The 118,888-nt window shown below is 39.9% G+C and overlaps 2 protein-coding genes and 1 non-coding gene across 14 annotated transcripts; 2 read left to right on the top strand and 1 right to left on the bottom strand.

Annotated features, from left to right (window-relative positions):
• Positions 1–44,231: 44,231 nt before the first annotated feature.
• On the top strand, positions 44,232–44,338 carry LOC148804431 (small nucleolar RNA R71). Its single transcript, XR_016081526.1, has one exon. It is a non-coding gene; the product is annotated as a small nucleolar RNA R71 (small nucleolar RNA).
• Positions 44,339–55,568: 11,230 nt separating this feature from the next.
• On the bottom strand, positions 55,569–78,048 carry LOC104610357 (uncharacterized). 12 transcript variants are annotated; one of them, XM_088896008.1, is made up of 11 exons: positions 77,607–78,048; positions 76,892–76,994; positions 63,234–64,517; positions 61,917–62,002; positions 61,247–61,794; positions 60,602–61,123; positions 58,775–60,497; positions 58,447–58,677; positions 58,184–58,308; positions 57,470–57,942; positions 55,569–57,017 (listed from the first exon to the last, which is right to left on the bottom strand). In XM_088896008.1, exons 3-11 carry the CDS (start codon positions 64,458–64,460, stop codon positions 55,920–55,922), a joined length of 6,033 nt encoding a protein of 2,010 aa, XP_088752134.1. In that variant the 5' UTR covers positions 64,461–64,517; positions 76,892–76,994; positions 77,607–78,048; the 3' UTR covers positions 55,569–55,919. The 12 variants fall into 12 exon arrangements, with proteins under 12 accessions (XP_088752134.1, XP_088752137.1, XP_088752128.1 ...); XM_088896011.1 differs by having other exon boundaries at positions 63,234–64,485; XM_088896002.1 differs by having other exon boundaries at positions 76,917–76,994.
• A 38,228-nt stretch (positions 78,049–116,276) lies between these two features.
• LOC148804430 (uncharacterized) lies at positions 116,277–116,885 on the top strand. Its single transcript, XM_088901246.1, has 2 exons — positions 116,277–116,501; positions 116,586–116,885. The coding sequence occupies exons 1-2, from the start codon at positions 116,277–116,279 to the stop codon at positions 116,883–116,885; spliced, it is 525 nt and encodes a 174-aa protein (XP_088757372.1).
• The last annotated feature ends 2,003 nt before the right edge of the window (positions 116,886–118,888 follow it).

Here is a 118,888-nt window from a genome sequence, read left to right as displayed (position 1 = left end):
TATGTATTTTTTTTTAGCCCCAAAATTTACTCCCGGTGGAGGGGTGGCCATCGAAATTTTATTAATTTGAAGAAAATTGTAGAGGGGGGACGTGAAACCTTACCCCTTGCTCTATACAAAGGGAGCCTAGCTCATATAAACATTAAACGTCTAGGCAACCTAAAATCAACAAATTCTCAAAAAAGGAAGACCTAAACCATCTACTGTATTCAAGTGTTGTACGTGTGAAGGAAGTGTATCTATGCAATCATAAACAGTTTTCTGAGACTCTAAACAACTCAGCTTCGCAAGAGCATTTGCCGGTTGGTTAGCCTCTCTATAAATATGGACACAAAAGAATTCCAATCTATTCCTAAGCTCCTGAACTTGAGACAACCAAAACCCAAGTTTCCAAGGGGTTGTACAAGTACCATTGAGAATATGAATCAGAAGTTTAGAATCTGATTCCATCATTATCTTCTCTAAATTAAGTGCAACCGCCAGGTGTAAGCCATCCAACAAAGCCATAGCCTCTGCAACTAAATTGGAGTCTGAACCATAGGTGTTAGAGAAAGCACTAATGAAACCATTTCTTCCATCTCTGATAATACCCCCTCCACCACATGGGCTAGGATTTCCTTTAGAAGCACCATCAACATCAACTTAAAGTAGCCCTCCAGAACTGGTAATAAATGCACCACCTTGATGTACCTATTCTTAATTGGGTGAATTCGCAACCCCAAACCCTGTAAAGAGAGTTGTTGAGTAAAACTCACTCTATGGGTGAGATTTAGAGGAGAGGATACCTCATGAATCCATCGCACAATTACCCAAATCACCATATTAGAGCATCTAAATTTATGTTCCATTCTACACCTATTTCTTTCCTTCCAGATTTCCCAAACTGCAAAACAAGCAATTAGCCCTACTGTAAGAGTCCATTGATTTTTTTCCTGAGGCTACTGAAAACCAAACAGAGAGGAGCTCCTTAATACTCTCATTAGCCCTAAAGGGAAGCCCAAACAATCTGCTAAAGAGAAGCCAAACTTTTTGAGCTAGACAGCCATGCACCAACAAATGATTAACATTCTCCTCTGAGTGATCACGGCAGCAGACACATCTGGATACAAAAGGGATCCCCAGCTCCTTTATATCAGAGTCCACCCCTACCTTCCCCACCATAAGTTTCCAGACAAAGAAGCTTATCTTGGTAGGTACTAGAGCATTCCAAACTACCTTGTACCAATCCACCGTAGGATGAACATCCCTATAGGACCAAGCTATTTTAACAGAGAACTCTCCTTTTGTTTTAGGAAGCCAAACTATCTTGTCTTGGCCGTTAGAGAGCTTCACACCTAACCTCTGAATCTGTTGGAGAGTCTCATTCTCAAGAAAGTCCCTAACCTAATCCAGATTCCAAATTCCTGCCTCATTAAGAACATCACAAACTCTCAACTGCAAATTAAGACCATCTAGTTGAATGGCTTTCTCAATTAAATGACCATCCACGGTCCAATTATCCAACCAGAAGTTGATTTCGCCCCTTCCCACTAACCACCTCGGGATAAGAACTAAACCACCTCTTAGTTCCATGTTCACCTTCCAGGTACAAGAAGTATAGCATAGAGGGATGGCTGTATAGAAATGACCACCCTTCAGCACCTTGGCTCTGAAAAATTTAGCCCATAAAGAATTTTGGAACAACACTCGCCACAAAGCTTTCAACCTGAGTGCTTTTTGGACATCAGATAAGCTTTTAATATGTAGCCCACCTTCAGAAAAGGTATCACAATTTTCCTCCAAGCTATCCAATGGTGATGACTACCTGTCTCCAAATTAGACCAAAGGAATCCTTTCATCAATTGATCCAGGCGTTTGATAACCTTCTTGGGAGTTGCAACTGCCGACATCAAGTATATCGGAATTCTGCTCAACACATGTCTAATTAGGACTAACTTACCTCTCGTTGAAATCATTTTCCCTTTCTAGCCCAAAATTTTTGTTGTCACTTTCTGCACAATCCCATCAAATGCTCCTGCTTTCACTTGGCCCTTACCAATGGGGATCCCAAGGTAGGTGAAGGGGAGAGACTTGTGCACGTAGCCTGTGACTGAAGTTATGATTTGGATTCTACTGCGAGAGGCTTTTGTTGAAGTGAAAAAATAGCTCTTCGCCTTATTCACCAATTGACCCAAACATTGCTCGTACCTTCGGATTATTGACATTACTTTCTCTAACACCTGCTTGGACCCTCTTGTGTAGATAATGGTGTCTGAACAGGTGCATTAACGATGAGTCACAGGCTTCAAAGGGAAGGATTGCGCCCAACTTGAGTTAACCAGAACTTGATCTAGACGAGCCCAAACACAATCCAAGCCCTCTTTGTTATTGGACCAAGTAAATCAGCTTCTAGAGAAACCCAAATCAACTAGTCCTACAACATTTATTATATCCACAAAATCCTCCATTGTAGACACATTAGGATTTCTTCCCTCCACTTTCTCCTCTCTATAAGTGATCACATTAAAATCTCCAGCTAACAACCAAGGTTCAGAAATACCATAGGCTAAGTTCTGAATTCTGTCCCAAATAGATATTCTTTCCAGCCGATCACAATTGGCATAAACCACAAAAAGAATGAAACTCTCATTGGTAGTGGTGGTGACTTTAACTGATAGGATTTGATCACAGTCATCAATCAATTGTACAGAGAAAAGGCTATTCCAAAAAATAACAATTTTGCTACGGATATTCACCATAAAACCAGTCATATTGAGTCTCCTAGAAATCTAAGAAAGTTTATCATCCTGAATCATGGGTTTAGAAACTGCTAATACCCCTAACTTATGCAGTTTACAAAGTTTTTTCAGACGAGTGATAGAGGGATCATTTGCAATCCCTTTAATATTCCAGAAAAGACCATTCATTGAGAACATCTATAAGTAGTCATACCTTGGCCAGTCTGCGATCTGGTAACTGGTCTGTTCTCACTCTGAACATATTTTTTCCGAGGCCTTTTCTTCTTGCAAACCACCTGTATATAGTTCGCTTCCACTTCTAGCCCGACTTCATCCTCAAATAAGGCACAAGAAGAATTTTGAGCTCTCTCAGTAATTTTATCGAGCAGCTCGACATCAGAATTGAGGCCAGTGTTGTACCCTCTATGAGAAAGTCTCTCGTCCAATTCCAACTTGGATTGTTGCAGCTCCTCTAGACTCCAGATCCTGTGAGGTTTCTTACATGAGAAAGAGATCGTCTCCAGACTGACTGGCCGAACAGGCTTCAAACTGATATCATCTTTTAAAGCAAAAGACATTTGCACCCCCTCTGTAGGTAATGTCAGTTGTTCTAGGATTTTAGGTTGTTGATCCTGGATCTCTTCTGTGTCTGTGTTTTCTATCACTATAGCTTCTGGTATCGGTGCTGGGGTTCTTTGAACCTCCCGGTAAACCTGCTTCACAATTTGTTTTTTTTTTTTTTTTTTTCTGGGTGCCTTAGGATTACCAGGCATTTTAGCTGAAGTGGGTTTAGACTTGGTGACTTCTCCCTCAGATTTCAAATTTCTCTTCAGTTTTAGTTTGCATTCCCCCTCACCATGACCATGTTTGAAGCAAAAAGTGCAATATTTGGGAAGGTTCTCATAAACAATTTTCTGCCAGAAACCTTCCTTGCTGAGCCCAACCCAAACACGACTAGGGTTTTCTTTCAGCAGATCCACCACCATGCAAACCCTACCTGCGGTTGTTCTGGTCAAACGAGCAGTAGCCGGATCAACTTTTAGCACCCTTCCTGCTACCTGCACAATTGATCGCAGGTACTTGTCATTGTAAAAATTAACTGGCAACATTGGTAGAAAATTCCAAAGAGGAACCACTAATGGTTCCCAACCTAACTCCAACCCAGGCGTCCATTTCAGAAATGTTAGCAGAAAATCCGTGATAATAATAGCCTGTCTCAGCCAAGCCCTAAGGTATTCCTCCTCACTTTCAAATCTAAGAAGCACATGTCTCGAATCTAATGCGGTGACCACAATGTCTTTTTGGAGTCTAAAAGTACCTACCAGAAATTCCCTAATATCCGCTAGGGAAGGACGACCATATGAACATTTTCCAACCAAAGCAAATTGGAGAGGGGAGAGAGATTTCTCAATATCTTCTTCTGAGAATAGTACCGTCGGTTCTCCCCATTTGATCGAAGGTACCTTCAAAGGAATATCCACCGCCGGTGGATCAAGAACCGCAAGAAAAGGATTCACGGCAGCAACAACCACCGAAGCAAAGGAAGGAGCACCTCGAGAATCTCTAGGCGGCTCCCCCATTTCGTCTTTCCAAGCTATGTATGTATTTAATATTCATTAGTTAGTTATGACATCATAGATTGACCCATTTGACCCGCAATGTTAGATCATTGACCCGCAATGTTAGATCATTGACCTACCTACCATCTAGATATGGAAATAGTTTCATTTCCAATCTAGTTTTAAATTTTTAATTTCTTTTATATCATTGATAAAATAATTATTATTTATCATACTTATTTTTGTTTATATTATTAGTACATAATATTATAGGTGTGCCCAAAATTGTTTCATATTTTTTTTGTACTACTCTATTTTAAAAAATTAACCTATTTGACCTAAAAGGTTGAACCACTAACCCACCCCTAGATAGGAAGATGGTTTAATTTCCCATCGATTTTAAGTTGTATATTTGATGTTCATCATTAATAAAATTATGTCTATTTTATCATAGTTATTTTTTAATATGATAAATATTTAATAATAGAAATGTGTCTAATTTTTTTTTTAATTTTTTTCTATATTTTTTGTATTTTTATATTTATAAATTTGTATTATATGTTTATGACATCATGAAATTATCCATTTGACCCAAATGGTTGAAGTATTTACCCACGACTTAGATGGAAAATATATATGGTTTCATTTCTAGGTTTATTTTAAAAATATTTATTGTGTATGGATTTATTAGTGGAATTTAATGATGATAAACAAAAGTATTTTTTATATTTCTAAATTTGTATTATTTATTTATGACATCATGAAATTTTCTATTTGACCCAAATGGTTGAACTACTTACCCACCACCTAAATGAAAAATATGATTTCACTTCTATGTTTATTTTAGAAATATAAAATTTCATTCTATTAATAATTATTGTATATGGATTTATTAGTGGAATTTAATGATGATAAATAAAGTATAAATGTTGGATTCAATGAGAGAAAATGTGATTTATTTAATGATTTAAATGTGAGACTTAATGAGAGGTAATTGAATGTACTTAATGGTATTCTTTTAATTACATTTTCTGCTCTTTCAATAGAGATAAACTAAATTCAAGAGGAGGGGTATTTCAGTAAAGAAAAATTCTAGAAGCCAATACCTCTTCATTCACACTTTTATAAGTGGTATATATATATATATAATTCAATCTGATCCAAAAAAACTGAAATGGTGATATCCAAATCCAACAAAATAGGATCGAACTTCGAATCAAATCTAATCATGATTGATCCATTTGCACCCGTAAGTCTGAATCATTTTTTCATGAATAGGAGGATTCATGGATGACCCCATATAGTTGGGATAAGACATTAGAGTGAAGACTTGGGATCAAATTCCATTGTCATTAGGGTTGGGTGTTAAGGGGAGCAGGATGGACTACCTTGTTTTGTAGCCCCATGAACGAAAAGAAAAAAGGATCTATATCTATGAATACTATTTGATGAAGGAGAATTTGGCCCGACCTCCTAACAGGGAGACACGTGGACGTGACTCCGCATAAGCGACAAGTCGACATGATTAGATTGACACATGGACGTGATTCAACACAGGTGACAACTCAGCATAAGTCAGCTCGCTACGAAGCGAGCTCGGGGACACTAGTGCCCCGAACTAAAGTCACTTCGGGCTAAGATTGTCCTGGTATCGGACCGCGACCAGGATAACGGAACCAAGTTCATTACAAGTCGAGCCCGGACAGATGTAACCACTTCGGTCAGGATTACTTCGGGACAAATATACCTAGGCACGAGCTTGAGAAGCTCGCTACCAATTAGCTCGCTATCAAGCAGCTCGGTGTCCTATAGGCAACTCGCCTACCATTCAGACCTCCACATGGCAACCTCGAGGAACACACCCTCATACTCTGGACCCTGTAGTACCGAACTTTATAACGGTAACATTAGTTCACCAACTCCCCGTTTTGACGGGAAGTGACAGTATTACCGTTAGGCGGCGTTTCAACCACCTAACACGCGACAGGTCTCATCGCAGCAGGGATTCAGTGACCGTTCCACCAACCCACCTAGGCCATAGTGTATAAAGACCCCGCCCCCCCGGGGTGAAGGTACGTTCTATTATTATTGTTGTGTGTGTAATCTTCACTCTCTAGCTCTCTTACTGTTATCATCTTCAAGCTCTCTACTATCACTGTGCTCTAACTTAGCCATCGGAGTATCCTCACCGGGTGAGCCACCCCGGGATCTCTGACTCATTTCTTTTAGGAACCTCATTCTCATCGTTGCCGGTATCCAGGTCATATCTAGCAGGGACTAGCCGGATTACACCACATCAATTGGCGCCGTCTGTGGGAATTTGCTACAAAAAGCCTTTCTATCTCCATTCCAAAAACCTAAAAACTCAAAAACCAAACCCATGGTTTCTTCTAGCAACGCCAGACAACACAGAGAAGCAAACATCTCTGGGGGGCAACCTCAGTTCCCAACTGTTTGTATAGGCCAGTTCACCATACCGCTCCCCGCGGGTGGGATCCCAGCACCTGCTGTACCTCAACCATTTGAGTCTGTGAACGCCCCACTTCCCCCTGTAGTGGGTGCAACCTCCGCTGAACCGTCCATAGTTCCCCCTGGAGTAGGACAAAACCAGCTAAGCGACCTGGTGTATTGCGTACGGGCTATTCAAGCTCAAATGCAGCAGGTCTAGCAGTTCCAGCAGTACCAACAACAAGTTCTGCATCACCTGTACTAGCAACAGTTCCCCCCGCTGCAGTAGAACCAGCAACCTACCCCGCCTCAGTGTCCAATCACCTCGAGCAAGCCTCACCGCCAAAGCAGCCATCCTGGCCAGGGGGAGACCTCCCAGGTCTCATCTTGCGGCAGGGGAGAAAGACAAGTCCCTCTGATTTCTCAACAAGTAAGCAGGTTGAGAGATACTCAACCCACCAAAATCAGTCCACCTCGACCTTCATGACCTGAAGGCACTCTTGCCAGAAACCGGTTCGAAGTCCTAGCTGAGGACTCCAGGCAGGGTGTTTCAGTCCATAGTAGCCGGCAGTCCGAATCACTCCCGACCAAAGCACCATCTGATAGTGCGGAGGTTAGCGGCATCACTATGGAACTAGTCGAGCAGTGGCAAAGGAGGCATGCTGGAGCACCCCGGGCAGTAAATCCCGGCCAGCTCGTGCGATCCAGCCGACTTGAGCAGTCTAAAGGTAAAATGGAGGTAAGCTCAGGAGTCACAAAACCGCTCCCCTACTCTCTGTACCCTCTCCACTATCCCCCGAGCTCCTGGCCTCCCCGATGCCGATGAACTTCAGGGTCCCCCCCTGGACAAGTATGACGGGTCTTTCGACCCAAATGACCACATAGATTTCTTTCAGTCCCAGATGCATCTCGCTGGGGCTGACGAAGCCTGCATGTGCGTCGCCTTCTCCACAACCTTCAAAGGAGTAGCCCACACTTGGTATAGTCCAGAGGGAAGGAGAGTCGATCCGAAGCTACATCAAACGCTTCAACGACACTTGCCTACTAATCTTGGACTTAGACCCAGCCATGAGACTCGACAGAGTTCCTTAAGCTCACCGATCAGTTCATCGGGACTGAGGAAGAAATGAACCAACAGAGTGAAGCCCCAACAGAGAAAAGAGAGAGGGAGGACCACAACTCAAACAACGATGGTGGCAAGAGAAAGAAAAGCAAGTCCCCCACCAGGGAGGGAACAGGTCAGACGATTCAGGGAGTTCGACCGATATCTTATTCAAAAGCACCTTCGACAAGCTACAACTTTGGGAGAGTGACCTCTAGCCCGCAAGTACTCCGTTAGTGGGCTTTAGTGGAGAAGAAGTCAGGCCTCTCACGAGAATCTGTTTAGCCGTGGAGGTAGGTACGTGGCCCAACATCGTGAGGTTTGAGCATACCTTCCTATTAATCGCAACTCCTTCCCTGTAAAATGCCAATATGGGGCAGCCTGTTATTCACGCACTTCGTGCGGTGGTATATACTTACTACCTAGCCATGAAGTTCCCCACAGACTTCGGGGTAGGGGTAGCTCGGGGCGACCAGCTCGAGTCTCGGAAGTGTTACGTTGCCGCTCTCAAAGGGAAAGCCATGCTAGCAGATGACCTCGAGTTAGAGTGACATGTGGAGTACTTCGAGGAGCGAGCTATGTCGACTGAAGGAACGATCCACATCCCAACCTCAATAGAAGATCCAGCCAGAACTCTCCAGATCGGAGCCACAATTGAAGAGTCTCTCCGCTCTCGGCTGGTAAGTTTTTTACTCAAGAATTTAGATGTGTTTGCATGGTACACGGCAGAAATGCCTGGTATAGATGCTAAGGTTATAACTCATAGGTTGAACACTGATCCTTTAGTCAGGGCAGTTAGATAGAAAAAATGCAAGCTAGCCTCGGAGCGCTAAAAGATAGTCGATGAGGAGGTTGGGAAACTCCTCACAGCCGATTTTATCAAGGAGGTCCACTACCCGAGCTGGGTGGCTAACCCCATTCTGGTAAAAAAAAGCCAACGGTAAATGGCGCATGTGCATCGATTACACCGACCTAAATCGAGCTTGCCTGAAGGATTGTTTCCCTCTCCTTAATATCGACCGTCTAGTGGACGCGACCTCAGGGCATGAGTTGCTGAGTTTTCTGAACGCATACTTGGGCTATAACCAGGTCAAGATGGATCCCGTTGACGAGGAAAAAACAGCATTCATAACCGAGCTAGGACTGTACTGTTACAAGGTTATGCCCTTTGAACTAAAAAATGCCGGGGCAACCTTTCAAAGACTTGTCAACAAACTTTTTGAGCCGTTGATCGGCGATAAGGTTGAATGCTAACTAGACGACATGGTCGTCAAAACCCAATTTTCAGAATGTTTAATAAGTGACTTGCAATGTGTTTTGAAATTCTGCGCAAGTATAGTATGAAGTGGAAACCTAGTAAGTGTGTCTTTGGGGTCACCTCGGGTAAATTCCTGGGTTACATAGTTAACTGGCGTTGAATCGTGGCAAACCTCGAAAAAATCAAGGCTATCCTAGAAATGAAGCCACCTCGCATGTTGAAAGAGGTTCAAAGGCTGAATGGCCACATGGCTGCCTTAAGCCGCTTCATGTCCAAGTCGGCAGATCACTGCCTACCCTTCTTTAAGGCAATCCAGAAAAGTAAAGACTTCGAGTGGGCTAAAGAGTGTCAGCTTGCCATCGACGAGCTAAAGAAGTACCTAGTTAGTATCCCGGTTCTAACCCGACCCGAGGAGGGCGATGTTTTAAAGCTGTACCTCTCCGCGAGTGATGAGGTGGTCAGCTCGGTACTGATAAAAGAGGTGGATCGGGTCCAACGACCTATCTACTATGTGAGTAAAGTTTTGCAGGATGCAGAAACCAGGTACCCAGAGACCAAGAAGCTGGCGTACGCACTGGTCATGGCAGCTCGGAAGCTTTGCCAGTATTTCCAAGCCCACACTGTCATAGTCCTCACAAACAAACCTCTGAGGCAAGTCTTATTGAAGCCTGAGGTATCTGGCAGACTGACAAAGTGGGCCATCTAACTCAACGAATACGACCTCTAGTACGAGCCCCGGACAATGATTAAGGCCCAAGCTTTAGCCAACTTTGTAGTGGAATGCACCTTCAGCACCGCAACCCCCGAACTGACGGAGTAGGAACATAGAGAAGAGGCTTCAACCAGTGCGACACCGGTTCCAGTTAAAGTGAGGCCAACTTGGGATGAAGAGCCCTGGATCCTCCATGTAGACGGCTCGTTCAATCAACAAGGAAGTGGAGCCGACGCTATTGTACACGGAACAAGTGGGGTGAAACTGGAGTATGCACTTTGGTTCGAGTTTGATATCTCCAATAACGAAACCGAGTATGAAGCACTACTAGCCGGGCTCACATTGGCGAAAGAAGTACAAGCAAAGCACATTGTCATTTGCAGTGATTCTCAGCTCGTGGTCAACCAGGTCACCAGAGATTACGAAGTCCACGACCCCACCATGGACGCTTATTTGACCAAGGTCAGGTATGTTCTACAAAGCTTCCAGTCATACTTCATCAGGCAGATTCCAATGTCCGAGAACGCTGTGGCCGATGCCCTATTTTGGTTAGCCAGCACGAGCAGCAACACCATGAGGACCGTGCACATAGAGAACCTGCCTCGGCCCAACATTCTCGGGGGGAGGGGGGGCGGAAGAGGTCACTCCCATTGCACAAACAGAGCCGAGCTAGATTGATCCACTCGCGAGCTACCTACTTCATGGAACCTGACCTACAGATCACAACGCAACAAGGAGGGTAGAACGACTGGAAGCCAAGTACATCATGATAGACGAATGATTGTACCGAAGATCCTACACGCTCCCCTACTTACGCTGTTTACGACCTTCAAAGGCTGAGCTCGTCCTCCACGACACCCATGAAGGCCTATGCGGTGGACACTTGGGGGGCAGGGCTCTCGCCCAGAAAGTGCTACGACAAGGATACTACTAGCCCACGATGAAGGCAGACGCACTCGAGCTCGTCAAGAAATGCGACAAATGTTAGAGGTACGCCAACATCCATCACCAACCTGCTGCCGACCTGATGTACCTCACTAGCCCATGGCCCTTCGCACAATGGGGATCGACATCCTTGGACCATTCCCGCCAGCGACAGGACAGAGGAAATTCTTAGTAGTAGTAGTGGATTACTTCACAAAGTGGGTAGAAGCGGAACCCCTAGCAACAATCATAGCTCAAACCGTGCAGAACTTCTTTTGGAAGAACATAGTATGCCGCTTCGGACTGCCTCGAGTGCTCATTTCTGACAATGGCAGGCAGTTCGAAGATATCAAGTTCTAGAACAAGTGTGCTGAAATGGGGATACAACAAAACTTCACTTCGGTAGCACACCCCCAGGCGAACGGGCATACGGAAGTCACGAACAAAGCCATACTCCACGGACTGAAAGCTTGCTTATCCCGAGCTAAGGGGCTATGGATAGAAGAGCTGCCCAGCGTACTATGGGCTTACCGAACTACCGTCAAGACCGCCACAGGAGAAACCCCCTTCTACCTCACCTATGGCACTAAAGCAATAATCCCACCCGAGATCGAGGTACCTACACTACGTTTGGAACCCTACGACGAAGAAGGAAACGGTGACGAGCTCCGCACCAACCTCGACTTAGTAGAAGAAGTACGATATCTCGCGTACATCCGGACCACAACCTACCAGCAAAAAGTAGCTCGGTATTATAACGCTCGAGTCAGGAAGCGACACTTCCTTGTTGGGGACCTGGTCCTCTGAAAAGTTATGGTACCTGAGCCCAGTGTAGGCAAGCTTGGACCAAATTGGGAAGGTTCCTACCGAGTAAAGCGGATAATCGGGGAAGGTACGTATGAGGTCGAAACCCTAGAAGAAAAGCAAGTACCTCGGCCATGGAACATCAACAACCTAAGGCGATACTACCTCTGATTACGAATTGAAAAGGCACCAGCCTCAGAAACAAGTAAGCAAGCTCTAACTCTCAGATTGTGATTTCTTGCTCACAGTCTACTATGAGAGTACTAACTTAGCCATCGGAGCGACCTCACCGGGTTAGCCATCCCGGGTCCTCTGACATTTAGTTCCTTACAGGTCTCCAAGGAGCAATTAAATTCAGGACTGGACTACGGGTTCCTCCCAAAGCCTAAGGGCCATAAGAAGACCCAATTACCACTTCGACATGGGTAAAATTCAAGAGCGGACTACGGGTTCCTTCCAAAGCCTAAGGGCCACAAGAAGACCCCAGTTGCCACTTCGGCATGGGTCAAATTCAGGAGCAGACTACTGGTCCCTCCCAAAGCCTAAGTGTCATAAGAAGACCCAGTTGCCACTTCGGCATGGGTAAAATTCAGGAGCGGACTACGGGTCCCTCCCAAAGCCTAAGGTCCACAAGAAAACCCCAGTTGCCACTTTGACATGGGTGAAATTCAGGAGTGGACTACGGGTCCCTCCCAAAGCCTAAGTGCCACAAGAAGACCCAAGTTGCCACTTCGGCATGGGTGAAATTCAGGAGCGGACTACAGGTCCCTCCGAAAGCCTAAGGGCCACATGAAGACCCCAGTTGCCATTTCGGCATGGGTGAAATTCAGGAGCGGACTACGGGTCCCTCCCAAAGCCTAAGGGCCAAAAGAAGACCCCAATTGCCACTTCGGCATGGGTGAAATCTAGGAGCGGACTACGGGTCCCTCCCAAAGCCTAAGGGCCACAAAATGCCGAACTAACGAGAACCTAGGTGCTGCAGAAGACCTGGTTACCTCGCTGGCATAAGTAAGTTACTTCTAACACTTAAGGAAAAGACAACTTGGGTATAAACCCTACGATGTCTATTCCACCCCTGTTACCCTTACTCATTACCAAGCTCGGTAACTCAATAGTTTGGGGTAACTTGCGCAGTCTGGAGTAACACAATTTATACTTTCTGTTATCCTTACTCATTGCCGGCTCGGTAGCTCGACAGTTTAGGTAACCTATACATTAAATTGCCTAGCTCGGAGTTCACTCACACTTAGAATTATTTTGCACTTAGGAGTACTCAGAAAACTATATATTTCATTAGAAGAAAAGGTTCAGATACAAGAGTTTTACTAAAACCCGAGCTCAACGGCCCGGGAGAGTACACCCACAATTCAGAAAAGAAAAAGAAAGAGCAAGATGCCATCACGCAGAAGGGTCCACCACCTCGACCTCGGTGTCACTCTCCTCCCCTGAGGAGTCGGGCTCCTCATTCGTTGCCTTGGCCACCTCAGGATCCAAGCCCGTCATCGTGATGCTGCCAAGGTCGAGATCGGGGAACTTCTGACGGACCAGGTACCGGCACAGCTTGAACCCAGAGCGATATGAGCCCGAGCTGTATTCAACCTGTAGGGCCTCGAAAGTTCGACCCCCCCAAGCACCAGGGGCCTTCCCATAAACCTTGGATGCCATGAATCTCCTCCCATAACTCATTCCTCTCTCTGTAACTATTTGGCCCATACACATTTGTTAGCACCCATATAAAGCCATCTTCCACCATGCCGAATTTTAGGGATACAATGAAGTTTCCTATCAACTCCTTTATTAGTTTTACGAAATCCTCCCTCCACAAAGTTACTATTCCCCTCGAAGCTTTCCACAAGGGAGATGAACACCATCTCACACCTTTTACTTTCCAAATCTCTCTGACCCACCTCCTATCTAGTTCAACTAGTTTGGTCTCCTATAGCATCACAATTCTAGGTCTTTCTCTCCTAAGTAACTCCTTAATTAGTCTCATTTTTTAAGCACTGGCCAAACCCCTCACATTCCAACTGATCATCTTAATTAACCTTCTTGATTTAAGCCCTCCAAGACATTATCTTCCCCTCATTTAGAAGCCTTTTTCCTTTCCCCTCTTCAATTGAATTCAATATCCCCTTCAATGTCCAAAATTAGTCTCTCTACTTCAGATTTCTTCTTCTTTTTCCTACCCTTATTACCCACAAACTTCCTAGACGACCCTTTATTTCCTGTTTCCTGCCCCAATTTGTTGGGGATTGTATCTAATTTAGATTTTTTTGGGGTCTCATCTATCATTTCCTCTTTCTATATATCCTCCAACGGTGTACAAATCTGCTCCCAAATCCGTTCCAATTCCTCCTGTTTCCTATCTACTAAACAATCCTCCTTCTTCTCAGTTTGACTTCTAGCACTCTCATTCATCACCCCTGCTGCCACTTAGTTGTTCTAGTTGAGATTCCAAGATATCTATTACAGGCATAGAACCTAGATTAGTATCTAAAAACAAATGGGGAGGCTTACCTGAAGGTAGCAAAGGTGATTGCAATGGGACTGGATGTTGGGTATCAACTGTTGAAGTCAAGACCAAACCCATTCCTTGTTCGTAACACAGTTGTGGAGGTAAACTAGGTTCAACTGTGACTTTTTCACCCCCTACGGTCAAAGGTACCTCACTAGTCTTTCCCTCTACGTGAATCCTTAGGTAAGGCCCAAGATCTAATTCCTTCCTCTCTGGCCCAATATCTTGAATAAGCTGTGCAAATGGAGTAGACTCGTTTGTTGGTAGAGATGTAATCTACCAGACCTCTGCAAGTGTTTCCAACACCATTTGATTTTTGTATGCAATTCTTAAAAGGTAAGATATCTATTTGCCACCATTGAGACTTAGATTCCTCAGTTGTTTGTCATTGCCAAAATCTTGCAGATCCATTTCCTCCTCTGGAAATAAAAGTTTAATGTTTACGCCTCCCTCTTACATGATATCTTTTGGTTTTTTGAGGTTAATACTTCCCAGATTGATGGTTTCTCTAGATTGAGCCAGCTTCTTTGATGGGATCCATTGTAAGGAGTTGGACACCTTTGTAGAGTTGTTCGAGCGAAAGGAGAAGCTCGAGGAAGATGATGGTAGACCTTGTTTGTTGTCTACCTAAGATGCTCCCCCTGTTACATGCTCCTTTATGTTCTCACTCACCAACTTAAGCCCTGGGTCAATTAATTTTGGCCCATTTAACTTAGATTTGGGCCTACTGGATCTAGGAATAGAATCTGAATTTGAATTTGGGCCTATTGGGTCAGCCAGACAGCCACCATAAGCTTTCTTGATTCTAACAAGACTCCAGCCTGACCCGATGGTTTACCTCCCCCAATCTGCGGTTCAATTCATACTACCAATGGGCCCTTCCCTTCACTTAAGCCGTTCAAAATATCTTATTTGGCGCTAGAAGCTACTACCTGAGCAAAAGTCCTGTTGGTTGTCATACCCTTACCTTGTTTCACACGTTTTCTACTAATCTCCTGACCGAAATATTTTAGGCTACATAAAGGTTGTGTTTCCATTTTGGTGAAATTTCCCTATTTCTTCTTTTTAATCATCTCCAATCTGCCACGTAGCTCGATTCCCTCAACCTTTTCATCTTCCTCCTGCCTGGCCTCCCTCCAAAGGGTAGCTTCAATGGAAGACACTAACCAGATTGGTAAAAACAATCCTTCCACAGCTATGGTCACCTTCCTTAATATATCTTCTGGTTTTACTCCACCCAGTAGAAGGGCTGCGTTTCGTAGGTCTCCCCAAAATACACCATCAAGGCGAGTTCTACACAACAAAGCAATTGAGTTTGCTATCTCTTGATTCCAGACATGGAATGGCAAACCAATCACTCGAATAGTAACATCATCTTCCACTGAAAAGACTTTTGAATTGGAAGATGAAGACCATGATAGGTCCCAGTCAGTAGCTACAAATAAATGCTCTTCTTTGGGTGAGAACAAACCACAAAATCTTTATTAAAACTCCCCCCTTCCAAGCTGGTTGGGTGGTGCTTAAATACAGGCAATTCTTAACTGTCTACCCAGAAGTCAGCCCCTAGTTAAGGGATACAAACTAACAATATCCCTGAATTAAGGGATTAACAAACTATCAGAATAACAACTATTCGATAAGCTACTTGGCTGAGATATTCTCTCGCCGGTTATTGACTCCTTATAATAGAAACAGAAACAGAGAAACAAAGTGCGTCTTATCTTATCATCACTCCAAGTATCTCGGGTTTTTCTTGGGCACCCTAACCGATCTTCTTATCTTCTCATTGCCCCCCTCATTAAGTGGAACCTTGTCCTCAAGGTGCAAAGTGGGAAACCGATCCAGTAGCTCCTGTGTGTTTTCCCATGTGGCTTCTTCGATGGGTAGCTTCCTCCATTGGATGAGGCTCTCTTTAATGAATAATTTGCCCTTTTTTACCCACCTTGTGTCTATAATAGCTTCAAGTTCTACAATGATTTCTCCATCACTTGTCATAGGTGGCAAAGTTGTGCTCGTAGCAACGTGATCACCCACATATTTCTTTAGTAAAGACACATGAAAAACAGGATGAATCCGAGAACCTTCTGGTAGCTTAAGCTTATAGGCAACTTGTCCCACCTTCTCTTCAAAGGTATATGGACCATAGAATGTGTTGGCCAACGTTTGGCAGGTTCTTTGGAACACTGTGTGTTGGCGATATGGTTGCAATTTATGGAAGACAGAATCACCCACCTGGAATTCAATATCGCGTCTCTTTGAATCAGCTACCTGTTTCATTCTGTTCACAGCTACGTGTAAATTGGTCTTGAGTTGGTGGAGGATAGCATCCCTTGTGAGAAGTGTTTGATCAACTTCGTTGACTGCTGAAGACCCGACTTCATAGTGGGGAATGTTGGGTGGCATTCTTCCATAAAGTGCTTGGAAAGGTGTCATTCCGGAGGATATATGGAAGGTGGTATTGTACCAATACTCTGCCCAATGGAGGAAGGAAGTCCACTTGCACGGCTGTTGAGATGTGAAACATCTAAGATATTGTTCGAGACACCGGTTTAACACCTCTGATTGTCCGTCGATTTGTGGGTGGTAGGAGAAGCTCATGTTGAGTTGGGTTCCCGACAGCTTAAAGAATTCCTTCCAAAAATTGCTTATGAAGATGGGGTCACGGTCACTGATGATCGACCTTGGCATTCCATGCAGCTTGATCACTCCTTCAACGAATTTTGCAGCTACTATCTTGGCTGTGAAGGGGTGCACTAATGGCAAGAAATGCGCATACTTTGACAAGCGATTGATGACAACCAGGATTGTGTTGAATCCATTCGAAGTCAGCAATCCCTCTATGAAGTCCATTGTGATATCCTCCCACACTTGGCATGGAATGGGTAGTGGTTGAAGGAGGCCAGCTGGTGATTGTGTGTTTGCTTTATTTCTTTGGCAAATGTCACATGCCGCCACATACTCCTTGATAACCTTATGCATCGATGGCCAGTAGAATTGCTGAGCCAGCTGCCTAAAAGTTCGCAGGGTACCCAAGTGTCCACCAAGGGGTGAATCATGGAATTCGTACAGGAGTCGAGAGATGATGCTCAAATTTGGAGGGATTACCACTCTGCCTTTGTAGCACACTAATCCATTTCGCCACTTATATGGTTCACCAGGATTTTCCTTCGCAAGCTTGCCAATTTTGATCATGTAAGGATGTTCAATGGCTTCGCTTTTGATAGCTTCCCACAAGGAGGTATGAGGTACGAACAAGGAGTCAAGACAGGGGCTTCCTTCTACTCTGGACAGTGCATCTGCAGCTGAGTTTTCACGACCCGGTTTATAGATAATTTCATAGTCGTATCCCAACAGCTTAGCCATCCATTTTTGTTGCTCCGGAGTGGCTATTCGTTGTTCCAAAAGATATTTGAGACTTTTCTGATCTGTATGGATGTAGAACTTGCAGCCAAGAAGGTAAGGGCGCCACGTTCTAATGGCTTCAAGAATGGCGAGCATTTCTTTTGCATAAATGGACCATGACTGTTTGGAAACTCCGATGGCTCGACTCATGAAAGCGATAGGCCTGTTTTGCTGCATTAGCACCGCCCCAATTCCTCCACTTGAGGCATATGCTTCAATCACGAATGGCTGGTCAAAATTGGGCATTGCAAGTGTAGGTGTTGTGGTCATGGCCCGCTTCAAATTGTTAAACGCTGCCTCCGCTTCTGGTGTCCATGCAAATTTTTCTTGTTTCAACAGATTTGTCAATGGTCGAGCAATGATCCCATAGTTTCAAACAAACTTCCTATAGTACCCTGTGAGGCCTAGGAAACCATGCAACTCGAAAACATTAGTAGGAGTTGGCCACTTCAGCATGGCTTGGATTTTTTCCTGGTCCACCTTAACGCCATGTGAAGTGACAATGTGGCCCAAATACTCAATTTCTTGTTGGCCAAAAGCGCATTTGCGAAGCTTTATAAAGAACCTATGATGCCTTAATATTTCGAAAACCATTTTAACATGTTTGATGTGCATGGTCCAATTGGGGCTATAGATTAATATGTCATCAAAAAAGACTAAAATGAATTTTCGTAGGTATGGGCGAAAAATAGAATTCATGAGAGCTTGAAAAGTTGAGGGCACATTACATAAGCCGAAGGGCATAACTAGATATTCATAATGGCCATTGTGGGTACGAAATGTTGTTTTATGAATGTCAGCTGGATGCACCCGTACCTGGTGATAACCGGACCATAAATCCAGTTTAGTGAAGAAGGCCGCCCCATGTAGTTCATCTAACATGTCATCAACAGTGGGGATGGGAAATCGATCTTTGATGGTCACTGCATTGAGAGCCCTATAGTCAGTACAAAAGTGCCAGGAACCATCTTTCTTTTTAACTAATAAAATAGGAGATGAAAATGGACTTGTACTAGGTCTAATTAGCCCCAATTTTAGCTTGTCATGAACTTGTTTTTCAATTTCGGCTTTCTGAAAATAGGCATACTTGTAAGGTCGAACATTAATGGGTTCGGTACCTTCTTTGATGGTGATGCGATGTTCAATCTCTCTTGCTGGTGGTAGCTGTTTTGGCTCTTGAAAAATATCTTCAAATGTATCCAACAACTGCTGCATGTCCTCTTGAATCTCGGGTGTCTCTGTATTGGATGAGGGCTGGCGGCAGATTGCGAACATGGAGCATCCTTGGCGGGACTGCTTGGCGATGGTCTTGAATGACGTGGCCTGGATTGGAGGAGCATCCATCCCATGTAACTGGTGGTAATTTCCCTTCCATTGAAACTCCATGGACATCTTTCTCCAATCACAAACTACCATGCCCAAGAGTTCTAACCATTGGATTCCTAGAACCACGTCCAAACCCATTAGTGGCAATGCATAAAGAGTCAAAGTGAAGGGTATACCTTGTAGGAGAATTTTCACGTTGTCGAATCTGCCCTGACATGTTAAGGCCTTCCCATTAGCTACCTTTACTGTAAACGGCTTGGTGGGAACCACTGGTAACTGTAGAAACCCCGCCACCTTGTCATTGATAAAGTTATGCGTGGATCCACTGTCGATGAGAACTATCAGCTCTTGCGATCCTATCTTGGCTTTAACCCTCATGGTCCAATTTGCAGCCCATCCAATGAGAGCATGGAGAGAAATTTCTGGTGCCTCCTCCTCTGGAAAATTTAAGCCGTCCTTATTGTCCTCCTTCGCATCACTTGATCCTGCCTCAAGTAATAGCAGTTTTGGCCCTTGGCATTTGTGCCCCAGTGTAAACCTTTCATCACAATTAAAACTTAAGCCACGAACTCGCTGTTTCTGCATTTCCTCCCAAGAGAGCCTCTTAGTGGGGAGAGGCTGTTTGCTTCTCACAGATGATGATACCTCCATGATGGGCTGGTTGATTGGCTTGGGAAGCTTCCTATAACGAGCTAGTTGCTCGTCCCTTATTCGTGCTAGGCTAATAGCATCCTTCAAGCATCGAGGTTTGAACATACGAATACCGTCTACTATATCAGCCTTTAGACCATCCATGAATGTTCCTACTAGAGCTTTCTAAGTCCAGCCTTGCACACGGTTGCCCAACCTTTCAAATTCCTTCTGGTAATCACGTAAGGACCCTGTTTGCTTGATTTTTGATAAGGCTTTGTCGAAATCTTCAGAGTCGGTAGGGCCGAATCGGGCCCATAGTTCCTCAAGAAAGTTTTCCCATGTTATTGCCTTGCCCTCTTCCTTGTAGGTCCGTTTCATCCATTGCCACCATTCATTAGCCTCGCCCTCTAAATGGAAAGAGGCTAAGGGAACCCTCTGTGAATCCGAGGTACCCTGAAAATCAAAATACTGGTCGGCTCTTGCACACCAAACTGTTGGATCCTCACCTGAAAAGCGAGGAAATTCCACTTTGATGGGTTTTGCTGCAAACAGAGGTCGTCCTTCATCCGAATTATCGTGGACCTCCTCTCCAATGATGCGACTTCGATCCTTTGCATACGATGTCTCAGGATTGTTGCTAACTCCAGTTCCTTTGCTAGAGTATATAACTTCAGACAGCTTATTGATGGTATCCTCCAACCGGTGTAACCTGTCTGACATGCTCTCTTCCATTCGGCTGAAGCTGCTCTGGAGTCCCCCAAGGCCTGCTTCCAAAGTCTCGATCCTCTCCTTGTTAGATGCCATGAAACCAGTAGCTCTGATACCAATGATAGGTCCCAGTCAATAGCTACAAATAAATGTTCTTCTTTGGGTGAGAACAAACCACAAAATCTTTATTAAACTCCCCCCTTCCAAGCTGGTTGGGTGGTGCTTAAATACAGGAAATTCTTAACTGTCTACCTGGAAGTCAGCCCCTAGTTAAGGGATTAACAAACTAACAATATCCCTAAATTAAGGGATTAACAAACTAACAGAATTACAACTATTCGATAAGCTACTTGGCCGAGATATTCTCTCGCCGGTTATTGACTCCTTCTAACAGAAACAGAAACAGAGAAACAGAGTGCGTCTTATCTTATCATCACTCCAAGTATCTCGGGTTTTTCTTGGGCACCCTAACCGATCTTCTTATCTTATCAGACCATTTAAAGAGTGAGAAAGTCCCCAGAGCATCTTGAATACATAAGGCTTTAACATTTACCTGGTTTTCAAGACGGTCCATAACTGCCTTAGCAAGATCAATAGAGCTAAAATAAAGGAAATCCTTAGCCCTAGTTTGAACTTCAACAGTTCTGCAACTTTCCACTAATCTGTCACCAAATCTCCAGCATCAATCACTAGCATTCTTCCCCATTTTCCTGTTGTCCCAACTGCTACCAAGGAAGGATTCCTAGTATTGTTTTCCATGGCCAAGAATTTCTTTTTTGGTTCCTCTTCCTTACACAGGATTTGACTGCTAACTACTGGGCTTTGTTCACTTTCATCAATTTCCGTCAACTCTTTTTTCTTCAGCTCCCTTCTATTTAGGAAATTTGTTAGTATACCAGCTATCCCTATCTATTTTTCCTTGAGGTAAACAAACCATTTGCTTCCTTCCTTTGGAGAAAATATTCAGTAAGAGATAGGAATGCACCTTTTGCATTCCTCTTGTTTTCCAATACATACCTCCTACCTGTCTCTGAGAAAATTTCTTTCCATTTTATCTACTTCCCTTTAGCTGTTGCATCAGAAACAAACTCTTTCAACCAGTCAACCAGTCAATCATCAGAAATTTTCTAAAACTTTTAAACCAAAGTATTGGAAAAATATAGGAGATATCAGGGAAAAAAAGATTCTTGAAAATTTTCGCATTGCTACCCAGCAAAATGGGGAAATTTCAACAAAACTTGTCAATATTGTGAACCATGCTCTTCCTCCCTTGAAATATTGACAAAATATAGAAGGTATTAGAAAAAGAAGATTGTTGGAATATTTAGTATTGCCACCAAGCAAAATGGGGAAATTTTGCCAAATCTTGTCGATATTGTGAACCATGCCCTCCTTTTCTTTTAAAAGTGTGATTATGAAGAATTTATTATCCCATGTCTCTGTTCCCCAGCCTTTCATTAATTACTTTTGCTTTGATTGGTAACATACTTTTATTGCAAATAAAAAAGAATGATAAGCATTTACACTGATGTCAAGCATCCCTTACAATGACCATTGTAAGCCATCCACCCCCTATCAGATTGTATTTAAATTTAACATTTGATACTAAATGTATTGAGATGGTTTGGTCATGTGCATAGAATGCCACCTAAGCAAGTGTTACAAAAAGTGATGATTTGTTAACAAGTTAAAGGGGCTAGAAGAGCTAGGGATAGACTGAAGAGGATTTGGGTGGAAGTAATAAGAAATGATTTATGCGCCCATAATTTAATGTGGATATGGCATTGAACAGAATGGAATAGCGAAACAGGACTCATGTGGTCAACTCCATATAATTGGGAGAAGGCTTAGATGATAATGATATTAAGCCAAAATAAAGATGTCTTTTTCTTTGATAAGTATTTAAGAAAAGGATGTCTTCATAAAAATATGCCCCTTCCTCCTCCTCTCCCATTGAAAGATAATTGTAAAACAACAATTTCCAATGCCAACAATTTAACAAGAGACTCAAAGCATCGCCAGCTTCTCCCTCATGTATTTTGGTTCCAGTCATCTACAATCCAATTTCTTTGACCTTGACCTTGACCCAAACAAAAGAGACCAACTCTGAACTAATAGAGGAGTTCTTAATGTTTCTTTCGAGTCTTTATCCAAGTATTACTTATTAGACCACAATTGCAAAGGAGAGTGGTTCCACCTCTAGAGGTGTAAATCGGGTTGGGCCACGGGTGGCCCGGCATGATTGTGGACCGGCCCGGCATGGTACGATACGGCGGTTAATGGGCCATGCCAGGCCCGACATGGAGGTCCGTGTCGTGTTGGGCCGGGGTTCGAGGCCCATGGGCCAGCATGGCACGATACAACCCGCTAGGCCCGTAATGGGTCGTGCTCGGCCTGCCTAGCAATATAGCCATTGGGCCCCCCTCCCAAAGGGGCCCAACGGCTAGTTTCAGCTTTTGGGGGGGGGGGGTTATAGAAATACCCCCCCAACAACTATAAACAACCATATTAGGGGGGTATTTCTGTATTTTGCTTATGGGGGGTTGAAAAAAAGATAACAGCTATATAACTAGTTTAGGGAGCATTTTGGGTAAAGTTATAAATAACTTTACAATGACCAAAATACCCCTCCCAACAACTAAATAACAGATAGTTTTTGGGTATTTTGGGCAATTGAATTATGTTCAATTCCTATAAAAAGCCCTATCCTCCACCATTCTCATCACACCAATTCAACAATTCTCTTAATTCTCTCTCTCTCTCTCTCTCTCTCTCATACTCATACATTCTCAATTATCTACAATCTGAGAAATTCTGATTAGCTGATTGTCTGGTTCTGCATTCTCCAATTCTCAAGTCTCAACTTTATCGAAGTTTCGACTTTCAACAAGAAGAAGACTTGCTCAACCAGCTCAAGTATCTCAATTTTGGAGGCTTAGACGTTGAAAGGCTTCAACCATTGAAATCAAGTTGGGATTTTGAACCAACAATCCGGATAAGTCGAATTAGATTAATTTTTATCTTTTTAGACTTAAAGAAAAAAATGGCCAGCCCTTCTGAAAAGCGATTCCCCAATATGTTCACCATGGATGATATTCAATCGCATCACGATAGTATTAGTGCTAACATTGATGCCAATGCGTTTGATGTTGATGAAAGTAGAACTTCCACCCCGGTAGTAGTGATACTAGGGGAAAAAGGAGGGCTTTTAAGTTGAGTAGCTCGGTTGGAAAGTTTTCAAAGTAGAGGATATTGAGGGGAAGGGGAAAAGGGCCGTTTGCCAAAAGTGTAAGAAAGAATTTAGTTATTGTAGCAAGGGTGGTATGGGTCATTTGAGCAGACATCTACTTACACATGAGCAGGAGGAAGATGAAGGGAGAGAAATAACCCAAACACAGATTGGAAGGGGGACTAGTTTTAGTACTTTTAGATATTCACAAGAAAAAATGAGACAAGAACTTGCAAAGTATATTGTACATGCAGAACAACCATTTATGTTAGCTGAAGATCTAAAGCTAGAAAAATGGTTGCGTAGTTCTGTAAACCTATAATATAAAAAAGTTTCTAGGAATACTATAAGAACTTATGCTTTAAAAAACTTTTATTCATATAAAGAAAATTTAATTTCTTTGTTTGCAAATCTTAATTCTAAAGTTGCAATTACTTCAGATGTTTGGACATCCAAATTTAATATTAGTTATATTTGTGTTACCAGCCATTTCATTGATGAAAATTGGCTTTTGAATAAAAGAAATTTAAGTTTTACTAGACTTGAATAGACACATAGTGGCCCAGCTATTGATGCAAGCATTTTAAATACTTTGCATGCTTATGGAATACAAAACAAATATTTTAAAATCTCAATAATGATTTTGCAATAAATATTTTAAAATCTCAATTAAAACCATGCTTAAATGGTAAATTATTTCATATTAGATGTGCATGTCACATCTTAAATTTATGTGTTCAAGATGCCCTGAATATTACTTCAAATCATATTTCAAAAATTAGAAATTGTAATATATATATAAAAAGTTCAAGGGCAAGAAAACAATAATTTAAATATTTATGCCAAAATTATGGTTTAAAATATAAACATTTTATATTAGATGTAAAGCATAGGTGGAATTCTACCTATGCTATGTTAGAAAGTTGTATATCTTATAAACAAGTTCTTTCTGATTTTTATAATTTAAAAATGCCTAATGATATGACATTTGAGGAAGACTGGGAAATGACAATCTGTATAAAAAATTTTTTAAAACATTTTTATGATGCAACAAATGAATTATCTAGAATTTATTATCCAACTAGTTGTAATTTATTGTATCAATTAATGGTAATTAGTGATTGTTTTGCCAAATATAGAAATAATCCACAATTTCAATGTATTGTTGAAACTATGGAAAATAAATTTAAAAAATATTGGGAGAACATTTCTTCCCTTTATTGTTTAGCTACAATATTAGACCCTAGGATTAGGAAAGATGATTTAGATATTCAACTTGAAACATATTACGAAAATATGAATATTGATATAGGAAATAAAAAAGAAGAAATTAATAATTTATTATTTGAAATGTATAGTTTGTATGAATCTGAAGTTGTAGGAAGTATTCCTACAACTTGTTCATCATCTTCTTCTTCTCCTTCTGACTTTGGGCCCAGTAGTAGAAGAAAAAAGCTATTTTATTTAATAAGTAGAAGGTAGAAATCTGCTAGTTTTGCAACAAGTTCATTTACTGAACTTAAATTTTATTTGCAAGCAAAATTTTCTAATTTAGGTGAAGTATCAAATAATTTTGATATTTTAGCCTAGTGGAGTGAACACTCGAAAAATTATCTGGTTCCCGCCACCATGGCATGTGATCTACTAACCCCTCCGATGTCTACAGTTCCATCAGAGTCTTGTTTTTGAGCAGGTACCAAGGTGCTGGATGACAAAAGAACCTGTATGAACGATGACAGCATAGAGATGTGCATCTACTTCAAGGATTGGCAAGATGCAGAAGATAGATTACAAGACAAGGGAGGGCATGAAATAACACAAGACATTTCACCCGAAGCAGATGATGAAAGTCATGAATGATTACTCCTGAATATGACTACTTGTAGAATTTTTCATTTTTTCAAATTATTGTAAAATTTTTAAATTTTATTTAATTTATTTGATATTTTTTTTTAATTTTTTAACAATGTAATTTTGTATTTTCAATTTGTAACCATATTGTATTTTTTATATTTTATTAATTTATTCCATTTTTATATTTCATTCATCCAAGTACGCAATGATCCAATCATTGTATTTGTAATTCACTAATTTGTACCATTCAAATTTAAATTAAATAAAATTCTTATTTTTCTTTCAATTTGTTATTCCATCATTCTTATTTCAATTTGGTTAAGTATTTTTTTTTCATTTATGTATTAAATAACTTAGATTTCTCATTTCTTTAAATTTTAAATAGTTCCTAATTCCCAAAATTCATAGGAAAGTTAAATATTTTAGTTTTATAATTTTACTTAGAAAAGAAATCAAAATTTTCAAAAAAAAATAAACAGTGCAACCCGGTTCGGACTGCCCAAGGCCTGCCCTGTGGCCCAGCCCGACACGGTCCAAGCCCACGACACAGCCTGCAGCCCAGCCCGACCCAAGCCCGCGTGCTGGCACAGCACGACATGTGCCCGCTTGGGTTTGGGCCATGGGCCATGCCAAGCCGACCCCCAAAATTTCCACTTGGGAGGACGACACGGCCAACGGGCCAGCACGACATAAAGGCGGGCCACCCACGGGCCTGAAGAGATGAGAGATCCATCATATGGGTAGCCGAACCCTGCAGGTAGGTAGGGCAAAATTTCAAAAATTTCTCTCTCTCCCATGTGGGAATCACATTCCCTATTTTAGAAAACTGCATTTTCAATGGTCAATGTTGAACCCTAAACCAGACCAGATTTGAAACCAAAAGGTAGGAGAGGGATATACCTGATACAAAGTAATAGTAACTCCCAATGGAGGTATTCACACCCAAGGAGATTTCCAAAGACTGGTCCCACTGAAGATGACACAGTGTAGGGTGGAGCAGAATCAGCAGGGTGGTTCTTCAACAAGAACCTGATTCTTCACCAAGAATCTGATGGAGGGCGAGTGAGCACGACTTCAGATCAGTTTTTCTCCAAAAATTGATATCAAGAACATTTCTTGATCGCTCCTACAAGTGGAGATCGAACTAGCAATGGCGGCAGCAACAGGAGAAGGCAAGAGCAGAAGATGGCGTCAGTCCAACTGCAGCTGTCTTCTCTCTTGTATCAGTAATCTGATGGGGGTTTTTCTTGGGGTTCACCCTTCTCCTCTATTTATATCCTTAAAGAGAGCTTCTCCTAATCCCATTAGGAGTTTCCTAATCTAAATCTTGTATTTGGATATGGACTCTCTTTAATAGATAAGGATAATCCCATATCTTATCTGTAGATAAAGATTAGCCCTCCTAATCTAATTAGGAGTTTCCTAATCCAAATCTTTATTTGGATCTGGACTCTCTGAGTGGGTAGGGACAATCCCTTATCCTATCTGCTCATCCAAATCCTAGAACTGCCCCACTTTAATTAATCATATTAAACCAGTTCGAAATGGGCTTTAGGCCCATTAATTCCATGTGCCCACTTATCCTCCAAACTGCTGCCCAGTTGGGTATCCTTATATCGCGTGGGACCCAAACATTGATCTACACATCAACCATATGGGTTAAGCCCAACCTCTGTTACAAGGCTTGGTCGAATTCACTATAGAAAACAGTGAACCCCTGAGTTCATCACCGTGGGCTCTTAATGGGCCCAATGTTTACACTAAATGGTCATTGGGTCAAGCTACCTTATAAAAACCCAATGACTATGGGCAGATGCAAGATTAGCCCATCAAGTATTACCCTCAATGGTCTTACACTTAACCTCTCAGCCTATAATGATCAAACACTGCCCGACAAGAGAGGATATCTCCCTTGGCTGCAAGGAACAGTGTTGCACTCTCTACTCACATGGATCCGGGAATTAAAACCTTTTGCAAACATTTTGAAACCATAATATATATATATATAAATATATTTTGCAAAACAAATTTCAACGGTTGAAATCGGCTGCCGATAGCTTTGGTTTCCATCAGAGAGAGTGCATCCCCGATCATTCACTTTGTCCGACAAAGGGGCTGATCCTGTCACTATGATCACCCACTCAGATGAATTCTCAGACTGCCCCAACATACCTAGGTTTTGACCCCCTCTAAGGATCTCATTGATTGGCATATCAAAGATAATCCAATCCAACACCTAGTGCAGTATCATAATCAAGTCTAGGGGTCAGGTGTAACATTCCAGTTTTGCCCATCAATCTCCAAGGTCCAGGACAATACTAGAATTCTAGTTTGATTCAGGATTTCAAGAAAACCCACACTTCATGTACCTCACATCTAACCCTGGCAGCTGAGACAAGCTACCCCAACCAACTTGGCGGCACATCAGTGTCAGCCTTGGCAAGATAAATCTCCCCAGATCTATCCAACGGCTGTGAAGATTCTAAACTAACACGAGTCTCATATGTTTCCAGTTTAAGGGTATTACACAAAACACACCATAATAACATGAATCAAATATGTACTTTATTCATTTACATTAAATGTCATAATGTACATCATTCTGATTGGAGCTAAGGGCATACACTGTTTAACAGGGCCGTGTTGTGCTGGCCTGACACGACCCACTTTACACCTCTAGCCTCCTCTAGGGACATTCGGGAGACCTCACCCCACCCCATGGAGGTGGTTCCGCCGCCCATCTACCCCCGCGCCCCCTCCGAGACCGCTTCTCAAAATGGCAGAATCATTAAGAGAACGCTCTAGTGGGTGCAAAGGGGTTTGATGGCCAACAAACCCACTCCCTCCTACTGCCACTCACCCACCGAGCCTCCTGACACCTTCCGATCGCCCATTGGCCTGACAGCCCGGGCCGACGGTGGGAAATGGTGGTTCTGCAAAAGCACTATTTCCCACCGTCAGCCTTCCCTGTTTGTCCGAGGCATCTCCACCTCCTCTGGGAACATCCAAGAGACCTCTCCCCACCCCGTGGAGGTGGTTCCGCCACTTGTCTACCCCCATGCCCCCTCTGGGACCTCTTCTCGGAAATGGAAGAATCACCCGGAGGTCGATTCGGCGGATGCAGAGGGGTTCAGTGGCCACCAAACCCACTCCCTCCTACTTTCACTCACCCACCGAGCATCACGACACTTTCCGACCGCCCATCAGTCCGATGGCCTGGGTCGAAGATGGGAAATGATGGTTCTACAAAAGCACCATTTCCTACCATTGGCCTTCCCCGTTGGCCCGCGGTATCTTCGCCTCCTCTGGAAATGTCCAGGAGATCTCTCCCCACCCCGTGGAGGTGGTTACGCTGCTCGTCTACCCCTGCACCCCTCCTCTGGGGCTGCTCCTCGGAAATGATAGAATCACCCGAAGGTCACTACGGTGGGTGCGGAGGAGTTCGATGGCCACCAAACCCACTCCCTCCCACTACCACTCACCCATCGAGCATCTCGACACCTTTCGATAGCCCATTGGCCCAATGGCCCGGGCCAACGATGGCAAACAATGGTTCTGCAAAGCACCATTTCCCACTACCAGTCTTCCCCGTTGGCCCGAGGCATCTCCGCCTCCTCTAGGGACATCCAGGAGATCTCCCCCCACACCGTAGAGGTGGTTCCGCCACCTATCTACCCCGTGCCTCCTTCGGAACCGCTTCTCAGAAATGGAAGAATCACCCGAAGGCCACTTCGACGGGTGTGAAGGGGGTTCGATGGCCACTAAACCCATTCCCTCCTACTACCACTCCACCGAGCATCTTGACACCATCCAATCACCCTTCGGTTCGATGGCCTAGGCCGACGGTGGGAAATGGTGCTTTCATGGAGGTTCTGCAAAAGCATTGTATTCCATCGTTGGCCTTCCCTATTGGCCCAGGGCATCTCCGCCTCCTCTGGGGACGTCAACAAGACCTCTTCCCATCCCGTGGAGGTGGTTCTGCCACCCATCTACCCCCACGCCCCCCTCTAGGACCGCTTCTCGGAAATGTCAAAATCACCCAGAGGTTGCTCTAGTGGGTGCAGAGGGGTTCGATGTCCACCAAACCCACTCCCTCCTACTACCACTCACTCACCGAGCATCCTGACACCTTCCGATAGCCCATCGTCCCAATGGCCCTGGCCAACGGTGGGAAACAGTGGTTCTGCAATAGCATTGTTTCCCACCGTTGGCCTTCCTCATTAGCCTGAGCCATCTTCACCTCCTTTGGGGACATCCAGGAGACCTCTCCCCACCCTGTGGAGGTGGTTCTGCCACCTATCTAGCCCTGCACCCCCCTCCGAGACCGCTTCTCAGAAATGGCAGAATCACCCGGAGGCTGCTTCGTTGGCCTTCCCCGTGAATTTGGGCTTCTCTGCCTCCTGTTGGAAGATATCTTCGATGAATTTACAAATATTTGTTAGTCAACAAAAAAATCTTCTAAGCAATTTATGTTTATATACTTATATTTAAAAATCGAAATAACTGCAATAAGACACCAAAATAGTTCACCAACATGAAAATGAAAGGGAGGGGGGGGGGAGTCTTTTAACACAATATTAAAAACACTGAACCTATGTATTCACCAATAATGATAAACTATTTCCAAATGACCAATATAAGGAGAATATTAACAAAAATAAGAAAAACAAGTTGCCTAATGGTAGTCATCCCTTCAGTACCTAACTCATGGACTGATTTCATAGACTTAATCTGCCTTATGCAAATAATGATAAACTATTTCCAAATGACCAATATAAAGAGAATAATAACAAAAAGAAGAAAAACAAGTTGCCTAATGGTAATCATCCCTTCAGTACCTAACTCATGGACTGATTTCATAGACTTAATCTGCCTTAAGCAAACATCGACTACTCTCTCCACATTTTCAAGGCGTTCTAGAACATCACCATGACTATTTCCCAATGTAACCTCAACCGACCAACCTCGAGGAATCACCCACTCAAAAAATTTACAACCAATAGAATCACTTTCAGTCGTTGGGCTATTCAACACCTTCCTCTACAAGTGCAACACATGTCATTAGCAATATACATGCCTTATATCAATGCTAACAAATAATATCATCCCACTAAAAATATTACCTTGGATTTTAATTGACAGCTATAAAACTTTTGCGGGTTATTCCGAGTTGTTGAGATTTGAAGGATGCATTTTCGCTTGTAATAGCAATACTTAGTATCATACTACAAACTACTTAGAGATTGATTCCTGACACTCCGTTGGCTATTCATACCTACAAATGTTCAATAACCCACGATAACGGCATCCCTATCATAATCAACATTAAACACTTCATTTTCATTAGCACCGATCTAAGCAACATTCAAATATTCATTTAAAGAGGTCCTTATGGTAATCAATTAAGGAAAAAAATGCAACAAAGTAAATTGCATGTGGTCGAGCAACGTCAACAAATGCACGGGTGGCCAAACTAGAATGAATTGAAAACACAGGGGTTGTGCTGGAAACACGAAGGAAGCACCTCCACAGCGGTTGAATGCAAGGGCCTGAGAAACCTTCCAATGGGCACTAAGACCAGCTTAGAGCATCCTTTCAATGGTCAACAAAAAGTTCCTCCAACGGACAGTGAACAGTAAATCGATGCTCTAGCTTCCTCCGAATGGTGAACATTGAGTGTCGTCCAAGGCCGGTGACCGGTGAACACAGGGGGATCTAAGAATGTTTCAATGTCTTAAATAAGAAAGATCGGTGATAAAACAACGAACACAGGTAGAGATGAAGCTCCGGTAATGAAACGGCGAACACAAGTAGAGATGAAGCTCCGATGATGAAACATCGAGATGAAGCTCCGGTGATGAGTAAGAGATGAAGCTCTAATGATGAGAGATGAAGCTTCGGTGATGAGAGATGAAAAACTCATGTGATTAAACGACTCTTAAAAGTTTCAAAATGAGGAAGACACTATAAATTTGAAATGGAGAAGATGTTGTAAATTCAGAATGGGGAAGACGATTAACGTTTCATAGAGGGGTATAACGGGTATAATACTTAAAGTTATGCTGACACGGGGGGAGGGGAAGAGCCGAAACAAATTTTGAATTTGTTGGCTGGGGCTGGCATGAGCTTTGATTTTCGTACGTCTCTAATCGAAATTCCGATTTCTAAGGGGGAGCTGGCTAAAGAAACCCCTAAATAATAAGGGAAAATTCCCGATTAGTCCCTGAACTTTAAAATGTGACAATTTTGTACCCAAACTTTAAAAATGTGACAAACCAATACCTGTTGTTAACTAGCTGTTAACCAATCGTTAAGTGGCATTTGAAAAAGACACAAATGCCCTTAAAGTGTTATTTAATTTTCTTTATCAACCATCTAAACGTTGACAAAAAATTAGCAATCCCAAATCCTACTTGCCTTTTTCATTCAAGAAAGTTGGGATCACCTTTGAGTGGGCACTCTGGTGACCCCAACTTTCTTGAATAAAAGAGGCAAAGATCTGAAACTGTTAATTTTTTGTCAATGTTTGAATGATTGATAAATAAAATTAGATGACGCTCGAAGGGCATTGGTGTCTTTTTCAATTGCCACTTAACGACTGGTTAACAACTAGTTAACAACAAGTATTGGATTGTCACATTTTAAAAGTTAGGGTACTAAATTGTCGCATTTTAAAGTTCGGGGACCAAAGTGGCACTAGACGCAAAGTACATGGTACTAATCGGGAATTTTCCCAAAAAATGATATTGTTCGGTGGAAGAGGGGCGAAGCATTATTATGATATATTACGATTTATGATAATTAGGGCTGAAAGTGGATCGGATCGAATGGGATATTGGATATATCCAAACAAATTTGCTTTGTTTATACTCGGATTCTGATCCAGCCAATTCTTACAGACTGTTTATAACGGTCTAATGAATACATTGCAATCGGATAATCATTAATAAATTAATTAAAATAGTCAAAATATTATATATCATTAATAAAATAAACTGAAAATGACCTTTCATATTATATGATGAAAAAATATGTTGAAAATAAATTTTATGAAACTTGTACCAACGACTGCTTGGTAAAAACACAACAATAAAATAAATTTTAAGAAAATATAATCATATTCATTTAATTGGAATAAAATCGGATTTTATTGGATTGGATTGGTGTGAATCCATATTTCAATGGATACAATTTTAATACTAAGGCGAGTTTAGAAGGGGGAATAAGTATAAATATGTAGAGTGCAAAATGTATGTATGTGTTGCTTTGCAAGATATCACATTCCCAATGTGATGTTGAATAGATCTATGGGCTTGAGCTTGGGGGTGTCAATGGATTGGTTTTGGGTTGGATCTTGTCAAAATTGACTTCAATTTGGATGGATTGGACAAACCAATAAGACAATGAATTCGACCAGTCCAGACTTAGTGGTTCAAAGTATTTATTGGATTGGAGCTAGTCCATCCATAATGGATTTATATTGGATTAGGTCAAATTGAACCGATATAAAATCCATTGATAGAAGATAAGAATATAGATGTCAATGGTCCAAGTTTGGATAGGAATTTGAAATCAATCTAATTAAAATATATTTGAATGGATTTGACGGTCCAAACATTAAATTGGATTGGACCTAGTCCATTTATAACGGACTCGTATTGAACTAGATCAAATTGGATGCTTAGCTTTTTTGCCAAAATTTGAAAGGCTTACTCTAAGCCTAAACACCACCAGTGAGGACTAATGTCAAACCTCCCAACCAATCTGCAACTGTGACAAATCAAAGTTGAAGTTGACTTGAGATCTTCTTGGAGGCTTCAACCTGATGAATTGAACTATACGAGAATGAGCATGAGAAACAATACTTAGATCACGATATCAAGGAAGGTTAATATCAATTTCATCCACCAATCCTCTAGGATTTTGGGTGTTTGTTGTGTGATTTATGCACAGTTAATTCAGGCATATGTACCTTAGTCAAATGTGCGTATAATGATGAGAAAAGTGTCAATTCCACAGAGACTAGGTCACAGTACCAAATCAATTTTAAACTAACCTAAGTTGAACTCGTGAATCAATTGAATGAATAAAAACTAAAAGAATTAATGCAAATCCAAGAACTTAATAAAAACTGAATTGATGGATGAATGCAGCTAGGGTTTAGATTTCATTAAATCAAGGTTATATAATTATCTATTTAATCCAACTCAAGACCGAAATTACCTTGAGGTATATTAAAGTTATTTGCATGTGATGGTGGATTTCCCTAAATTAATTAATAAGCTTTCTCAAGTCATATCAATCCTTTATTAATCCAATTCTACCATCAAATTTCTAAGTGGTTGTCAAAAGGAAAAATAAGCATTAATTTCTTTGGAAACCTCTAATCGTAGAAGGGGATTTGACTCACTAAGCTTCCTTGATTTCCACAAATGAACTAATCATCTTTCAATATCATAGTCTATCATGCGATTTTCATTGCCTAGGATCTAATTCATAACAATCCTTTGATTAATCATGCATAAATCATCAAATCATTAAAAGATTGGCCAATTCTTTTAAAGCATTAAGCATAGTAATTAAAATTCCTCATGCAAACAATAAAGGTCTTGAATTGAATTAAGCAATTAACTATATAATCTTAAGATCAAAATCCATCTAAACCCCAGCTAAGAGAATTTAGCTAGACATCATTAAATTCAACATATTTAAGAAAATTAAAGGGGAAACACAACAAGAACACATCAAAGAATGAATAGAATAACAAGAAAACTTTAGCCTTTGAAGGTAGAAGACAAGTGCAGCAATTAAGTCTTTCTCCCTCTTGAATTCGAATTCTTCCTCTCCTTCTCTAACGTGCTGAAATTGCTTCATCTTCTCTTCTCTACTGAATTCTCTCTAAGAATGTGCCCCTTTGCCTTGAGTTTATGGTCCTTTTTATAGTGCAGCCTCCCCTCAATTGCTTTTCAATGCAGACTCCTAATTCAACACAAATTAGGTCTCTTAGTCTTTATCTCAGTTGAATTCCTATCTCTTCCTGCCTATTGCCAGACCCGAAAATTGTAGTTCGAATTTTACTTGGTTAGAGGCAGAATTTGGTTGAGTGACAAACACGATACTTGTAACCGCATCTCTTAGATTTAATTATCAGTTTGAATCACCTCAATCCGAGTTGTAGGCAAAAAGTTATGCCCAAAATACGGAAACTATATCAAAACAGGAAATTTCCCGATTTTTGTGCATACATATCAAATCCGATTTCAATGGATTCTCTCTTTCATGGCTACATCATGGAGTATCATTGTTGCATGGTCCTTCCTCTATGATTATCTTGATCAATTAAATCGAACTCCTCCTTAAAATTGCACAATTAAACTCCAAATCATCTTGCAAGACAAATTCATCATAATTAGTGCAATACCATTCTAATTCCAAAAACATTATTATCCAAAATCATCAAGTTAGATTGGTCATGCTTTGCTTATCTTGATTTTCCAAAGTATATGCCTCAAAGATTGTATAAGGAATATAACTTAGAAATCATTCAAAATACCATCCAATAATTATCATGAATCTTATGCTAACAAAATCTCATCATGAAAATTGAAGTGTGTGTGTGTTTTGCCAATTTTCGAGTGTCCTACATGTTTTTTAGCTCAAATTATGCAAACCAATGGATCTTTGAAATTTTTGGATATTCCATAGGCTTGTTCTTCATAGTCCACTACCAATCATAAAACTTTAGATCAATAGGTCTTTATTAAGCTTGTAGTGTGAGGCCTAGGTAGGGGCTAACAGATAAAGGATAAGGAATTACAAAGCAAAAGAGCATAGAAGGGTATGCACATAAAAATGTACTCTCCAGATATCCCCATATTCTTTATTTTTCACATGTATTACAACCCCCAAACTTATTTCTTTTGATCTTATTGGTTAGTGAATAAACTTTTCAGCACATAACTTTTGGCTCATGATATATATTTTATGCCTCGTTTGTTTCTTTCTTAACACTTTTTTTTTCTTCCCTTCTTTCATTCATCAACATCATTGTGCAAAATTAAGCTCTCTTGAAGGGTTAGATCATGGTTTTTCGGGTTTGAAAGGTTAAGTACAATTAGTGTCAAAGAAAAGAATTCGAATTGTGGTTAATCATATGCTTTGCATATGTCATTCTTTTGAAAAGGCTCAAAAGGGTAACTAAGGATTCAAATATATCAAGGATGGCTTGAAAAGGCTTAAACGATCCAAAGATGACCTAAATCATCTCCAAAGTAATATGTTGTCTAGGATTTCACCTCAAAGGCTAATCAAATAAGTTTTAGAATATCACATAATGATCATATTGTTCCATATATCTCACATAATCATTCACCAAGTTGCACACAATTCACAAGATCATAGCATAATGTGCTCAAGAATTTCAACTTTCATGATACAATAGAATTAACATGAGAATCAATCAATCATTAGGATTAGCATTTATCTTCCTTTTCTAAGTCATATTCGATTTCAATCAAGAATTTATCATAGGCTGTTAGTCATCAAGAAAAGTTCAGAAATCACAAACTTAAGCTAAAGCATATTTTGAAATTTTTTTTTGGTGCAATCATACCATGCTCTCGGGTTCACAAAAATTTTCAAAATATTTGCAATCTTCTCCCCCCCAAACTTAAATTTAACATTGTCCTCAATGTTAAGTAAATTAAAGGATGAAAAGAAGGGAAATAAACTTCCTTTCGAGTTGGTCTTGGTTTCAGTGTACATGCTGAAATTTCCTGTCCAGAGACTCCAAAATTGCAACCTATAAGAAGGAAACAACAATAACAAGAGAAAGCGAAAATTAAAACTGATGAGGGCGGATTTGGCCCTCCAGTGAAATTGTGACACCTGGTACCTCATGCAAGCCAAGTCCCTCCAGTGAAATTGTGACACCTGGCACCTCATGCAAGCCAAGTGCAGCCTCTTGACAACTGGGTAGCTCGGGCAGCTCGGCAGAGCTTGCCACAAGCAACTCGGCATAGCTCAGGGAGCTCGGCATAGCTCCTCCCTAGGCAGCTCGCCACTTGCAGGGTAGCTCGGTACAGAAGAGCAGTTCGACATATCGCAGGAAGATCTCTTGCTTGACAACCGTACCTGACAGATCCAGAGACCTGCGCCCATGTCTCTCGCCAGGCGGCGCCATGCCTGCCAACCCTGAGAGCTGTCCCTTGCCTGGCAGAGCCATACTCTGCAACAACTGCCTGCACCCGCCACTTCAGCTCTGACAGTAACGACTGCGACAGAGAGACAGAGGCGGTTATGCCTGATTTGACAGGACACCACTATATAAGGACTCCGACCCCCAAAGACAAAGGGATGGAAAAAATGGAGGTAATCCCTTCTCTCTAGCTCTCTCATTTCTCCAATATCATCTTCAAGCTCTCTACAATCAGAGTGCTAACTTAAGCGTCAGAGACTCCCCGCTGGGAAAATACCCCCGAGGTCCTCTGATTCAGTTCTCGCAGGTCCCTCAGCTCCCGCCACTTACAAAGAGGAGGAAAAGATGGAGTTCTCGTAGGTCCCTCAGCTCCCACTGCCTACAAAGTAGAGAAGATCACCTCATGCAGAGGGCAGTTGGGTTGCACTGCACCAGGGAGCTCCACCATTCTGTGAGTCACAGGCCGCCTAGGAGTAGGGAGCTCGTCACCAGGCAGCTCACCACCAGAGAGCTCGTCACCAGGTAGCTCACCACTAGGGAGCTCGTCACCAGGTAGCTCACCACCAGGGAGCTCATCACCAGGTAGCTCACCACCAGGGAGCTCGTCACCAAGTTGCTCGTCACCAGGTAGCTCACCACCAGGGAGCTTGTCACCAGGTAGCTCACCACCAGTGAGCTTGTCACCAAGTAGCTCACCACCAGGCAATTCACCACCAGGGAGCTCCACCATCCTCTCCAGGGAGCAGGTCAAATGACGAGGCACTTAGCCAAAAAAATTGATACAACACAAAAAATTGGTACATAACCAGAAACGGTTACATCAATTGGCGCCGTCTGTGGGAACACGCTACAAAAAGCTAAGTTGTCATCATACAAAAGGTCATCCTACAAAAGCTAAGTCCTCACTTTTTAGAAATTGAAGCTCTCGCTTTATAGTTTACATTTTTTATGAATTCAAAGACTGTGCAGGGAGCCAGTAGACTAAGCGGCTCTACCAACTTTCAATTCAGATAAAACCACATCAGTCCTCTCCGCAAGGTCCCCTCTACAAAGATGAGCTCTTCATGGCTTTCGCGGGAGTTGGCGGCCAACGGACTACATAGGCACCCTTGTTGGTTGAGCCCTCCAAGGCTCCCGTGTGAGTTGGTGACCTAAAGTTAGTAGTGCTCCCCCGAAGGTCGAGCTCCTAGTAGCTTCTTGTAGGAGTGTGTGACCGGCATTACGAGGTTGATGCAACACAATCACGAGTCGCTCCCAAAGCCTACGGACCACATTACTGCTTAAGACCCAGTCGCCTCTTCGGCATGGGCAAAGTCAAGAAGAGTGGACTACGAGTCGCTCCCAAAGCCTACGGGCCACATTACTGCTTAAGACCCAGTTGCCTCTTTGACACGGGCAAAGTCAAAGAAGAGTGGACTACGAGTCGCTCTCAAAGCCTACGGGCCGCATTACTGCTTAAGACCCAGCCGCCTCTTTGGCATGGGCAAAGTCAAGAAGAGTGGACTATGAGTCGCTACGGGCCACATTATTGCTAAAAACCCAGTCGCTTCCTCTTCATGGGCAAAATCAGCAAAAGTGAACTATAAGTTGCCCCCAGAGCCTAAGGGCAACAATATTGAACTAGCGGAGACCTCCTCACCTTACGGGTAGCTCGCCACTTTCAGGCAGCTCGCTACATACAGGCAATTCTCCACATATAGGCAGCTCCCAAAGTCTAAGGAATTGGATCAACACTTACTGGCTCGTTGACTTATGGGTCAAAAGAAGAAATCTACTCCCTTCGCTAAGTTACTCTCAACTCGGGAGTGGGGGGCAAATGATAAGGGCGGATTTGGCCCTCCAGTAAATTGTGACACCTGGCACCTCATGCAAGCCAAGTCCCTCCAGTGAAATTGTGACACCTGGCACCTCATGCAAGCCAAGTGCAGCCTCTTGACAACTGGGCAGATCGGGCAGCTCGGCATAGCTCGCCACAGGCAGCTCGGCAGAGCTTGCCACAGCTCGCCATAGGCAGCTCGGCAGAGCTTGCCACAGCTCACCACAGGCAGCTCGGCATAGCTCACCACAGGCAGCTCAGCAGAGCTCGCCACAAGCAGCTCGACATAGCTCAGGGAGCTCGACATAGCTCGCCACTTGCAGGGTAGCTCGGTACAGAAGAGAAGTTCGGCATATCGCAGGAAGATCTCCTACCTGACAATCATACCTGAAAGATCAGGAGACCTGCGCCCACGTCTCTCGCTAGGTGGCGCCATGCCTGCCAGCCCTGAGAGTTATCCCTTGCCTAGCAGAGCCATACTCTGCAACAGCTACCTGCACCCGCCACTTCAACTTTGGCAGTAATGGCTGCGGCAGAGAGACAGAGGCGGTTATGCCTGACTTGACAGAGGCTGTTATGCCTGATTTGATAGGACACCACTATATAAGGACTCTGACCCCCAAAGACAAAGGGATGGAAAAAATGGAGGTAATCCCTTCTCTCTAGCTCTCTCATTTCTCCAATATCATCCTCAAGCTCTCTACAATCAGAGTGCTAACTTAAGCGTCGGAGAGTCTCCGCCGGGAAAATACCCCCGAGGTCCTCTGATTCAGTTCTCGTAGGTCCCTCAGCTCCCGCTGCCTACAAAGAGGAGGAAAAGATGGAGTTCTCCCAGGTCCCTCAGCTCCCACTGCCTACAAAGGAGAGAAGATCACCTCATGCAGAGGGCAGTCAGGTTGCGCTGCACCAGGGAGCTCCACCATTCTGTGAGTCACAGGCCGCCTAGTAGTAGGGAGCTCGTCACCAGGCAGCTCACCACCAGGGAGCTCGTCACCAAGTAGCTCACCACCAGGGAGCTCGTCACCAGGTAGAACACCACCAGGGAGCTCGTCACCAGGTAGCTCACCACCAGGGAGCTCGTCACCAGGTAGCTCACCACCAGGAAGCTCGTCACCAAGAAGCTCGTCACCAGGAAGCTCGTCACCAGGCAGCTCATCACCAGGGAGCTCCTCACCAAGTAGCGTGTCACCAGGTAGCTCACCACCAGGGAGCTCGTCACCAAGTAGCTCACCACCAGGCAATTCACCACTAGGGAGCTCTACCATCCTCTCCTGGGAGTAGGTCAAATGACGAGGCACTTAGCCAAAAAAAATTTGATACATCACAAAAAATTGGTACGTGACCAGAAACGGTTACATCAAAAACAAAACTTAAAAGGAAATAAAGAAACATGAAACAACTAGAATTCCTAAAGTGCATAAATGAAAAATATAGTTCTAAGTTATAGTCGTTAGCTTGACTCTGTTTCCATTTTCATGGATCCTTCAAGTGAATGGTGGACTTGAAGAAATGATTATGTCCACCATCAATGTAAGGCTTCAATCTTTGCTGATTGACTTTGAAAGTCCCCTTAGTTTCGTTAGATACTTCAATTGCACCATGAGAAAAAACTCTAGTTACTATGTATGGACCAATCCATCTTGACTTTAGTTTGTTGGGAAAAAGCTTCAATCTAGAATTATAAAGAAGAACCTTGTCTCCAACTGTAAACTCTTTCTTTTTAATGTGTGCATCATGCCATGCCTTGGTTATTTCTTTATAAATTCTAGAATTCTCATAAGCATGGTGCCGCCATTCTTCAAGTTCATTCAATTACATCTTTCTTTGTTCACCTGCAACTTGCAAATCAAGTTAAACAGTTTCATTGCTCAATATGCTTTATGCTCTAATTCAATAGGGAGGTGACAAGCCTTACCAAACACCAACCTATAAGGAGACATTCCAATGGGTGTTTTGAAAGTTGTCCTATAGGCCCAAAGTGCATCATCCAATTTCATTAACCAATCCTTCCTAGATAAGCTCACAGTCTTTTCCAAAATACCTTTCAATTCCCTATTTGAAATTTCTACTTGTCCATAAGTTTGGGGATGATAGGGGGTAGCAATCTGATGGGTAACACCATATTTAATTAATAAATTATCAAACTGTTTATTGTAAAAGTATTTACCTCCATCACTAATGATAGCCCTCGATGTACCAAATCTAGTAAAAATAATTTTTTTTCAAGAATTTGATTACAACCTTAGCATCATTAATGGGACATGCAATTGCTTCCACCCATTTACTCACATAATCAACAGTAACAAGTACATACTCATTATTGAAGGATTTTGGAAAAGGACCCATGAAATCAATGCCCCAAACATAAAAAATATCACAAATAAGAATATTGTTTAGGGGCATCTCATTTTTCCTTTATATATTACTTGTCCGTTGGCATCAATCACAAGAACTTACATAGGCATAAGCATCCTTGAATAATGTAGGCCAATAAAATCCACTTTGTAAAACTTTTTCCGCCGACTTGGATGGTCCATGGTGTCCACCTACTTCTTTTTCATGACAAAAACTAAGTATACTCCGCACTTCTTCCTTTGGTATGCATCTTCTCACCATGCCATCTGCACAAATCTTGTATAGATATGGTTCTTCACAAAGATAGTGCCTTACATCAGATAAAAATTTCTTCTTTTGATGAAAAGAAATGTTAGGGGGCAACTCGTCACCTACAAGAAAATTAGAAAAATCAGCATACCACGGTTCATCATTATCATGCACAAAACATAATTTATCATCAGGAAATTCATCTTGCGAAGGGTGTTCATCCATGCTCACCACATACTCCCCGTCCAATCTAGACAAGTGATCAGCTACCATGTTTTCGATGCCTTTTTTGTCTTTGATTTCTAGGTCAAATTCTTGCAACAATAAAATCCATCTTATCAACCTAGGTTTTGCATCTTTTTTAGTAAGTAAATACTTCAATGCAGAATGGTTAGCATAGACAATCACTTTAGACAGGACCAAATAAGTCTAAATTTTTCAATAAAAAATATTCAAGCAAGTAGTTCCTTTTTAGTTGTATAATTTCTTTGTGCATCATTCATGGTTCTATTTGCATAATAAATGGTATGAAATTTCCTGCCTATTCTTTGTCTTAAAACTGCACCTAAAGTATCATCACTTGCGTCACACATGATCTCAAAAGGCAAATTCCAAATGGGAGCCGAAACTATGGGAGCTTGGATCAATTTCTCTTTTAAACAATTAAATACATGCAAACAAGTACTATCAATCACAAACGGTGCGTCCTTCACTAAAAGATTAGTTAGAGGCCTAGCAATTTTAGAAAAGTCCTTAATGAACGTTCTATAAAAATCTGCATGTCCCAAAAAACCTCTAACTTCTTTCAATGATTTTGGAGGGAGAAGTTTCTCAATTAGTTCAATTTTAGCTCTATCTCAAGCATGCATCGAATGAAAATCCAAAAGCAGAGAAGTCATCCATAAATATCTCCATAAAATCATCAATGAAATCCGAAAATAGAGACATCATGCATCTTTGAAAAGTAGTAGGGGCATTGCACAAACCAAAAGGCATTCTCCTAAATGCAAATGTTCCATAAGGGCATGCAAAGGTAATTTTCTCTTGGTCTTCAGGAGCAATAGGAATTTGGTGATAACTAGAATAACTATCAAGAAAATAATAAAATTCTTGACCAACAAGTTTTTCAATCGTTTGATCAAAAAAGGGAAGGGGGAAATGATATTTTCTAGTAGCATCATTCAATTTCCTATAGTCGATTCATACTCTCCAACCTGTTATTGTCCTTGTAGGGATTAATTCATTATTTTCATTTTTGACTACAATGCTCCCACCCTTTTTTGGCACAACTTGCAAAGGACTTACCCAAGAAGAATTAGAGATAGGAAAGATAATACTTGAATCAAGCCATTTTATCACCTCTTTCTTTACTACCTCTTTCATATTAGGATTTAACCTCCTTTGGGGATGTACTATAGGCTTGATTCCTTCTTCTATCATGATTTTGTGCATGCAAACTGATGAATTTATTCCTTGAATGTCATCGATGCTCCATCCAATCGCCCTTTTGTGTTCTCTAAGCACCCTTATCAACTTTTCTTCTTCAAGACCTATCAAGTAATAAGAAATAATCACAGATAAGTAGATGAATTCCCCAAATCAACATAGTTTAAATGCGAAGGAAGAGATTTAAGTTCAAGAGTAGGAGACTTCTCGATTGATGGCTTGGCTTTTGAAGAAGAGGAAGAAATATCCAAAGGCAAAAATTTTTCTCTTTTTGTCACGAATCCTCTTTGCTTTTCTCCCAAATAGCCTATGGCCTCCTTATTCCTCTCATCTAAAATTTGTTCATTTACATTAAAAGAGTTAGCAATGCAATTTTCTATAGGATCATCTAACCTAAATGCATGAAATTTTCTTTCTACCAAATCATCAATGCAATATATCATTAAGACTTATTTTTCATCATTAGAATGTTTCATAGCCTTAAACACATTAAAAATAACTTCCTCAACATTAATCCTAAGGCTAAGTTTTCCTTGTTAGACATCAATTAAAGCTCTTCCGATGGCAAGAAAAGGTCTCCCTAAAATTATGGGCATATCATAATCTTCTTCCATATCCAAAATGATGAAGTCAATAGGAAAAATAAATTTATCTACTTTTACCAAAACATCTTCCACTACTCCCCTTGGATATTTGACACTTCTGTCAGCCAATTGTAGAGAAACAGCGGTAGGTATTGGCTCTTTCAACCCAAGCTTCCTGAAGACAGAAAAAGGCATCAAATTAATGCTTGCACTAACTTCACATAAAGCCTTATCAAAATTAATTTCGCCAATGGTGCATGGAATAGAGAAGCTCCCTGCATCCTTGAGTTTTGGAGGTAATTTATTTTGTAGGATTGTTGAGCATTCCTCATTAAGTTTTACCATCTCAAACTCCTCCAACTTTCTTTTGTTTGAAATTATTTCCTTCAAAAATTTGGCATAACTTGGCATCTGAGAAATAGCATCAACAAGAGGATTGTTAATATGCAACTTTTGAAACACCTCTAGAAATTTAGTAATTTGCTTATCCAACTTATCCTTAAGAAATCTTTTAGGAAAAGGAAGAGGGGGTTTGTAGGATTTTAAATTAAGAGTAGAAGAACTTCCATTTTTCTCCATTAATGACTCGTAGTCTCCTTTGGATTCAAGGTTTCGGCTTTCTTCCTCTTTTACCTGCTCATCATCTTTTTCTTTTTTTCTAAGTTCTTTTCCACTTCGTAGAGTGATGGCCTTTACTTGTTCCTTGGGATTCTTCTCGGTATTGCTAGGTAATCCTCCTTGTGGCCTTGCCGAAATTGCTTGAGCAAGTTGTCCAATTTGAGTTTCTATCCCTTGAATTCTTGCCTCCGTACTGTTGATAAATTTTTCCATCATATCCTCTAAATTTGGTTTCTTCTCTTGTGGATTTTATTGTTGTTGCTGTTGAAAGTCGGGATGTGCTCTTTGTTGGTTATTACTCCAAGAAAATTTTGGATGGTTTCTCCATCCTGGATTGTAAATGTTGGATTAGGGATTGAAATTGGACCTGTTGCCACCATAAGAAACAAAATTAGCGTGTTCAGAAGAAGAAGAAAATGGATTTCCTACTTGACAGTCTACACTAGCGTGTCTCCCTTGCCCACAAAGTTCACAAGAAGGGAAGGGAACAGAAGAAATACTCATAGCTGAAACCCCCAAATTTTCTAATTTCTTATTTAATGCAGCAAGTTGAGCCAATAAAGCAGTGATAGAATCAACATTATAAATTCCAACTCCCTTTTTATTTGCTCTATCATTTCTCCATTGATAACTATTGGCCATCATCTCCTCCAAAAGTTCATATGCTTATTCGGGAGTTTTACTCATAAGGGTACCACCTGTAGCTGCATCTAACATTGAACGATTAGATTGCTTAATGTCACTATAAAAAGTTTGCACTTGCATCCAAACAGGTAGACCATGGTGAGGACACTTCCTAAGTAGTTCCTTAAATCTCTCCCATGACTCATATAAGGTTTCATTATCAAATTGAGAAAAAGTTGTTATGTCATTCCTTAATTTAGCCATTTTAGAAGGTGGAAAATACTTAGATAAAAACTTTTGTGCCAAGTCATCCCGTGTAGTAATTGAACCTGTAGGAAGAGAGTTAAGCCAATCTTTTGCTTTGTCCCTTAAGAAGAAAGGAAATAACCTAAGTCTAATGGCATCATCACTAACTCCATTATACTTAAAAGTATCACATATTTAAAGAAAATTTGCAATATGAGAGTTAGGGTCATCATTGGGGCTAGAAAATTGCACACTCATCCGGATCATTTGAATAATTGCAGGCTTGATCTCAAAATTGTTTGTTTGGACATTCGGCCTCCTAATGCTTGATGTAGTATCATCCAGAGTAGGTATAGCGTAGGAGATCAATGTCCTTGGGTTATTTTGGTCTTGAGCAATCTTGTTCTTTCTCTCCCTTGTTCGCTTTTTCAAAGTCCTTTCGATTTCTTGATCAAGGGATATTAATTCTCCACCACTAGTGTGTGTCATGCACTAGGAACCTTTAAAGAAAAGAAAAAGAAAGAGAAAAAAAATTAAAAATTTCCTAAAAAATTTTATAAAGCCAAACCCAACAAAAATTGAAATGGAAAATTTTAAATCCGAAAATAAAACAAATAGATGTTCAATCTAAGGCTAATTCAGGAAATTTTGATATGTAATAAACTAGTCCCCGGCAACGAAGCCAAAAACTTGTTGTGTGATTTATGCACAATTAATTCAGGCAAGTGTACCTTAGTCAAATGTGCGTATAATGATGAGAAAAGTGTCGATCCCACAGAGACTAGATCGCAGTACCAAATCAATTTTAAACTAACCTAAGTTGAACTCGTGAATCAATTGAATGAATAAAAACTAAAAGAATTAATGCAAATCCAATAACTTAATAAAAACTGAATTGATGGATGAATGCAGCTAGGGCTTAGATTTCATTAAATCAATGTTATATAATTATCTATTTAATCCAACTCAAGACCGAAATTACCCTAAGGTATATTAAAGTTATTTGCATGTGATGGTGGATTTCCCTAAATTAATTCATAAGCTTTCTCAAGTCATATTAATCTTTTATTAATCCAATTCTACCATCAAATTTCTAAGTGGTTGTCAAAAGGAAAAATAAGCATTAATTTCTTTGGAAACCTCTAATCGTAAAAGGGGATTTGACTCAGTAAGCTTCCTTGATTTCCACACATGAGCTAATCATCTTTCGATATCATAGTCTTTCATGCGATTTTTATTGCCTAGGGATCTAATTCATAACAATCATTTGATCAGTCATGTATAAATCATCAAATCATTAAAAGATTGGCCAATTCTTTTAAAGCATTAAGCATAACAATAAAAATTTCTCATGCAAATAATAAAGGTCTTGAATTGAATTAAGCAAGTAACTATATAATCTTAAGATCAAAATCCATCTAAACCCTATCTAAGAGAATTTAGCTAGACATCATTAAATTCAACATATTTAAGAAAATTAAAGGGGAAACACATCAAGAACACATCAAAGAATGAATAGAATAACAAGAAAACTTTAGCATTTGAAGGTAGAAGACAAGTGCAGAAACTAAGCATTTCTCCCTTTTGAATTCGAATTCTTCCTCTCCTTCTCTGGCATGCTGAAATTGCTTCCTCTTCTCTTCTGATGTGCTGAGACTGTTTCCTCTTCTCTTCTCTGCTAAATTCTCTCTAAGGATGTAACCCTTTGCCTTGAGTCCATGGTCCTTTTTATAGTGCAGCCTCCCCTCAATTTCTTCTCAATGCAGACTCCTAATTCAACACAAATTAGGTCTCTTAGTCTTTATATCAGTTGAATTCTTATCTCTTTCTGCCTATTGCCAGACCCGAAACTTGTAGCTCGAATTTTACTTGGTTAGTGGTGGAATTTGGTTGAGTGATAAACACAAGAATTGTAGCCCTATCTCTTAGATTTAATTATCCGTTTGAATCACCTCAATCCGAGTTGTAGGCAAAACGTTATGCCCAAAATACGGGAATATATCAAAACTGGAAATTTCCTGATTTTTGTGCATACATATCGAATCCGATTTCAATGGATTCTCTCCTTCATGGCTACATCATGGAGCATCATTGCTGCATGGTCCTTTCTCTATGATTATCTTGATCAATTAAATCAAAATCCTCCTTAAAATTGCACAATTAAGCTCCAAATCATCTTACAAGACAATTTCATCATAATTAGTGCAATATCATTCTAATTCCAAAAACATTATTACCCAAAATCATCAAGTTAGAGGTATGAAAATATGTACAAATATAGGCTTATCAGTGTTGTGATTGAAAAACAACATTGCTTTTATGCTTCCAAGGTCCAAATACTCCAAACAAGAAAGACCCATTAAGATTCAATTGTTTTGGACCAATTATCCATTCATTCATTAAGTTTTGGCATAAAATCAAGATGGTTCACAAGTTGCCACACTTGTTTAGAAAATCTACAATCAATGAATACATGATCGCTTGATTCAGTGGATTCTCAATAGAGTATACAAACTGTATCTATGTCGCATCAACGAAACTAGGGAGATTTTGACTTTAGGATGAGTTTTTAGCTTTCCAAAGAGACTTCTGATTTGAGAATACAACCATGTAAGCAGATTTGATGGTAGATTTCCCATTAGGACTGCCACACAACCCCATTTTATCAACTAGACCCGACTCCAAAATATAAGAATTGATTTCCATTTGAAGAAGAACTGTAGTTTAGATGACACTTAATTTACTAATATCCCAACTTTAAGTCTCTTTGATAAGTTGTTTTTCCATAGACATAATTCATAGTTATTTTCACTACTATTATTGAGGAAATTCAGTAATGGATCATTTTGGTTTGTTAAAGTAGATTCAGTGGACCAGTATAGCATACTAACTAAGCCTACCATATTACAAACGGTGGCTCACCGAATGAGCCCACCATATCACAATCAGTGGCCCAGTAGTAGGAGCCCACCTATACATTGTATGCAGTGTGTTGAGAGGAGTGTGGTGTTGGGTACAAGTGAGGTTCTGGTGAGGCCATTTTAGTACTGTATTTTCTTTTGTTTATAGTGAAGAAGTAAAGCTCTGGCTGCTACCCGTGGATGTAGGCAATTTGACCGAACCACGTTAAATCTGGTGTTCTCTCTCTCTTCTTTCTTTCTTTGGCTTTCTTGTCATTTGCATTTGTTTCTTTCTATGCACATACAGATTATATTATCCACTATGTCATTCCAACATGGTTCAGTATCTATCCATGGCAATGGGGCGAGTGGGGACTAGGAGCCACTCCTCATATCTGTTATCACAAAAATCCCTATTTCCATCCCTATCCCTGTCTTTGCTAGTGGGGACAAGGTTATCCCTATCCCCAAGTGTAAAACGGGCGAGATGTAGGCCGGGCTGGACTAGGCCATAGGCCGGGCCTTGGGCGTGGGCCAAACTAGGCAAGACTAGTTTTTTTTTTTGACATTTTTGATTTTTTATTTCTTTGCTAAGTAAAAAAAAATATTTTACTTTCCTTTGGAAACTATTTAAAAAGAAAAGAAATCTAACAAAGACATGAAAAAAACACTTAACCAAATAAGAAGTTTAAGAGACAAAGACTTAAAGTGAATAACAAATTAAAAGAAAAATAGGAATTTTATTTCATTTAAATTTGAATGATACAATGATTCGATGAATGAAATATGAAAATTGGAAAATGGAATAAACTAATAAAATATAAAAAATACAATATAGTTACAAATTGAAAATAAAAAATTACATTTTTAAAAAATATCAAATAAACTAAATACCCCCTATATACTTGTTTATAGCTATTGGGGGTATTTCTATAAAAAAAAAACCTATATAGCTACGGGCCCATGGGCGGCACGGCACACACAATCGTGCAGGCCCATGGACCTGGAACCCCATGCCCAGCACGGCCCGAACCATCGTGTAGTGCCTGGCACGACTCGATTTACACCTCTAGCAGTGATTTTTTATAGTCAATCATTTTGTTTTTGTTTTTTATATCATTTAAAAAGGGTAAATTCCAAATCAGTACCTTGTACTTTAGGCCTAGTGTCACTTTGGTACCCAAATTTCAAAATGTGCTAATAATCCAGTACTTGAACTTCCAAAACGTCTCAGTTTAGTTCAAAACCGTTAACTGCCACTAAGTGGCAAGTGAAAGGATGCAAATGCCCTTCAGGTGTCTTCTAATTTTCTTCATCAACCATTCAAATGCCCAAACCCAAATATCCTTCAAGTTGTTCACCATTGCTTTAGTTCAACCTTGATTTTTGAGGAAGAAGATGATGAACAATGTCTTATTTTGAAAGGTAATTTTGATATTTTCAGAAGTTTTAAGTCTTACATGTCATCACGTGATATGGATAATTGACGAACTGCTAACAACAATGACTAAACTGGGATGTTTTGGGAGTTCAAGTTTTGTATTAATACATTTTGAAATTTGGGTACCAAAGTGAGACTAGGCCTAAAGTATAGGGTAGTAATATGCAATTTAATAAAATAATCAGAATTTACAATCCTATTAAAAAAAGATCTAAGTATATCCAAACATATTCAATCATATTTTTAAAGATATGAATATAGATACATATGTACATACATGTAAGCGGGAATCCCTACGGTGCAGGGATCAGGGGAGTACTCTCCCATCCCCGCCAATTGAGATGAAAATTTTTTCATCCCCATCCCTGCCTGAAATGGTTAAAATTGCCATTCCTACCCAAAAAGGATATAATTTTCTCCTTGCCCAAATATCATTAAATCATTTTGGCTTCCAATAGAGTGAGTCCCTTTTGTTGGCTTAATATCATAGAAACTAGCATTTTTGATATCCCTGGCCCGAAGGTCCAAATATTATTTTGGACCATAAGAATATTCCATCCCAACTTATTTTGGTCCATAAGAATAATATTATTAAGTTCCTTCTTATCCTTTAAATTTTGGATGATAGGTAGCCCCAAATATTTTCTGTTTTTTTAATGAAATAAGGATACCCAAAAGATTAACAAATAATTTCTGGTGCTTATTGGACAGTTCTTTGAACTAAGGATCCATTTAATCTACTTAACATGAAATGTAGTTTCTTGTGGTAGACTCCTATAAATTTCCGATTCAATTTCTTATAAAATTTTCTCAAGTCTAACTTACAACACATCCAAGATTTGCCTTTTTCTTTTCTTTTTCATAGGATTAAGGGGAAAAAAAATCATAAATGTCCTCATGATAACATTTTTGATAATTTTGAAAGAAGGGGATTAAGATGCATTCCATAATCTATTTAATTCACTTATGATTCTTATTACAGTCCTTAATAAATAACCACTCCAACTTGTTAGAGCCCTTTTCTAATTTACAGTGTATTTAAATTATTAAATGCAAATGGATTGAACAAAATTTGAATCAGGGTTATATTTAAATTTGTTTTGATTCGAGAATCCGATTAAATCTCATAAATATTGGTTCAAATTTAAATTCGATCAGGATGTTGGATATCTAAATATGATCTAATCCGATTTAATTTAAAAAAAAATTAATAAATTATTGAAAGAAAAAGAAAATATATCAGTTTAAATAAAGAAAAACAAAAAAAACAATATATATATATATATATATATATATATGTGTGTGTGTGTGTGTGTGTGTGTGTGTGTGTGTGTGTGCGTGTATGTATGTATATATCCTTTCGGATCGAATGGGGGGATCTGAATCCAATTGATTCGAAAATATGAAATGGTGATATCCAAATCCAACAAAATATTAGAGTGGAGAGTTGGGATCAAATTCCATTGTCACTAGGATTGGGGGTTGAGGGGAGGAGGATGGGCTACCTTGTTGTGTAGCCCCATGAACCAAAGAAAAAACAATAATCTATATCTATGTATACTATTATTAAGTGTGAATGATGTGTGGAACTATTGTTTGACTAAAATACTCAAATTTTTTAACTTGGTCACTCTCTAATTGTAAGGACATAAGTGTTATTTAAACAACCTCTTTTCTCCTCATTCAAATCCCTCTCATTAAACCTTATATTTAAGTTATTAATTCACATTAACATTTACTAAATCCTATTCTTAACTAGAATGCCCCTATTTATGAATTCGGTCCCTCTTTAATTGTGATTGCACAAAATGCAATTAGCATTATTACATTTCTCTTCATTCAATCCCCTTTCATTAACTCTTATATTTAAGGTATCAATTCTCATTATTTCATTGAATATTATATTAATTAACCAAATTAAGCAAAAATAAGTGTAACAAAGAATAATTGTTTTATTGATGATAAAAATAAAATACACATTTAAAACCAACTAAAAGATGGAGTTGTTTTTCCGATTGGTGGCGAGTCAACAATTAAACTTTTATATTTAACAATGATAAAAATTAAAGAAACAAGATGAAAACACACAAAAGTATAAAAAATACAAAATATTGTAAAAAATTTTAATTGATAATTTACTTGAAAATTCAAAAACTTTGATGTAGTTAATTTTGATATATTATAGCTTCTTTAATTTTTGGTTAATTGTTCCATTTGTGTCTATCTTGCAAGTATCACATACTTTTGTAGTGTGGAAGGATGATTAGAATTTGCGTACTAATCGCAAGTTGAAAATATTATTGTAGAAGATGGTATTTGTAAAACATCGGAAACAAGTAACAGTCAATACAAAATACACATGCAAAAGATAATCCAAAATAAAAATATTTCAAATATCCCCAATAAGTAGTTTGTGGAATGTAAGTGGCAAATTGGAAATCCAAGCAACCATCACTCAGTTTGGGGCTTTTGTTAATTTAAATCTTATTTGTTTGCCTTGAGAAAATAACGAAAAACATATCTATTAATACCAAAACTTATCAACCGCCGGAAATTTCAAGGATAACGATTGGATGAATCTAATATAGGAGGGGGTATGGGGAAAACACCAAAAGGATTAGATCCCAGCTTTTCCATTTTCTATAATCAAGATTAATGTTTACAATTTTTCCTACCTAAGGCAATGACTTGTGTAGGTGTGGTGGTCAGGCTATGTTTGGGGTCTCCTTGAAGGACGAAGGAAGATTGGGTGTAGATTTAGGGTTTGGAGATTAGGGTAAATGAAAGTGATAAAGGAGCAGGATAGGAAGATTGGATGATTCGAATGGTGATCTCTCGTCATGGGATGGATTCATTTATAAGGAGGGATCCTGAGGTCCTGAAAGGAAGGCATTGAAAGAGTTTGATTCCCATTAGGAAAGGAAATATTGGATTCGGTGTTGGTCATTAAGGAGCACTGCTAGAGTTTTACCACGTATCTTATCAGATCTCTCAATGACTGACTTTCCTTTCGTCCGCAGATTCTCATAATCCACATGTGCTACTTCCTTTCGTGACCTATTTAACCGTCGTAGCGCTGGTGACGTCATTGTATAACGAGGCGTGTTCTTTTACTAAACCTACGTAATGCCTTATCACGTGCATAACTCAAAATTGCATGTGTAGCCAATATTTAACTTCGGTTCATAGCGATCCGCGGTTCTGTAATGGTCTCGGGTTCATCGCAAGACTGCGCACCTCCGAGGTTCATCGAAACTGCGTGTATCCAATGTTTGTCGTAGAACTACACTCATCAAGGTTTATCACATGTTTACGCTAACTAAAATCGGTCTTGAATCATGTCGAATACAAGTTCATCAAGAACATGCAATGTATCATATGTTCATCGTAAACGTTCGATGAGTTATAAGCTCATCGCAGGTAACTAATGAATTATGGACTCATCAAAAGTGTCCATATGGTATCTGTTTGGTATCTATTTAGTATCTTATTTACTTTGACGAACTGAGCGAGCACTATGTACCTAAAACTTGTAATCTTGTATACTTAGATTCATATGTTTTTTGTTAATTTTTCAGAGTAAACTGATTTTGTGAATTTTTCCAACTCTTTTTTCTGAAGCTAATTGCCTCGTAAATCATTTGGAACTGTATAGTACTTTGTAATTTTAAATCCATATTTAAAGAACTGGAACCCATGAGTGCAGAGGTGGACCTAGAAAATTTTCCTTTGGGGCCAAGACTAAACAAAATCTTCTAAAAATCGTTGTTGAATATAATGCTTTCAATGCTTCAGCATCTTCTTCCCCCTCAAACATGTAGTTACCTCACCAGTCACCATAATTTCTGAATTTTAGATATGTAGAATGCAGTTACCTCGAACATTCGTTGATTTGAGACCTATTTTTTATCAGTTTAAAAACATGACTAATTCATTTATAGATTTTGAAATTTGCCGCACAAAGATTGGTTACAGACTTGATAGACTTGATGGTGAATAAATTTATTTCCATTTAGAAGTCAAAAGGCAAAAGTATATGGATTAGATTACAGATGAGGGTCGTTGGTTATTGGTTGATACAATGATAAAATATAGGTGTCGTTTGCTTTTTAGGAAGTTACTTACACGGGTAAGTGCATTTACCCATGTTCTTTTATTTCCCAAGTAAATAAGACAATAATCATTTTAGTCATAAAAAACCATTAATTTAAAGGGACATTTTTGTCCCATCCAAGTTTGGGCAAATTTTCCCCCACCCATGAATATCACTTTACTTGGGTAAGTGATATTTAGAGAGAGAATTTTCTATGGGCCCCATATAAATCTGAAAAAAGAACATGGGTATCTTGGTCAATGGGAACCAAAACCCCGTTGACCAACTTTCCCCCCTCTGAAAATCCAAAAAACAAACAGGCCCATAGGTTTTGGGTCTGAGTTTAAGTTTAAGAACAAACACTTGTGCAAGAAAATTTTGAAGGTTAGGAATTATAATCCATATCCAGTCTACCCCTCCCAACACTCATGCCCTAAATATCTTGGAATAACATTGGGTAATGGCCCTTTATCATTTTCACTATATGTTATCGAGTTATTGACATGCTTTATTGTCAATACCCTCTTCTGATGCTAAGGTTAGTTAGTGCTTTGCATTGGTATAGACACTTCCCCTTTTGTTGATCCTTTCACTGAACAAACTAGGAAGGAAGAGAAAGGAAAAAGACTTGCACCATACCTCTTCCTTTTGGGAGTACTTATGTTAAAAATAAGTACACAAGTGCTTATTCAAATAAGCACTTATTTGTAATTGGCACCCAACCTTTTCAAGTGCTTATTTTAAAAGAATAAAAACTTATTCATATTGGACATTTAATAGTCTTTTTCTCCAATAAGCACTTGTGACTATTTAGTCTTTCATTTTCTTTCGAATTTTCAAAATATACCTTATAGGTGGTGGGCTCTCTCTCTCTCTCTCTCAAATTCTCAAAAGCCCTTTTGAATTCCGCCTTCATGTCTGCTTTCCTCAAAGCAACTAGCAAATCATTGCAGAAGAGTGCATTAAGAGTGACACCATTCTCACCCCCTCAGAAGCTTGTAAAACATAGAAAAGAGCAATGCCCAACTGGTTTTTTCTAAGCAACGCAACAATAACAAAGTTATAAATGTGGGGATTCAAGCGAGTTCCTTGTTCTTCCATGAGATCCAATATTTCAATAGTCGAATCAAAACTACATGATCAGATAGAAAGTTGCAGAACCAACAACACCATCCCCCTTCATCAAAGACAATAGAGAACGGAGTTTGTCAAGATGCCCAATTTGACAATCTGGCTGAAAGATCTAAGAGTAGATACGGGAAGAGTGTACGTAGCCAGGCCTGCAAGAAGCCCATCTAAAAAAATCGATCTTCTTCCAGACGTTGGAAGTTTATTAGGAGGACTTGGAGGAAGAGAGATTTACAGAGAGGGATGAAATCACCGTCGAGGTTCCAAGTGTTGAACTCAGAGAGAGTTTTGGAGACATGTCACGAGGAGGTTTTCAATTCGGGATGTCTTCTGACGAGAGCAGAAAAAAAAGTGTTATTCCATGGCGCATTGCAGATAAAGCTTTACATCGTGCAATGGATAGAACTGAGTCAAGATGAGAAGAAACTCGTTTTTACATTCAAAGGGCATAAATGAAATTGTAAAAATTAAATGGGAACAATTTTGATAGAAAAAATCAAACAAGTGCTTATTGTTTAAGCACTTAAAAAAAAAAACTAGAAATTTGGGTTTAAAAATAAGTCCTTGTTTTTAAAATAAGCACTTATTTCAGGCATATCCTAACACCAATAAGTGCTTAATAGTGTAATCCCCACCCAAACAAGCACTTATTTTTAAGCACTCCTAGACATGGCCCATTCACATTCCATATTTCAGTTTAGGATCCGGTGAGAGCCCCATAAACGAACTCCAACTAGAATCCACCATAAACGAACTCCAACAGAATCCACACCGGCTCCTCCAACGCATATAAGATATGCAAAAGAAAACAGTAGAAGTGTAAATAGGGTTGTGCAGAGCACGATGGTTTATGGGCCATTCCGGACACAGCATGACTGTATGGGCCGTGCCATGCTTGGGGTTTTAGGTCTACGGGCAAGCCAGCACGACCCATATATATTTATATATAATATATAATATATTATACAAATTTTAATTATATAATAACATATAATATATAATATATTAATAAAATAAACAATTAATTTCAATTTTATTATACTATTTTATTTAATTATTATATATATAAACAATTGTATACATCAAAATTCATATAAAATAAAAATTTTAAGATTTTTTAATTTTTGAATAAATAGCTTAGGCTTGATCCACGGCCTGACCTGGCCTAAGGCTTGGCCCACAAACCATCCCAGCCCATCGACACGAGCTCGGGCCGTGGGCCATGCCAGGCCAACCCCCAAAATATCCCAGGAGGGAGGCACGGCCCAGCAGGGCCCATTTTACAGCTCTAGAAAATAGCACACTGAACGATATTAGGTTTCCATTGACAGAGAATTGTATAACAGAATTGAAACTCCTATTATGAACAATTTGCATTGATCTTAAATTCTGTCCATATGGATGAAACCCTGAATACAATCACCCCAATCCTGTATAGGCGAGGTTAAATCCAGTCTACAGGGTTTAAGCCATCTACGGGTTTGAACTAGAGCGAATCCTGGTTCTATTATAAGATAAGCAAGTTGCAAAATGATTTGATCCTAGCCTTCAATCTACATGCAACGTGCTAGAAATTAGAATAGGCAAGGGTATAGGATATAGCTTCCTTACTTGACGAGCTTGCAGCCTCTTCCCTATATTAGCTTTACGGTCGGTCAGATTTCTAGTAGACAGTGTATGTTATCCAGGTTAAAAACAGTATAATGACTGTAATTTGTATAACACTAATGAAGTAAATAGAAAAAGAGGACTCCCCATGACTTACAGACATTAACTTGCAAGTTCCCCATGACATTTTAAACAATCTGCGGCTTTCATTCTCTTTATATACAAGTAGCCGTTACTATGCACCCGAAAACAAAGTAAAAGAAACAAAAAGGGAATAGAGAGAAGGAAAACTTACAAATGTGTGTGGTTATGAACAGATGGGGAATGGGTTTACTGATTAAACCCATGGATCATCCTCTATGATCCTGGTATAGTGCAAACATATTCATGGGGGCGTAATATACAAGGTGTGTAAAACCAGATCTAGGCATCTGAGAAACCACCAAAGAGGAAAAGAGAAGTGTTCACATGGCGAGCGTCAGGTAAGAGCTGCTCTGTTTTTGAAACAGGCTTCACAGTCTGTTCCTTGTTGGAGAATGGGAAAGCAAGAGAAAGAGACAGAGATGCTGAGACATCATCATCATTGTTATTCGTCACAGGATCTGGAAATTTGTCTCTGTTGTTTCTCTTGTCTGCTATCCCAACAAGCCATGGGAAGATTGCCTGCTTCCGTGGTCTCTTTTCAGCCCCTAGTGCAAGCTCCAGATTTGGGACTTCAGATCCCATTATATCCTCGTTGGTTGATGAAAGTACTTGCAATGGCTCCAAGGTGCCTCTTGATTTACAGTCCTTTGCAGGTCCCAAATCTATGGGAAAGAAGTGCCTTTCAGTAGCCCTCAAGTTCTCCACAGCCTCATAAGATCCATTGAATTGTTGTTGTTGCTGTTGCTGCTGCTCAGTGATAGAGAAGCCAGTACCCATGTCACATACCTGGGGCAGAAATTTCTCACTGAAAGAACTTTGATCACTAGAACTATTACAATCATACACTACACTTGAACATCTCTTTGTCTTCTTCAGTTCACTTTCTCCATTAGTTATCATACATTCCTTCTCCATCCATGTGGTTTCTTGACTTCTGGAGCTCAAGGTTTCACCAGGAACTTGTGGAATCATGAGTGCAGAATTCATGTGTAGCTGTTTCTTGCTGTTGAACTCCCAGCCACCGTGTTCTTTGTCCTTCTGGTCACTCTGAATCTCACTCTTCAAAGTAGTTTTAATGTCCATGAAGCACTCTTCACTCTTCATTTTTTTCTGAACTCTCACTTCATCTTTGATTCCATCCTGCATTTTATCCTGGATCTTTTCTTCATCTTTCACCCTTAAACCACCTAAACCTTGAGCAGATGTAGCAAATGGAGGTGTTTTGCAAGAACAAGATGAACTATTCTCCCTATCTAGTGAATTATCCAAGTGCATTGGCACCATTTTACCCTTATAAAGATTACCATTCTGTCTAGTTGCTGGAAGACAGGATTGAACCTTCACTTCCTGCCCACCCTCTAAATCTGTCTGTTCTTTCTACAGGCAAAAGCAAACAAATACCCATTAGAAAGTGTTGTTCATGACAAAGTCCTTCATGCTTGAAGTAAAGCTCAAGAAGAAATTTAATTTGACAAAATACACGACTTTGTAAAAAGCTGCGAAATTGGGAGAATTGTTTATAAGAAGATCCTAAATACTGAAGCATGATCTATCATGGTGTACATTAAACACAGTTTTAGGCTGCCACAGAGACAGATTCAACAAGCTCATAACTGACCAAATACTACTTGTTACATGCAGATAGATGACCGAAATAAATGCCCTACATAGTTTCTAAATATAAACACTACAGTACATATAATAATAATAATAATAATAACAATAATAAATCTTTTAGTATTTAGCCACCAAGATTTTTTTTGTTATCTCCATAAAAAAACAATTTCATACAGGCATTCAAACTAAAGAAAAGGGAAATAAAATTTTACCAGGGTATTGCTGTTGACTTTCTTTTCTGTTGACAATTGCACATTAATAATAGGAAGCCTTGACAAAGGATCACTATCAAGTCCATTACCATGCTGATTAAAATTGGTCTGTGAACTTAAATTCTTGTAATCAATAGAAGACATATTACTGTCACAATTGCCATTGCCATTCAGTTTTCCAGAAGATGATATAAATGGCAATTCCATCGAGGCCATGGATTTGGATACTTCCATCCCACTAGATGATCCAGTAAAAGCAGGCATGACACTAGGCAGAGGATTTGGATCCTCTTTATGACCAGGCAAATATACTTTTTGAGATACAGACGTGACACCAGCTGCAAAACCTTGGTAAGCAATTGTGACATCTGGATTGCTTCTAGAAACCTTCTTTTGAGCGCCTAGTATCTGTTCTGAGCAATTTGACCTCCTTCCTCTAAAAACGCCCCAGAGGAAAAATAACATGTTCCAACCTGCCAAACCATGCATTTTTAGTACAAATAGAAGTTCCACACAAACTCATGCAACAAAAGGAAAAAGGTTACATGTCATGAAAGGTAAAGACTAGAGTTAAAAACAGGGAAACCCAAAAATTTCATTTTCTGAAGGAAAAACTGTGCCATAAGAGGAAAAATATGCATGTGACAGCCTCTACCCTAAAAAATGATATTGTTTTTTCAATGACAGTAAAAGTACATTGTCATCAGTTCTTACGCTGGGATTTTTCCGGTAACTGATTTGATGGGAATATCAGAAGTTCAATTCCATTAAAGTTTCCTTTCAGAGCTAAATCATTCTTGATCATCTTATCCAACAAGCCCTTGTAGTATCGTTCATAGCTGTGACATGTTAAAACAAAATCAAATTAAGCCAAATACACAAGACCACGGATAACTGGCACCAAAATTAGGTAATAAGCCCTCTATCAGTATGAAAGACATTATATAATAAACAAAAAAAAGACTATTAAAACTGACCTCTCAAGATCTTTGGCAAAGAAATAGAGAGCAACATTATCTTCTGTGGCACGATTTTCATCAAATTGTCTTGGCCATGTACTCAAGCGGGGTACCTCCTCCAACAGCACTTTGCGAGGTAACTTTTTAACCACCTCAGGAATTTTAGGTGATGCACAAGTTGATAAATATGCCTGAATTCCATCACAAAGGTCGGCAAGTATTCCACTTCTTTGCACCTCAAAACCACCTCTGCATGCAAACACCTCATCATCAGATATATTCTACAAAGTATGAAAGGTTGTCAAACCTGGCAAAAATTTGAATTTCAGTGAGAAAAGGATCATACTGCCATATATAATCATGTTCTGGAATGGCTGAAATCCTTGAGGGAATGGCCACAGAAGATTCTACACGAGGAAGGTCTGTAATGGAAGAACTCGGCTTATTTTCATCCAAAGAGATGGGAGAAATGGTGACATCTGACGCTCCTCGAGGAGAACATGTTGCTTCTGTTGACTTTAAAATATCCTGCTTTAAATTGTTGACAGTAGTAGTTTTACTGATGTCAGCAGCAGAACTCCTGACAATTTCTTGTCCATCATCATTAGTCACTTCACCAGAATTCAAATTCCTCGAGCAATTCAATGTAGTTGGTAATTGATCTTTAGAAACTTCACAGCTCAAATCAGCACTTGACATGGATAACTCATCCAACTGTTCAGACAACCTATTCCTTCTAGACATTCCAGGTGATTTCAACGTTACAGCTTTAACTGCAGTTTTACTGATGTCAGCAGCAGAACTCCTGACAATTTCTTGTCCATCATTAGTCACTTCACCAGAATTCAAATTCCTTGAGCAATTCGATGTAGTTGGTAATTGATCTTTAGAAACTTCACAGCTCAAATCAGCACTTGACATGGATAACTCATCCAACTGTTCAGACAACCTATTCTTTCTAGACATTCCAGGTGGTTTCAACATTACAGATTTAACTGCAGTTTTACTGATGTCAGCAGCAGAACTCCTGACACTTTCTTGTCCATCATTAGTCACTTCACCAGAATTCAAATTCCTCGAGCAATTCAATGTAGTTGGTAATTGATCTTTAGAAACTTCACAGCTCAAATCAGCACTTGACATGGACAACTCATCCAACTGTTCAGACAACCTATTCTTTCTAGACATTCCAGGTGGTTTCAACATTACAGATTTAACTGCAGTTTTACTTATGTCAGCAGCAGAACTCCTGACAATTTCTTGTCCGTCATTAGTCACTTCACCAGAATTCAAATTCCTCGAGCAATTTGATGGAGTTGGTAATTGATCTTTAGAAACTTCATAGCTCAAATCAGCACTTGACATGGATAACTCATCCAACTGTTCAGACAACCTATTCTTTCTAGACATTCCAGGTGGTTTCAACATTACAGATTTAACTGCAGTTTTACTGATGTCAGCAGCAGAACTCCTGACAATTTCTTGTCCATCATTAGTCACTTCACCAGAATTCAAATTCCTCGAGCAATTCGATGTAGTTGGTAATTGATCTTTAGAAACTTCACAGCTCAAATCAGCACTTGACATGGATAACTCATCCAACCATTCAGGCAACCTATTCTTTCTAGACATTCCAGGTGGTTTCAGCATTATAGCTTTAACTGCTTCTTTCAACTTGAAACTTTTGCCTGTTACCTCTTTTGAACTTTTTTCTGCAGAAGCTTCAAAAACAGAAACCTTAGTAACTGGGCAAGATTGTGCTGTATGACCCAATTCTTTACATTTATGACAGCGGATACTTTGACCTCCTACTGAGACACCCTGCTTTGGACGACCTGTAGGAAAAAGCTCCCTGGCTTTGGCATCCTGATTCAAGGATTCCGGAGACTGTGGCAAGCCATCATGAGGAACAGCATCATGTTTACTCCATGATTTATCAGCAGTCCAAGAACTTGACGTAGTTCCATCCTGAGTACTAACTTGGATTGGCTTTTGCTCAGTAGAACTGCACCTTCCATTGGATGATGGAGTTCCAACCACACTCTGCCTCTTAACTTCACTCGATCCAGCTGGGCACAAAAATAGAAATCCAGTTATTAAAGAGTGTAAAACTAAAGTGAGTAACATAAAAAAGAACTATTTGTCATCCTCATAGGAGTGAGAAAAATTCTACCTAAAACATTTCGATTCTCTGATCCTTTATTTGCAAGACTGGTTGGTTTGGCTGAGGTATTTAATTTTCCATCAGCCTGAACAGACTTCATATCACGGCAGTTGGTTGCAGAGGTAAGTGATGAAGTTGTTTCACCACGAGATGTAACCTTTTGATCAGTCTTTGGAGTAGACACACTAGAAACAGCTGTCGGAGAGCTGATCAAAGGGCGATCTGATTTGAAGGAATTCTTCCTTTCAATTAAACCCCATTCTTTAGCTTGTTTTAACCCTTTTAATTCTTCAACACAGGAGAGGTTATGAGAGAGCATTTTAACTTTTGACTCAGTCACATTAAAGCGGCCTGAGCTTGGTGTTTTGAATGATATAGATTTTCCTATCATTCTGACTGGACCCTCCTTTTTCGCATCGTTGATCACAGTGTCTCTAGCTACCTTTTTCTTTTGAGAAACATCTTCCTGCACCAGTTTGACCTTTGGTTTCGAGTTTAGGGTGTTGAATGAATTTGACTTCAAAAGATTACCTGACAAGACAACATGTTTTAAATATTCTTGAACATGAGAAAATTGATGCACTACAAAAAGAAATGCATGTTTCTAAAAGATGAAAAACAAATTTACTTGAAAGATTTTTCTTAAAGAATTACCCCGCGGTGACTGAAGTTGTGATTGGTTCTTTGATGAGCTAGGACCAGTAGTAGGTGAGTGTACATTTTCATGAGAACTATTAGCAGAGTGACTTGATGGCAGACCTAATTGATGTGGTGTCTTTACTTTCCCCTTATCCAAACTCTTGAATGAACTCTCCCGAGACAACAATACAGGCTTTTTGTCAGGGCTGGATGTCTTTGGAGAGGCTACACTTGTCTCAAGCATCTGTCTTTTTGCTGGTGAAGCAGCTTCAAGATTGTCTGAATGCCTCTTAACAGACCCAAATGAACTTGAGCTCACTTTGGTTATCCTGTTTCCCTCGGTATCTGTCTCTTTCACATCCAACTTCAGTGAAACCTTTGAACTGACTGTGTCAATGCCTCCAGGATTTTGAGTCTTTTCATTTAAGTATGGTGCTTTAGAAGACCCCAATACAATTTCAACCTTATCTTGCTTTTGGTTTTCAGTTTCCTCCTTGATCTTGCATTCTTCACACAGCCAATCACCTTCTGGAACCTTATCCAACATTACTTGCATGCAGTAACTGATGATAGCAAATAGGACATTGGTAATATCACCTTAAGGATTCATCCTCTCACATTTATAATAGATAACTAACAAAAACATATTGTAAGATAATACAACAGATAGATTTACTGTGCTTACGTGTGCTCGGCCCCATCACTGCACCTACTGCAAAAGGCAAGCAACTCTTCCCGACCTGCATCGCCACAGATATCACAAACTTTTACCTGTTTCCAGATGGCATAAAGAAAATCAGTAACCTATGTAGATGACAAATGTAGTTCCACCAAGTTGAGAGGAAACAAGAAATGGACAAATTAGTACAATCTTGAGGAACTAAATCATTTGTTGCAGAAAAATCTCTGCAGTAAATGCAGATCCCTTTTATTTGTAGGTATTTGCAAGATACCAAGGGTAGGGGTTTCTATTTTTCCATATGCATTATGGAATTTTAGAAGGATCATGAATTTTCTTATGAACGGAATGACAGCTGTTTGAATTTTGCAAGGGAAAAGGGATATCTTTAGTGTCCCTAACAATCTGCTAAAATCAACAACAAAATTTTGTACTGTTATGGAAAATAACTATAACAGTAGTGTGATTCATTGCTGCCTTTATGTGTATAATAATTCAATTGGGGCAAATGGAGAGAGAGAATAGAGAGATCATGTGATAGATGCAGTGCTACAGTCAAAATTTATTGATTCATGTGTTCTAGATAAACTTTGGCAAAATTATTAAATAAATATGATAAGTCAAATAGAAACAGAAAAGTGAACTTTGGCAAAACAACAGGTAAGTCAGATAAGGATACAAAATTAAAGTGGCCATGCCACCATAAGTGCTTTGTGTAAGAAAATTCTTAGTAATAAATCTAAGCAAAAGATTATCATTCTTTAGTCAATAAAATCTCAATACTTCGTTTTATAAATTCGAAACAAGAGCTCAGAGAAATCTAAACACTAAACATATATAACCTGGTCCAATTGAAATTTAATTGTTAAATCAGAAATGTCTCTCATACAGCTCAAGTTGTACCAAAAGCAAGCTTGATATGCGGTATAAATATTGAATGATTATATCTTCGTCATTGAAATTTCATCTTCATCATTTACCTAATTTCAGAGTTTCCCTCCATTTCCCTATTTTTCTATTAGAAAGTAACTTCACTACATTGTGATTGCTTGTAGATGGGAAAAATACAGAAATACCAACTCTGGTTTAACAAGTTCCAGAAAGGAACTGGATAGATGTAGCAATATGAGGAGATCAAAACAAGATACGGTTATCAAAACATACCTTCTGTACTTAACATTAATGCTTTTCCAAATGAATGAAGATAATTGCTATAAAAAATAATATACCATTATCTAAGAAGTTTCCAGTTTAAAAAGAATAATAATAGCAATTAATGCAAAAACATGCATATCTCAGTAAAAGATCAAAACAAGGACTTACATCATCCTCCACGATATCTGAGCCAGCACTGTCATCAACAGGCTCAGACTGCAAAGCAGGTTCATGCATGTCAGGTACCTCACGTGATGCACAGGATTTCTCAACATTTTGATTTTGGTCTGAACTTTTCACAGTTTCAGCAGATGGATCCCTACTATTATCTAAGTTGGTTTCACCTTCTAGACATGGATAAATTTTCACCGAAGCCAGAAAAGAGTTACTTTTGGTAAGACTAGCTTCAACATGTTCCGTGGAACATTCAGATGGTTCCCCTTGGGCATGTGAACTGGAATTCTCTTCCAAATCCTTCACATCTGCTTCATGGTAGACTGAGTTACCACTTTGAGAATGAGAATATGGACTCTGTACTTTTGGTGAAACCCTGCTAGGATAGACATCTTTTGAGGAAGGCATCTCCAATGAATCTGACTTGCGGGTTGGTACCACACTGGCTACAAAGTTAAGACTCTTTTGCACAGATTCCATGGTGACTATGTTTGGCCTCCTAGTGTTATTCTCACTATCCTGTATTTCACAATGCAAATCAGCCACACAACTCAAAGCATTTTCAATATTAAGTGCTTTTCTGATTCCTTCCTGAGGAAAACTGTTAAATGAAGCTGAACTACATGACACATTCTTCCTATCTATATCCATATTCAGATTGACAAGCTGCACATTTGCATCATTAGCTCTACTAACGCATGAAATATTATCACCATGACATTCTAAAACTTTCTGCTCCTCGTCCTGGTTTGACAAGGTTCTCTGACCCAGGTCTGATGCAAAATGACTGTGTGAGGATGTTATGCCAGTCTGATCAACAATACTCTGTGACTTTAAGATAGGTTGATCATCTCCACTAGTTCCACCTGAAGAGGACTTCAGAAGCATATCAACATCTTCAGATGCATAAGATACATCAAAAGTTCTCAAAGTTGCTTTGCTGTCAGCATTTCCAGAGATTGAATCATGACTTGAACTGGTACTTAGCAAATTACTTGTTTCACTAGCTGTAGGCTGTCTGTCATTGTATGCTCTGCTGCTTCTCTTGAATGGGCATATAACTTCACCATCATTAAAAGAACATCGACTAACTGCCTTTCCACGAGATGTTTCATCCGAAAACTCAGGTCTTGATTCCATGAAGGATGCGGCTTGGTTAAAATGCATACAGGATGAGCAAGGAGTAGCACAGACGTTGCATGTCCCAGATCCTGCTCTCATACGATCTTCCCCACTTGGATAATGCCTACCAAATCCTTTTTGAGCTTCAAATGAACCCTAACAAATAAAATTTTATAGATAATTGACCAAAAAAGTACCAACCTATTACTAACAAATCATGTTATATAACATTAACATAGTAGGTCCAAACAGCACAAGTAGTTCAATGAAAGGAAAATAATATCCAGCACAGCACAAAGTCTTTTAACTGTTAACAGATCATTTCATCATAAGTATATCGAAGTATTGTTTTTCTTTGCAGTAGGCATAAACATATGGCATAAAGGTCAAACAACAGTTTAATGTTTTTCAGCAAGTGTACTAATAGTATTTGATGGAATCTACAATTAGATGTAGTAGGGCTTCAGCCCCAAAGAGGATGTGCGGGTGGTGGATAGGCAAGGGTAGCTACCTAAAAAAGGTGCTTCACATATTCTATATATATAATTACCTATTCAGCATCAAATACAATGTTAATTCATCAAACCATAGAGAAAGCCAGATGAGGCAGGCACACTGCATCAAACAAACCTTTCCTGTGAGCTTAGGGATGCCTTTTAAGATGTTGGTCTTGACATTTTTTTCAAAATATTTTGATCACAAATAGACCAAAGAGAATTTATTTATATAATATAAAAGTAAACGCCCTAACATAAGAGCAACGGATGAGATATTATACATTCTAAGATTTTTCTGTAGAGTACACATTGAACTCTTCCTAAAAAACCTTGTTTTAGAATGGTTGCTCCTAACATGGTTGTCAATGGTAGCTCCAGGCAAATAGGAGCCCAACAATAATCAGAAGAACTAAGCGTGCTTGCATCCTAGATGGTTGCCCCAAGGATGGCTAGGTAAGCACTATAATATGAAGTGAATGGAAAATCAGTTACTAGGTAGCTCCAGGCAAATAGGAGCCCAACAATAACCAGAAGAACTAAGCATGCTTGCATCCTAGATGGTTGCCCCAAGGATGGCTAGGTAAGGAGCACTATAATATCAAGTGAATGGAAATCAGTTACTAGGTAGCATAATATACATAGCTACAACCTATGAAAGTATGTTTTTCTTAATGCAAGCGTGCAGTAACCAGAAATATCCTTTATGCTTTGAATATGCCAACTCTTGACAAAGAACAATTGTGCACTATAAAATAAAGATACTGAAAAGTTATAAAATTAAAGAAGAACTAGGGGCTAGAAGGACTAGGGGCAGACCAAAAAGGATATGTGCCAAAGTAGTAAGAAATGATGTAAGCACTCACAGTTTAACAATGGACATGGCATTAAACAGAATGGAATGGCAAAACAGGATGTGTATAGCTAACCCCATATATATGTCCACGCTACATGAAGCTTTACTATCTTTTCAACAAATACAATTTCCATGTGCCAAAAGTTGGACAAAAGTTAACTAGTTTTTGGTTCATTGTTCAAATCAGTGTTTTAAAAGCGCAAGGCACAAAAAAGGTGCAGGGGTCAATTTGCGCCTGAGGCGCAAGGCACAAGGCGAGGTGTGCGCCTTTTTGAAGCAAGGCGCAAAAATACAAAAAAAAATGTCAGAAAATTCAAGAAATGACAAAAAATTCAAAAAAAATATTAAACATAATATTACTAAAAAATATAAAGTTAAATTTTAAAATAATGTTTTAAAAAACCTATTGTCTAAAATTAAAATACATAAACATAAGATGTAAAGCATATTCAAATGAGAATTTAAAAATAAAATCAAACATAAAAAACATTTTCAAGCATGTAAAATCTCTAATCTCTTTTTTCACCCAATTGCAATGCAGTACTTCACATAGCTAATGTAATGTAAAACATATTACGTTCCCGATTCTACAAGCCGCCTTTGTGCCACGCCCCTCAAGGCAAGCCCAAACAAGTCCACATTAATTGGTAATGTAGTTCATTCATTCATCCTAATAAAATGTCTTCTTAAAAAGCAATTAAAACTATAAAATCATTATTTTTTGTGTGAAAACTAAGAATTTAGGACCTAATGTGGACTTGTTTGGGCTTGCTTCGAGGGGCGTGGCACGGGGGTCTGGGGGCTCCCGACCCAGCCGTTATGTTCAAAAAAAAAAGCAAAAAAGCACCAAATTTTCAAAAGGCGCAAGGTGCACGCCTGGTGCGGCGCACGCCTAGGCACACCAGGCATGCACCTTTTGAAAGGGCTGCGCCTAGGACCTAGGCGAGGTGCATACCCTGAAATGCACCTCGCCTGTGCGCCTAGGCGTGCCTTTTAAATCACTGGTTCAAATTCAGGTTTGTGGTTCATAATGTGTGCTTTCTAAAAAGAATCCAAGGGTATGCTTATGAATTTGCTCTTTTTTATTTCAATGCCTTCATACATATAAAACTAAATATACATTAAAGTGGTACTTTAAGATATTTTTGGAGTCTATCACTTCTAACCAAGAGAACAAATAAAGGAGACTTATCATTCAACCTTAAGAGGGAGTCTTCAGTGTTCATTCTACACTTGATGTGGACATACAGAGAGGAGAAAAATTTGACCAGACTTTTAGGATTCTTTTACTATTTGAAACTCCTTGCAAAAATCATCACATAAATATTCAACCAAACTGACTTGAAAACTGATCTGTACTGAAACATTTTGCCAAATGCTAGGTCCTCTATAGATATGGGTCAGACAGATGTATATTTGGTACAAAATAAGATAATTTGAGCACAAAATGTCCAATTAGATGTCTAGAGCTCTTTTTCCTGGGAAAAGGTAACATATGCATTGGAACAAGAAAGGAGATATACATGGAATTAAAAATGCACTAGGGAGAGCCCTTCCCCGTATTATCTCCTTGACTGAATGTGCATTTTGACAACTATAGGTTTTCTTCTCTGATGTTTCACAATTGATATTAATTACTTGAGGTGTGTGTTGTTTTCTTCGAGGCAGTGTAAAGGCTACCATTTAACCCCTTCAGAGCAAGGTGTATGGGGTTGGAGAGAATGAAACAAAGTCCTGTCTAAAATGTGGTAAGTTCCTAAGTATCAACCTACAGTGGAGAAGAAGATAATGAAATAGAAAATAAACAATAAACAACAAGACAAAAGGACTTAACATGGTTCACGTTGATAGCCTAGACCCGTGGGAGATGAAAGGATTAATCCACTATTAAGAAAACCAGCAAAAGATACAACCCTTGAAGCACAGATCTCTCCCTCTCTCTCTCTCTCTCTCAAACACAACTCTAATCCAACAAAATCAATAACCTAATGAGGAAAAAACCCAATTATAATAGGAATATCAATAGGTCATTTCTTCCACCCATAAAAACACAAATGTTTCCAATTTTTATCAACACAACTAATATATACCCCTATAACCTCCACCTTAAGTTTGCAAAGTAGAATGTTAGAAACGACTTCATGAAAAAAACCACAAAAAAAGGAAGAGGCTCACAAATCAGAGTTGGCCGTGAAACAGTGAATCTGATATTGGACCTCGTCAAAATGCCAGAGTAGTAAAAGAAAAAAAGGAAAAAAACTGCTGTTGGCCAATAAAAAACCAACTGAAGCATTGAGCAGGTAGATGGTAGATCAGATCATTGGAGAAGCACGAACTAGATGCTCAAATCAGAAAACCAGATCAACATACTAGAGTTGGCCATTGGAAAGCCAGCTATAACCACAAAACATGAAGAAGCACAATGCAACATCATGTATTAAATCAGAGCTAAACCAAGCAACGAAACTAAAACAACTATTAGATCAATAGGTAGAAAACCTAAACCAGAGTTAGCGAACAAGAACCAACTATCCAACCATAATCACTGAACCATAACATAATCAACAAACTTAAGAACCAACCAAGTAACTAAGCCAGAGTTAAATCAACAAAACCATCAAGCATGTGCAACACCCAATTCAAAATCACCGAGAATTAATAATCAGAAAAATACGCCAATATTACATAATAGATTTATGAATCAGCATACCACATACAAGACCCAACTCTCATATCATTCAAAACAACCTTTAAGCCCATATTTGGACATCACCTAATAATTATGAGCTAAACATGAACTCCTTTTCACCAGAGGGATCGCTAGACTAAACTGATCTCAGAAAACACCTAATAATACCTCAGACAACCAAAAGAACACTTCGGAAAATTCCTAAAAGGTTTTTAACAATGTTTCCCACCAAATATTAGAAGCTTACTTCATTTTAAGTTGACCAATGACATGGTCTCTTCCCATTCTCAAAATGTTAATCCAGTAACAATCAAGAATGTTTTTTTTATGAGTAATATTAGTAAAATTTTATTAATTCAGAAACTGATTTAGAATTGTGATTTCATACAACATCCCATGGAGAGGCGCGAGCTGCAGCCTCTCCTAGAAGTTACAAGTAAACTAGGAAAAAATTACAGGAATCACAGCCGAGCCCAAAACAATTCTTCCCTATTTACCCCTTGCTTGGCTAACACATTGGCCAAAGTATTTGCTGATCTCCCCACCCACTGTAAAGAAACCATAAAGCCATGAATCTATGTTGCTCTGAAATTTGTTTTGATGGATTGTATTATTTTGTTGGGAAAAAAAATCTATATACAAGGTGAATTTCCTGAAGCAACCTCTTTTTACATTTCACCCCTTTATGTTTGCCCCCAATACATTTGTTCCCTAAGTACCCCTGGTCTTGCAAAAGAGTCAGTCATGCCATTTGTTGATTTCTATATCCAGTTGAATCTTGCATTCATTTCCCTTGACAGCCTCCTTATATCTCTCTCATGTTTTGTCTATACCACCATGATCCCGGCTTATCAGCTACCTAATGACAGTCATTGAGTCATCTTCCACCAAGAGCCCAGCTTATTGCTTTGTTGTTTAATCCACAGAAATCTTTTTCTTTTTTTTTTCTTTTTTTGAAACTGCACAGAAATCTCAGAGTTCTATAGTTCTGATATCAACTTATGGTTGAGAAGAAGCTAGCAGAACAGAAAATAACAAATATAGAACAAGACAATTGTTTGTTTAATGTGATTTGGCTTCATAGTCTACAATACAACTGGAGATGAGATCAATCTACTGTTGAGAAAACAGAATAGGTTATAACCATTGAAATGCAAATCTTTCTCCCTCTCTTTCAACCCTAATCCAACACAACCAATGTCTTAAATAAGTCAAAGACCCAATTATATCAGAATTACAAATAGGCACTTCTTCCTCCTATAAATACAAAAAAGTTCCCAGATAAGTAACAACACAAATACCCCTAACACAGTGCAGTGCTTTATCAAATCTTCTTATTTACTATCTGCCACTCTTTACCATGCTGGCAACAGTGGCTGAGGTTCTGGAGAAAAAAGAGGGATGCCTCTTATGGGAGAGCCCAAATGAAGACAAAAGATATCATCTTATGATTTTTTTCCCGGGGGTGAGGCATGATGGGTTTATACTTTAAAATGGCTGTGGGGCTTGGTATTAAAGCTTTTCAGAGGTTATAACCAATGAGTAGTGACAGAGACATTTGGCAGGGAATTTAATATCTACTTGATTAGTTCCATGTGGCTCAAGTGTGTGTATGTGGGTGGGTGGATGGGTTGGGGGCTTCTCAAATGTGTGTGGATTTTCACAAAGATGGTTGCTTTTTTGGAAGGACTAGTGGTGCACAGAACAAATTTTAAGTGTCACTTGTCCTAGTTTATATCTTATGGTTAGTGATAAGCATGTTACTTGAAGTGCTGGCCAATGAGGTAATTTGGAGTCCGAGGTTCAGACACCAATGTCAACAATTGGGAGGTTGATGTTTTGATCTCCCTACTTAGCTGCATCTAGGAGAAGAAATCAAGGATTAAAGTATCGGTATCGAGTATCATATCGGACAACTTGGATATGGATATGCTTTGGAAATGCATGAAAAGTATGGAAACACTTGGATACACTAGGGAAACACATACAAATTTTATAAATACATTAATAACACAAAATTTAATGTCAAATAACCATAAATAATGTATAAATATATAAGAAATATATATTTAATAGTGTACATAAAAAATATATTATAATTAATATAGTGGAATGCATAGATATCATACAATGGATTAACTAAGAATCCGCAAGTAAACCAAATATTAAATTCTCAAATATAAATTAAATTATCATTTAATAATTTATAAAAATTATAATTTTAACTTAAAATATATCAAATTTGTTAAAATTTCAAAGATACATATCAAATGAAAATTCATGATTTTTAATAATTAAAATAATTATTTCATTATTAGAATTTTTATTTCTATAAATTTTTAAATTAAAAATCATTTATTCATAAAAATGTAAATTAAAGGATTTGATAGATTCAATTTAATATTATATTCTTGAAAATTTTGTAAACAATTTTTTTATTTTTTGTAAATCATAATTATATTTTTATTTTATGTAAATTAAAATATCCATTAATAATTATAAAATATATAAAAATTATAAGATATATATATCATCCACAAATTTATAAATTTTAAATACTAAGATAATTATTCCATTATTAATATTTTATTTGTATAAATTTCTTGAGATAAAATCATCTTTTGATGTAAATGTAGAATTTATAGATCATTTATTTCATTTGTTTATAAAATGCTAATTTTAAATATTATTTCTTTTAATTTTTAGTTGGAGTTTGGATGGGCAAAAAAGTAATAAATTATTTTATTTCATCAAATATCACAAGACACAAGATGGCTAAGTGGTTTGAAAGCGTGTTAAGAAATTTGATGCCACGTTAGGTGATCCGGGTTCGAATCACACTATAAGCATCATTTAATTTTTAGTAGAAAAATGCTGCACATTGGTCCGCATCGACCAATACAATGCGATACGAGCCAATACACATCTATATCGGTCTGATACGCGCAATTTACAAGATACGTTTCCATCCATAATGTAACCTATATCGCCTTGCACCGATACTGATACGATACACCCCGCCCTGTATTGGACGTATCGTATTGATATTTAAATCCTTGGAAGAAATTTTCTATTCAAAGGGAGGGTAAGAGAATCTGGTGCCATTCATCTAATGGGACTTCTTGGTCAATTCATTTTAAATATGCTGGTTGGTAGCTCTCAAGCTTTCACATGTGGCATGGGATATGGTCCCCCACACCCTCCAAAAATCTGCTACTTCATGTGTGACATCCTACTTGAAAAAGATTCTAATGGTAAACAATCATATAACAAGAGGAAATTAGATGAGAAATGAATGCCAATTGCGTGCCAGTTCAGCACCTTCTTATTCATTGCAATATCTCTTTGGAGGTGTGCACTTCTGCAAACTTTTTAGATGGGATTGGGTCATTCTTGGTGACCTTGTATGCTTAGTTGACCTGCCCATCTAGTGGTTATGACAAAAGGATGAGCTTTTAAGTGGGAGCTTGTTTACACTCCTTAGAATTTTAGAGAGGAGAGTATAGAGACTTGCTACCATGTAACGCATGCGCACGTGTGTGTGCGGGTGTGTGTCACAATGAAGTGCACTTTGCTCGCACTTCGTGCACACCCGTGTGAAGCGACTATAATTTTAGTGCAATGAGGTTTGTGATGACAATATGAAATCACAGACTACGATTTTGCAAAATCACAAAAACACATACCACTATTTTGCAAAATCGCAAATCGCAAATGGTGGATTTTGCGAAACCGCAAGTCGCACAATGGACATAATCACAAATCACATTCAGTTGTGAAATCACAAAATTGCAAGTTGCAATTCGCAAGTAGCGACTCAGAAAACCACATCTGGTTTGAACTGCACATAGGGATGTGTTTGGGTCTCAGAGGCCGAACCGTAGCTATTAACATTTTAAGTTAACTCAATAGTCACGACTTGATCGAGTGTGATCAAGGGACATAATTCAAACATTAATGGTCATTAACTGTTAACTAACCATGAACAATCACAAAGTTTGAAATCATGATTGTACAAAGAGTCTCTTCAAACCAACACATTCCTCTTCGTGATGACTCTCCAAAACTTATATAAAGGGTGTAAACCAAGCCAATACATAGACAAGTTTTCACTTCTCACTACAAATACACTTGTCTCCCTCAATTTAATCTACTACCATCTCACAAAAGGTTTCATTGGAGAATCTTCAACTTTGTTGGTTGTAATTTCTCACCCAAGGCTTTGTTGTATCCTAGGAACGAATTTGCCAATAATCCAACAGCAAACTCAGTAAACTGAGTAGGGGCAAATAATGTTCTAAATATGTCTTTAGATACACCTCAGAGCTTCTCCTCTAGATTTCAGTAACCCCATTTCCCAACATACTTAAATCTCTTTGGCCTTCATCTTAAATGACTTCAAAGGAACTCAATTCTTAGGCATCTGAAATGGGTGGAGTTCTATAAATTTCTGTTCATAGTAGGTATTAGTTATTATATCTAGAACTTCCATCTTGTCGTTAACTTAAGTTATCTCTTTAAATTTAGGTGTTTTTGCATTTTGTAGCAAGGTGTTTCTGCTTCTTTTTTCCTGATTAAAAATAATTCTTGCTTATTCAAAAACCAAGAAGTAACTACAATATTGTTGTAAAGAAGACCCTCCCTACTCCCCTCCCAACTTCAAAGTTCATATCTCTAGGAATATATAATAGTAGGGTCATCATCATCATCCATGCCTTATCTCAACTATATGGGGTCAGCTACACAAATCTTGTTTCACCCATCTATTCTATTTAAAGCCATATCCACTATTAAATTATTAGTGCTTAAATCATTTCTTACTACTTCTACTCATGTCCTTTTTGGTCTACCCTAAGCTCTTCTAGCCCTTCAGTGTGTAACAAATCACTTACATGTTGTTTCTTGACTACAACACTACTCCATACAATATGGCTGCCCTAACAATTGTTTTATAGATTTTTTTATCAATAACACATTCATTAGCAACTTCATTAAATCAGGAAAAAGATGATTACAAAGAAGAAGACAAGCACTCTTGTCTTCCACATACAGCTTGAGCACCACTGTTTTATAGAATTTTCCTTTTAATCTAAGTGGTATTCGCCTATCACAAAAAAGTCCAAATGCACCCCTCCATTTTGCCCATCTCGCTTTAATTCTTTGAGTGACATCCTCAATCTCTCCCTTGTTATGAATTATTGAACCAAGGTATCGACAATGGTCACATTGAGTTATCTCTCTTGGTCTCCAATCCTAAGTGTATCTTGATTTACACTACTATTATTACCAAATTTACATGTCATATTTAGTCCTACTTATTTTAAAACCTCTTGTTTCTAAGGCAATTTGTCCATAAGCTTAATTTTGTGTTTTATCCTTCATTAGTTTCATCAATTAAAACAATCTCATCCACAAACAACATGCACCATGGAAGTTCCTCCTAAATATGTTTAGTCAATTCATCTATGATCAGTGCAAATAGATAAGGGCTAGTGCTGAACCTTGGTGAAGAACCATAGTAACTGTAAAATCTGAAGTCTCTCCCACTGGTGTTCTGACATTGGTTGTTGTCCTCCTTATTTAGGTTTATATACCCATTTTGAGTCCCTTTCTCTTCCAAGATCCACCATATTATCTCTCTAGGAACTCTATCATATGTCTTTTCTAGATCGATGAACACCATATGAAGATCTTTCTTCTTCTCTCTAAACTTTTCTATCAATCATCTCAAAAGAAGTATAGCTTCCATGGTTGATCTCCATGGCACAAGGCCAAATTGGTTCTCTGATACACTTGTTTCAAGTCATAATCTTTGTTCAATTATTCTCTTCCAAAGTTTCATAATGTGGTCCATAAGTTTAATCCCTCGATAATTATTACAACTTTGTATATCACCTTTGTTCTTAAATATAGGCACCATATTGTTGTTTCTCAATCATTAGGCATCTCCTTTTCTTTCACTAGCTTATTAAATAGCTTAGTTAGCCATAATAAATCTACCTCTCCCATATCCTTAATTAGGAATATATAACAACTGGATAGGAATTCAAAATGTCCTTGATCTTCTTTAGATAGTGTACCAATCTCCATGATACTTAATGCACCCTATTGGCCCACCTAACCTAATTGCATTAATGGAATCACAAAACATTGCCACATACGAGGGTTGGAGATATTTAGCATTATTCAACCAATGAGTAATGGAGATCCATTCAGATCTTTGGAGACCCCCTCCTGATTGGACCTAGTTACCAAGAGAACTGCCGTTAAAATAAAGTGTAATGTATCCATCTACTTGTGGATGTGGAGGGATGAAAATCCTTGGTAGAGGAGAGCTTCTTTTAGATTTCTTTGTACAATATTGAAGGAAATGCCACTAAATCAATGCCTAAGAATTTGTAAGAAAATAATGTGGCTTCTCAAAGCTTCAAGTTTTCAACAGAGGCACTAGAACCTTAAAATATCTGCTTGCTTTTTCTTCCCACACTCCCACATGACAACATGTATAACTGCCTTCTAAGTTACAACACAGGTTTTATCTAGTGCCTAACCCACATATTTCAATTCTTGCAGCAGGACAACTCATCAATATTTTGAGGGGCCACCCAGTCCACCACAATTATAAGGCCCACAAAGACATGCTAGAAATTATTGTTACTCAGTCATAAATGTGAAGCTAATTTTGATTCCTTTAGGCACATAATACAAGCTTGAGGAGAGACATGAAGGGCAATGGGCATCCTTCTCTTTTAGGACTGAATCAAAAGTGCTGATCTTTCCTGGGGGTGCCAGCCATAAAGAGAAGCATACTCTAGATAGAACAAAAGAAAAGCAGTTTTTTTTCCAAGGAATACATGCTAATCAGGGTTAAAAATCAAAGTCCGGGCCTATGGGGAAAATATTTAGTGGTAAGAGACCTAATGATTGGGTTTGGGGCAACCAAATTCTAGTATCAAGGGTAGATGGAGAAATAAAAACATCCCAAGGACTGCTGATAAGAGAGACAAATTCCTCTATCTTGGAATTAGTAGGAGGATGTTTAAATGTAAATGCCAGGCCAAACCATTGTCATCATGAAATAGGAAGCCAAAAATTACAGCATCCTTATGCAAGGTGAACTGAAATATGCATGGGAAAGAGGAGCTCAAACTGTAGTTGCAAAATGGTGTGAGTTGATGTTACTGTCCCACCTGTTCGTGTTCATCCTGAATTTCTTGTAGATAATGGATATCCAAAGGTTTGATTGCTCCTCGCACATAGATCACCAATCCTAATAAGGTCTCTTTTTCTCCACCTCCATCCCATAAAAAAAATTCCTGTAAAGTTGTTCAATATGGTCCCTCAACTTATTAGGACTCTGGAACACTAAAAGATAGTAAACCAGGAGATTTGCCTGAGCATAAATCTTCCTCATTTAGTGTTTAGAGATGTACTTCCTCTTCCACATTGCTAAGCATCTCTGACATTTTCCAATTACTTGATATCAATGAGGCAAAAATTGTGGGTTTGCACCCAAGGTCCCAAAAACCTAATTGGATATTTCTCCACCCTACACCCCAAATTGTTTTTTGAAAATTCTTTGCCCAGATCTTGTATTCGCAAGTACAGTTTCTACTACTTTTTCAAGAAACCATGAATATAAAAAGTCACCCCTTCCCCGTTTTTCTTTTCTTTCCATAATTTCAGAAAGGATGAAATAATCAACGGTAATAGCTAGTTTTTTTATAAGTATCAATAGTAATAACTAATAACCCCTCTAGAACTATAATTGTCTTATGATGTATCTTCTTTTTTGATATGGATGTACCGGTTAGGTGAAATCTCTTCATTGTTGGACTATAATTCTTTATTTTTTATTTTTTCTCAAAATTCTAAAATTTAATGCCCAAACCAGTGATTCAAATCTAGTGGGAGTAGGAAGACTGGTGGCATGGAAAACTTATATTTCTAAATAATGTGTACAACTTTCTTGGGGCCATTAATACCCATGACAGGTTTAGTTCCTTCTTGAGATTATGCCAACTAGAGCAAGAAAGACGGGAACAGGAACATAAGGACCCATCTTTGAATGTTGGCAAGTAACATCTCATAACTACAGAGAGTAAATAATATGTGCCCTTCAAGTATTAAGAACCACCAACCAACCATAACACAAGCAGTGCTAACAAAGTAGTTGAAAGTTCCCAAAAGTTTTCTGGAGCCAATGTCTTAATCTCTGCTGGGGGAAATTAATGGATTCCCTAAACAGATCTACAGTTTTCCTAAGAACTTCAGAATAACATATCTTGCATATCCATAAACAAACAAACAAACAATTTTTACAGAAGAAATACAAATAACAAGTGTTCTCAGGAACCAAACACTGGAATTAAAACAATGCCGACATGAAACGAAGTACAATTGAAATAAAATGTTGCATAATGCCATTTGGATGCAACTGAAGATGCTAAAACATAAACAAATAGATGAGATTATCCGAACTTGAAATTACCCTGTTAGTGTCAATGATGTCTCACCGTATTCTTCTGATTGTCATGTTCTGCCTCATCTACAGGTCCTTGTATTCTGCAACTCCCTTTCAAGACTGGTGTAATCTAAAAAGAAGGTTAAATTCACCATTAATAATCATCTCCTATTCCATGACCATAACAACTTCAAGACAACTAAATACCAAGGATCAAATACAATTACTGAATCACCAAAAGGAGACTATGTCTCTGAACATAATGCTGCCATGGTTGAAAGGCAGAATGTTTCACAAATACTGGAACGATGATTAATTTAGCATGCACATTATTCAGAAGTAAATCAGTAACGCCCCAACCAATATACTGAAAACCAAAAGATTCAATTCCCAGATTAATCAAAAACCCTAAACAAAGCGATCAAAAAAAAAAGCCAGTAAATTCTATAAAATGAGTCTTACATAAGCAGACTTTCTCCAACACAGAAAACCCTAATATCCGAACGATAATTAAACCCAACTTGTAAGCCAATATTGAAAGTTTATCTAAAAAAATCAAATGAATCAAGCCCCAAAAACCTGGCTTTCCGCAGATTCACATCTATCACCCAACAAAGTCTAATAAAAATCAAAACTACAATTCCGAAAACATGATCAAACAACAAAGTAAACACAAAAGCACTCAAAAACGAATCCATGAACCCTAATTGAAGCCTGAAAATTAAAAAGATAACATCTTTACATGCCTCCGGTTGCGCAATCTTCTCGGTAACATCGTACAGCTCTTTGATTGCCCGTTCTTTCCGCCTTGTCATTGCCGAACAGATCAGATTAAAAGTTAAAACCAGTCCGCAATCGATCAGATTCAATTCCAGAATTGAGTCTTCATCCAAAGGAACTTAGGGTTTATTTCGCTCGCAAAAATTCATCCCATACGAGAGATGATTACAAGGAAAGAGCGAAAATATAGGGTCGGAGATATTAATGGAAACAACACAGGGAAAATGCTACTGTGAATTGTGGTAGGGTATGCGGTTAAACTGCGCCCACAAGGATCAGCACAGCAGGGACCGTCTAACGGAATTGTCACAGATCTGAAGCCCAATCTTTAGCTCCCCTCCCAAGAATCCATGGCCTCGCCTGTTCACACACACAGATAAGCGTGTTCTTTGCTTTGCTCTCCTCTTCTCTCCTTCTCTCTCCTCCTCCAGCTTTAGAAGATTTCTCTTTCTCCCTCTAGTTTCTGTCTCCCTCTCTCTCTCTCTCTCTCTCTCTCTAATTCTAATTCCGGAAAAAACAAGTTAATCTCTGATTTTTTTTTGTTTTGCTTTTTGTGGTGTTTTGATTTGATTTTGGAACTATGAATCCGTGCTCTCAAATATGTAAATAAATATGATATCACATTTTTATTTTATTTTTCTATTTTCTAATTTAAAGCTGCGGAGGTTACAAGCCACTGGGGCACGTGCGGTCCAACACGCGTGCTGAGTCGTGCGGTCTCTCCGTCTCTGATCTGATGGAGCAAAACTGACTGAGAGCCACGAACCTGTGTGCGTGTGGACTTTCTCTATTTTTTTTCCCCTTGTACTCTCTCTCTTTCCCTTTTTAGTTTTTACCTACAAACGTGATCCTTACAAACAACGGTTTCTTTCCCACGAAGTTAATAGAACCAATGACGTGGCTACACGTGTGCTACGTCTCATAGGTTGGGCCAACTGATATTAGTTATTACTGGAGGAGGGTTGATGGACGGTGGCGAGCGTCTGCAAACAAATGGCAAAAACTGGGAAGAGGCGGTGGAATGTGTTGTAAGAACTTTTATTTAAGAACCAAAGAATTGTGCTTCGGTCTATGGTCTTTAGTCTTTGCCTATGATGTCATGGCACCGGGTGTACGCCAATAAGATATAATTTGAATACTGGTCGTTGGTTGACGTCACGAAAATGTGTATTTGATTAGAGTTTGCTTATTATAAATTTAACTTGCCAAATGGCTACGTTATCTGTGTTCATACTTATCAGTCTGACCCAATCTATCTCTTTGCCCATATCTATTGCATTTCCTAATTATTATGTTCTACGTTCTAACCATATACTTATCGTCCATAAAGCTTCATCCCTATTTATATGGATCTGCTATATATATCAGACCTGTTCCACTATTTCCTTATGTTCAATACCATTTCATCATCTAAACCTTATCCTAATTAGGGGTGTCAATTAGACTGGATTTGATCCAATCCAATCCAGTCCAATATGAGTCCATTATAAATGGATCAGGTCCAATTCAATCCAATGAATGTTTTGGACCAATTTGGGCTGGTCCAATTCAATGTCTAGACCATCCAATCTATTCAAATTCATTTTGATTTAGATTGGTTTCAATCCAAACTTGGTCCATTGATACGTATATTCTTATCTTATATCAATGGACTAGATATTGGCTTAACCAACTGAATCCAATATAAAATTGTTACAAACAGACCAGGTCCAATCCAATCTAATAAATATTTTGGATCGGATTAGTCCAATCCAATATATCCTATTGGTCCATCCAATCCATTCAAATTGATTTTGGATTGGATGAGGTTCAATCCAAAGCCGGTCCATTGGCACCCTTAATCCTAATTATATAGAATCCATTATATAAATCATGTTTCACCATTCAATTCAATTATATTCTATTCAGTGTCATATCTATTATTTACTAAATAATGTGTCTCGATAATCACTCATTTGGTTTAGTAGAAACCTTGGGTTAGATCCCAATGCCACTAATTTGGGGATGAGTTATCCCTAATTAGAGATGGCAATTTTTTTCATTCCCGTTGGGCACTTGGCTTCTTCAACCCAATATATATGGTCAGAGATAGAGATTGCCTTGGTATGGACTAAGGACCTAATGGGGTCGATAGTGATGCCCGGCTAGGGATAGGGATTGAATTCCCTGTCCTACCCTAACATCGATTATATATATTAAATATATACATATACAATATTATTTATATCACATAAATCAAAATGTATTTAAAAAAAAATTGTTTTAACATTCTTCTTATTTTAAGTAAATATATTTTTAAAAATAGTTTTAATTTAAAAATTTCAGAGATTCAGGTCCTCAACAGGAATCCATCCCCATTGGGGATTAGGGAAGGAGGGACATTATTATCCCTAGTGGGGATGGGGCTTGGGAATAGGGATTTATTTCAAATTTGGGGTCTAGGACAAAGAGTATGGTCATTTTTGTCCCTAGTGGGGATAGGACTCAGGGATAGGGATTTATTTTAAATTCGGGGTTAGGGACGGGGAGTATGGTCATTTTTATCCCTAGTGAGGATGGGGCTCGAGGATGGGAATTTATTTCAAATTTCGGGTCAAGGATAGAGAGTATGGTCCCCACCCTGAACCCGCCCTGTTGCCATTCTTGCCCCCATTGTGTAGCCCCATCAAGCCAAAAAAAATGTCTCATCTATTATTAATTTATGAGCACTTAGAGCAATTTTTTATTATTTTCATTCAAGTCCTTTTTGGTTCTATCCTCAATTCTTTTAGCCCTTTCAACTTGTAAGATATCAAGTTTTCTCAACAAGCATTGTTGTAGATAGTCTTCTACACACCTAACCAAACCATGTCAACTTACCTTTTCACAATTCATATATAACAAGATGTTCCCATCATAGAACAACAGCAAAAAATAATAGCATTGATGTAGGCACTCATGGCAGACCTAGAGCACGCCCACGCGTGGCAGAGGCCGCGCACATTGTGGACCCAATTGGGATGTCGTGCGAAGCATAAGCCAGTGTATGACGTGGGCCCAATAGCACGGCCACATGCAATGACCTCAGATTGCCACACACACAAGACTGGACTGCATCCTGGTAGTTTGCGTGCACCTACCTCCAAGCGGTCTCAAGTATAAATAGGGGATGACCCTCATAAGGTGAGGCATCTAGACTCTTAACTACTTAGAATTCAATTACTTTTCGTATGACCTCATCTGAGCTATCCTTACTCAGGCCTTGTCCACCTCCCATCACACCTTCACTAACTTGATCATTGGAGCCACCGCCTCGGGTTAGCACCTGGGGCCTCTGATGTGTTCTTTTCCTTCGTAGGACTGACCTATAGGCTCTCGGGCACAGTGGACCTCAGACTCACTAGCCAGCCCTTGTCTCAGAAGCGTAATTACCTTGTTGCCCTTGACCCATCCAAGGCAGCAATAATTGGCGTTGTTTGTGGAAAACGTCACTAAGACTTCCTAGAATTAAAAAACTCAACTTAAAATTAAACCTTAGGCTTCTGTGGAGATGGCAAGAAACACAAGGAATGCTCAAAATTTGGTCACGATGGACCAATTCCAAGCGGTCCTCAACCAACTCGACAACATTACCCAAAGATTGGGCAAGGTGGAGCGCCCGACAGGAGGCAGCCGCCCCGTTGGGAGCCTAAGGCCCACAGGAGGCAGTTGCCCAGTCAAACCCTACAGGGCCGACCCCTCAGAGTCCAACAGCAGCCTACGCACCAATCAACCATCGAGGGCCTCCTGACCCCTAGCTGACAAGGGGACGACTCAACACGGTCTGGTGATCATCGCCGAGACCAAGGACATCGTCATCAACAAGAAAGCCCCTAGGACGAAGGTGGGCGATCGGGCCACTACAGCCCACCTACGAGGGCTGGGGGCCAATGATGTGCCTCTCCCTCTCGAGTCTCGGACCTCCGAGAGCTCTTGAACGACCAATGGGCCAGGAGGAACAGAAACGCGCCCGCATTGGAGTACTCGGGGAACAGGGCCAACCCGCATTGCGTCCGGGAGAGCCAGGATGAAGCCTAGTCCCCCATCAACCAAAAGATTGTTGACTTACAGGCGCAGCTCGGCACCGTCAAGGATGAACTCTGCATGGTCAAGGAGAGCCAAATTGACGCCTCGTCAAGTCAAAACCCTTTTGTTTGGGAAACTAGATGCCTTCTCTGTTGACATCACCTCGGAGCCCCTCCTGCCGCATTTCAAAGCTCCGACGCTCGAGATGTATGATGAAACCATAGACCCGGATGATCACCTTGAAAGCTTTAGGACACTCATGCTACTCTATGCATACTCCGACACCTTGATGTGATGGGCCTTCCTAGTGACCTTTAAGGGGGCGGCTCGCCAATGGTTTTCTGGGCTCCCCCATCGATCCATCATCTCATGGGAGCAGTTCGCCAGTCTCTTCCTCATCCATCATCCACTTCATCAATAGCCGATAGTGCTAGAAGAGTGTCGTTTCACTCATGATCGTTTGGCAAAAATGTGGCGAGAGCTTGCGGTCCTATATCAACCGCTTCAAGAAGGAGGAACTTGAGGTCCGGGACCTCTACCCCATGGTCTCCATGCATGCATCCATCAATGACCTCTTGTCGGGCTTGACCCTTAAATTCTCCATTGCCAACACACCACCCAAATCCAAGGTGAAGTTTTTGAAGAAAACCCAAACTCCACTCGAACACTGGGACTGAGAGGCCGACCATCACCACAGAGACCCAGAGAAGAAGAGAAATGGAGACGGTCAAAACGTCGGCAACAACAACAACAAGGACAATAAGAAGCCACTGGCCTCGGCCCTAGATTATAACAAATACACATTACTCAACTCCACCCGAAAACAAATCCTCATGAAAGTAGGGAAGGAGGAGTATGTGAAGTGGCCTGAGAAAATGAAGAGGAACCCCAAGAGGGCTAACCCGAAGAAGTACTACAAGTACCACCGTGGCACTGGCCACGACATCGAAGACTACTACAACTTGAAGAACAAGATTAAGGCCCTCATCCATTGTGGCCACCTCAAGGAATATGTGGGTTGTGAGGCCAATGCCTCGTCCTCGCAACAACAACAGCAGTCGCAGCAGTTAGCTGGTGTTATCGATGTCATCATCGAGGGCACGACCTCTGCCCAAAAAGCTTACGCCAGGCAGCTGAACATCCAAGGGTCGGCTCCCACGAAGCCAAAGCAGAGTAAAGCCATCACTTATATAGATGAGGACTTGAATGGGATCTCGGTCCCCCATGACGACGCGCTAGTAGTATTAGCCATCATCACAAACTTCATGGTAAAGAGGATATTGGTTGACAGTGGCTCCTCAACCAACATCCTCTTCTACGATGCCTTTGAGAAGATGAAGTTGGCGCCCGAGTGCTTCCTGCCAACTGACGTGCCACTCATCGGATTCTCCGGGAATGTTGTCAGACCGGAGGAAAAAATTACCCTACCTGTCACAGTAGGGACAAAACCTTGGCAAGTGACGAGGATGAATGAGTTCCTGGTCGTGAAGATTGGCAACCCCCTACAATGCCATCATTGGGCGGCCGACCTTCCATGCACTCAAGAAAACCATTTCCTCCTACTACCTTGCCCTCAAGTTCCCCACCGAATACGGCGTTGGAGTCGTCCGAGTGGATCAACAAACTGCCTGCGAGTGCTATGTGGCAGCACTAAAGGGCAAGAAGAAGGAAGCTCTACTGTTAGAGGGCCTTGACCTCAAGGAAGAACTAGCGAGTTGAGGCCAACCTGTCGAGGACCTCGTCTTGGTACCCCTGGACGAGGCTGAGCCTGAGAAAATGGTGCGCGTTGGGTCCAACCTTCCTCTAGACAGCCTTTTTGATCTAGTAAGTTTCCTCAAAGCTAATGTCGATGACTTTGCTTGGTCCACCGCTGACATGCCCAGAATTGTCCCTTCTATCATTACTCACATGCCCCACTTGGCAAAGGGCCACAGATTGTTGAGGGCTGAGAGAATTGTGGCTGGTTGATGGGAGATGTTGAATTGTGGCTGGTTTTTGGGCCAACGCTCTGCCTCTGAGGTGGTTGCTGCAAATGCCTTCATGGATCTCTCGGAGCACATACTTGCCCTCTTCCCGACGGAGGCATAGGAGGTAGGGTAGGGTAAAAGATATTCGATACAGCTTTCCTTTGAGGAGGGTGTAGTGGGATGCCTGCCACCGGACTCTCCTAGCTTCATTTTTGTTTTTAGGCAATTGCTGATGTAGCAAATATGCAATGATCGGGTCCTTCCAACAGGGCTCGTCTTGCACAAGGAGCACTTGGACTTCTTAAATGTTGGGGTGTGCTAACTTCTCAACGTGGATCGTGCAGTCGAGGGCTACGCCCGAGGTGCTTGTCAGCTTGCATAGGGCATCGGCCCTCATGTTCTCGGACCACGGGACTTGCAGCAAAGTGAAGCATTGGAAGTGGTGGGCGAGTTCTTGCATCTTGGCCAGATATTCGGTCATGCTTTGTTCTCTGGCTTCGTACTCGCTGTTAACTTGGAGTTGCTGAAGACTTCAATGTTTTGGGAGTTGAGGTCCTTGGGAAGTTGCAGGCTTGCGAGTAGGGCTTTATACTCGACTTCGTCACTTGAGGCCGAGAAGTCAAATCTTAGTGCCTACTCTACTTCGGTGTTGTCCCAGGTGAGGAGTATGAGACATGCTCCACTCTCCTTGGAGTTGGAGAATCCGTCAATGAACATCTTCCAGGTCAGATGAGGTCCTTTGGTTAGACGAGAGCCCTCCATCTCTTCTAGGGTCTAGTTGTAGGCCTCAGCCAATACTATAAATCGAACTTGGACAACTCGGCAGCCCACTTGGTCAATCGTTTCGAAGTCTTCAACTTTGCAAGAACATGCTTGAGGGGTTGGTTGGTTAAGACTTTGATGTTGTAGGCTTGGAAATACGACCTAAGTTTCCTAGTTGAGACCACTAAACCAAGGCCAATTTCTCAACTTCGGGGTAGTGGGTCTTGGCATCGTAGAGGACCTTTCTGACATAGTAGATAGGCCTCTACACTCCATCTTTTCTTACCAAAATAGAGCTAATCACTTCATCTCTAGACAAGAGGTATAGGTACAACAAGTTTCCTGGGAGTGGCTGAGTAACCAGGGGAGGCGAGGTGAGGTAGGACTTCAGCTCTTCCGTCCACTAGAAGTCTTTCAATTTCTTGATGGCTCAGAAGAAAGGCAGGTAACAGTCGGCCTATAAGCCTATGTGTTACCTTGATCAACCGAGGTGGGGTCAGGTCAAGGATGGCCTAAATCTTCTCTGGGTTGACCTTTATACCCCTCTATGTGACGACAAAGCCCAAAATCTTGCTGGCAGTGATGCCGAAGGTATACTTGCTTGGGTTGAGCTTCATGTTGTATTTTCGAAAGGTGTCGAAGGTCTCGACAAAATTTGAGGTGTGTTGGCCTGTCTTTAGGCTCTTCACAACCATGTCATCCACATAGGCTTCGATGTTTCTTCCCATTTGGTGCTTAAAGACCTTGTTCACTAGCCGTTGGTAGGTGGCCTCAAAGTTTTTGAAGCCGAAGGGCATGACCTTGTAACAGTATGTGCCATGCTCGGTGATAAACAAGGTCTTCTCCTCGTCCTTGGGGTGCCTCTTGATCTGATCATATCGGAGAAGGCATACATGAAGTTGAGTAGCTCGTACCCTACAATGGCATTGACGAGGTGGTCGATTCTCAGCAAAGGAAAACTATCTTTGGGGCAGCTTGGTTGAGGTTTGTAAAGTCAATATAGATCCACTACTTCCCATTAGCCTTCTTTACCATAACCATGTTAAACAACCAGTTAAGGTAATATACCTCCCGGATGAAGCAAGCGTCGAGTATCTTATCCACTTCCCCTTTGATATCTTTCCAACGTTCCGGTGCAAAGTTCCTCTTCTTCTACCAAATTAGCCTAGAGCTCGAGTCCACACTTAACTTATGAGTAATGACCGAAGGATCAATTCTAGGCATGTCAGCGGAAAACCAAGCAAAGACGTCGGCATTAGTTTTAAGGAAACTTACTGGCTCGGAAAGGCTATTTGGACGAATGTTGGACCTGACGCGCATCGTTTTCTCAGGCTCGGCCTCGTCCAAGGGTACCAAAATGAGGTCCTCGGCCGGTTGGCCTTGGCTTGTTGGTTCCTCCCTGAGGTCAAGGCCCTCTAACGGTAGAGGTTCATTCTTTTTGCCCTTTAGTGCCGCCACCTAGAATTGGCGGGTAGTTTGCTGATCACCCCAAATGACTCCAACATTGTGTTTGGTGGGGAACTTGAGGGCGTGGAGGGTCGACCACCCAATAATCGTTGTAGGAGGAGCCAATCTTTACAACCAAGAACTCATTCATCCTCATCACCTGCCAAGATTCTGTCCCTACTATGACAGATAGGGTGATTTTTCCCTTCGATCTGATAACATTCCCGAAGAAGCCGACAAGTGGAATGTCGGGTGGTAGGAGGCGCTCGGGCGCTAGCTTCATCTTCTCAAAGACGTCATAGAAGAGGATGTCGGGTGAGGAGCCACTGTCAACCAATATCCTCTTCATCATGAAGTTTATGACGGCGACTAATACTACTAGCATGTCATCATGGGGGATGGAGATCCCATTCAAGTCCTCATCCGTATAAGTGAGGGCTTCACTCTGCTTTGGCTTCTTAGAATTCTACCCTTGGATGTTCAACTGCCTGGCATAAGCTTTTCAGGCCAAGGCCGAGGCACCACCTGAGCCCGCGTCCTCGATGATGACGTCGGCTAACTATTGCACCTACTGTTGCTGTTTCGAGGATGAGGCGCTGACCTTGCCACCCACGTATTCCTTGAGGTGGCCACAACGGATGAGGAATTTGATCTTGTTCTTCAACTCTCTTAGCCCTTAGCAGTCTGTGGCCCTTTTCAAAGTGGGGCATGGACCTCTACGGCCCCTTCCCATAAGCCACTTGGAATAGTAAGCCACACCTACTTGACCTTCTTGCTAAGGCAAGCAATGGTAGGGACCTCGACTGAAGACGTCAGCCCACCTTGAACAAATGCACTAAAAATAAAACTAAGTACTTCTCCAAGCAGGAAGCACCCCATGACCTCAGCCAGGCATGCTCCTGTTGCCTCAACCGCTCGAAGGCTCACACCCCAATTACCCTCCAAGGAAAGCCAAGCTAGGCCCTCGCCTCCCTTTCCTTCTCGCTAAGGAAAGGGGCCCCGAGCCCCTCAGCGGCATAGCTTGGCTTTGGCTAAACTCCATTAACTTAGTTTCCTAAGCGAACGTCAAAGTACTAAGCCACTTCGACAACTCCTTCACTGCTTGTGACCCCTCTAAAGGGGGCATCAGCCCCTAAGTGAAAAGAGAGAGAGAGAGAAGAGAAGAACATAAACAATAAAGGCACAAGTTACGGAAAAAAAATACTTCCATTGAGTATATCTGTTTAGCTTTACAAAAATTGGCCTCGGTTGGGGGAGGCCAACCCTCTTACAAAATGTTTCAAACAAAAACAAAAGGGAGGAAAAAAGGAGCAACTTATGCGACATCCTCGGCGAGAGCAGGAACCTTGGCGGAAGGAGGGACGTCAGTAGTTGGGACCTCGATGATAGGTACCTCAGCAACGGGCACTTCAATAGAAGAGGCCTCGGCAGGGAACCCCAACTAGTGGACTAGAAAGTCATGCATCAACTGCAACACCTGACGCTTGGTGTCCTTGATGCCTTCCAAGTAAGACTCGGCCCCATAGTCAGTGAGTGCCATCTTATACTCAATCGTCATCTTTCAAACCTCGACGGTGTCTTTGTCCTTCTCTTGGCCTCCACCACTTGTGCCTGTGCAACAGCCAGAGCCTTGTTCAGCTGAACACGTTTTAGCTCAAACTGCTTAAGCATGTCATCAACTTTCTTCAAGGCCTCTTTCATCTATGTAGTAAGAGCCTTCTCCACCTTAAGGTCCTCATCCAAGACCTTCCTCATCTCTTTCTCTCGTTCATGGCCAAGATAGTTGAATCGTGGTCGCTCTCGGCCTTAGAAGCCCACACCTCGAGCTGCCCCCTCTTCTTCTCAAAGTTATTCAATTGTTGTAGAAGAACTTTCAACCTTGTCACATAAGCTGACGAGGTACTGGGATGTTTACAACAAGAACACCTTCGTCAATAACTTAGAGGAAAAAAGGACAAAGTTTCACTAAAAAGACGATACAAGAATGTAGCATACCTTGACTACATGGTCCAGAGCACCATCACAGAGATCCAGCAGGCCCTGGTTTGTCATTGCAAGATGATCTCCTTGAGGGATCATCCCAGTCACCAGGGCCCTCCCGACGCCCCTTTTATCGAGGTAGTCTCCCTCCTTAACATTCCATTGGGGGCGAAATGTTCACCGTGTCACCAATTACTCCTCACCCTGCAGCTCGGGTGAAGGGTGAGGGCTCGAAGGATGAGACCCCTAGTGGAGCCCTCGGTTGGGGCCCCCTCGGTGTGTTACCGACTTTATTTCCTCCTTTATTGCCGCCCTCGGCTAGGAGGTCCTTGTGTGCCAACCTCTTCCCCACGGAGGGTTGAGGTGGATCAGCTATCCTCTTTTGGCCAAACTCTTGGCGTCGATCTCCCTCGACCAGCCTTTTCCCTCAGTCTGCCCCGACACCAGAAGGCACAAGCAGGCGAGGTGTCCTCTCGATTGGCACTGTTTCCCTCGGTGCCTGTCTTTGCAATGGGTTGTCTCTCGGTGTCCTCCTTAAGCACTTGGCCTTCTCTAGAAGCATCTGCTTGGCATCAACAAGCATCTTTGCAAGAGACAAAGAACACATCAGTACTCGTACATGGAAAAAAAGGAGAACAAAGTCGATGTATTAAGGCCGACGGTAGGAATTCTCCTATCGAGGCAGGCGGGGCTGAAGCCAGCCATCACTAAAGGTAACTCCTTCTCCACCAGGGGCTTGGCCTGGATCTTCCCTGACACTCGAATGCGGGTAATCACCTCGGCTTCATCGTCCCAAAGATAGGGGAATGCCTTCTTAGTAGCCAGGAGCAGCTCCCCCCAAACTGACATGAACGACCAACTATCGAGGCAGGAAATAAAGAAGAATTTTTTCTAGTTGTGTACGAACATAGGGTTGTCGACCACTTGGTCACGACAATCTTGGAAATAATATATGCCTGCCTAGGGATGGCAATTTTTTCCGTAAAACTGGGGCCCCGCCCCGCCCCGAACGGGGCGAGTTTTCCCCAACCCTAAACAAGGACGGGGCGGGGATGGGGAAAATAATTTTTCCCCGAACCGGGTACGAGGCGGGGGCGGGTTTTGTATATAATTTCTTGAACCCGCCCCAAACCCGAAGGTAAATTAGTAAAATATATCTAGTATAAATTGTCCATAAAGTTTTATAATTCAATTATAAAATACCCCAAAATTTCTATATCCTATGTATAAATTGTCCATAAAATAGATATTTTTTAAGTAATTTCCTTGAAGTGGGGAAAATTTGGGGATTCCCCGTACCCAATGGGGAATGGATGCCCGCCCTGAACCCGCCCCACCATAAGGGACAAGGCGGGTTCGGGGAGGGGGTGCCCACCCCAAACCCGCCCCGTTGCCATTCCTATGGTTGCCTCTCAAGGGTGCGGCCTTGGCACAAACATGCCTTGGAAGATCTTCTCGATCAACTCAACGTCTCGGAGTCGAGCCATCACCAGCATTGCTATTATAGTCCTAATGGAATTGGGGGCTAGCTGACTTATTGAGATAACATACCACCTCAGTAGCTCGGTGATGAGGGGAGGAAGAGAAAACCTAAGGCTGAAGTCTAGGTAATGTTAGTAGACACAAATATCACTCTCCTTCGGCGTCCACGGCTGATCACTGGTGCCTAGAACCCTAAGCCTATAGTTTTTAGGGATATGGTACTTCTTAGCAAGGACCTTCACTTGCCCAATGTTGAGGATGTTGTCCCACTCAAAGTAGGGATGGCACCCCACTGACACCCCTCGAGTCGTGTACTCAGCCACCATCCTCGGATTGAGCTTAGGATCCTCCTTGTCCTCGATTACTTCAGGCGACCCCTCAGCCTCCTCGGCTTCTCTTGGCCTTGGGGATCCAATACTTTCATAGGAAGAATCATTGCCCATTTGGCTACACTCAGCACCTACAAGGGCAGCCCTCTCCCTCAGCACTTCGATCTCGGACATCAAAGCAGAGACCTCGAGCTCGATAGAACAACCTTCACCACTACTGGCCGATGTTGGGGTGTGGAAGGAGCTCGCTCCCGAGAGGTCAGGGAGGTCATAGCACTCAAGACCTGAACCTGAGTAAGACATCGTCATGGGTTGAAGTTCGTTACCTAAAAGCCAAAGTCTAAAAAGCTAAGGGAAGGCAAAGAAGAAGGCTGAGGTCTCTGAAGTTTAAGTCTCTTGGAAGAAAACGGTGAAGGTGGCCCCCACTAAGTCCTCTGTTTAAAGGAAAATGGATGGCCCAGATCGCCTTCCATCCAACGGCCACGAGGCGATTGCCCCAGCGGTCCGAGCCAATGCTTGACACATGTCGCTCACCTCAAGAAGACAAAACAACACCGATGACCCATCGTGCGTACAAGCATGACCTGATGCCCCATCTCGGGCATGACACTTACCCATCGACCTAGAGATCAACAGGCGACCTGTCTCGCATACGGTCACGACCTATCGACATGAAGATCCATAACGCACATGGTCAACACCCAGCGTGAGGAGCCCGTCTCCTACACAATCTTCCTAGCTTAGCCATAGTAGCACCCATCTTGCGTATGGCCATGACAGACCCATTTGTCACCCGTACCACACATGAAAGCCACCAACCAAAGCTGACGCCAGACTCGTGCGTGAACTCATCAACACACCAGTAGAGCAGGTGACTAGGGGGCATGCAGGCTTCGCACCCAAGCCCCACACAACACCAATCTCTAGGCAGTCGAGGCCAATGCCCCTACGTGCCAACTCTTCCACAGTTCGAGGAGCAACTGTCCTTGAGGTGACCAAAGGAAACCTCCTGAGGCCAAGGCCGAGACCCCTCGTAGGCCCCCACCCTTCAGCCCATCCAAAGCCAAGATGCAGCCGCTGAAGTAGCCATCGCCATAGCCAATAAAAGCCCTTCGAAGTCGAAGCCGACACCTTTGTGTTCTCGAGCAAAGAATCACCCCTAGCGTAGCCGTGGCTGAGGCCAAGGCCCTCGCCAATATGAGCCACTTAGTGCCTCCCGACAAAGACAACACACTCTTTTTGGCCGAGGCCAAGGTAACTTCACAAACCATCGTTGTGGCCTCAAGAGTGTGGGGCAAATGATGTAGGCGCACATGGTAGACCAATAGCACACCCATGCGTGGCATACAATGTGGACCCAATGGGGATGTCGTGCGGAGCAGAAGCCTGCGTGTGACACGGGCCTTGTGGTGCGGCCACACGCGGTGACCTCGGTTAGCCGCACACACGAGGCCATACTGCATCCTAGCCATCCGCATGTACCTACCTCCAGGTAGTCTCAAGTATAAATAGGGGATGGCCCCTTAAGATGACGCATCTAGACTCTCAGCTGCTTGGAGTTCAATTACTTTCCTTGTGACCTCGTTTGAGCCACCTTACTCAGGCCTCGTCCACCTCCCATCACACCTTCACTAACTTGACCGTTGTTGTCACTGCCTCGAGTTAGCACCTGGGGCCTCTGACATGTTCTCTTCCTCCACAGGACTGACCTACAAGCCCTCGGCCATAATGGATCTCAAACTCATCAGCCAGCCCTCGTCTTGAAAGTGTAATTACCTTATTGCCCTCGACCCATCCAAGGTAGCAACAAGCATAATCTTGATGCTGTGGGGCATATCTACTTGGGAGTGGGACCATTGGTTGGGGTCTCTTAAGAATCATGAGGTTTTACAGGATTTGTCTTAAGAAAGTTGAGTGAGAGTTAGGCCCTGTTTGGTTTGTGGGAATAGGGATCTGGAATCGGAATCAGAATGGACTATTCCGATTCCAACTGTTTGGTTGGGCAGAATCGGAATCCCATTCTCGTTCCTACTGGAATGACATTCCCCCATTTGAGGAAATGGCCATTCCCTGCCCTTCCCTTGGGAATAAAATTCCATTCCTACTGATTTTAATTCCCATTCTCATTCCTTTCTAAACCACACAGATTATGGGAATGGACCATTCCAATTCTGATTCCGAAAAATTTTGATTCCGATTCCAATTCCAATTCCGACTGCAAACGAAACGGACCCTTACTTTCTTTATTTTGTGTACTACACATATATAAAACAAGATCTTCATTAAATGCAAAATTAATATCTTAGATGATTTGTTGAATGTCCATGTGGAATATGTGATATCTAATCAAGCTTCTTTCAATTTGTCAATTTTATGGTGCCTTGCCCACCAGGGCTCTAGGTTTCGTGAGATGGGATTGAAACTTGTTATGTGAGGAAGAGGGTGGTGATGTGGCAAACATGTGAAGCCTTTCGAGTCATCAATTAATCTGCTCTCCACACAGACGACATGGCAAATCTGTTTTCATGAAACGCACAAGCTTGGAATTGAAGACATGAACCTGTGAACCAGAGAATAAGAAAACTGTGAATCAAAAAAAGAAAAAAGAAAAAAACGCTACATATATACAGGAGCAAGCTTTTCGTTAACAGTTCTTCCCCGCACGACTTGTTTGGGGTGATTATGATGTGACGGTTGTAGATTGTTCATCAAACTGGGAACCCTCCAGGTTGGCCGCGTATCCATCTTCCCAAAAGGAAACTGTTTCTCACCATAAACTCCCCGTGTTAGTAGTACGAGTAGTTGAGCAAGGCAAGTCAGTGTGTGGAAAGAAGACAGCTCAGCTGCTCAGGTATCAGTCTAAGCAGGCTCACTTGTTTGCCACCTGGCTCACAGGTCAATAGTATTATTGAATGGAAGATTAATTAATAGTGCGTACAGGAAGGTATACATGGACTAGAAAGTGAACTCGTGGCCTCGTGCCAATCCAAAGAGCCCCCGTTTCATCAACAGGTAGGGGCTCTTCAGCACCGGCCTTCCGTGTGGCCTAAAAGCCATTGTTTTTAAAACTGGAGCAGACCGGATAAACCGGGAATCGGTCATAGTTTTAGACAAATCACTTTTTGATTAAAAACCGATGATTTGGGTAATAAGCTATTAACTTGGGTGATTGAACTGTCGAACCGGATAATGGTTTTTAACCGTTTTTGTTTTTTAATTTTTTCTGTCAGAACAGGCCATCCTTTAAGACACAGGATGATCGGACCGTTCGATTCGGAAACTTGACTTCAGAATAGTTCTCAGTGCGATTCGATTTTAAAAATCTTGCTAAGTTACTATAAGCAATGTTTGATGAAAAATCTAGAGAGTCAAATTGGATGTCTGTCAGCTAATAACCCAGTTGTGAGGTTTCAGCTTTGATTGTTCAGCTGCTTTCAGTGACTGTGAAGAAGATACTAAAATAGTAAAAATAGCTTTATGGGAAAGTCCACTTTTAAGCTAAATGAATGCACATTGTGTAGTTCAATATTTCATAGTTTTTTGTATGGGGTCCACCTTGCAAAAAAAAGGCGCTAATTGAAGGGTTGTTCGTTTCAGCCTTTTTCAGTAGCTTATCTGAAACGCCTTGCCAATGTTATTGACATGTAGACCTGTTCATGGGCCGGGCTGGCCCTTTTTGGCCTGCGGGCTTAACCTTGGGCCAAAAAGCTCGGCCCGTATAAAATTCGAGTCGGGCTCGGGCTTTGCCAAAATAACCCGGCCTGAGTCCGATCCGGCCTGACCTATAGTTAAACCTAAGTAAAACCCTATGTGATGTTCATTTGAATAAATTTTTTGATTTAAGAAGTTGTTGATTCACTTGTAGGCCCATTGTTAAACATCTGAATTAAAATAGATAATATTCATTTGAATAAGGAAAAATTAAAATTTCTTTTATTAGGTCGGGCCGGGCTCGGACTCGGGCCTAACATTTTTCTGTTAATAAAGAGTAAAAGCCCAGCCCGGCCCATGAATAGGTCTATTGACATGTTAGACACTCAACACAATTGTGAACATTGCTTATGTTATTTATGCAGCTGAACAAAGAAACTTTTTGAAATCAGCTGAAGCAAAACTTATCCTCAGCTCAACCCTCCCAAACGTGTCCTAAGTTGGACACTCTCCAATGTCTCAAGCGACTTGGGATCTGTTACTCACAAGTAATATTCACATCTATATCCATAGAGTACCACCACTATGTATTGGATATATCTCCTCATGAATGACAAGGGAGATATTCCCAATGTGCAGTTGTCATGTCTCGTGTGGGTAGAGATGTGAGAATATCTAGTGGATAGTAGATCTGAGCTCATCTCGAGCAGGAATAGATCATGCACCATAGAATTTGATAATATGTTTAAGAAATAGAAAGAAAATAAATAGAAGAGAAAAGCCCTTATGTAAATAGGGAGTGGTTGTGGGCTAAGGGAAAGAACAAAATACTTGCACAAAAAACACTTTTAAAAAACGACCAATACAAAACACCTATATAACCCATTTCTGTCACCACTAATGTCATAGAGATGATTTCAAAGTCATTTGTGTTACAAATTGGGTTTCCCTAATTATAAATAAAATACAAACAATAGTATGTGAATGGGAAAGAAGCTTGGAAACTTGGAGGAATGGATCAGGAAAGGACAGGCCAGAAAAAAGAGAAATATAATATAAGAAGTAACGCGCTTGGGAATAGGAATAGATTGTCAGAACTCAGAAGCATATGTCCTTAGTTGGTTCAATGAACTATACATGAGTCCATGACAGAGGAGATTTTGAATCCTCCCTACATACTACATGGCTTGTTCTGTTGAGTATTGAATGGGGTGGTTGAAGAGTTGCACGTGTTCATGGGCTGGAGCGTGTAATAACTGTTTTTGCTTTGACATTCTAACACCTCATGCATTCAAGTGTATATGAAGAAAAGTGACCACAAATAAATGACCTCATTTAAGCGCTAGACGGGGACATCTCGCAAGTTCTGAATACGGCGTGAAGCCCAACATTTGATGGGCACCAAAGCCCCACTCAATGCACAAGTTAAAGTATATAAATTATAAAATATGGTTTTGATGCATAACCTCCCTATCTCGTTCAAGCAAAAGTTTCATACACATAATATTCAGCCACACGTTTAGAATATCTTCCATAAATGTATATTAAATTTATGGGAAATGATTTTAATGCATTGGATTTCCATACTTGTAGAGGGTGTATAGAGTTTTGTTTTTAGAGAATCTCTTAACCCAATTGTGGGGTATTTCGTATAACGGTGTCATGTTGTCATTTTATTTTGGATTGATCTTGTGAGAAAGTGATTAATCTATTTGATGAAATGTTTCAAAAATATTTTTGCCTTGTTTGTTTTTTGGTAAATTATTTATTTGGGTAAATGTAGTTATCTGGGTAAGTATTTTTTAAAAAACACTTATCCGGGTAAGTGCATTTATCTATATTCTTTTATTTCTCATGTAATAAGGCAATGACCATTTTAGCCATAAAAATCTATAATTAAAAGGGGCATTTTTGTTCCATTCAAGTGTTGGAAACTTTCCCCCTAGGTGGGAAAGTTATTTATCCACCTAAGAGATTGATAAGTGATACATAAGAAAATAAACTTTCCCTAATCTCCACATAAATCTGAAAAAAGAACAATAAAATTCTTAGTGAATGGGAACCAAAATCCCATTGACCAACATTCTTCCCTTACAAAATCCAAAAAAAAAAACGCTCCCTTTGAGTTTATCAATACAAATTGCTATACATGCACTTTTTATTTTTCTAATTGAAATGTTGTAGCAACAAGGATTTGTATTGATCAACCCAAAATGCAATAGCAACACAATGCCACTATACCTAACACCCTTCAAGTAAAACACTAAGAACTTTCCTGCCAAATTGGTATCTCAGGTCCCACCTTCTATTATCGTATGTCCCGGCTGAAACCAACCAACTGGAACTGGTGAAAAGTACCCTATCATATGAGGGCCCTCTCTTTTCATCTACAAATCCAACCTCTCAACCACTTCCAAGAAGATTACAAAAGAAGCACCAAACTTTGTGTCATGGACCTTCCTAGAGACCTTAGTCACAAAATGACAAAATATAAATAGGAGTTTTCAGGGTAGATACATGTTTTGGGTATGTTATGTTCCGTCTGTTTTGATATAAGCTCTCATAATACAGAAATTATCCATTAAAATAAGCTGTTAGATTTATATTTTCATTTTTTTTGGTATTATGAATTACATCATGGGTTCACGTGAGGTCCACTAACGTTGCTACAAAGAGCCTGCAGGTTTGATCTCATGCCTCTGGCTACCGAGACTGGATCTGCTCCTCACACATGATGCCTCACATACATATCCTATCATGTATTGAGAACATCTCCTGTATTTATTAATTATTATTCATGGGAGATGTTCTCAATGCATAGTAGATGTGCCTGTGAGGCGCCCATTTGTGAGGAACAGATTCCGTCACCTGGCTACCGGGTCATCAGCTGATTTTCAACATCTAAGCTTGAATATTTTGGAAATACATGCAAACATTGCGAGGCAAAGGGAATCAAAGTGGAGCAGAGTAGGTTGCATTTGGCTAATTGGCCTAGTGGTCATTCTCAAGGAAAGCCCAAGGGTTAGATGAATGCAATAATTGTTAGTGAGCTGTGATTGCAATGATTATTTAATTTCTCAGGCCCCATATATTTTATCATTGGCATGGGACATTACCATTGGTTCCACACAGCCTATGCGTTCAGCTAATCCAAATTCGTGGTTTCATAGACTTGATCTTACACATCCTATGTAGATGGGTGTCAAGTGATTATTGCAAGAAGTTGATTATTAGAAATTTCTAAGCTTGACTGGATTTAGCAAGACTTGGGACTCCACCACTAGAATTATAGCTCTTATATAGTGCATTAATGAATCATGGATTCCAATTAGATGTTGAGCTTGCTTGGAGGCTATTAAAATCAATCTTAATGCTTATTGTATTAATGGATCAGGCTCTATCGCTAGTGTGGCTATAGGGGCCATATGGGCAAGATTCTTGATTTAAAGGTTTATAGTATTAGCTCAGCTACCATTGTTTTAGCAGAATCATGGGTTGCTTGGGAAGCCCACAATGTTGCTCTCGATTTCAACAATAATCACATTACTATTTACTATGGAAGGAGATTCTAAATTGGTGATTGATTTCCTAAACAATCATTTGGAGCTCCAGTGGAAACTGAATCCAATCATCGAGGACTGGAGAACTTTGCCTGAGAAGATCAAAGGTGATGTGGAGTAGTATCATGTCTATTGCGAAGCCAAAAAAGTGCTACCCCCCAGCCCCTTTTTCATGGAATTCAGATTAGCTAAACGCTTTAATTGTTGATAAGATTCCATACTAGTGATAAAATACATGGGTCGATTGAATGCTTGTAGATCCCATGTATTTTAAGATTAGGAGTCTTATCATTGGTTTCACAGCCTGCTTAACAGCTAAAGCGTTAAGTTAATCCTATCTCATTTTCCTGTTTTAAAAAAAAAGTGCATTAATGAATACTTGCAACATATTAAATCAAGATTCCAACCAATTATGTTAAAGGGGTCATATGCTTTATTTACTTTTTATTGATTCACATTTCACAAGATATCCTTTCACATTTCATAAGGTATGATTACCATTAAAGCTTCAACAATATTAAAGATGTCAACTATAACATATTGTTTTATTATTGATCCATGTTTTTTTGCTTTACAGTGTATTTTCTGCACACCATAGGTTTTGCCTAAACACTTTTGTAAATACATTTTGACAATGCATCTATATTTGCTTGAACAGATGGATCAAAATAGATGATTTGTTCTGTTTTTTTTTTTTGCCTAAACACATTTATCTTTGTATTGGTGATGTGAAAAAGGGATTGAACCAGACAGTTAGACCTTTAGAATTGGGAATCAATTGCCAATAAAACCAAGCACAAATAAATGTATAAATTGCCTCTCATATCCCGCAAGATTTATTTTTTTAAGCTTATTTTTCTTTTCTTTATCCTTTATTTTTTGCATTTTGTTTAAACGAGTGTAATGGTTAAAGCGGACAGTCAGAACCATTCTAAGTTTTCTAACAATACTGCCTTTCACAATCATTTACATTTAAATAACTTAGAAGGGATGAAAATATTTCACTATAAGGTTGTGTTGGGCTTAAAAGAAAAGGTAGAGAAAGAGAGAGAAAGGTTAGAAAATCTAGTCTAAAACTCTTAGGTCCATCTTACTGAGAAACACAGTCTTATAAGGGTCCATTTGGTTCATAGTTAGAATTAGAATTGAAATCAAAATCACAATCACTTGGAATCAGAAACCGGAATGATCTATTCCCACAGTCTCCTTAGTTCATACAGGAATTAAAATGAGGATTGAAATCACTTGCAATGAGATTTCATTCCCAAAAAAAAGAGGGAATAGTCATTCCCTCAAATAGAAGAATGCCATTCCACTAAGAATGAGAATGAGATTCCATCCAACCAAATAGTTGAAATCTTTCAGACCCCCTATTCCCAAAAAGAAAACAGCTATTAAGTTTTAATTCATCAAAATTTCCAATGTCAAAAATCAAAATGCAATCATATCTTTTTGGACAAACACCATGGTCCTCAAAATTGAAAATCTAAACTTGACTGGCTGCCACTTGCCATTCACGGCCCACTTGACAACATTTGCTACAAGTTAAATGATAAAATAGCAACAACTTTTGCTGACCAAAGTACCCATGTATTCACAAAGAAAGCTCTCAAGCATCAACCACTTGGGTTTCCTTTACAGCTTGAAAATAAATAAAATGATATAAGTATAGCCGAAACATTTTAAATTGAATCCATCGGGGATCTGACTGGTCAAAATAGTGACCCAATGACTCACTTATAAGTTTAATTTGAATAAGTCAAATGTTTGGGAGTGCTTATAAATAAGTGCTTATCCTAATAATAAGTGTTCATGAGTGTTTGATGAAAAACCACTTATTACTAGGTATTTTTAAAATGACATGGTGGGATAAAAGTCACTTATTTCCCAAATACAAATAAGTACTTAATGGTGTGGTAATGCCCAAAATAAATGCTTATTTAAATAAACTAGCACTTAAAAATAAAGTAATCCCACCTATTAATGTTCTGGATGGCATTTGTAGAGTTTGGTATCTTCTTGACCCTAATCAACAGTGGAGATTGGATCTTCTTCACAGATTTTTTGATCCAATTTCAATTCGAAAAATTCTTAAGTTCCTATATCTACTAGATCAAGTGATGATGATGGCTGGTTGTGGACGTTAGAGCATAAGGATATTTTTTCTGTAAAATCTGCCTACAAATATCTATGCTCTATTTCAATCAACTCTCAAGATGGTGCGTTTTGGAGGAGGTTCTGGAAATTGAAGATTTACCCAAAGTTTTTATTATTTTCATGGAAAATCTTACATGGAGGACTGCGTACACGGGATAAGCTTTTTGGTGTAGGGCCTGAAGCATTATGCCCTTTTGGGTGTTACATTGAATCACCAGAGCATTTATTTTGGTATTGTTCATTTTCTAGAACTATTTGGTTTGGGTTTTTTTTTATCATGGAGACCAGATCAACTTTCAAATATAACTATTGCTGAATGGTTTCAGAATTTTGTGATTGGTGCACGAGGTCATGATGAGGAGATGATGTCTGACCTAATTTTCACAATTACTGTGTTGTAGAAGATTTGTGACGCTCATAACAAATGCATTTTCCAAGGGGTAATATTCAACCAACAACAACACATGAGGATGTGGGGGTTCAACACGAGTGTAGGAGTATGGGATCAAACTGTGTCCATGCTGAAGTGGATGCCATTATTTACACTGATGCTGCTATCAAAGAAGAATCCAGTTCTGCTACGTGGGTGAATAATAAGCATGAATAATAGGTTCATCAAGGCGGGAGTTACTCCATCTCATCTTTGTGATGTTGAAGGTGTGGGAGCATGGGCTATTCTCTTTGCTTTAAAGCATTGCTCGGTGTTTTATCATAAAAAAATCTGTGGTAAATGACAATCTCAACGTGATTACTGCCTTGCGAGAGACATTGCTCTCTTCTTCATGGGCTGCTCAACTAGTTATATCTGACATTAAGAACGTTGCTGCTTGTTTTGGTGATTTATGTTTCTTTCATGTGCATAGATATTTAAGTTTAATTTCTCATACTTTGATTACAAGGTTTAGGGGAATTCAATATGAATATGTTTGGATTTCTCCACATGATGTACTCCTTGACATTTTTAGCAATTGAAATTTTAATTGTAGAAAAAAATAATAATAAAGTAATTCCAAACTTAGCCTAGACCTCTAAGATGCTATATTACAAGAAAAACTATTGACTCAGTTAACAACCCATTAAAGTGGATGATTCAACCATCAATCCATTTGATCCATTTAATCAGTTGTAAGCTTTTCTGTTATTATTTTTTTTAAATTTGTTTATAATATAATATCATGAGTTGATACATTAATTCAAATTATTGAACTATGACCCATTGACGTGGAAGAAAAATTGGTTTAACCTTTGGGCATAGTTTCTTTTTTTTTTTTTTTCTCTAAATCCGGGCATAGTTTTAAAACTTGATTTGAAGGAGGACAAAATACAATCTAGAATTTTTCCTCACGAATTTGGTCATCACTTAGTCCTCACAACCATTCCAGCCATGCACTGGGAACATCTTCCCTTAAATGAAAATACAAGTTTGGAGATGTTCTCAATGTACCGCTTCAAATGTTGTGAGGACAATGTGAGGACCAAATTTGTGAGGAATAAATCCAATCTCAATAAAATAATATTCTGTTGGAAGGGTTTAGAATCCATCATATGGATGGATGAACCATGCTAGATGGCTGGGCGAAATTTAAAAAATTTTTTAACCTTTTTGATAATCGACTTCCCGATGAATTTGAAAATTGAATTTTTTAATTGATGAACCGGACTAGATTTGAAAACAAATTGAAAGGAGATTATACCTAATACAGAGACTACAAATTGCAGCTCCCAAAGTGGAAGTTCATGCCCAATATCAGTCCCAAAATCGGCCTCCAACTAAAGATGGCGCAGTGTACGGGCAAAACTGATTCAATAACTCTGGTTTCAGCAAATTTGCTATCCAACTGGCTTGGATCGAGCGAGATGAGTGATCCTAAATTTCTTTAATGTTTTTCTTGCAAAAACATAGAATAAAATTGATAAAAATCAATTCTTGAAAGCTTAGGTCGAAATAGGGTTTCTTGAGAGACAAGAGAGAAGAAGAGAGAGCAAGAATGTGGAGTGGAAGTCCAAGACTGGTTCACCTACTTATCTTTATCTCTATATGGAGAAAACTCCTAATTTGATTAGAAAATGATCCAAATATGATTTGAATAAGAGGTTTTCTTTTCTTAATTGATAAACATTATCCTCTTAAAAGGATAAGTGCTCCATACCCAGTTTTGACCCAAAAGTTGTCATGTGACCACTTAATTAATCATATTAATAATGGGCCTTAAAACCCATTTATCTTAAAGGCTCACGTCCCTAACTGTTGCATGGCCACATTGGGCATGATATTGTATGGTGTGGGACCCCACAAAGGTCTCACACAAGTCCATGAGGGTTCGGCCCCACCTTTGAAAGAGATTGGGTCGAATTCACTGCTAGGGGCAGTAAATCCCTAAGCCAATCTGCATGGGCTTAGTTTAGGCCCAACATTTACACCTAAATGATCCTTATTCAACCACCCTATGAAGACCCAAGGATAATTGACTTATGTAAGATAAAGTGCATTAGGTAATCGACCTTGTAATGGTCTCTTATACTTAACCTCTCGGCTCATAATCATCAGAACAATGCCCAACAAGGAAGGACCTCTCCCCTGGCTGCAAGGTGTAATGTCACACTCCTACTCGAATGGATCCCGAGATTAAAACATTTTACAAACTATTTTCATAAAACAATAATATAATATATAAATATATTTTGTAAAACTAGATTTCAAAACCAGATTGTAGACCTTGTAATGGTTCGATTAATTGCTAGTTCGGTTCGTCAAATTTTCAATTCTTTGATATTTATAATATATATTTTAAATAAATATATGAATATATAATAAAAATACTAGAAATGAATATAAAATATATATGAAAAATATATAATATATATAAATATATATATACTAATCAATTCAGTTAACTATCGAATTTTATATTACTCAATCAAAACTAAACCGGTACCTTTGGTTTTTTCAAAAATACCAAACCAAAATCAAACCGACCGATTTATTTTATCAGATTTTTTTTTTTATTTGGTTTGGTTTTTTGAAGATCACCCCTACTTAATAGCTAGTGTTGCTTGAATAGTAAAATCATTCTTGATAATCGTAAAAGCAATAACAAATTAACAATCAATAGCTAGTAGCGTCAATGTTCCTTACTGTTTCAATCCTACTTCTCGTGCTTTGTATGGTTTTCAATCCTAGGTCAAACTGGTTGGTTGGACCTATCGATCCAACACCTAGTCATATTTTCGATGTCTATTTCACCTCAAATCATTACAATACAAAAAATTGTTGATTTGATCAATTACCCAATTAGTTGAATTATTTATTTTGTATATATATTCATTTATTTTTATATATTTATTATTTAATTTATACTATTACAAGTTGATTGATTTGACACAGATGATTGAATTTTGGATTTGCCATTAGACAAAAAGTGGCTTCATTTCCATGTGGTTTTTGGAAACATCAATCTATACTACATACTATGTGAGAGTAATAAAAGTCAATCACACTCAGGTGGCATTTATTTGCACTTAATGAACTTCCAAGGTCTAATGACTTTTTGGAGATCACAAATTGTTTAATGTAACATCTGAGAGAAAATTAGTACTTACTGTGAAATTGCCACTTAACGGATTAAAGGTTCACTCTTCTCTAAATATGCTAACAAGTTTACTTTTTAAATATTTTTAATTATTTGATGGCCCGAAGGGTTAAAATCAGGATCGATTCATTGGTTTTGTGGTTAAAATGGTCAATCAACCGGCTTTTAGCAATTCTTGTTCTTGGGGTGTGGCCTAACCAATCATGACCTTTCACAATTCAACCGGTCCAACTAGTGGTCTGGTCTAATTTCCTAAACATTGCTTGTGATAAATATAACTAATATTATATTTATAAGTCCAAATATTAGTGTAAGTGAAATTATAAAATTAAGACTTGAAAAAATAGAAGTTAAATTTTATTTATATAAATAAATAAATTAAAGCAAATGCTTTAATAATATTTCTACAAAAGTTTTTAAATTGGGAATTTATAGATTGTTGGAAAAGTCTTCCATGCCTAGGGTCTTTAACTAATAAAATAATTTTTACCATGTAAAATATATTTTGCTAGTTCTTGCCTTATTTTTTCTTGTGAATATCCAAAATTACTAAAAATCCGATGCTCAATTTATGATTGATTTTCATTAATTTTTTTTTTCTGAAATGACTAGCTATGTGTCAAGTCAGATTGCCAATACTACCTTCGCTACTATTATAACTAAAATCACTCCTACATTTTTTGCAAACAACATTTTTTCCCTTTCTCTCAATATTTCCATATTAAACCTTTTCCAAACTTTGTCGGTCTTTATCTTGCCACCCCTAGCATTGGCAACCATGGTTTTAAGAATGGCATAGGCCCGGATGGTCGAGGCGTTAAACCATTTAACTCGAGCAGCGGTTCACAGGTTAAATTTAAAATTAATGTAAAAAATAAAACTATAAAAGAAATAAAAAACATAAAAAATGCATTTTAATCCCCTATCCCCATCAAGGTTTTAATAGGCTAGGCGGAGGTGAGGCAGTTGGGTGTGAAAGGGGTGAGGCCTAAGCCTTAAGGCGTTTTGAGGCGTAAGCCTCGAACAAAAAAAAAACAATAAAATAAAAACTATGTATTTATATTTATTAGAAAAAATTGAAGGAAAGATAAGTTATTTTTTCTAGATTTACATTACCCAACCCAACCTGAACTTGACCTGATCTAGGGACCAAGCTAACAAATTTTTTTATTAAAAAAATCATACATACAAAGTGCCAAACTTATTTTTTTTTCATTTTATATTTTCTCTAATACTTTGTTCCTTGTTTTTGTTTTTCTCATTGTGGTCTAAAAGCATGGAGGTTTGTTTATTCTTTGTAGTTCCATTATTGATAAAAAAAATTGATTTGTAGTTCCATTGGTTTGTTTTAGACTTGTAATTTTAGCTGCATAGTCAATAAAGAAATTATTTGGATGAGGTAACTTAGGGGTCATTTCATAATAGTTGAATATGGTGAATTGTTAAAGTTTATTGCTTTGTCTTTTAGTGAATAAGTTCTTAAGGAGGTTGTGGACTCCTTAATGGCATAAACTGAAGTTTGGTAGATTATTGCTGCATTTTGTACTCCTTATTTTAAGAATTATCTCCTTTTTGCAGTTAATAACTCAATGTTCATACAGACATTTTAAGTGCAAAAAGGAGATAAGTCCTTAAAATAAGGAATGCCAAATAGGAATGGCAACGGGGTGGGTTTGGGACAGGGATCATATTCCCCGTCCCTGACCCCAATTCTAAAATTAACCCCCATGCCTATCCTCGATCCTCGTCAGGATAAAATTTGTCCTCCATCCCCAATCCCTGGTGGGGATGGGTTTCCTATGGGGACCCAAATCTCCAAATTTTTTTTAGATAACAGTATTTTTTTTTGAAAAATAAATAAAAAATTTAAATTATAAATAATGCTTTAAATATGTTTTGATATATATATATAATATAAATGATATAATATATATATATATATATATATATATAATATAATGGGGGTCGGGGCGGGGTGGGGACCTCAATTCCGTCCATGACCGGGGATTCCTATTAATACTTGTCCCTATCCCCGTCCTGCCAAAACAATCCCCATCCCTGACCCCAATGGGTCAAGGAAGTTGGGTCCCCGTAGGGATGGGGAAATTTTCCATCCCTAATGCCAAATACAACCTATATATAATTTAATAATAACTTCCATTAATAATATTACCAAAAAACTGTCATTATTTAAGCCTTGGGCCTTGTACATCACAAGGCTAAAGGCTTAAAGACGTAGGCCTCTAACAACTCAAGGCCTAAGCCTTGGCAATGAAGACAAAGGCTATTGAGGCCAGGCCTTTTTGGTCAGCATCGCCTCAGTAGCCTTTTAAAACTATGATCCCCATTTGTTGATTTTCCTTGGCGTTTACTCTCAAGTTTCAATGGCAACCTAGTATTGTGACGGAGGTGACCAATATCTCCCTCTATTTTTTTTTTCTTTGCACCGGCAACCATTGTTTGTAGTATGATCCAAGGCTGTGACAAAAGCGCTCATCAATTTCCTCTATCCCTTGCACTGACGACCACTACTTACAACTGCAACGTAAAAGTGTTGTGACAAAGGTGACCCTCAAACGAGAAGAAAATACTTCCCATGATGGTTTGACGGAACCTAATCGTTGCATACTTTCAAGTTGGTTATTGCTAATTCATGCTTTTTGAAGTTGGTGTTCACAACTTTATTATTAGGAAAGTAGGGTACTATGTAGTGCTCGGTATTTGGCTTGCACTATTAGATGAGAGGTAAGAGATGTAGCTAAGGGTCTGTTCCTTTCTTATTAATTTTTATTTCTTAAGATGAATCTTTAACTTTAAGGCTCAGTTTGGAGGGAGTACAAATACAAATATGTAAAGCATAAAACCTTATATTTTATATGTATTTGCACTATACATATTTACATTTATACTCTTTCCAAATTGAACTTAAGAGAAAAATTATCGTTCGTTTTCTTTTATCTCTTATATTTTAAAGTGCAATCATACAATTTTTTGTTTTTCAATGATACCCCCAAAAAGACAAACAAAAACTCTTATTTATGAGGTCAAAATGGATATTTGATAATTTTCAGAATTAAGAATTCAGAATAGCATTCTCTGCATTCAGAGTTTAGAGAAAAGAAAATTTCACCAACACCAATATATTTCTTAATGTAATTATTGTACTTTCAGATGTCAACACTTCAGAGCAATATTATTGCAGTAGTTTAATTATTGTACCAATACCAATACCAATCTACCTCTTAATGTAATCATTGATATTCTATTTTTTAATTTAATTCTAAATCAATAAAGGAATTGTTAATTGTAAGTTAGATAATGCATTCTATTAGGTGGCAGTGTTATTTCATCATAGGTTTTTGAAAATTGAAATTTGACTGAATCTATAGTAGTTGTTGCACCACTAACACCTAGTTCAAATTTTAAAACCTTGCTAATAATATGGTGGCTTCATCAACAACAATACCACTTACGCCCAAATGTTATTGTGTTGTAGTTGGACAATATTGAAGTCAAAGTTATAAGGAAATGAAATATTAAAATTAAAAAAAAAATAATTACCAATTATCTAGTCCATTGGTCTAGAATTCCAATTTCAACTGATGAAAACATATAAACTTCCCAAATTGCTAACTTGAGACACTTGAGCATGCCTTCTTCTTGAAACTTGAATAAAGTTGAGAATTAGTGATTAGGGAGCCAAGAGACTAAGAGCGCGTAAGAGTGTACTTGAGAGTATGCGAATATATGAGAATATGAGAATAGGTCTAATGAAAATAAGGGCGGATAAGGGTAATTAATTCAATTAACCAAAGTACCCTTAGAACCTAGTCATTTTATAGTAGTTGGGAAGGGGTGTTTTGGTTGTTGAAAAGGTATTTATCACTTTACTAAGATGCCCCCAAACTAACTATCATATATCCATTGGGGGGCATTTAAGTTATTTTCCTCCCCCAAAGCCAAAATACACAAATACCCCAAACTCGGGATGAGCATTGTTTGGTTAAAACTGAAAAAAAAGAAGTTGCTTCAGTTTAGTTATTACAGTTTTATAAAATTTCGGCTTCAGTTTCAATTTTCAGGTTTGGGAATTTGGTTAATTCAAAAATTGAATTAACCAAAAATTTTGGTTTTGATTAATTCGATTTTTCATTATTTCATTTTATTCGGTTCAATTTTTAATTGAATAAATCGTTTGCTCACCCTACCCTAAACTATTTCTTTATAATTGTTCAGGATATTTCTGTAAAAATAACTGAAGGAAATGGAAAAATAGCAATTGGGATCCCCAAAGACTATATAATTTGGGTGGTGGCATGGCCAGTTGTGTGCTGACTTTATGCCTTATCGTGCCATTCATGGGGAAAAAACCTTGGCTGTTGGAGGCCAACAACCTCTGCTGTTAAGAACATTTTTGGGTAAGGTTTTTAAAATTGGACTGGACAAGGAACTGCTCTGGGGTCCAGTTCCTGGGTCGAACAGTCTGATCGTCCAGCCTGAATGGATTACCCACTTTGACAAAAAACATTTAAAAACAAAAAATGGTCAAAAACCATTGTCTGAGTCGATGGTTCGATGGCCCGGGTCAACGGTTCGCTAACCAAATCAATGTTTTTTTGGCCAAAAAGCAATTTTGGGTGAAACAGAACCGATCAAGTGACCAGTTTCCAATTTTTCCGGTCTGATTTGGTTTTGAAAACATTGTTTTTGGGAATGCTATATTATCATAGAGGGAGGTAAAATAATAATTTCTCCCTATTTCTTTTTACCCATAAACATAGACATAGATGTGAATTGATAAACGTGTCTAGCCTTAAAACGCTATCAACAGCATAGGCCACTGGCCACCAACAACCAAAGTTAAACTCATCAATGGGCCGGAGTACTAATTCTGGCCCCGCTCGATGGATCCTTTTGGCGTTGTATAGGTGAATACGGATGGATGTTTTTTGAGTCTAAATAAAGAGAGTTTTGGTGAAATTATCAGGGATCACCATGGTCCTTTTGTGGCTGCCTGTTTTAGGAAATGCCAGGTCCTTTCTCCCATCAAGGCGGAAGCTTTCGCAGTTAGAAGTGGTCTAAATTTAGCTCGCTCATGTGGATCCTCCCAGGTTGTAAAATCTGATTGCTTAAGTCTATCCAATGCTGCTGAGTCTTGAACGCTGGAGATAGATGCTGAAGCTTTCTTTTTGCTGAAGAACATTCAAACCTTGGCGAGTTCTCTGTCCTGCTCTTTTAGCTATACAAGGCGGTCCCTAAACAGAGTTGCTCACGAGTTGGCAAGAAAAGGCTTTAATGATTGGGGTGCTTTTATTCAGGAGTGCTCGATCTGACTTCAGGAGCTTCTGGATATGGATCAGAATGCATAGTCTTTGTGTGTCTTCTTTTCTATCATTGTTTTGTTATGTTTTTCTTCTTTGTTTAAGACCTCTTATCTTTGTAACTTTTATGGAGTACTGGCTGCTTTGAATGAAAATTCTTTATTCAAAAAAAGGGCTACTGCTAATTTGGTCCCCGAATTTTAAAATACGATAATTTAATATCCAAACTTTCAAAATGTGCTAATCCAAAACATGTTGCTAACCAGTCTGTTAACCAGTTGTTAAGTGACATTTGAAAAGACACAAATGCCCTTCGAATGTCATCTAATTCTCTTTACCAACCATCCAAACATTGATAAAAGTGAGTAGTCTCAAATCTTTACCTCTTCAATTCAAGAAAATTGGGGTCACTATTTGGATAGAAGAGGCAACTTTCCTGAATAGAAGGAGGCAAGAATTTGAAACTGTTCACTTTTTATCAATATTTGAATATTTGCTAGTAAGAATTAGATGACATTTGAAGGACATTTATGTCTTTTAAAATACCACTTAAAAACTGGTTAAAAAAAACTCAAATACCGCATAGGGATATTGATTGGGCTGAGCTAATGTGATACCAACCGCATGCAATGTTGAACATAAACAACCAATTTTTTCCTGGTTTCACAAACATAATTTATACCAGTCCTTCAAGTTTCCGTCCAAAAATAATAAAAAAAAAAAAAAATTGATGAACCCATCAAAATGACCAATACCGAACCGCCCTGTTTGATTCTTCGGGCCAGTTGGGCTTTTATATCACAATCTAATGATAATGATGCATCGTAAATACGACACTTGTCATTTATGGAATGGAAGTACATGACAAGTGGAGAAGATTTAGTCTTCCATGATTTTATGTTGATGCTACCTCCATCCATGCATGTGCATTATTGAAAGAGTGGAGACGTGGAATTTCTCAAATTCTTACCAAATAGTTGGTCCATGCTTGTAAAAGCACATGTTACATACATGCATACGACACCTATTTATTGTCCAATTAAGACATTACTTACCTAATTCCTTCTGGGATGTGTTGGGTATGGCTATGGCACCGACAATGTGATGCCAATTTCTAAAAAACGACGCTACATTAGAAAAAGTGTTGCGAAAACGGTACTGAAAAATTGGTATTATGTTCTTAACACCGATGCCAAACATCTATCGAATGGTGGTGGCTCGATTGGCATGTTAGATTCTTAGAGATGTGGATCCGAATCCCGCTATCACCACTTACGTCGAAAGGTTGGCATGTTAGCTTCTTTGGACCACTCAGCTTGTTTTATCGTTGATGGGATCAAAAACTGCCCCCAACGCGGTCCCAATATGATTTGTGTCCACACATCTGACTATGAGGTGAGATGGGGACTCACAGTATATCCGATGTGATATGCGGACATAAATTATATTTAAATGTATCTTAATAGCATTTTGAATTGGTCCTACATTAGAATGTTAGGAGTCTAGATTTGTTTCTCGTAGAGTGCTCCTTACATCAATCTCACAGTATATCTTGGCCGCATCGTGGGAAGTGGGAACATGTCCCGTGCTTGTATTTATTATTTGTGGGAAGATGTTACTAATACAAGGTAGGCATGTATACATGGTGAGCATATTGGGTAAGCACTTAGGAAAAATTTTGACACTTATCCTTTAAATTACTCCTAATCTACTCTGAAAAAAGATTAAAAACAACTTTTGATATAATTGTCTGAATATTTATTAAGTGCACATTGAATGTACTTACAATTCTATACCTAGTAGATTTGGACCCGTTCTGGATGTGAAAAACACAACTACAAAGCTAATTTAGGTAGTTTCTCTAGAACACAAGTGCTCAATCACCACAGCTCTATCATCACAACTCACTTTCTATGCAAAACCCATTAGCCCCCCAACCCTAGGTATGGTTGAATTTGAACCCAAGTCTTTGCTACCACCAATCAAAGACTTTACCAATTAGTAGTTGGCACCTTATGTAAATTATATGCCTATACCATAAGGGATCTCCTAGTGGTACAAACCCATCAAATTGACCAAACATTCGAACTTCAAGTTTGGTTTATACAATTTGACCTGATTGATATCGGAAGAGTGTATGACTTAAAGGTTCCGTTTGCTTTTCAGTAAGTTACTTACCTGGGTAAATTTAATTACCTGGGTAAGTTTTTCCTAGGAAACACTTACCCGGGTAAGTGCATTTACCCATGTTCTTTTGTTTCCTAGGTAAATAAGGCAATGGCCATTTTATCCATAAAATTCTATTATTAAAAGGGGCATTTTATTTCCCAGGTAAGGCAATGGCCATTTCCTAGGAAACACTTACCCGGGACTGTAGCTCTTGATAATGGTTATCCTCTAGGGAGATTATCCTCTAGAGTCATAGTTCATCTTTAACTCTACCTCAGATAGAGCTATCCTAACTAATGTACTTATCCTGTAAACTAACATCCCTGTATTTAAACCCCTGATCAATCAGTAATACATTGAACCATTCTTATCTAATTATCCTCTTTCAATTGGTATCAGAGCCATGGCTACCAATCCATCTTCACTCTCTTCCTCCTTCTCTTCTCCTTTCCCTTTCCCCCTTCGGCAATCTTGCCAATTTAATTTCCGTCAAACTAGATAAGCACAACTATTTGTTGTAGAAGGCCCAGTACCAACCTATGCTTGAAGGACTGGGCTTGTTCTTCTATCTCGATGGCTCTTCCCAATGTCCCCCTCAGTTCCTCAGTGATACAATAGACACCGCCGGTGTCAAAACCGTGAACCCAACATTCACCTCAAGACAGATCCAAGATAAGCTCTTGCTTAGCTAGTTGCTCGCGACTCTCACTAAAGTAGCTCTTGCTCAGGTAGTCGGCTACAGAACCTCTAATGATGCATGGATGACTCTGACTTGTATATATGCCTCTCCCTCACGAACCAGGATCATGCAACTTAAAAATGACCTTCACCATCTCCACAAAGGCTCCAAGTCGATGACCAACTATCTCCATTAGGTGAAAGGCTATACAGATGTCCTTGAAGCCGCCGACCAAGGTCTCTCATCCGATGACATCATCCTCTACACCATGGGAGGTCTGGGACCAGACTATGATCCACTCGTCACCGCCATCACCACCAGACACGACCCTCTCTGTCTATCAAAGAACTTCATAGTCTCCTACATCAGTTCGAGCTCCGCCTCAACAGCCAACACTCTACTCTCACTAGCACTCAACTTTTTGCCAACTCAGCTGTTCATAAACCAGAAGTTCGCCCATCCAACTCTCACCGGGGTGGTCGCGGTCGCAACCCCTCTTCATGTGGTGGTAGAGGTAAGGGTCGTTACAATAACAGCACTCCATCTCAACCGAAGGTCACTTGCCAGGTTTGTGGCAAGGTTGGCCATTCGGCTTTCACTTGCTTCCACCGCTTCAATCTCAGTTTTCAGGCATCTAGAACAATCCACCATCTAAGGCCCTCGTTGCCTCCAATACCCCGTAATCCTTTGATGGCGATCGCTACCCTAACACCGGTGCCACGAATCACCTAACAGCCGATCTTGGCAACCTCTCTTTGGCCTGATTACAACGGCAATCACAAGATAGCCGTAGGTAACGGGACAGGTTTGGACATCAAACACATTGGACATAATTCTCTTCATACCTCTTCCCGTATATTGCACTTAAAAAATATTCTTCATGTACCTGGCATCACTAAAAATCTGATATCTGTTCGTCAGTTTTGGCAAGACAATAATGTTCTTTTTGAATTTGATGATTCAGGTTTTGTTGTGAAGGACAAAATTCGGGGGACACCAATCCTTTTATGGCCGATTAAAGACGGCCTCTATCAGTTCTCTGTTTATTCCCGTAGCTCGAATAAAGGACTTGTGGCCATGATGGGGGTACATACTATTGTCGATGTCTCGGACATCCTCAAGACCATGTAGTTCAGCAAATTGTTCAGCAGCACTACCTACCAATTGACTCTAAGTCTGTCTAAAATTTTTGCTCTTCTTGTGTTCGTGGAAAGTCTCATCATCTCCCTCATCCACCTTCATCAATTAGTATGTTTGTTCCTTTAGATGTTGTCTATTATGACTTATGGGGGCCTTCTCCTGTGCCCTCCAATAATGGTCACCGTTACTAGATTGAGTTTATTGATGCTTTTACTAGATTTACTTGGATTTTTCCTTTGCATACAAAATCTGAAGCATTGTATACTTTTATTCATTTTCAGACCATGATTGAAAAACAACTGAATAGGCCCATCAAAATCTTACACATTGATGTAGGGGGCGAATACCGCAACTTTCATGCTTATTTACAGGAACACGGTATTGTCCACTGCTGTAGCTGCCCACACACTCACGCTCAAAATGGCGTCGCCGAGCGTAAACACCGCCACATTGTTGATACTGGTTTAACACTCCTTGACAATGCCAAGCTTCCTCGATAGTTGTAGAGTGAAGCCTTTGCCACATCGGTTTTCCTGATCAATCGCCTTCCAACCCCGCTTCTTGGCCACAAGTCTCCAAACAAGCTGCTCTTTGGGCGTCCCCCGGATTACTATCACTTTTTAGTTTTTGGTTGTGATTGCTACCCCAACCTGCGTCCCTACAACCGCAACAAGTTTGATTTTCGTACTCTTCGTTGCACTTTCCACGGATACAACTCTTGTCACAAGGGTTACCTTTACTTGCACAAATCTATTGGTCGTCTCTACATTTCTGATGATGTTATCTTCGATGAGACATCTTTCTCTTACAGCAATGGTTCCTCTCCACATATTATGACTTCATGCTCCCAAGACATGCCCTCTCTATTGGGCCCGCCACCAGTTCTGTCCCTGTGCCATCAGCTACCAATTATTGCAGCACCGCTCACCTCTCAACCCACTAAAGTCTTCTCACTGGCCCATTCCTCCTCCCTCGGCCCACTCTCCTGTGGACTCCCACGAGTCTTCCATGATGCAGTCCAGCAACACCGCCGCTCCTCTTTCACTTCCAGATCCGGATCCGATGGCCTCCTCCGCCTCTGCTTCTGTTCCTACACATGGAATGCAGACACAGTCCAAATTTGGGGTCTTCAAATCGAATCCCAGGTATGCTCTCACTTCGGTTACCCCTGACATTGAGCCCACTTCCTTTACTCAAGTTGTGCGTGATATGAAGTGGCGTGATGCCATGAATTCCGTGTCCTCTGCGTTGGTTCAGAACCAAACCTGGTCTCTTGATCCTCCACCACAAGACAAAAATATTGTAGGATATCGTTGGGTGTTCAAAATTAAGCGCTGCGCCGATGGTACCATTGCACGATACAAAGCATGTCTCATTGCCAAAGGGTATCACCAGCAAGAGGGGATTGACTTTTTGGATACTTACAGCCCGGTTGTTAAACCTTAACCGAGGAAGTCTACTTAACCGAGGAAGTCTACATAAGCCAGCCACCCGGTTTTCGGCATCCATCCTACCCAATCATGTCTGCCGATTACACTGCTCTCTCTACGGCTTACGACAATCAGTTCATTCAGGTCCTTGCTTCTGAATTCTCTCTATGAGACCTTGGGCCTTTACATTTATTTCTTGGGCTTGAATCTCAGCCCACCGCCGATGGCATGATTCTCTCTTTGTCCAAGTATGCCTTGGATCTTCTTCACTGTACTCACATGACAGATGCTAAACCGTGCACCACTCCTATGGCGACTTCTACTAAACTCTTCCTTGATGATTCTGACATCTTTGATGATCCAATGTTGTATCGAAGCACTGCTGGTGCTCTACAATACCTGACCGTAACTCGACCGGACCTCTAGCTTTCTCTGTGAACAAGGTGGCCCAATTTTTGTCCCAGCCCACGGTTAACCATTGGGTTGTTGTCAAGCGTATCCTACATTACATCAAGCACACCTACACCATTGGACTTCATATTCGTCTCTCTCCCTCGAGTAAGCTTCATGGCTATAGTGATTCGGATTGGTCCAGGTCCCTTGATGACCGACAGTCTCATGGCGACTATTGCATCTACTATGGGCCTAACCTCATATCCTGGTCCTCTAAGAAACACTCCACTATCTCCAGATCTTGCACTGAAGCGGAGTACAGGTCTCTTGCCATCCTTGTAGCTGAACTAGTTTGGATTCAAATGCTCATTCGTGAAATGAGCTTCTCTCCCACTTCCTCACCAGTCTTGTGGTGTGATAATATCGGTGCCACCTACCTTGCTTCCAATCCCATTCAACACTCTTGCAACAAGCATGTCGAGTTGGATTATCACTTTGTTCGGGACAAAGTTCAACGTCGCCTCCTTGGGATCAGATTCAATTCCTCTCCACCATTGATCAAATGGAAGATGTCTTCACCAAGCCTTTGCACGTTCACTGCTTCTCCTTCCTTCGTGACAAGCTCTCCACGACTACCACGACATCGCTTGAGGGGGCGAGTTAGAACCTCACGTACTCACGCCACCCTTGCATGGATTATCCTATATCCTTGCATGGACTGTAACTCTTGATAATGGTTATCCTCTAGGGAGATTATCCTCTAGAGTCATAGTTCATCTCTAACTCTACCTCAGATAGAGTTATCCTAACTAATGTACTTATCCTGTAAACTAACAGCCCTATATTTAAACCCCTGATGAATCAGTAATACATTGAACCTTTCTTATCTAATTATCTTCTTTCACTATTAGTATGGGTATTAAATGATTAATGTTTAATTTCCTATTGAAAGGCCCAGATGACCCTGAAAACCAATACAATATTGCGTATAGAAACTCTGGTAACCGAGTTAATTTGCAAACTGACGAGACTTCCCACCATTTCGGTTTTTGGGATGGGCCAGACCCGAATGGTTCGAATTTGGTGCAATTCACGTGCTTGTACTTAAGGCTGAGTTTGAAAGGAATACAACTGAATGTAAAACCTTATATTTTTATATTATTTGGTATGTATTTATGCTGTACATATTTGCATTTGTACTACTTCCAAATTAAGCCTAACTAAAACGTGATTGATTGGCTTCAAAAAATAAGAATAAAAATAATAACTAAAACGTGATTGATTACATCAGTTCTCTGGTTTGATATATAATAATCATTGGAACACGTTAGAAATGTGGCCCAAGGGTTACATCTTCCAAAAAGCAAAAGATGCTTCTTTAATTTATTGCCCAATCTACAAGCTTGATGATTTTGGGCTTGGATAGTTAATAATGGGCCCCATGTATGTGCATCGATCGTCCTCCAAACATTAGTGAAGCAGGCCCACCCTTGTCTCACACATTTTTCTTATGCTTAGTCTGAACTTGCTGACCTTGAGTCATTACTGCTACCTACGTTGACTAATAGGTTTGGCTCCACCTAATAACCTGTAACTATTTGAACGGTGACAAACGCTACCCTTCTTGCATGAAAGCATTAAGCATGACAACGAAGTCTCAGGCCCCGTTTGTTTACCGGCAAATAGGGGGTCATGCATATGCTTTTTGCATCATGAATGGGCTTTATGGTAAAACTAGTTTTACCGGTAAAATTTATTCATCGTCTAAGTGGATAAATAACTGAGAAAATTTTATAAAACATGATAAGACAATTTTACCCATTTTAATATTAATTTTTATAAATAAAAATATAATTTTATTATTTTCTGAAAAACCTGAAAATTAAAAAAAATATAAATAAGTGAAATATTACTCAGAAAACATTTACCTAAGTGGTTAATGCACTTACCCGAATAAGTTGCAAAATTATAAATGAATGAGGCCTCAGAGTATCCATCAATAAAGATCGGCACTGCTTTTATGTTCCAAGTTCCAAGTTTCAAGTATTGAGTCTGCACTTGACTGGCGTTGTGACTTGTTACGTAATTTGGACGGGCCTGCCTTAGAAAGTTCTATTAGGGTATGTGAAGTAGGGGTGGGTGCATGATAGACTTCAGAATGATTAATGAGTCATTATAAATGAGAGTTGAGTTCTTGACCTGATGATTTTGGTGGATTTTAAATTGTGGTTTGCTCATTGTTTTTTTCTAGGTTTTCAAATTGAATTGGATAAATATGCTGTATTAGTGAAACTTAAATTCATATATTATCGCACATGTCATTTACACAGATACATCTAGAAAACAGAGTTGAGCTATGTCAGTTAAATAGCTGGAAAATTGCCAGTTGTGCTCTCCCAGCTGTGCTCCTAGCCAGCTGTAATTCAGTTATTTACCTTTTATAAATTCCCCTTGTATATTGAATAAAGGGTGGTTGTTTCTTTCATTTTTATAGTATCAAAGCAACGTCGACCCTGTTTCTCTGCTACTTGCATGGCGACTGAAAGTGACCCTTCCTCTCCCTATTTCTTGCACCCGTCGGATAATCCAGGAGCGGTGTTCGTTTCGAGTCCTCTCATCGGCGAGAATTATTTGATGTGGCGACGAGCAATGTGCAACGCCCTGCAAGTGAAGAACAAATATGCTTTTGTTGATGGTTCGTTGCCCAAACCAGAGGATTCTAAGAAGGAGCAGGCTTGGGTGAAGTGTAATTCCATGGTGATCTCTTGGATCTTTAATTCTTTGGCAAGAGATCTCCATGAAAGTGTTGTTTACATCGAAACTGGGTAAGAAATTTGGAAGGATCTTGAAGATCGCTTATCTCAGAGCAATGCGCCACGCATACACCAACTGAAGCGAGACATTGCTCTATTACAGCAAGCCGGACAATCGGTTGTAGCCTACCTACTTCACAAAGTTGAAGGGGCTCTGGGACGAACTCACAGTTTTGTTGTTGGTACCTACGTGCACATGTGGTGCTGCGAAGGAATTGCAGTTGAGCGTGAACGAGAGTGGCTTCATCAGTTCCTCATGGGATTGAACAAGAGCTTCAATGCCATCCGAACTAACATTCTCAATTCAGATCCGTTGCCTGGAAAATAAAGCCTACAATCTAGTTGTTCAAGAGGAACGACATCAATCTCTTGTTGGTGTGCGATCAATTCATGCCACAGATGCAACGACCTTGAATGTTGTCACAAAACCAAATACAAAAATAAGGGGAACCATCATGGAGATCAAAGCTCAAATGCGACTATTCCAAGAAAGGTGGACACGCAGGATCGTTGTTACAAGCTTCATGGCTACCCTATTAACTAGGAAAGGGGGGGGGGGGGGGCAATTCACGATCCAAGAAGTCCATTGACACTCGGGCTGTAGCACAGGTGCCCGTTGAGACAGAAGAAGTTAATCAATCTCTTTCTGATAATGCATCTCTGATCATTGGACTAACATATGAGCAGTACTAGAAGCTGATCAACATTCTTGGACCCGATAAGACCTCATCAAAAAATTGTATGATTTCATCTAACTTTGCTGGTATGATCACTGAATCTTCATCTCATGCATCATCCTGGATTCCAGATACAGGTGCATCGGATCATATGACACCATATCCTGATCATATGATTCGGTTGAAATCATCTTGTCCTATGAAATTACCGGATGGTACAGTCTTGCCAGTTACTCATTACGGATCAGTATCTCTTACACCTTCCCTCACCATTGATAAAGTGCTATTCATCCCACAATTTCAATGCAATCTCTTATCTGTGAGCAAATTGACCTCACAACTTCATTGTTGTACTATATTTCTTCCGGAATTTTACATATTGCAGGACCTAGTCTCGAATAAAGTGATTGGAGTGGGTAGAATGCACAATGGAATTTATCACCTACATACTCCCAAATCCATGCCATCCATAACCTCCCCACTGCCAACAACTGATGTTGATTCTTTGACTTCACCTACCATAAATAATTGCATTATTGTTGATTACCAATTGTGGCACAGACAGTTAGGACATGCATCCTCCAACCGAATTACTTCATTGTTTGGCTGCTCCCCTGCTGAAGATCGTTGTTGTGAAGCTTGTCACCAAGCAAAATTCACTCGGCTCCCCTTTCATCTCAACACCTCCAGGGCTGTTGCACCTTTTGATTTACTACATTATGACATTTGGGGTGGGTACCTAACCCCATCCATTACTGGTGCTCATTTTTTCTTAACCATTGTAGATGACCATTCTCAGTGCACCTGGGTGTATTTGATGAAAAATAAATCAGAGACATTTTCTCTTTTGACTGGTTTTTTGTGCTATGGTCAAAAATCAATTTGGAACCTCAGTTAAGGTTATTCATTCTGATAATGGGTCTGAATTCACATCTAGACCAATGATGGAGTTTTATATGACAAACAACATTATTCATCAGCGTTCATGTATTGACACTCCTCAATAAAATGGAATTGTTGAGCGAAAGCATCGACATGTCCTAGAAGTGGCACGGGCTCTTCGGTTTTAGGCATCATTGCCCTTGTGTTTTTGGGGTGAATGTGTCCTAACAGTTGCCTATCTCATCAACTATACACCCACATCTACACTGAATGGGCGCACACCTTATGAGACTCTATTTCACAAAGCCCCTTTATATGATCATATTTGTGTTTTTGGATGCTTGAGCTTTGCTAGAGTTGCTCCAAAACCACTTGACAAGTTTGCTGCAAGGGCACGAAGATGCATCTTTGTTGGTTATCCTTTTGCACAAAAGGCTTACCGTTTGTATGATCTTGACACACATCAGATATTCGTCTCACGAGATGTCACCTTCCATGAATCTGTCTTCCCTTTCACCACCACCACAGATCAAAACAGTCAAATACAACTTCCGGTTGTGCCATTACCTAGTGCTGATGATGGCCTACCTATGGTTGCTTACCCCCCATCCGAGCTGATGACCAATTCCAACATGGAATCCTCAATAGCACCAGCACTCACTTCCAATCCTGGCCCTATCATTAATCAACCTGTTAAACCCAGGCCAACGCGTGCCCGATGCATGCCCTCTCACCTTCAAGACTATATCTGCTCTCTACCTGCTTCCTTACA

This window comes from Nelumbo nucifera, chromosome 1 (assembly GCF_055504915.1).
Source record: "Nelumbo nucifera cultivar China Antique chromosome 1, China Antique-T2T, whole genome shotgun sequence".
NCBI lineage: Eukaryota > Viridiplantae > Streptophyta > Magnoliopsida > Proteales > Nelumbonaceae > Nelumbo > Nelumbo nucifera.
Note: the sequence above shows the minus strand (reverse complement) of the source record. Positions and strands in the feature narration are given on the sequence as shown.

Bases quoted from the DNA above. Each gene is read 5' to 3' on its own strand.
- LOC104610357 (XM_088896001.1), bottom strand. From the start codon at position 77,679: ATGACAAGGCGGAAAGAACGGGCAATCAAAGAGCTGTACGATGTTACC. The intron at 62,003-63,233 runs GTAAGTCCTTGT...ATCTGGAAACAG, and splicing joins CAGATATCGTGGAGGATGAT to GTAAAAGTTTGTGATATCTG. The intron at 58,678-58,774 runs GTATGATCCTTT...GTTTGCATGCAG, and splicing joins GAACATGATTATATATGGCA to AGGTGGTTTTGAGGTGCAAA.
- LOC148804430 (XM_088901246.1), top strand. From the start codon at position 116,277: ATGGCGACTGAAAGTGACCCTTCCTCTCCCTATTTCTTGCACCCGTCG. The intron at 116,502-116,585 runs GTGATCTCTTGG...GAAATTTGGAAG, and splicing joins GGGTGAAGTGTAATTCCATG to GATCTTGAAGATCGCTTATC.